Source organism: Pelobates fuscus, chromosome 3 (assembly GCF_036172605.1).
Source record: "Pelobates fuscus isolate aPelFus1 chromosome 3, aPelFus1.pri, whole genome shotgun sequence".
Classification (NCBI taxonomy): domain Eukaryota; kingdom Metazoa; phylum Chordata; class Amphibia; order Anura; family Pelobatidae; genus Pelobates; species Pelobates fuscus.
In genome coordinates, this window is record NC_086319.1 from 353,993,500 (window position 1) to 354,137,678 (window position 144,179).

The 144,179-nt window shown below is 41.6% G+C and overlaps 1 protein-coding gene across 1 annotated transcript; it reads left to right on the top strand.

Annotated features, from left to right (window-relative positions):
• Positions 1-9,182: 9,182 nt before the first annotated feature.
• On the top strand, positions 9,183-107,498 carry LOC134601264 (cytokine receptor common subunit beta-like). The gene is made up of 14 exons (XM_063445734.1): positions 9,183-9,273; positions 29,989-30,142; positions 30,527-30,656; positions 32,097-32,266; positions 45,343-45,500; positions 79,605-79,764; positions 80,268-80,403; positions 83,583-83,731; positions 88,737-88,888; positions 90,347-90,560; positions 90,731-90,821; positions 98,016-98,091; positions 100,593-100,678; positions 105,453-107,498. Exons 2-14 carry the CDS (start codon positions 30,076-30,078, stop codon positions 105,748-105,750), a joined length of 1,887 nt encoding a protein of 628 aa, XP_063301804.1. The 5' UTR covers positions 9,183-9,273; positions 29,989-30,075; the 3' UTR covers positions 105,751-107,498.
• The last annotated feature ends 36,681 nt before the right edge of the window (positions 107,499-144,179 follow it).

Genomic DNA, 144,179 nt, shown 5'->3' on the forward strand with positions numbered 1-144,179 from the left:
CCTGCTTTAAAATGGGAATGATCAAGTAAGAACATTTAAAAAAAAAAAAAAAAAAACTATAAAATGCATGAGTTACTATTGGGCTATACATACATATATATACTATAAGGCTATACAAATAATGCACAAACGCGTTTTAGATAGCTAGAAGAAGCATACCATATTGGCCAATTCATTACGATCTGCTTTGCTGCTTCTAAAGAGATGGTGGTAAAAATATCTTACCATCTATCAATGTTGAAGAAGAAGCTAGAACAATCATTTTGATATTAAGATTGCAAACGAGGAAGCACACTTCATAAAAATGTTAAGCACCAATTCATATTTCAGAGGCAGCCTTCAGTAATGAAATATTAATGGGACTTTTAACTGTTGGCTTAATGAAATGCCGTTTTCTCTTTTTTTTATGGCCGTAAGACTAAGGGAAGGAGAGTAATAGTTGGAGCTGTAAGACATGTGTTAATGTATGTATAAATAATTTTGTTTTATTCCTACTTGTATAATGTTATAGTTTTCAAAGCACTTAAAAAAATAGTACGTTAAAAGGGAGGGGTAAGGAAGGAAGTGTTTAAGAATTAAATATCTGCAATGCTTGTCAAAATAGCACTGTGCTCACTTATTAACATAAGATTTGTTTCCGAGTTAATTGTGGTAGCTTAAAATTGTATGTTCCCTCATAAAATATATTGCCATTTACTGAAATACTTGGGATATATTTTATGTGTGCTATTGATACAATTGATTCGATAGACCAAAACTTTTTTTTCTCCTTTCACATTCAAATCCTGCTTCATTTGTTGGCCTCAGACGTTATCTTCAGGGAAGTTCTGTACTTTCTCTGGCCATGGATATGTATCAAATGTGTAAGGGTTAAAAAAAGAATGAAAACAAAATTCTCAGTATATTACACGAAACTCAGAAAGGCCCTTACCAAACGGGGCAAAACCATTTGATGCTGTACAGGCGGTTTGGAATGCAAAGTCCAGACACAGTCCGGACAGTGGTGTTGTACCCTTTCGCAGGAAACAGTGGATTGCAGCGGTGGCTGAATATTTAGTAAATTATTGGCCAACTAACTCTCCTGTTTATGGTTTGGTACCCTGTTAGTCTAGTATTGGGGTAAAAAAAAATAATGGAATGTTAACATTTTTGAAGCCTTACTCTTTTTATGCTTTTCAGAATATTGGATTTCTGAACACATAAAATATCTAATTTGCATATGTGTATATATTTGTGTAATATGACTGTTGGAGCCACAAGGCTTTCACTTTGGAGTATGTGTGTGTAACATGGCTGTGTAACACAAAAGTGAATACAAACACACAAAATAAAGCCCTGGGGATACCAAAAACCCTCCAGCTATTAAAATGTGCATAGGGATTCAAAATAGAAGACAGGAAACTCTTTTTGGTTTTTGTTCTATGTATTTTGGCATATGAATACAAGTAGACATTGCTGCTGTCCAGGTTTAGTGGGAATTTAAGTGCAGGGCTTAACTTTCACACTTTGTGTGGGTTTTTACTTGCATTTGTGTTACACAGCTGCCGTCCACCCTGATTTTACCCTATTAAGGATTAAAATATGTGTAGTGTTTTTTGTTGTTTTTTTTTTTTACAAAATATACCCCTTTCAGTCTCATTAGAGATGTGTGCCTTTAGCTGAAAGCAGTAAGGAGAATTGTTAGTGTCGGACTTACCTAATAGGTTAGCCTTGACGTGGCAGGTGAGCTTATACGTAAATGTCCATTAGAGTGATACTGAAAAACTCTAGAATATTTAGTTGTGCATAGGGATTTGGGATAGAGCACAGGTAACTCTTTTTGTTTTTCTTTCTGCAAAAATATGTCAGTTGTATTAACAATGAGACATTTTGACATCTAAATGTCTAGTGATTTATTGCCTGTGCTGCTTAGGAAAATGTAATGAAATGTTGTATGGTATTAATTAAATGAATTGCTGTAACACTTGTTAGTCATAGATAAATAGTAATAATAAAACAATTTAAAAGTATTTAACCTGGAAAACTGCATTAATTTTTTTTATTAGTTTCCAAATTTGTTCTTGGGTCTAGATGTTATTAATCAAGTCATAATTAATTATTTGATAGACCATGGAAAAAAATTAAAGGCTGAACTGACATGTTTGAACATCAGATCTGCAGCTGGAGTCCTATCCAGTGTGGTATGTATTTTTTTATTGTATTTTATTGTTTTTTATGTATTTTTTTATTAATATATATATATATATATATAGTGCATTAAAAATGGGTGTCAGCTTTAACTTTTAAAGTCCCTTTAATTACAGATTATTATGCTGTCTCGACTGTGTATTAGCAATGATGAGCGTTAAAATGATTTAAGTAAATAGGAAGCTGTGAAGCATCATCCAGTCATTGTTGTGCAGGAGAAATACCATGGCCCTGTAATGCAGGTTATTTTCTATGATATTACGTAGTAGATTTAGACAAGCGATCATTACTGAAAATAATGGTATACAGTGTACAACCTAGGCGCAAATAAATGATATAAAATGATGCAGTCACACAACACCCCCTTATAGGGAAAAGATGTCAATAATGATAAATCTATTACCTGGAGTAGAGGTTTAGATGGACAATTGTACAGGTATAAGTACTCTGTAGTATGGTAACAGTAACAAGGACATAAAGAAAGAAAAAACTTATAGTGTAGAATTTATTACAACAATAAAAACAACCCAAAAAAAAAAAAACATGCTCACAATTTAAAATAGCACAAAAAGGAATACCTTTGTGCAAACGAGCCTTGCCCCTAGTGGGGCCACTTATCTCCTGAAAGGTGTACTCTTGGATATTCAGGAAGTCCTGTGGAGCCTTGGTGAGTAATAAAACCTTGAGTTCACCCATCTTGTCAGTCCAGAAATGGGAAATAAAGTTATTTGTGTTATTTTATGGAAAGCCGGTGCAAGGATTGATAGAACGGGGTTTGGAGAGTTTGGAAAATGCAGAAGGACAGGAAAATAATCCTAGCTGAACCATTATGGACTATAATAGGAAGAGCAAGACATGTCTAGTTCACATATTACGTATCACACATATCTTTCAGGGTTTTTCATTGATCGTGTGTTCATTTTTTGGCTTAAAATGTGTAATATTTTGGTTAATTCATGGTTTAGCAAAGTTCTCTTTTCGAGTTTAATTGTTATAAAGCTCTGCAAAAAATTCAAATTACACCACACATTACTGATGGCCATATTCAACCAAAACGAATGCCTATGGCATACTGTTAGAGGAATGGGCCATGACTGCACATAATATCCTCTAAGGACTGTGATTCAATAGGTTGGACTATTAGCTGACAGAATTTTTTTTTTTTTTTCAAAGTTTTATATAAGGTTTCTCAGGGGTTCCTGTTCAGCAAGCACTGCAAGAATTGAACTTTGATTCAGGTGGACCTGTCAGTTGTATAATTTGAGCTGTTTATTGTAAGAAGGTGAAGTGTTTGTGTTATGCTGGTTGATAAAGTAAAAAAAAAAAAAACCTACAGTCAAGCTTACCCAGTTTACTAGCTCAATGTATGCATACATTTATTAGCGCGGGAGGCTTTTTGGTTATGGGCATTATACATAGGGCCTTTGTGCAGTCAAGAAAATTATTGTGAATTGAAAACTGAATTTTAAAATTTCGGGCAAAGTTCATTATTTGGAAAAACTAAAAATTGCAACTCGGTAGAAACCCCCCCAACAACAGAAACTAAGTTGCTGTGTTTATTGGTCAGTTTGTCGTTCTTATCATTTTGTATCAATCTACTCTCTAGTGGTGATAAAGAAAAACAGTGTTACTGGGTTTCTGTGATTTTCTAAATTTAGACTTTTGCATGTATGTTATGGTAACCAGCTAATGCACATGTGGTCACTAGACTCTCGCAGAATTCAACTTTAGGGTATTTTTACTTTCCCGTCCTGTAATGTGTCTTTAACATATTAAGTCTTTCCAAGAAGAGAATAATTAAAATATTAGACAGGATGGGGATCTATTTTTATTTTGTGCAACCTTGTCTTAGGATTTGGTATTCAAATTTGTTTTTTATTTCACTTTTTATGTCTCACTTGCCTGTACAAAGTTGAATAAACTTTAAATGGACACTATCTACCGATAAATCAAGGGATTCCCTCCACCTTTCTCTTCATTAGGGGATTTTGTTTCCTATTTTTTTTTTATTACAACTTGAGACACAGGTTGTATAGTCACATGTTGTTCAATTTTAGCTTGCATTTTTTTTTTACAATTTAGTTTTCAATTCCCACAATTCTCTGGTTAGTAAATAAACCTTTGGTAATGTTATTACTGTGGTGCTCTGTGATACTCATACACACCACCCATTTCTATAGAAAACATTAAATAAATCATAAATTATTAACAATTCTCATGAAAATTGAACATTTAAGGAAAAAAATACCAATTTTTAAAAATAGGATTGTATTAATTAAATGCCAAAATGCATTGACTTAAAAGTCACCATCACTGGGAGCAGAAGGACACTTTACAAAGGTTCATAAGCTGTTCCTAAGTCACCCTGTGCCCATGTAGGTGCAGGGTGTTTATAATGTGTTTTTATATTGTTATTTGTTTTGCGTACTTTCCTTTCCTGCTCATACTTGTTACCAACTAAGTGGATTTGGCTATGGAGACTGTATAGCGCCCTCTGTTGGTAGCAAAAGCTATATGCACTACCTGAATAGCAGAGCTTGTCAATTTGCATATCAGGTAGATTTGAATATTGATAATTCTGCAGGAAGTAGAATCCGACCAAGTCCCTCTGTCCAGTCCGCCTCCTAGCTGCTTACAGGGACCCTGTAATTCTCAGTCGCCAAAGCGTGACTGGGGTCTCTCTGGAGCTCTTCTTCCAGGCAGGTATCATCCCCTCTGCCTAATCCTCTGCAGTGCTCCTTCCAGGCATCAACACTTTAGCCTTTGGGGACTAGTCCTTAAGCATGTAGTGACAAACAATTAAAATACAAATACATAGAACATTGGAGAACAAGCAATTATAATTACTACCTTAGCTATATAACGCAAGTAACTTTTTAAACACACACAAAAACAATAATATATACATTTGAGCAGTTCAGAGGTTTTGCTAAGATGTATTTAAACTAGGAGGGGGGCAAAAGGGTGATAAAACATCAATCCAATTGTCCCCCAAAACAAGGACAGAAGGTGCCTGTAGCAAGTGTGTTAAAAAATGATAAGCTTAGAGTCATGTCTACAAATGCTCGCAGTTTAGGGAATAAGATCCATGAACTTGTGGCAATAATGGCAACTGATAGTGTAGATTTAGTCGCTGTTACTGAGACATGGTATAATGAAAAAAATGACTGGGACATAGCAATACCAGGGTACTCTTTATATAGAAAAGACAGGGAAGGCAAGAAAGGGGGAGGGGTGGCCCTGTATGTGAAGGATAGCATAAAATCTAGCCTAATAAAGGTTAGTGAGACGAACATAGAGTCCATTTGGGTTACGTTAGAATGTGGTAATCACACAGTAGTTCGTGTAGGTGTGATTTATAGGCCCCCAGGACAAATTGAAGAGTTAGATAATCTACTAGTTGAAGAAATGGCTAAAATGACAATGAAGGGGGAAGTTATCACCATGGGTGACTTTAATCTTCCTGATGTGAATTGGAAAACAAAAATAGCTACTTGTGCCAGAAGCACACAAATTCTAAACTCCCTACTGGGATTGTCTCTAAAACAAGTCGTTGAGGAGCCAACTCGTAAAGAGGCCATACTAGATTTAGTGTTAACAAATGGAGATTTGGTATCAGATATTACTGTAGGTGAAAGTTTAGGATCCAGTGATCATCAGTCAGTGTGGTTTAATATAAGAACAGTGACTGAGTCACACCACACAAAAACAAAAGTTTTAGACTTTAGAAAAACAGACTTTTCTAAAAATTAGAATATGTGTAAAGGAGTCATTAGCAGACTGGAGCAACTTAAATGGAGTCCAAAATAAATGGGATTATTTAAAAGCTGCACTACTGAAGGCAACAGAAAATTGCATTAGGCTTGTCAGTAAAAGCAAAAAATTCAAGAAACCACTGTGGTACTCCGCAGATGTGGCCAAAATAGTAAAAAACAAAAAGTTAGCATTTAGTAATTATAAAAAAAACCAGAGTGAGGAAGACAGAATGACCTATAAGATTAGGCAGAAAGAGGCTAAGCAAGTTATAAGAGCTTCCAAATCACACACAGAAGAGAAAATAGCACAGTCAGTAAAAAAGGGGGACAAAACTTTTTTTAGATACATAAATGAGAAAAGAAAAGTAAAACAAGGATTAGTTAGATTAAAAACAAAAGGTATGTAGATGAGGATAAAGGTCTAGCTGACTGCCTCAATGAATATTTTTGTTCGGTATTTACAGCTGAAAATGAAGGAAAGGGACCTCTGTTAAAAAAAAGGATAAATGAGTCATTTATTACACGTGAGTTTACAGAGGAAGAGGTTCTATTTCAACTGTCAAAAGTAAAGACAAATAAGTCAATGGGACCTGATGGAATACACCCAAAGCTATTAAAAGAGCTTAGTGGTGTACTAGCAAAACCATTAACAGATTTATTTAACCAATCATTGTTAACAGGAGTAGTCCCAGAAGATTGGAAGTTAGCGAATGTTGTGCCCATTCACAAGAAAGGTTATAGGGAGGAGTCGGGCAACTATAGGCCAGTAAGCCTTACTTCAGTAGTGGGGAAAGTGATGGAAACCATGTTAAAGGATAGGATTGTTGAACATCTAAAAACACATGGATTTCAAGATCAGAGACAACATGGGTTTACTTCAGGGAGATCATGCCAAACTAATCTTATTGATTTTTTTGATTGGGTAACTAAAATTATAGATCAGGGTGGTGCAGTAGACATTGCTTACCTAGATTTCAGTAAGGCTTTTGACACTGTTGCACATAGAAGGCTTATCAATAAACTGCAATCTTTGAGTTTGGATTCCAATATTGTTGAATGGGTAAGGCAGTGGCTGAGTGACAGGCAACAGAGGGTTGTAGTCAATGGAGTATATTCGAAGCTTGGGCTTGTCACCAGTGGGGTACCTCAGGGATCTGTACTTGGACCCATTCTCTTTAATATTTTTATTAGTGATATTGCAGAAGGTCTTGATGGTAAGGTGTGTCTTTTTGCGGATGATACTAAGATATGTAACAGGGTTGATGTTCCAGGAGGGATAAGCCAAATGGCAAATGATTTAGGTAAACTAGAAAAATGGTCAGAGTTGTGGCAACTGACATTTAATGTGGATAAGTGCAAGATAATGCATCTTGGACGTAAAAACCCAAGGGCAGAGTACAGAATATTTGATAGAGTCCTAACCTCAACATCTGAGGAAAGGGATTTAGGGGTGATTATTTCTGAGGACTTAAAGGTAGGCAGACAATGTAATAGAGCAGCAGGAAATGCTAGCAGAATGCTTGGTTGTATAGGGAGAGGTATTAGCAGTAGAAAGAGGGAAGTGCTCATGCCATTGTACAGAACACTGGTGAGACCTCACTTGGAGTATTGTACACAGTACTGGAGACCATATCTTCAGAAGGATATTGATACCTTAGAGAGAGTTCAAAGAAGGGCTACTAAACTGGTTCATGGATTGCAGGATAAAACTTACCAGGAAAGGTTAAAGGATCTTAACATGTATAGCTTGGTGGAAAGACGAGACAGGGGGGATATGATAGAAACATTTAAATACATAAAGGGAATCAACACAGTAAAAGAGGAGACTATATTTAAAAGAAGAAAAACTACCACAACCAGAGGACATAGTCTAAAATTAGAAGGACAAAGGTTTAAAAATAATATCAGGAAGTATTACTTTACTGAGAGGGTAGTGGATGCATGGAATAGCCTTCCAGCTGAAGTGGTAGAGGTTAACACAGTAAAGGAGTTTAAGCATGCGTGGGATAGGCATAAGGCTATCCTAACTATAAAATAATGCCAGGGACTAATGAAAGTATTTAGAAAACTGGGCAGACTAGATGGGCCGAATGCTTCTTATCTGCCGTCACATTCTATGTTTCTATGTTTCTATTTAACTACTTATTGCATTGCCTGCATTTGCATACCAGCATAATGCAAATATACACTTCTTGTCAGTCAGCAGAGGGTGCTGCAGAGTTATTAAAGTAACAATGTATCGTTTGTACATTGATTGCTGCTGTCACATGCCTCTTTCATGGTCTCCTCGGACTAGGTCCATAGTTTGTGAGAAAGAAGACAGCTTTTAAGCTTCCTACATTAGGAAGTCTTGTATTTGGATAGCCACAGAAAGTATGGGCGAGGTTAGAAGGGAAGGACTTGCAAGGGCTGTAGATCAGATCTCTGCAGTTTTGTCAGCTGTTTTTATATAAACCCCAATTTTAAAAATGCATGTTTTCATTTGGTGTATATTGATGGCATAGTTATTGGGTTTTTTTTTTTTTTTTTTTTATTTGGACAGAGTCCCCTTAATGATCGCAGGATTTTCCCATTCAAGTGTTGAATAAAGCCACATTTGGGGTTAGATATTAAAAGGGGCAAAGTCTCCAATGCAATGTGCCTGCTGGTTTTAGTGGTTTCCATGGCAACTGCCAAATTTCTGATGCTTTTTATGCATAACCTCTTACAGGGTTATTCACTATATTTAATCCCAAAGTAGCAAAACTGGATGCATAGCTGAAAGAGAACTTTTCCAATTTGGCTATTTTGCACTTAAATTTTAAAGTCACTTTGAATTCTCGCTTTAGTGAATACGTCTGTTAGTGTTTATCTGTTCTGATAGCCTTGACCAATAACTCGGGGTTTATTTTTGAGTCTACATTAAGTTGCATAGAATGGAGAATCTAAATGCATTCAAAAAAAAGAAACGGTAGGTGGGATAGAAAATGCAATAATAACAATAAATAGAAGCCTGCTATATCTCCCCGGGTGATGCAACCATTTCTACTCTTTTGTGAACATCAGAATAGAATAATGCTCACACCCCGTGTGAAATGTTTTGTGCTTTTTACTATGACTCACTACACGTCTCTGGTATTATTCTTTGAATTGTGGTTCCTAGGAAACATTTCTAAATCGAGGGTAGATGTTTAGCAGGAAGCTGGGAGTTTGCTTCATACACTCACGCCAACTCTCGGATAAAAAGGAAGTTAACAGAGAGATACCCACAGAGTTTCTGTGTCTTTGAGTCACTTCTACGGAAATGAAAAGAGCAACTTCACGATGGAAATCTGACAAAAGTACAAAAGAGGTACAAAATTGCATTTTCTAACTAGTTTAATGTATGATTTTACATATTTTCACACTGTACATGAAGATTAACTTGGTTTATAAAAAAAAGCTGTATATGTAGCTAAATGTTGTGGGACATGGAGTAGATTATTGTAGTGTTGTGCAAAGAAAGTTAATGTTTTTTTGTTCTGTTTTGTTTTTCTTTGAATACTGTTTCACTGCTTATTGTTGCCTAATCTTGAGAAGTGTTGTATTCCCTTTTGCTTAGAAAGAGTGCATGGTTTAAAAATAGGATTAGTAAATAAGAGCAGTTTTCCTTAAATGGTTAACTAGCATATTTCCATAATAAGTAAAGTACATTTTGTTCTGCTTTTACATTCATGGAATTTGAGTAGAGATCGTGCCAAAATTCACCGATATATTATTTGGCAGGTGGAGTCCTTTGCTCTGGTTAGGGGAGTTTCTGTGTGAGCCCACCCGTTTTAATTGGCAGAGCTTTTTCTATACATAGCATGAACTCAAAAATGTTCTTCATGAATGCAAGGTTTAGCTTTTTTATTTTTTTATATACAGCTATAACTTTCATGCTGACTATGATTCTGTGTTCTTAGTTATAGATGTGGCCAAAAGCAGTTACTGTACAGATTTTCTAATGCAAACTCATGACAGTACCCTTTAACAAGGAAACTAATTACAATTCACTTATTCTGTATGTAGAAATACTTAGAATATTATGTGCACTACAAGGGAAATTGATTCAAATTGCAAATGTGTGACATAGATTTCCCTGGTAACTGTGGCATTAATAACTACCAAGTGTCATAAATCTAGTGATAAAGTCCTGAATTGCACCTCTGTTCTAGTTTTTTTTTTTGGGGGGGGGATGTTCCCAGAATCAAGAAAAACTCCATAAAGTGTGTACTTTTCAAAAGCATTTCTGCCCCTACATGGAAGGGCTGACAAGGGGTGGTTGGGTAGCACTTGATCCTGAATCACAAGCATACTGGTGTTATGGACTGCGGACACATGCCATTCTTGCACTGGGATGTCTTTTAGCATAGTATTACAGTAGTGAGGCAGTAGGAATTTGCAGGGCCTTTGCTAGTCCCGCACAGTGACTGGCTTACTGGATATCACTTGGTGTACTGCAGTAACTGTGGCTCATATTGTGACAACCTATCAGCTTGTTTGCTTGGAGACAAACACAACTATAATATAATGAAACCCCTTGAAAACATGACCTTCCCAGGTGCCTGAGAGTGATCCAGAGACCTGTGATTTCTATTAGGGCATGGGTGCCTTTATTTATAGAGGAAGGTGATAAAGTCAGAAAGGAGCAGACAGGAGAAGGAGTCAGGTGGTCCAATGGCCCGGGCTGGCAGCAAAGTGCACAGTCAAAAGTCAAGCAAAAGGTCAGAAGCCAGGAAATTCACAAATTGGAAGAAGGATGCCAGAGGTCAAAGATCGGAGACAAGAAGCATGGTCAGGACCAGAGCCAAGGGTTAAAAGCTGAGACGTTTACTGGAAATCCAGAACCAGGAAACCAGAAACAAGAATCAGAAACCAGGAACACGGTTGAGGAACCAGGATCACTGGTCAGGAACCAGAAACAAAAGTCAGGAACAAGGATCCAGAAGTAGGACCAGGAGACTGTGGCAAGAACCAGAGAAAACCAAGCACCAACCAAGTGCAGTGCTTGGCTATTTATAGGGAGAGCTGATCATGTGACCTGCCCCCACATATCGGCAGGCGCAGCATCCAGTGGCCATAAAGGAGGAAGTGAGACCTGATGCCATCATGATTGTGCTGAACCATCTCCCACCTGCTCCTCAAGCTCCTTCCTCAAGCTCCACCTGCTCCTCAAGCTCCTTCCTGGCCAGCTCCACATGCCACACAAGAGTCTACAAGATTGCCAACATCTTATCTGGGCAGCTCCCTCCCGGATCCTGGTGCTGACAGAGGATGCCAGATCTTGACCTCAGGGAGCCCCACTGAAGTGTCAGCACTCAAGACCTTCTCCCAAGACACTGCTGGGGCAGTGGAGCAGATAAGTAAAAGCAGGCACCATGACATACTGTGGTGGAATCTTAGTAAAAATAAATTTACTAGGACAAGATTGCCATGTGGCATATGTGTAAATGTTGGTGTATCAGTTAGTCAGTTATACGTAGCTAAGATACAATCAACACTGTATTGAGCAAGTGCAGGAATGCAGAAACTGAAAACACTTCCCCTCCTCCATTGTTCTGGGTGAGCCATGTGGTCTAACAGGTAAGGGAAGTTAGGCTTTGTTCAGCTGATTGTGTAAAGAATATATGTGGGTAGAGTTAACTATAGGAGGAGCTATATGTCTATATTATGCATGTACATAGTCAGTTCTGGGCTCAGATCTTGTTGTAGACATTAGTCCCTCTGAGACCCGGTCGGTGAATCGAATAAAGAATCTCTTCCTTCCTGAAGAAACCTGTGTCCACTTCTCTGTGCTTGGCTTCTGTCAGTTTCTCCGGTATCATTTGGTGTATTGGGCCGGGAAGCTCATCGTTCAACGGTAGCTGAGAAGCAGAGGCGTGAGACGGTCTATCTTTGCCCACGTTCTCTACGGCTGCACCCCTGAACTTCTGCGTGGACCTCCTTTCATCTCGGCGCCACTGGTCTGTTGTCCAGGAGATCATCGGCCTCTACGTAGTAAGTGCTGGGGTGCCCCCGTCGATGAGTGTGAACCCAGGTTCAGGAACGAGGAGGTAAGACGACTACTGTTTTAGACGGTGGACCTACTAGGGGTATTGGATACCGATTGTGCGGTAGGCCCCTAAGGGGTTATTTGTGTATGGAATCTGCCCCCTCCAGTGGAGGGAAGGAGCGAAGGCGCACCGCTCAATTAAACGCCCTTTAGTAAGCCCGTTTAATTTTGGTTTGGAGTCAGGCGTAGTTCTGGTGTAAATAGCCCTAGCCGGACACCGGTGTCTTGTCTAGACTAGCGTTCTAGGGTGTATATTACGTTCGCTAGGTCGGAGGGACCGGGAGACTAAGCGGCGTCTGTGTAAATTCGGTCCGCTAGATCTCAACCTATCTTGGCTAAGTGGGAAGGCGTGTAAATTTGGAACCCACTAGATTTTTGATAGAGTATATAGACTAAGAGGGTTCTGTGTAAATTCCGCCCTCTAGTTCGCTATATGTGGTGTTTGGGCAGCGTGGCTAACCAAAACGGATGCAAATTGTTTTAGGTAGTCCATCAAGGTACTGGCCAATAGATTAGTTGGGAATTGTAAATGTGTTAAAGATTGTTGTAGTAGAGTGTATATCTTGCCAGATAGCGTGAAGTCTGCCGTCTAGCGAGAGTGTGAATAGTGTGTAACTGTATTATAGCGCACGGTACCATAACCATGTATAATAACTACTGATATTGTAAATAACTACTAATAACTGTCGTCTATGCTGTATGTTTAACACCATAACCACTACTAATTGAACTGTGACTTTAAATTGTACTCTAACCAATGCTAACCGTACTATAACTACTGTTTGTAAAGACGATGTTACTGGGGTGTGTTATAGACGGGTAATTCAGATATAGGGAATTATAGCATGGGTGACTGTATAGTTTCACCAAAGGGCACAGTATTAGTTACTTAGTGACTGGTGTAACAGCTGTGTGTGTACGGGAATTCCCTGTATGTTTTGTTGTATGAGTTTGACCTAGTAACTGTGCCACATGGTGCTGTTGCCAGGGAAACGAGTGTGACTGTTGGAGGTGTGTTTGTTGTGTTTCTTTGAATTAGACGCTCCGTTGCTAAGTATGGATGCGCCAGAATTCAAAAATTAATAATCCCTTAGAATGTATGCTAAATAACTTTAAAAAGAGATATCATGTGTGTGATTTTGGGGTTAAATTGGCTCAGAATCACCTGACTTATGTAGTAGAGAATGGCCTCTGTGGTAATCTGTCTTGATTTAAATCTAGTGCAGCGTGTACATGTGTATCTATTACGTTTGAATTCTATGACCAGTTTCCATATTTTGACTGTTTAAAACAGTTTGTGTTACTAGATGGTTACCAAAAACTGGTTTGTCCATCCCCAATGGAATCTGACCCATCTGACCATCCCTCAACTAAATTCTTTAGCAAGAACTGGTGCAGCTGGTATGTCCACCTGTGCTCTCTGTGCCTACCTACCCCCCCCCCCCCCCCCAACTGGTTCTTGTACCCTGAGGCCATTTTTGGTGGAAGGGTATTGTAGTGTTTTTTTATTATTATTGTTCACTTTTATTATTAGCAGTCAAAATTGTGAGGAGAATTCTTAATAACAGTAACTCTTATCCACTGAATCAGATAATTCTCAGCAATTACACAATACCATAACCACTGATAATACCATAACCACTGATAATACCATAACCACTGACAATACCATAACCACGGAAAACACCATAACACTGATAATACCATAACCACTGAAAACACCATAACCACTGACAATACCATAATCACTGACAACACCATAACCACTGACAATACCATAATCACTGAAAACACCATAACCACTGACATAACACTATAATTACTGAGCCTTGTGTGCCTTTAGTAACAGTAAATTAGTTTTGAAATACAACTGGATGAAATGGTCAATGGTATAGGACGCTGGAATACACTTTTACCATTTTTGGTTACTGGTCAGGCTCCTCCTAGCCCTGTCCGAAACATTTTGTTAACCAAGTTACTGACCAGTAAAATTAATTTATCCATTTCCACCTACCTCACCACTCCCCGACCGGAACCTATGACTAAACAACCCTATCTAAGTTCCACCCTAACCTGACAAATGACCGGTGCCCTCCAACTTTGACATTTACAAATGCCACTGCAGCTTACCCCTGGTCCCCCACACATTGATATTAATGGTCAATTACAGTTGGCAGACCCTGTATTTGTTTATGTCCCGTTCACCATGACTGATCTGTTTAATTGGAAGACCCATAATTCCTTTATGAAAGCCGACGAGTTACCTAGTGCTTTCTATGAGAGATTGCTGGAGTCATATAGATTATATACTCCTTTTAATCCAGAGGCCCCTGAGAACTCTCGAATGAACAACTCAGCATTTGTCAGCCAGACCCAAGGTGATATCAAAAGAAAATTGCTAAAGTTAAAGGGATTTGTAGGAATGTCCATATCACAGTTAATGGAAATTGCAAGTCAGGTGTATATGAACAGGGAGATTGAAACAAAGCAGGAGGAAGAACGTAAAATGAGGATGAAGGCAGATATGCTAGCTGTAGCTATCATAAGTGTAGAGAGACAGGGAAGGGAGGTGAATAGAGGAGTTGAGAATAGGCTGAGTAAGGGAGGAAGTAGGAATCACTGTGCGTATTGTAGAGAGGAAGGATATTGGAAAAGTGACTGCCCACAGAGGGAATATAAAGCAAGTTATAGATAAGACAAGAGAGAAGGTTACGAGATGGTTACAGAGGTGGCTATAGAGAAAGTCTTGGAGGGAATGACAGTAGTAACAGAGGAGGTGTTCAGGGAAGTAGATACTATTCCCCTACCCAGAGATTAAGGGATAGAGAAGATAGAGATTTTGTCGGTCTGGCTGACACTGTCATGGAAGACTATTGATACCGACTGGGCTCCATCCCCCTTTAGCCGAGTGCAGCCTATGGTCAATGTATCAATAGAGGGAAAGAGGAGCTCTTTCATGATTGACACTGGTGCTGAGTACTCTGTGGTAACTAACCTAGTTGCTCCTCCTTCAGGAAGACTATAATTATGATAGGAGCTACTGGGAAAAGCGCTGCTAGACCAATTCTCAGGAGTCATACTTGTATTCTAGGAGGCCATTTTGTTAAGCACCAGTTCCTATATATGCTGGAGTGTCCAGTTCAGCTTCTAGGACGAGATCTATTATCAAAGCTTCAAGCCCAGATAACTTTTAAACCCAACGGATCAACGTCTCTGAAGTTTAATAGATCACCAGGCATAATATCAGTATCGGTGCAAAGGGAAGAAGAATGGCACTTCTACTCTATAATAACAAATACAGACCCTAAGAGTGATGAATCCTTATTTGACATTTCAAGAATATGGACAGAGAATAATCCTCCAGGACTTGCTCGCAATATTCCACCAATACACATTGAATTAAAGCTTGGGGCGTATCCTGTTAGCCTTAGTTAGTACCATATATTATAGAGGGCTAAGGAAAATATACAAACCTATGTGGATAAGTGTGTAAAGTATGACATCCTAAAATTCTGTACCTCCCCTTGGGACACTCCATTATTACCTGTTCAGAAGCCGGGATCAGATGAGTATCATCCTGTACAAGATCTAAACGCAATTAACAATGCAGTAGTCAATATACACCCAGTGGTACCCATCCCCTATAATCTGCTTGCTTTAATACAAGGTGGGGCAACCTACTATACCTTCCTAGACCTCAAAGATGCTTTCTTTTGTTTCTGGGGTACTGCTGAAAAATTATGTATGGGCATCCACCTTCCATACTTGGTAACTTAAGGGGGGATTTGAGTCAGTTGGGAGAAGGAATTACCCGGCAGCAGGTTGTAGAGTTGGGTAAAACTATGGAGGAGGTACAGAAATGGGTACAAGATAGATTACCTGTGAATATTTATCCACCTGTTCATTCTTACTATCCAGGGGATCAAGTGTGGATAAAAGAATGGAACACTGTTCCATTAGGTTCCAAGTGGAGAGGTCCCTATGTTGTTCTTTTATCTACCCCAACAGTTGTAAAGGTTGTAGAAGTGACTCAGTGGATTCATCACTCTAGGGTAAAAAAAACTGCGGCAGATCCCTGACAAGCTACCAGATCCAGAGAATCCCTGCAAAATCCGGTTAAAGCGCACGACTCAGTCGGAGTGATGAGGAGATATTGGGATTACAATTGTATTTAAAGAGATTAGTACGTGAGTGTTTTGACGGCCATAATAAAGCCTGACCACTCACCCACGTGTCATAGCCAGCGTGTCTCGAAGGGACATCTGTGAAGAAGAGCAGAACTCCATTCCTTACAACCTGGAAGCTGAGGTGCCATCGCACGGACGAAGACTGAGGATGAAGACGTCGAAATAAGTGTTTTTGATAATATGTTTTTTTGTGTCTTTTTATATTCAGGAAGGTAGAGGTACCGACACTCCTAGCTGTGAGGTTTGCATTAAGACTACTATAACAGGTAATCATATTTCCCAGACCCTAATTTGGCATTCACAATATGAGTGTAAGGGATATGTGTCTAGGTGTAGATACCTAGGTATAGAATATAGTGTATGCCATTTAGGAGTAGGAGAACCTAAGTGCTTCAATCCGGAGTATCAACCCCGTACAATTTGGTTGACCCTCAGGAATGGAGATCCACAGGGGACCCTAATAAATAAAACTGTATTAGAAACCGTACATTCTTCGGGTGTTCTGCTATTTGATGCATGTAAGGCGATATCAAGTGGTAGAAAGCCGTGGAATGTATGCGGGGATCTTAAGTGGGAGAGAACGTATGGGTCTAACGATAAGTATATTTGTCCCAGTAGTAAAAATAAGTACGTAAGTCCAAAATGCCCAGATAGGGATTATAATTATTGTCCATATTGGTCTTGTGTGGGGTGGGCAACTTGGGGACAGACAGCAGATAAGGATATGATTGTAACTAAGTTGCCTACCAAACCGTATTGTAAGTCTATGGAATGTAACCCAGTCCATATACTCATAAATAATCCTGAACAATTTTTAGATAGGTTCGGTAACTTATTTGGGTTCCAAATATATGGGACGGGTTTAGATCCTGGGACAATATTATTTATAGGGATAGAGACCGATACCATAGCATCCCAAACTCATCAGGTTTTCCATTCTTTTTATGAAGAGATGAGTGTGGAAAATAAGATCCCCCATAATGCGAAAAACGTATTTATAGATCTAGCCGAAAACATTGATGGTAGTCTTAATGTAACCAACTGCTATGTGTGTGGAGGTACTAACATGGGAGACCAATGGCCATGGGAAGCAAAGGAGGTAATGTATTCCAGTTCTGAGACAGTTGAACAGTTAATATCTTCTCAAGCCGATTATCAAATGAGTGTTAGAGGTAAATCTGAGTGGCGATTAAAGACCTCCATTATAGGTTATGTTTGCATAGCAAGAAAAGGAATAATGTTTAACACATCTGTAGGAGAACTAACTTGTCTAGGGCAAAAAGCTTATAATGATAGTACAAAAGATACAACTTGGTGGTCAGCTTCAAATGTCTCAGAACCACCTAATCCGTTTGCAATTTATACCAATTTAAAGGATGTGTGGTTTGACCTATCTGCTACATCTAGTTGGAAAGCCCCAGCAAATTTGTACTGGATCTGTGGTAAGAAAGCCTATTCGGAGTTACCACAGGACTGGGAAGGGGCATGTGTATTAGGTATGCTCAAACCATCCTTCTTCTTGTTGCCAATTGAAACAGGAGAGACCTTGAGAGTTAAAGTTTATGATGTGAATCATAAAAAGAAGCTAGCATCCTTGAATGTAGGTAGCTGGGAAGATAATGAGTGGCACTGGCTACCTTAGCGCGCTTCATTGCCAATAGGAGGGATGTAATATGTGAGGGAACTGGTTAACAGCCAAACTGTATGCCCATGAAGTGTTATTGTATTCTAATACAGGGATTCAAGCCTCATTCTACCATTAGGCAATTATGGATTCCTCTGTAAAGCACATAGCCTTCTTACCAGGTAAACCAGTTGGGCTGTTGATAAAGTCCTCCATTCACTTCCAGTGCAAATAGAAGGAGGTGTATGTGGAAAGTTCAATCTCAGCAACTGTTGTCTGCACATAGATGATGAAGGGCAGGCAGTGGCTGATCTCACAAGCCACATGGCTAAACTGACGCATGTATCGACTTAAGCCTGGAACGGGTACAATTATAGTAGTTGGTTTGGAAGTAGGTACGAGCAGCTTGGAGGGATCAAGACATTGGTAGGAGGAGTCATGTTAATGATGCTAAGCTGCTTACGAGGTCTGTTCTGATTCATGGCAACCTGAGGTGTAAGCAAACTATGGTTAAGTGATGCATCTGGAATTGTGAAATATCAGAAACATCAAAGGGGGGAATGTGGTGGAATCTTAGTAAAAATAAATTTACTAGGACAAGATTGCCATGTGGCATATGTGTAAATGTTGGTGTATCAGTTAGTCAGTTACACGTAGCTAAGATACAATCAACACTGTATTGAGCAAGTGCAGGAATGCAGAAACTGAAAACACTTCCCCTCCTCCATTGTTCTGGGTGAGCCATGTGGTCTAACAGGTAAGGGAAGTTAGGCTTTGTTCAGCTGATTGTGTAAAGAGTATATGTGGGTAGAGTTAACTATAGGAGGAGCTATATGTCTATATTATGCATTTACACAGTCAGTTCTGGGCTCAGATCTTGTTGTATTTTGGTGACATTAGTCCCTCTGAGCCCCGGTCGGTGAATCGAATAAAGAATCTCTTCCTTCCTGAAGAAACCTGTGTCCACTTCTCTGTGCTTGGCTTCCGTCAGTTTCTCCGGTATCAATACTGCTTGTCACAAGGTAATGCAAGTCATGCACAAATCACCGTGAAAGCTCCATCATGCAGAACAGGTCATTCTGATTAAGGTTACACCTATATATGGCAGCATACCTTACAACTTCAGCAGCCTCTATATGTCAAATGCACCACATGTGTGAGTAGGACATCTGTTTAAGATTTGCGAGTTTTGTGCACACTAAAAGTCAATTTTTTTCATACTTGCCCAATAGTGAGACCCGACACGCAGAGTGGACCCTGAAAAAAAGAATGTCTAACACATACTGGTCCACAGAGTGGCCGGACTTTATGTAATCAAATAATGAATAGTAAAGAACAAGTCAGATACAGGGAACCAGAAATCAAGCATAGCAAGAGACAATAGTTGAGTAAAGGATTACAAAAAAGAGAATATTCAATAATAACCGAGATCAAAATCAGGTAGACACTACTAAATATATAACATTCTATTAAAAAAGGTGAAGAAGCCCAGCAGGACATACAAACCAACCTTAACCAGCTATTTTTAGTGTGGCCACACCCCTAAAAAATGTGGGACCACCAAGGTGTGCTCTAGGAGCCAGAAAGTAAGGTACACTGACATCTCCCCCAGTAAGCGTCATTGACACCTCCCTGACATGTTTCTGCCCACTCCCATCCCAGCTGTGTTATTGCTAATGTTAGCAAGAATGCATTCACAGGGGCCTATTTACTAAAGTATTGTGGAAAATTGACCAGGAAATCACAATTTTTAGGCCAAAATATCTAAGCTTGAGGATTTATTTGTAATTTTCTACGTTAGTCTTAGCTTTTTAATTCCATTGTCAAATATTTACAATTCCTCATTTAGTTTATTAAAAAGGCAAAATAGTTTATTACAAATGGTATGTATTTTTTTATTTCTGTAATTTGTCAAAACATACTGTATGTAATAACCTAGAATGGTATAACTGTGTGCATGTTTTCTTCATAACTGTCTACTGCTTGCTGTACAGCCACAAGATATCATTTGTACAGATTTTCACAACGCAGTTAGAGATAATAATTTTAAACGCAAGTCATTTCTAGAGAAAACATGTGACCTCAAATAAAAGTCTGATTTATTTCTTAAGTCACATAGTTTCACAATCAAATGTCTCAACTTCTTTAAAAGTACTTAGTCATACAGATCATTTTATTTATCCATTGTACGTCATGCATAGATAGAACACACGTAGATCTCCTATATAGTAATAATCTGGTTCCAGTCCTGCTCCTTATCTGGGATCGTCATTGAGTTCTCCCAAAAGTGAGTACCATATATACTCGAGTATAAGCCGACCCGAATATAAGCTGAGGCCCCTAATTTTACCCCAAAAAACTGGGAAAACTTATTGACTCGAGTATAAGACTAGGGTGGGTAATGCAGCAGCTACTGGTAAATTTCTAAATAAAATTAGATCCTAAAAAAAATATATTAATTTAATTTTTATTTACAGTGTGTGTATATAATGAATGCAGTGTGTGTGTGTGAATGCAGTGTGTGTGTATGAATGCAGTGTGTGTGTATATAAATGCAGTGCGTGTATGAGTGCAGTGTGTGTATGAGTGCAGTGTGTGTGTGCATGAGTGCAGTGTGTATGAGTGCAGTGTGTGTATGAGTGCAGTGTGTGTATGAGTGCAGTGTGTGTATGAGTGCAGTGTGTATGTATGAGTGCAGTGTGTGTGTATGAGTGCAGTGTGTATATGAGTGCAGTGTGTGTGTGTGAATGCAGTGTGTATGTGTATGAGTGCAGTGTGTGTGTGTGTGAGTGCAGTGTGTGTATGAATGCAGTGTGTGTGTATGAGTGCAGTGTGTATATGAGTGCAGTGTGTGTGAATGCAGTGTGTGTGTGTGTAAATGCAGTGTGTGTATGAATTCAGTGTGTGTGTGTGTATGAGTGCAGTGTGTTTATGAGTACAGTGTTTATATGAGTGCAGTGTGTGTGTGAATGCAGTGTGTGTGTGTGTGAGTGCAGTGTGTTTATATGAGTGCAGTGTGTTTATATGAGTGCAGTGTGTGTGTGTGAATGCAGTGTGTGTGTGTGTATGAGTGCAGTGTGTGTGTGATGCAGAGCCTTGGTGGGGGGTGGGCATTTTTATTATTATTATTTAATTATAATAATTGTCATTTTTTTTGTTATATTAATTTTTTTCATTATTATTTTTTATTTTTTAATATTATTATTTTAATATTTTATTTTATTATTATTATTTATTTTTTTCGTCCCCTCTCCCTGCTTGATACATGGCAGGGAGGGGGGCTCTCCTTCGCTGGTGGTCCAGTGGCATTGGCAGTTCAGGGGGGGAGGGGGGCTGTCAGAGAGCACTTAACTCTCCTGCAGCTCCTGTCAGCTCCCTTCTCCTCCGTGCCGGTCCGTGCAGCTCCTCTGTCAGCTCATACTGTAAGTCTTGCGAGAGCCGCACTATGACCCCGCGGCTCTCGCGAGACTTACACTAGGAGCTGACAGAGCTGCTGAACGGACCGGCGCGGAGGAGAAGGGAGCTGACAGGAGCTGCAGGAGAGGTAAGCGCTCGCTGCCAGCCCCCTGTCTGTATTATGGCAATGTAAATTGCCATAATACAGACACTGACTCGAGTATAAGCCGAGTTGGGTTTTTTCAGCACCAAAAATGTGCTGAAAAACTCGACTTATACTCGAGTATATACGGTATTATGAGATATTGGATATCATGCCATGTGAAGTAAAGGCATACATGGGATTTTATATATGAACATGCATGGTGCTGAGTAAGAATGCTCAATTATTAAAACATGCAAAAGTTTACATAATCTAGCTTACTAGTAAAGTCTTTCGATACATTGTGAACTGTCAGCAATTCACTGTTGATGTATTATTTTGAGCCACAATAGCAGAATTTGATTTGTTTGATATTTCAATTCCGTGTTCAGTTTGGCAGTATGTTTACCTAATATGTTCACATTTTATTTTCAATTTCCAACTATGCATTGCCTTTAGTGAATTAACCTGACAGAGTTAAGTTTATTTGCACAGTCAAGCGGCATCCTGTGTGTAATACACAACAGGCATAAAGAAAAACAGTTTGTACAATAAAATGACTTCCTGCTAGCTTGCATGATAACTTTTCAGATTACGCTGAATAATAGCTTAACCCTTAAAGTACAGTTTTGTTCTTGATCATATTCCTATTAATCCCAGTACAAAATTGTCAAAAGAGGGGCAATAATTGGGGAGGTGGGGAGCTGGAGGCATGGTAAAGCAATGCATGTTCATGGAGGTTTACATGAATTTCTGAATAATATTTTACAGCTATCTATGCAACAAACTGAACCATTTAGAACAACAGCACTGCATTTTATTTAGAATACCTATTACCTATTTTCACAATACATGTAAACGCATTACTGTGATCTTTGTTGCTATGGTATATATCCCAAATGTCGCTATTTAGGAGGGACAGTCTCTATTTTTGTCCCAAATCCATCTGTCCACCTTTCTGTACTAATGCCCCTCTTTTGTAGAAGCTCAGTATTCTTAGTGTCTCAGAGCCAATCAATAATGTCAGCAATAATAATCACTGTAATGTGTCTGTTAACTAGAATAAATGTATTTAGAAATTAGTCTGTGTAAATAACATACATTGCTCTTGTTCTAAATCACATGTTAATTGCATAAATTACTGTCAGTAAGCCACATTTTCTCAGAACAGTCTCGCCCCAGGCATCTGTGCATAGTATGCCTGTGACCAGGACCGGACTGGGGATACAAAGCAGCCCTGGAAAAAAAATCTATGCCATATTAGTCGCATGTAATATGTAAGGCTATGTCTTGCCACCCCAGATGATTGAGTAATATATATATATTGATACACAGCCTCAGAGACAAACAAACAATCTCACTGATACACATAAGCTCATTGACATAAAAACACAAGCTCACTCACTAGCAGGCGCACACACACACGCACAAGCAAGCCCACTCACTGGCAGGCGCACATACACACAGCTTAATGTAGAGGTTCTGGTGTGCATAGCCTGTCCCTGCAAGCTGTTCAATGTAAACACTGACTTTTCAGAGAATAGGCAGTGTTTACCTTGCTTCCTAGTGACAGACACTCAGACGGTCACTACAGGTGCTTCCTGTTTCAGTGCGGATTGGCTGAGATCATCAAGCTTGATGATCTCAGCCATAGGGGCAGGGCCAGTCGAGCGGATGACCAGCACGATGTGGGAAAAAAAAAGGTGAGTAAAAACACTATTTTTAAAAACACACACAGACACACACACACACACCTTGACAGACACACACATACCATGACACAGACACACACACACACACACCATGAAACAGACACACACATACATGACCGACACACACACACATACCATGACAGACACAAACATACCGTGACAGACACACACACACACCTTGACACACACACCATGACAGACACACACACACACACCATGACACAGACAGACCTAGACACACACATACACTGTGGCACAGACAGACACACACAATGACACACACACCATGACACACAGACACACCATGACACACATACACACACACCATGACACAGACACACACACACACCATGACACAGACACACACACATACACTCACACTGACACACATAATTGCTACCTGTGTGCAGACAGCTGTCTGTGCTGGCAGCCGCAGGGGGAGCTGTGATGGCGGCCGCAGGGGGAGTTCTAAAGGCGGCCGCAGGGTGAGCTCAGATGGCGGCCGCAGGGGGAGCTGGCTGTGCTGTCTCTCCTCCTCAACGCGCAGCTTAATGAGACCGGGGCCAGAATATGACGTCATATTCCGGCCCCGGTCTCATTAAGTAGCGCGTGGAAACAGAGACAGCACAGCCAGCTTCCCCTGCGGCCGCCATCGGTGCTCCCCCTCCGGCCGCAATCACAGCTCCCCCTGTGGCCGCAATCACAGCTCCCCCTGCTGCCGCCATCAGAGCTCCCCCCGCTGCCACCATCACAGATCCCCCCGCGGCCACCATCACAGCTCCCCCCACAGCCACTATCACAGCTCCCCTGCAGCCGCCATCACAGCTCCCCCTGCCAGTTGTCTGCCCAGCCCCAGGTGCCGACGGCCCACCGGGAAATTTCCCAGTATCCCGGTGGGCCAGTCCGGCACTGCCGGTGACTGTGGCAACCAGAATCAAAGGCTGCTGAAAACGAATATTGCCAGCAGGAAGAGAGTATTCCGGGTGCCTGATTGACAGTCCAGGAAGGTGGACCTAAATACAGAAAACTTTTTTATTTTTTATTTTATTTTTTTCATCTCCAGAAAGAAACATTTTTAAAATGAAAGGCTGCATGGACAGGATATTTGCACCATAATCACTTCAATGTGGTGCCTAGACACTTCAAGCGCCTTATTACTTCATAGTGTCACAGACCGTGTTCTACTGAACTGCCTGCTAACTTTCTATGAGCATAAGATTTAGTGTTCTCTAGGTTTTGCTTCATCTTGTTTTTGCAGATATCCTCTTCCTTTACATAACATGACAGTAAATGATATGCCTTGGACTTCTAACACTTTTGTAATGGTGTTGCAACAGCCAGTAATGCTAAGGATAATTGTTACGCAATAGTCTTTACTACTAATGATGCTCATCCAATTACCTCAAGGCTTTCCCTTTGAAGAGATATGTTTCCTATTCCTTAATAAATGATTTTAACACAATTTACCATTAATATATGCTTTGGACTATCATCTGCACAAGCACTAGCTGGGAATCCATAGAGGGCAAACTGGACTGTTGGGTAATTCAAAATTGTCTGGTGTCTATATTCATATAAACAGAGGGTTTAAAGGGCCTGACTAAAAATATTTCATGTTCAGTCACAACATCTTGAGTGAAAGGTTATGCCCTAACTAGTGTTCACAGTTCCATAATCTTTAGAGTAACCTGAATGTAACTGGGTCACATAGCATTGGTATTGAATAACGAAATACTGTAATTCCATTTTGATCTTAAATGCAAACTTATAGAGTATCATTCACCTAATGCTCAAAAATGCTATTTTTATTTCATAAAGAAGAATTATCTCACGTGTGTATTTGAAAAACTGTATCTATAATGTATTTTTTGTTTTTTTAAATTAGCAAATTATATTGTTTCTGTACTTGCTTATCAATGGAATTTATGCAGCACTAAGTAAGCAGTACTAACATGGGTATTGAGGCGGACTGGAACTTCAGTATTTCACAAAGCTAGATATTAAATATGTTAATACGTTAGTTTTGCATAAAGATAGATTTTTAAAAACATAATTTTGACTGTGTTGGAATTTATTGAACTTCCAACACAATCAACATATTTCATTAATTATATAGGGCCATTTTAATGTGTCAATATGGGCACCAAGACCACGATATGGCAAAAGGTTGCAGTCACTACCCCTGGTTCTTTGCCAAAGCATTTTGAGTAACTTGACCAAAGTTGAGGTTCCTCAAGGTGAACTAATCAGTCAATGAATGGCTTTAAATATGAATGAAATTAAGAAAGTGGAACCTCCTCAAACTGATTGTTTCTGTTTTTTTTTTTGTTCTAAACATATTTTTATACATGACTTGAGTTGTAGTCCAGCAGGTAGGCTTCCACAAAAGCAAACTGACAGCATGACTGCTGACCCATTCTCCTTATACCTTCCCGTTGCCCTCCCAATAAAACACCACACACTTTTCTTGTGGATAAGGGCAATGGCCACAGCTTTATTAAATCAAATTCAAAACCAATAACCATAACCTGTCAGCTGTTGGGCGGTTAACCCAACAGACAGTTCTCCACCTCTTTTATCCAAGAGCCTCAACAGCCGGCACTTGCCATCAGCCCTTGTGCGGTCTGTCGTCTCCCCAACTCGACTCTGTGTCTTACTCCTTTACTCCCAGTTGCACTGTCCAGGGATCCCGCCAAGCTGTGACAAAACAAGAAACAACAGCCAGACACCAAAACAAACAAACCAACACATACATAACCAAGGGGAGGGTGGGTGGGAATTTTTTACCAGTTTCCTTCAGAGTCTCTGCTGACTGGTAAGTCTCCTCCCCACTCCTTTCCCCAAACCCCATAACTTTGCAACATTGTATACACTTTAGCCCAGCCCCCCTTGCATACATGGGCAGCAGTCATGATCCCCCTTCCCAAGGTATACAGGGGGAAACTTGACTGCTGACCCATTCTCCTTATACCTTCCCGTTGCCCGCCCAATAAAACACCACACACTTTTCTTGTGGATAAGGGCAATGGCCACAGCTTTATTAAATCAAATTCAAAACCAATAACCATAACCTGTCAGCTGTTGGGCGGTTAACCCAACAGACAGTTCTCCACCTCTTTTATCCAAGAGCCTCAACAGCCGGCACTTGCCATCAGCCCTTGTGCGGTCTGTCGTCTCCCCAACTCGACTCCGTGTCTTTCTCTTTTACTCCCAGTTGCACTGTCCAGGGATCCCGCCACCGCGATGCCCCTCCCTGCGCGCTACGCCGCGCCGGCATCGCGCCCCCCCGCAGACAGTGTGGCCTCCACTCCCGATTGTAAACCCACATTGAAGACGTCCAACCCAATGGGAGATAAATGAACCCCGTCCTTTCTCATAACATTTGCATTATTCCCTTCTAGCTCCACATGCCTAATAACCAACCCTCCCAGCCGTCGCCAAAATCTGACGCCACTTTTTGAAAAGACTCCAGTAGCACCGCACATTCCCTGGATCCACTTGGCCCCACAAACAGGAAGTCATCCAGGTAATGGGTCAGAGATGTCAGACCCGCCACCTGGGACACCACCCATTCTAGGAACGAAGCGAACATTTCAAAATACGAGCAGGAAATGGCGCAACCCATGGGCAAACACATGTCAAAGAAATACAAACCTTGGAAATGACACCCCAACAAATGGAAACAGTCCGGGTGCACCGGAAGGAGGCGAAACGCCGCTTCAATGTCCGACTTCGCCAATTGGGCCCCCGTTCCAGCGTCCCGCAGCAATTCTAGCGCCCGATCAAAAGAGGCATACCTGACCCTAGACACCTCCTTGTCAATCCCATCATTCACCGACCCGCCCGAGGGGTACGACAGGTGGTGAATGAGGCGAAAAGAGTCCGGCTCTTTTTTGGGAACCAAGCCCAGAGGGGAGATCCGCAAATTGGGAAACGGCAGGTCATCAAAGGGGCCCGGCATACGACCCAGCCGAACCTCCCTCTCGAGCTTGTCTCCCAAAATGGTTTCCTTCCCCACCACCGACCGCAAATTACCCGCAAAGGTCGGTACGGACGAAGGCACAAAGGGGATCCAAAACCCAAGCGAAAACCCGTCCAATAAAACTTGCGCTTCTCGACGTCTAGGATACCGGTCGAGCCACGGCCGCATCCTTTCCACGCTCACCGGCGTCCTCCGACCGAGGTACGTCGTCCTTACCCGCGCGGGGCCCCTGCTTCCCCTTCTTAAAACATCTCGAGGCCGGGTGAGCCCCGCCGCAGTGCGAGCACTCATGTCGAAATCTACAGGACCCATACCATCGGCAATCGCTCTCGTTAAAGAGCCAGCATATTCCTTTTTGCGGTCCCGCCGACGCTCCAGCGTGCGCGACGGCGGCTCCCTGAAAGGGGGCCAGGCGACAAGGGGTCATCAGCAGCAGCCATAGGCTGCCATCCTGCACCCCGAAATCCATCCCCGGACTCACCGCCATTTTCTGGCGAAACTGCGGGTCATAACGAAACCAGCACTGACCCCCATAACATTTATAGGCCCCCCAAATCAAATCTAGGTATCCGAATAACGACGGGGCCCGCTCTGGCCACCGCCGCGAGATAATACCCGCGTACACACAGAAGCCCTGGAGCCAATTCCCAAAGGTACGCGGCAACTGCTTACCTTTTTCACCTTCCCCCATCTCCTCTCGCCGCGGCCTGTCCACCGATTTACGGTCCGTAGAGACCAAGGAGAGGAGATCCACATACTCACCCCTTAGAATTTTGTCCTTGACGTCCACGGGAATGTGCATCCCCAGGGGTGACAACTCACACACCGGCAGGCACGGGCCCGCTACGCCCGCCACGCCTGCTTGATCGACCGCCACGGGTGAGGGTACTGAGGGAAAAGGGGGGCCCGCACCAGGCAGCCTATCCAGGACAAGAAAAAAGAAGAAAGAAAACCAAGGTACAAAATATTGTGAATCACCAAAGTGATAATGTATGAATGAATATAATACAAACTGCAGATGTGTAGAATTATACGGATTCAAAATAGTATCTGCAAAAGATATATAAACACTACATAGGGTAATATTGTAAGAGACCACTGAGAAGTATGGGTGGTAGAACTCACAAAATTAAGTTGAAATCAGGCGTATCTCCCTCTATATTGGGGAACTGGACAGTATAGAAGATCTCCAGCGATGAATCTCAATATGAGATGATGACAAATCTTCTAATGCACTCCAAATACAGAAAAGAAAATAGATAGTGCAGATGGTATAAAAAATTAACAATTTAATTGCATATATTGCACTTACAATGTGTCAGAGTAAAATCAGCTTGTCTAGACACTAAGGTGGTATTCATAAGCAGCAACTGAACCAATCAGGATGTAGGATCAGGAACAGTAGTAGCAGCACCAAACAATGTACAAATAAAATAAAGTTCGGTATAAAAAACGAATAAATAAAAAACAAATAAAATAAATAAATAAAAATAAATAAAATAAATAAATAAAATAAATAAATAAATAAAACAAAAAAGCCTATCCAGGACAGCCCTCAACAAACTAACCACTTCCCCCTGTCCCTGCCACCCTTGCCCGCTACCTTGAGCACCCTGTCCTACCCCTGACCCCCCTGCTAGCGCATCCCAAGCGCTAGCGCAATACTCACTGGGTGTTGGGGCAGGACCTGGCCCTGGGACTCCATGGAACTCCTCAGCATCCGATGCCGACTCTGTGCTCTCTTCTTCCGAAATTTCCGGGGACCCGCGGTAGCCTGCTGGGTCCTTCCGCGGTCCAGCTCTCTTTCTTCCGGTTCCCACTTCCGGCGCACTCTGCAGTCGCACAGCCTGTGACGTCCGCGCTCTTCCCCGCGGCAACGTCACGTGCCCGCTGTGCATGATGACATCCATAGGTGGCGCACGCACGCTACGTGCCATGCGTGCCGACGTCACTACCTGTGGAGCCGGAAGAGAAGCGCGCGGACTGCGTGATCTTCTGGTGATGCCGGCGCCATCTTCCTCACCGCCATCTTGGGCCCTCTCCACTCCGACCGGCCGGGATCTTCTCCGCCTACCTCCTTCCAGCGCTGGGGACGTTACCACCACAGCTCCGGCACCTCCGCTCTCCCGATTCCGCCGACTTCTCCGCTCACCGTGTCGCACCGGGCTCGGCGATAAGCGTGACGGAGGCCGCGACTGCCGGGCCCTCCGCCCGCCAGCTCCATCCACCAACACCGTCTCCTCGGGGCCAGTCCCAGGGACCGCCGTAACACCGGACACCAACGCCTCCAGAGCTCCCCGACCATGGGAGACCTGGTATTCCTGCAGCAGCCTCAGCAGGTCAGGTTCCGACATGTGTGCCATGCGTGCGGGTATGTGGAGGGGGGGCACAGGGTGACAGGCTGCAATTCAGGGAACTAACTAACTTTCTTTTTCTAACAGGCCTAATCCAGCCAGCACAGATTTTTTTACCAGTTTCCTTCAGAGTCTCTGCTGACTGGTAAGTCTCCTCCCCACTCCTTTCCCCAAACCCCATAACTTTGCAACATTGTATACACTTTAGCCCAGACCCCCTTGCATACATGGGCAGCAGTCATGATCCCCCTTCCCAAGGTGTACAGGTGTAAACTGAATATCTCTTAGATACCCATGCCTGGTCCTAATTTCTGCAGTCTCACGAAGATCTATGTGAACATGATTGTCTGAAAGTTTTGATCTGGTTAGAGTTGGTAAGAGGATTTGTAGGAAATACTGAAAGTTCAAAAGTAAATATCCTTTTTTTTATTTATTTTTTATAGTTTTGTATATCTTGTAGAATACATGAAAATAAATGTGTCAGTGTGACAGATCCGTTTATTTATCATCATGAATATCAATGGTGACGTAAAAATATAATCACAAAATGTCCCATCAAACATATTTAGCATCCTTTTTGTCTTATATTGTTTGCAGGTCTCTTAATCATGTGCATCAAAGCAGTCAAGTATATGATTGACACTCAAGATAATCTGCAGTAGAAGTACAAAACTGTTTGCCAAGATGAACGCCTGCTGCAGTACAACAACACTATGTTACATTGTATTCCATCTTCTGTATGCCGTTAAAGGTAATAATTAATAATAATTAATTTAATATGTATGGTCTTGCAGTGTGTATTGTTCTTTATATTCATTGGAATTGCTAATAAACAATAATTTTGGAAAGAGATGGTTGTCGAACACCAATCCACAAATTTTTGGCCATGTTGTCTAAATTGCAATGACCTGCACTTAGGCAAGTAATTGCATATTATAATTTTTTCAAAATATTAAAATCTCAAACAATATATCATATAGATATAGATCAAACAATAAATCTAAAAATAATTAAATATTTTTAAATATTAAAACATTTTAAATGTTTTTATCCAGAAATATTAAATAATTTGAAAAGCTTATCACTGAATCAAGGCCTTAGTGTCTTAATATTTTCTCTATTTTGATTTAAAAAGGAACAATTGTGATGAACAGCCTGGAATGCTACACAGACTTCAAATCAGAAGAAAGCTGCACTTGGACTGTAAGCAGGCGTTCCATGAAGTTTGTAAATATGAGTCTGTGTTACCGTGATGATGAGAAGAAGTAAGTCTATATGTGAGCAATGTATTGGTTGCTGCTTGCCTTTTATAAATTACATTTATCTTATGCTCTTTATATTGATGCCTTGAATATTGGGATGGGCATCAAGCCAACAGTGCATGTTACATTCTTACATTCTTTTTGCATTTTGGTCCAAGGTTTCAGGTTTGACAAATCCTGCTCATCACTTTATAAAAATAAAAACTTTGACTTCTGGGAACTCAATGTTTTTAGTAGAAATTTCGTACTTTGTTTTATCAATCTTTGGGGTGGCCCTGACGATTTTATTGAAATGCATTCCTTTTTACCAAGGACCAAGAAATCTCAATGGAATTTGCTAAACATGTCACCAACCGTGACCAATGCTCCCAGTCATAGCTTATTTCAGTTTTATCTGGATTAGTAGATGATAGATGAATCAGTCAGTAGCATAATAAAACTTTGCCTTAAAACATATGACCCATTTGAGTTTAATTAGGACATTTAATAGACATTATGGATTGATTTGATGGAATTGAGCAACACTGGAATTTTCTTTATAGAGAATGTTGATGAGCATACAAGGGAAATGAAAAATATTTGCCTAATAGCTGATCGGGAATAAGTTTAAATCTCAGATTTCTGTCTTCTCTATTTCGGGTTAAAAAATACAATTAATTTGTCATATCCATTCAACTCCATAAAAAGACAAAATAAACAAATGCATCTAGTAAGGAGTACATAGAGCTCAAGTATAATTTTTTCACACTTTGTAAAACTTAAAATATTAAGTCTGTAGCCAAAAGAGCATTATTACAAATTAACAGCATAAGTTTTGGCCTTGTAAGCTTGCTGTGCTTTTCTCCGTATTCAAATCTCTACTACTACTAAAAAATTACAAAAAATAAAAAATAGAATAATCCCTAAAAAAATGGAATAATCCCACCGTTTTAGCCACTTCATCTCTTTTCTACACTAGAAGTACTCTGAGTATGTACTTGATTAAGCCAATAAGAGATTAGTGTGACCTAAGTTGCTGGCATGTCTTCATACCACAACCAATCACTGTCTTATTATCTGCCTACTTTTCCCTTGGCACATGTTTCAAATACTATACAAATAATAAGAGGATGGTGATTGGCTGCGGAGCAGAGTGAAGTTGGCAGCTTACTTGTTATTGGCTGAACTCCCTGATCTTGCAGATTCCTGTGTTGCTCTATAGCACAATGGCATTTGAAATGATCCTAGTTTAAAATAGAATAGTGTACTATAACTATGTCGTTAAGATTTCTGTATCCTGCTGAAAATGTAATAACGTTTATTTGAAAATTTAGGAGCAGGAAATTTCTCTTCACCTGCATTTATGTAAAAAGCAATAGTGAATATCTAGATCAGTTATTCTTAAATTATATTATGTTTGTTTATATTGCGGTATAAAACTTTTTTTTATAATCTTAATTGTAGATGCAATATCTGTCAAGACCCAGAAGTGAAAGAAGACTCCTCCCCTTTTAGTATCACATTGACATGCAAACAAAACCTTTTTGCACAATTATTCACCTTTAACACAAAATTAATTCATTCATTTCTAAGTGATCAGAATCTGGACATTCAACTCAATTTGTCTGGCAAAGGTAAACTGTTTTAATACTTTTTAATTGATTTCATCCAAGTCTGTTTTCAATCTATGTTTTTTTTCTGCAAAATCATTAAAAGGCTGCACAGAAAAACAACTATTTGGATGGTTTAAGAAACCACCATTTAGTGTTTAACCCCTTAAGGACTGAGACAAATGTACATGTTGTGAACAAAGCAAAACGTAAACAAAACCTGGCATTTGCGCTATATGTCGGTCCAACCGTAATTCATCTCTTTCATATTAAATGCACCCCCCCTTATTATAGATCATTTTATTCAGGGGAAACAGGGCTTTCATTTAATATCAACTATTTAACTATGAAACATAATTTAATATGAAAAAAATGGGAGAAAATAAGAAATGTTGTTATTTTTTTAGTTCTACATGAAATTTTAACTGTCAATGTCATAATACTGTTTGCTTTTACTGCAATACAATACACATATTTGTATTCAGCAAAGTCTCACGTGTAAAACAGTACCCCCTATGTACAGGTTTTATGGTGTTTTGGGAAGTTACAGGGCCAAATATAGCACGTTAGATTTGAAATTAAATTTGCCAGATTGGTTATGTTGCCTTTGAGACTGTATAGTAGCCCAGGAATTAAATTTACACCCATAATGGCATACCATTTGCAATAGTAGACAACCCAAGGTATTCAAATGGGGTAGGTCCAGTCTTTTTTAGTAGCCATTTGGTCACAAACACTGGCCAAAGTTAGCGTTAGTATTTGTTTGTGTGTGAAAAATGCAAAAAATGTAAATTTTGGCAAGTGTTTGTGACTAAGTGGCTACTAAAAAGGCTGGACATACCCCACTTGCAATACCTTGGGTTGTCTACTATTGCAAATAGTATGCCATCAGAGGGGTAATTTTCATTCTTGGGCTACCATAGGGTCTCAAAGGCAACGTAACTAATCTGGCGAATTTTAATGTGAAACAAATGAAACACAAGCCTTATATTTGGCGCTGTAACTTTTGAAAACACCATAAAACCTGTACATGAGGGGTACTGTTGTACTCGGAAGACTTCGGTGAACACATATATTTGTGTTTCAAAACAGTAAACAGTATCACAGCAATAATATCGTCCGTGTAAGTGCTGTTTGTGCGTTAAAAATGCAAAAAACTTCACTTTTACTGGCGATATCATCATTGTAATACATTTTACTGTTTTGAAACACTAATATTTGTGTTCAGCGAAGTCTCCCGAGTAAAACAGTACCCCCCATGTACAGGTTTTATTGTGTCTTGGAAAGTTATAGGGTTAAATATAGTGCTAGCAAATAAAATTCCCTATACTTTTGGCATGGGTTGTCAGGCAGGTCCCGCTAATTGTAATTAATTAAGATACCTAATTGTGTAAAAATATTACGTAAATATATGTATATATACACGTGTGTGTGTTAGATACATAGATATAGATATAGATATAGATATATACACACAAAGTCAGGAGGGCTGCACTCACCTAAACATGCATTTATTACAGGGTGCTACTGGGACCAAAATACAAAACATACAAACCAGTGCACTCGCTTATTAACTAAACACCTCACCTAGGTAAAAAATAATAGGGGTTTGGTTACATTATATGATCATACATTGCATAAGCCTGCCAACTGCATCAAAGTACCCCATTCTTGGCAGGTCCTACTCTAGCAGCCTAATGTTTGCTCTTATGAGATTAATCCACTTACTTGCCTTGACTCTCTGCAAGTCAAGGCTAAATAGGACTCTCTGCAAGTCAAGGCTAAATAGGATCCTGGAATGAGACACCTGTGACAGGGAGGGGTGCAGTAATGCTTCCAGTAAGTGGATTAATCTCATAAGAGCAAGCATTAGGCTGCTAGAGTAAGACCTGCCAAGAATGGGGTACTTTGATGCAGTTGGCAGGCTTATGCAATGTAGGATCATATAATGTAACCAAACCCCCATTATTTTTTACCTAGGTGAGGTGTTTTTAAATTGTACATTTTAGGATTTGAAATCACTGTTTAGTAAATAAGCGAGTGCACTAGTTTGTATGTTATATATTATATATATATATATATATATATATATATAATTTTTTTTAAATATTTTTATTTATATATAGGTATATATAGTGGTATATACGTATATACGTATATATACGTATATATATTATTTTGTTCTATGTGTATTTTGATATAAATATATATATATATATATATATATATATATATATATCACAATACAGTTAGAACGAAATAACACACATCTATATATTTTTTAATTATTTATTTTTAATTATTTTTTTATTTCATTTTTTAACGTATTTACATATTTTTTATATTATATATAACAATAATTATATATATATATATATAATCAGTATCAGTCTACGTGTAATTTGATATTAATATATATATATATATATATATATATATATATATATATATATTAATAGTAAAATACACCTAGACAGTGTATGTGTGTGTGTGTATATGTGTATATATATACTTAGATCATATATATAATATGTATATATATATGATCTAAGTATATTATTATTTTTTTTTTACACTGATTAATTTAATTTTATCACTTACACTTTATCCCAAGGTGTGATGATACTGCCTAATATCGTCCATGGGTCTTCTTTATACATAACCTGCACCACTAAATGCTATGACTCCTCTTTGATAGCGAGATATACTGAGCTGATATCTGGTTACTATATGATATTCTATCCATCCAGTCTTCGGGCAATACTCTTCTTAGTAGTTACTCTATAGAGGGCAATGAATAGCCATATCTTGTGAGACCTCAAGGAAAAGACAACCAACCTCTTTCTTGGCAACTCCTTAGAACTCATACTCTGTTTATTGTATGTAGAGCCAGCTTACATAGATCACAGCATAGAGTAAAATAAACATTGCACAAACAATTTCACCAATGGGAATAGAGCACATGACACCGGAAAAGAAATATAAAGCAACAAAGTGATTCCGTACACTAGTTCTCACCCTCCACCTCCTCTGTGCCAATACATCCTGACAACAAACAGTTATCTTGATTGGACCCACTGTCCCTGCAGAGCAATCTCAGGTTACATAAACACAGCCCTTTGCTGTAGTAGATAGACTTGCTGACTCCCATAGCAGGACATTACTCACAGTCAGGGCCGGTGCAAGGATTTTTGGCTACACAGGCGAAGATTAATTTTGCCGCCCCCCCCCCCCCCAACACGAATAAGATGTATCTTTAGCGGTGTCTCATATCCAGCCTTTTGAAATCCCCATGTAGTGTATTGTACCCCCCTTTAGTGTGACTTACACCCCCTTGTATGTCTCTTACAACCCCCATGTGTATCTCCTTTCCCCCCCCCAGCCCCTTTGTGTGTCTTTCTTTCCCACAGCCCTTTTCTGTGGGTCTCTCCCCTCAGCCTGTTTTTTTGTGTGTCCCTCTTCCCCTCAGGCTCCTTTGTGTAACTTTTCCCTCCCAAGCCATATAGACATAGATATATAGCTACACACACATACAGGCACATAGTCACAGAAATATGCAGGCACACAATCAAACAAACACAGCCATACAGGCACACAGTCATACAATCAACACATACAGGTACACAGACATACAGTCATACAGACACACAGACACTGGCATATAGATAAATAAAGACACAGTTATACAAACATACAGAGACATGAAGATGCAGGCATATAGAGACATACAGAACAAGGCATACAGGCATGCAGATACATACTTACACAGGCATGCGGGGACATATATACACAGACAGTCACACAAAGATATACAGAACAAGGCATACAGAGACATATGGATACGGTCATACAGAGACATACAGACACAGGCATACAGGGACATTCAGAAACACACGGACACAGTCATATAGAGACATACAGACACAGACAGACATAGTCATACAGAGACATGTAGACAGGTATACAGAGCAGGGGCAGATCCAGAACCTAATCTTAGATGGGGGGGAGGGGGGGTAGTGAGTTTTAGTGGGGTTCTAATTAAGGAGGCTCTAATTAAGGAGTTAAGGGCTGTAGTAGGGGGACAGGGGCTGTAGTTGAGAGTTAGGGGCTGTAATTGGGGGCTTAGGAAATGTAGTGGGGAATTGGGGCTGTAGTAGGGGGTTAGGGACTGAAGTAGGTTGATGGCTGCAAGTGGGAACAGGGGCTGTAGTGTGGGGATATGGGCAGCAATTGGGGGAGAGGGGCTATAGTGGGGGTAAGGACTGTAGTAAGGGAATATGGGCTGTACTGTTGTTATGGGGTAAAAGGGAGTGGAAGGGATGTGAAGTAAGGGAGTTAGAGGCTGTAGAAGGGAGTATAGGGGCTGTGGTGGGAGCAAAGGGGCAATGTGGTTGGAAACGGGCAGTATGGTGGGAAACAGGGGCAGTAGAGGGGGACACAGGGGCAGTATGGTGTGGGCACAGGCTGTAACGAGGGACACTGAGGCAATAAAGTGGTGTCACAGGGACAGTATGGTAGGGGGTAAATGGGAAGTAGAGGGGGGGACAGGGGCTGTTGAGGCGGGTAGAGGAAGTAGAGGGGTGAGACAGGGGCAGTAGAGGAGTGTGAAAGGGGGGCAGAGGCAGGGGGCAGGGGCTGTAGAGGGAAATAGAGGAGGCACAGGGGATACAGAGGGGGGCACAAAAGCAATAGGGGGGGGCATGGGCAGTATAGTGGGGACAGGGGCTGTAGAGGGGGGCATGGGCTGTATAGGGGGAGCATGGGCTGTATAGGGGGAGCATGGGCTGTATGGTGGGGCAGAGGCTTTAGAGGGAAAGAGGGGCTGTAGACAGGGCAGGGGCTGTAGAGGGAAATAGAGGAGCTGTAGAGGGGCAGTATGGTGGGGCAGGGGTTATGGAGGTAAAGAGAGGTGCTGTAGAGTGGCACAGGGGCAGTAGAGGAGGACAGGGTCAGTATGGTGGGGGCAGGGGCTATAGAGGTGCTGTAGAGGGGCACATGGGGCAGTATGGTGGGGCAGGGGCTATAGAGGGACGTAGAGGGGACATGGGCAGTATGGTGGGGGCAGGGGGAGTATGGTGGGGGCATGGGGAGTATGGTGGGGCAGGGGCTGTATGGTGGGGGCAGGGGCTGTATGGTGGGGGCAGGGGCTGTATGGTGGGGGCAGGGGGAGTATGGTGGGGGCAGGGGGAGTATGGTGGGGGCAGGGGGAGTATGGTGGGGGCAGGGGCTGTATAGTGGGGGCAGGGGGAGTATGGTGGGGGCAGGGGGAGTATGGTGGGGGCAGGAGGAGTATGGTGGGGGCAGGGGCTGTATGGTGGGGGCAGGGGGAGTATGGTGGGAGCAGGGGGAGTATGGTGGGAACAGGGGGAGTATGGTGGGGGCAGGGGCTGTATAGTGGGGGCAGGGGGAGTATGGTGGGGGCAGGGGGAGTATGGTGGGGGCAGGGGCTGTATAGTGGGGGCAGGGGGAGTATGGTGGGGGCAGGGGCTGTATGGTGGGGCAGGGGCTGTATAGTGGGGGCAGGGGGAGTATGGTGGGGGCAGGGGGAGTATGGTGGGGGCAGGGGGAGTATGGTGGGGGCAGGGGCCGTATAGTGGGGGCAGGGGGAGTATGGTGGGGGCAGGGGCTGTATAGTGGGGGCAGGGGGAGTATGGTGGGGGCAGGGGCTGTATAGTGGGGGCAGGGGGAGTATGGTGGGGACAGGGGGAGTATGGTGGGGGCAGGGGGAGTATGGTGGGGGCAGGGGCCGTATAGTGGGGGCAGGGGGAGTATGGTGGGGGCAGGGGCTGTATAGTGGGGGCAGGGGGAGTATGGTGGGGGCAGGGGCTGGAAAAAAAACGTTTTGATTTAAAAAAAAAAATGCTACAAGTTTTTCCCCCACCCCCTTCCCCTCCCAGAGACTTACCTTGGGCCAGGAGGGAGAGACTTACCCCTGGTGGTCGGCTGGGACGGGCTGCAGATAGAGTCAGGACTGCTGGGGAGTCTGGGATCAGTAGAAGTCCCGCCCCCTTCTGACATCATCAGAGGAGGACGGCTGACTTCACTGCCAGGCTCCTGCTGTGTGCTGGCTGCAGGGAGAGAGGTGAGATGACAAATCCGAGTCTCCAGCCAGAGGCAGGGGATTCGGATTTTTGCGCCCCCCTCCTCTGGCGCCCTAAGGCGGCCGCCTGTGCCGCCTTATGGACGCGCCGGCCCTGCTCACAGTGTAACATTTAAAGGACCACTATAGTGCCAGGAAAAGGATCCTCCTCCTCTCCTCCCATTCAAATGAATGCGCATGTGCGGCAAGAGCTGCGCGCGCATTCAGCCGGTCTCATTGGAAAGCATTATCAATGCTTTCCTATGGACGCTTGCGTGCTCTCACTGTGATTTTCACAGTGAGAATCACGCAAACGCCTCTAGCGGCTGTCAATGAGACAGCCACTAGAGGATTTGAGGGCTGGATTAACCCATATATAAACATAGCAGTTTCTCTGAAACTGCTATGTTTATAAAAAAAATGGGTTAACCCTAGCTGGACCTGGCACCCAGACCACTTCATTAAGCTGAAGTGGTCTGGGTGCCTAGAGTGGTCCTTTAACTTGATTAGCCCACGAAATAAATTCAACAGCTGACTATACTTTATGCCTTCATAAAGAGCGCCTGTCCTCCCCCTCTGTTGACCCACAGCTGCATATGCAGACACACACTATTCTATGTATAATACAGAGATGCCTGTAATACAGAGATACCCATGTACATGGAAAACAGTCACAAAAATGGTACCGTGAGCTTGTGGTTTTCACCAAACAAATCAGGCCTCCATCACATGAGAGATTTCTAGGATATGCACAACATTCTCAGTGAAATCAAAGAGAGGATCATAATTCGATAATTCAAGGATTTCAGTCTTTCATTTGCAGGAAACAAAGGCAATTGATCATATATTTACTTATTTCTATGCTTTATATTTCTAATGCAGCAATAAAAATGGGGTTGTCAAGTCAAGACTGAAGTATCTCATTGAGGTACACCTTTTTCCCCTCCTGTCTTTGTCCCAGGAGATCAACTGGATTATATACACACACATTCGCACAAAATAAGTATAGGACTAAGATAAGATCAAAGCTTGATTGGGAATGAAAAATAATATTTTCCCTTAAAATGTACGGGCTATATTGTTTGACTTCCAAAGATGCTTTATAAATATTTCTTGCTTCCGTGAAAGAAACAGAAGTGTATTTTTAAAATATGGTTGTTATTTTAAATATTGTAACTCAAGTTATTTTCTGAGAGAGCTCGGATTGATGAGGTGTGAGGGAATAGGGTCAAACATGGAGGTTGAGAGGTTAGAAGAACGGAGAAGAGCAGAGTCCTCATGCATTATGACTAGAATAAAGCAATTTAATGAAGGAATGGGTATGAACAGCAGCTGCATAACAATGTTGTCATTATGTGAAGGTGTTTTGCTTAATTGCCTTAATGTTGACTTTTTAAAAGGTGAATCAGGTTCTGGGTTAAAAAGCTATTGTACAGGAGAGATCTCTGTGGGCAGAGGATGGCAGTAGGGAATGGATGTTTGGGATTGTAAACAAGCAATACTATAAGCAAATTTTGTATTTAGAGGTGTCGCTCAGATTATTATTTTTTCCATTGTTAATTTTTTTTTATTTCTTACACACACAGAAAAAACAACACAAGCCATAAACAACAACAAAACACAATAACATAAAATTAAATAAAATAAAAATAAAAATACATAAACAAAATAAATTCAATTTTACTTTTCTTTGCTATTACCTTGATTTAATGTATAATCCTTATATTCAACTTATACCAGTATGCAAAGTAAAATTAATTGACATTGACAATTAGTTCTTACTCACAAGCGGAATGCTCAGCATATTCGTCCTGTTTTAACAGTTTTAACACTATTTTACCTAAATCTTTCAGCTTTGCAGTCATACCCTATCAATTATTCATTAATATGCAATAATGTACATGCTTTAACCTCATATCTGTTTTAGGCTATTCCTCCTTTTGCTATAACCTCTATTTATACCTTACACCTAACCAATCTTGCCATGCTTTTTCATGGCCACCTTCTCTTCCTTCTATTTTATTTACTATTCTCTCATATTCATACGTCTTGTCTACTCTTTCCTGCACTTCCAAAATATATGGTGGGATTGTTTTTTTCCAATTTTGAGCAATGCTTATTTTTGCAGCGATTAATATATGAATAATAACTACATTATTTTTTATTCGACTCCACTCTTGGTATATATGTAAAAGATAGAACTCAGGGAAATTTGGTATCACTGTATCCATTCAAATTTGAATTACTAATTTAACATCGTTACAAAACTGTACAAGACGAGAGCATCCCCCAAAAATATGTAATAAAGTTCCCTTCTCCCTTTGACACCTCCAGCACCTGTCGGAGGCAGCTTCATACATTCGAGACACTTTTGCGGGAACTAAGTACCAACGCATTAATATTTTGCTATAAGCTTCCCAATATGTAAGGCTGTGAGATATTTGTTTAGTAATTTTTATAGTTTGATACCAATGGGATAGATCAAAGGTTTTTGATAGGTCTCGTTCCCATAATATCATATAAGGCAACTTTTCTTCCCCATTTACATATAAAAGGCTTTTGTAGCATATTGAAAGAGGTTTACTCTCCATATTAGGGTTCAAACAGAATTTACCCAACCAAGTCACTAAGGCCATATCTAATTTTAACAGCTTATTTTCTAACAAAAAAATCTTGATCCTTAAATACGAAAATACCTCTTTATTCGGAAGGGCAAACTCTGCCTGCAAACTAGGATATGATTTGAGCCCTGCCTCATTATATAACATATGCACTTTACTAATGCCATTAGTTTCCCAAGTATTCAAATTTAAATCTTGTATAAAGTACTTTATTACATATAATGGTGCTAAGACTAATAGCTTTACACCTTTTAGCAATTTAGGAGTCCATTTTGACCAATGATAGAGCATTCATTTTGTCGTAGAAAGCATGTTTTTGCCTATTGACCCATTCATTAAGGTCTCCCATAAAAGCTTTTCTATTAAATAGGGTTTAGCGCAAGCTTGTTCCAGTTTTAACCATACTGGTGAATTTAAACGGAAAAGTACTGCCAAAGCATAGGACAACATAGATGCCTGATAATATTTAATAATGTTAGGAATACCCAATCCGCCTTGTAGATATGGAAGCTCTGTAAGCCTAGCTGCCACCCTTGGCGGTTTTTTTTTTCCATATGTATGAGTTAAACATAAGTTGAAATTTTTTTAATAAATTTTTTGGCACAGCCATAGGAATAGTTCGAAAAAGATACAATATATGGGGTAAGGCCATCATTTTAATTGTATGTACACGCCCTAACCAAGATGTCCCCAAAGTCCCCCAATTTTCTAACTGATCTTTTAATTTATGTAATACAGGAATATGATTATGCTTAATTAAAAGAGAGCTCGTTTTAGTAAGTTTTATCCCCAGGTATGTTAGAAAATCTTTGCGCCAATCGAACGAGTAAGTACCTGCTAATTGATTTATCTCCGTTTTAGGTACACCCAACGGTAACGCCTGGGTTTTTTTAACATTATTTTTATAATAGGAGATCATACTAAATCTTTCCAACAGTTTAACTAAATACGGTAATGATTCTTTAGGTTTTGATACAAATAAAAGTGCATCATCAGCAAAAAGAGCTAATTTTTGTTCCCCAATCGGGGTATTTAACCCACATATACCAGCATGTTGTTTTATGTGTCTAATCAAGGGCTCTAAGGTTATTATAAAAATTATTGGGGAAAGTGGGCACCCCTGGCGTGTTCCATTTGAGATCTCAAATTTAGAGGATATAAAGCCAGTATTCATAACCTTCGCTGATGGTTTTGAGTATAATGCCATAATATTGTTCACAAAGGATTGTGGAAAATTGTATTTCTTGAGGACATGCTCCATATAACCCCAATTCAAACGATCAAACGCTTTTTCAGTGTCCAAAGCAAGCAAAATCCCCTGATAATTATTAATACTTGCCCATTCTATAAGATTAATATAATGTCTTGTATTGTCCTCTACTTGTCTACCTGAAACAAAACCAGCTTGCTCCTCTGAAATAAGCCCCAATAGGATCGGTTTTATTCGAGATGCCAATACTTTAGCATATATTTTTATATCTACATTTAAGAGTGAAATGGGCCTGAGGTTAGCGCATTCTGTTGGTGGTTTACCAGGCTTAGGAAGGGTTACTATAAATGCCTCTAACATTTCCGGCGGTATCGCATTTGGTGTTTTAAAGCTATTAAAAAGCTTCGTAAGAAATGGTGTCAAGATCGGTTCCATTTTGATATAATAATAGTTAGAAAAACCATCTGGCCCTGGTGCTTTATGTTTGGGAAGAGCTTTGCTTATTTCATCTTCTATAAATGGCTCCACCAACATCTGTTGTTGACTCACTGAAATTTTAGGAAGATCTATTTCCTCCAAAAATTTCTCTATTTCAGAGCCAGAAGGCTGTAATATATTTGAGTCTTCCGTTAAATTATACAGTTTCCTATAATAACCTGCTAATTCAGCTACAATATCTTTTGGGTTAAATAATTTACAATTATTCGTCGAGATCATATAGCATATTAGCTAACATTTTTCCTGCTTTATTGCCATGAATATAAAATTTCTATTTTAATGCTCTCATATATTTTTCTGTTTCTGCTAATGCCAATACATCGAGTTCCTTTCTTACTTTAGCTATTTGACTACCATACAATCTATTTGGTTTAATTTTATTTTCCTCTTCCAATTTGGATAGTACCTGAAGTAATCTTAAACGTTCAGCATCCATTTTCTTTTTACTACTAGCCCCTGATTTTATAAAAAAGCCCCTCATTACAGCCTTTTGTGCCAACCATAACGAGGAGGCTGCTATATCATCCTTGTCATTTTCCTGAAAATATTTAATGAGAGCCTCCTTAGCTTCTAAAAAAATTTTTTCATCGTCCAACACTGCCTCGTTCATTCTCCACGACCCCATTCCCCGTCCCGGGTATTTAGCTTGAAATGTAACTATAACCGGTGAATGGTCTGACCAAGTTCTAAGGCCGATGTGCACTTCTAATATATTATTCAAAGTAGGTTTATCTACTATGCACATATCTAACCTTGAGTATGTCATATGTGCAGAAGAATAAAACGTATAATCTTTACCCGATGGATACAGACATCGCCAGGTGTCATATAGGTCGTAATTATTGATCAATTTCCTTAATTTCTCACTATTACTAACGGCCAAGGGATGAGGGCTTTTTTCTTCTGTTCTAGAGATATCCAGTGTTGGATCTAGGGTTGTGTTATAATCGCCACATATTATCAAATGGCCCACACGCAACTCCAAATTTTTTTTTAATGCTGCCTTTATAAATTTTATCTGGAAAGTATTTGGGGCATATAAAGAAACCAATGTAATTTCAATCCCGTTCAAGGAGCCTACTAATATTAATAACCGTCCCGCCTCATCTGTATATTGTATATTCACTTGAAAACCCCAATCTGCATGAACTAAAATTGCTACTCCTTTAGTTTTATTGGCTGAATATGCATGCTCAAATTATTATTATTATTATTTTATTATTTATTTATGTAGCGCTGTACAATGGGTGGACTAACAGACAAGTAATTGTAACCAGACACATGGATGCACAGGAACAGAGAGGTTGAGGGCCCTGCTCAATGAGCTTACTTGCTAGTGGGGTATAGTGACACAAAGGGTATAAGTAGGGGTAGTGAAATAGGTTGTGTGACAGACCACCGTCACTATGTACCATGCCCACTGCTTATTTGTGTGGTTTCCCCTTGTATCCTGTGTTTCCCCATGTAATTTTATGTCTTTAGTGTATTGTGCAGGAGTGGGGCTTGGGGGGGGGGGGGGGGGGGGGTGCAGCAGCTCTGTAAAGTATAGAAGTGAAATGTATTGCTCTGTGCCTATCCCCCTCCCCCTTGCTTTTGTGAGTGTATGGTCTGCCTGTATCTCTCCCCCTTCCCCCTTTCCCCCTCCCTTTTCCTGGCACAACAGGACATGGACACAGGGACACTGCCAGCTCAGGTTGCAGGGGCTGCTGTGTCGGAGACCCCTGGTTGGAGTCTGTGCATGTAAAACCATGTGTGACTTAATTGTTGTAAGGGTTCTTGAATGGCTAAAGAAAGGCATTAGCGGAGGTAACTGGTCGGATTACCCGGGGATCTGCTACAGGTTGCTAGAAATAATAATAAAAAAATAAAAAAACCTCTAACAGTTTAAATGATATGCTTTCCTGAAGAAGTGTGTTTTCAAAGATTTTTTTTGAAGGAGTGGAGACTGGGAGAAAGTCTAACAGAGAAGGGAAGGGAGTTCCACAGAAAAGGTGCAGCTCTGGAGAAGTCTTGGAGGCGAGCATCAGATGTGGGAGTAGGGACACAGGATAGACGTAGGCCTTCGGCAGAGCGTAGGGGCCTCGACGGGACATACTCGTGTATTAGGGAGGATAGGTAGGTTGGAACAGCATTATGTAGGGACTTGTAAACAAGCACCAGAATCTTAAATTGAGCCCTATATCTAACTGGTAGCCAATGTAGGGACTGACAGAGGGGGGAGGCGTGGGAGGTGCGTGTGGACAGGAAAATGAGTTTGCTGCCGCATTCATTATAGATTGCAGCGATGCATTTTGGGAACACATTAGACCACAGAGAAGGGGATTGCTGTAGTCAAGGCTAGAAAGAACAACGGCATGGACCAGTACCTTAGCTAAGTCTGGTGTTAAATAGGGGTGGATGCGAGCTATGTTTTTGAGATAGAAGCAGCAGGATTTGGCGATCAACTGGACATGAGGGGTGAAGGAGAGGTCAGAGGGGATGGTGGCGCCGTTGACTTAGAGGGATGTACATGACTGTCATACAACCTTTTAGTGGAAGTTGTCTGAGTGCATATTTGGCCAGCATAATTTATATTTAAAATGTATTTTCACAACAGCATCATTAAATATTATAAATTATTATAATTGCATATTTTAGCTCTTTTTTTTTAAACAAATGTTAAATGTTTTTGTTTTTTTCCATTTTTAAACAGATGCTTTACAAGAGGAGCAACATAAACCTGAACTTTATTCTACTGATAAAACTCACTTTCTACACTTACCAGATATAAAATACCTATTCCAAACACATCAATCTGCAGAAAGCCTGCAGTGTGAAGTCCAGTACAGACGAGAGTTGGAGACATGGGAGGTAACAAGGAATGCTTGTTGTGTTGAAGACATAATAGCAGGGTTTGGAGATTGTGTTGGACAAAAGTCATGCAGGAAGTTGGGAGTGGTGGAACAGGACTAAGTTTATGAAAAAAAAAAAAAAGATGGGGTTTAGCAAAACATGCAAAGTGTAACGATGAACATGAGTCATTTTATTGAAACGATTATGATCTCAATATTTTGGCTCGACTACTAATCTTCTTTCTCCTCTACGCAGTCTGAGCAAATCTATTGGAGGTGGTAGGGGTATATATATGATATTCACTGCAAGCTTTGAGTTGCTTCTAGGGAGATAGTAGATTCTATACTGTGGTCTATGTGGCCTCTCTTACAATAGAAGGGTAAAGGACACAAAAGTGGAAGCGAGAGGGGGAGCAAGTCACAAGATACTTACAATTACGTATCTTAGGTATTCAGTTAAACCATATGTCCACACTGTGTTAAGCCCACCACAATTATTATTAATGTTATTATGTTATTATTTATATAGCGCCAACAAATTCCACAGCGCATTACAGTGGGTGGACGAACAAACATGTAGTTGTAACCAGAGAAGTTGGACATGAAGGAACAGAGGGGTTAAGGGCCCTGCTCGATGAGCTTACATGCTTGAGGGAGTGGGGTAAAGTGACACAAAAAGTTAAGGATAGTATTAGACTAATGACAGTTGCAAGAGAGGAATCAGTTGGGAGCTATTAACAGTTTAATTGATACGCTTTTATGAAGAAGTGGGTTTTTAATGATTTTTTTTTAAGGGGTGGAGACTGGGTGAGCATCTAACGGAGGAGGGAAGAGAATTCCACAGGAACGGTGCAGCCCTCGAGAAGTCTTGAAGGCGAGCATCAGAGGTGGGAGTACGGACAGAAGATAGACGTAAATCTTCAGCAGAGCGTAAGGGCCTAGACGGGACATACTTGTGTATTAGGGAGAATATATAGGTGGGAGAAGCATTATGTAGAGATTTGAAAGCAAGAACCAGAATTTTAAATTAAGCTCTATATCTTACAGGAAGCCAATGTAGGGACTGACAAAAGGGTGAGGCGTGGGCGGTGCGGGCAGACAGAAAGATGAGCCTCGCCGCAGCATGCATTATGGACTGTAACGGTGTAAGTTGATGCACGTAAGACCACTGAGAAGCCGGTTACAGTAGTTAAAGCGAGAAAGGACAGTGGAATGGGCAAGCACCTTAGTTGCATCTGGCGTTAAGTAGGGTCGGATGAACGAGATGGAAGCGGCAGGATTTGGCGATCGACTGAACATGAGGCGTGAAGGAGAGGTCGGAGTCAAAGAGAACACCTAGGCAGTGAGTCTGCGTGGTGGAGCTGATGGTAGCACCATTGACTTGGAGGGAGACAGACACAGGACTAGCAACACTTGAGAGAGGAAAGACCAGAATTTAAGTTTTGGTCAAGCTGAGTTTAAGGAAGTGGGCAGCCATCCAGTTAGTCAAGAGGGACTGGGAGATCAGGGGAGGACCAACAGATTTGTGTGTCATCCGCATAGAAATTATATTGGAAGTAGTGATGCACCGAACTGTTCGCTGGCGAATAGTTCCTGGCGAACATAGCGTGTTCGCGTTCGCCACGGCAGGCGAACACATGCGCGGTTCGATCCGTCATCATTGACTAAACTTTGACCCTGTGCCTCACAGTCAGCAGACACATTCCAGCCAATCAGCAGCAGACCCTCCCTTCCAGACCCTCCCAGCATCCATTTTAGATTCATTCTGAAGCTGCATTCTTAGATAGAGGAGGGAAAGTGGAGCTGCTGCTCATTTGATAGGGAAATGTATAGCTAGGCTAGTGTATTCAGTGTCCACTACAGTACTGAAGGACCAATCTGATCTCTGCTGTAAGGACAGCACCCCAAAGAGCCCTTTTTAGGGCTAGAACATCAGTCTGCTTTTTTTTTTGTGTAATCTAATTGCAGTTGCCTGCCTGCCTGCCAGCTTCTGTGTCAGGCTTACAGTGGATACTGTGCCCACTTGCCCAGTGCCACCACTCATATCTGGTGTCATAATAGCGTGCATTTAAAAACAAAAAACGTTTTTCACTGTTATAGATTGAATAGCAGTTAGTTGTCTGCAAGCGTCTGTGTGTCAGGCCAACAGCGTGTACTCTGCCAGTGTACACAGTGCCACTCATATCTGGTGGCACAATAGCGTGCATTTAAAAACCCACAAACTTTTTTTTCACTGTAATAGATTGAATAGCAGTTAGTTGTCTGCAAGCGTCTGTGTGTCAGGCTCACAGTGGATACTGTGCCCACTTGCCCAGTGCCACCACTCATATCTGGTGTCACGATAGCGTGCATTTAAAAACAAAAAACAGTTTCACTGTTATAGATTGAATAGCAGTTAGTTGTCTTCAAGCGGGTGTGTCAGGCCAACAGCGTGTACTCTGCCAACCTCTGCCAGTGCACATTGCCACTCATATCTGGTGTCACAATAGCGTGCATTTAAAACCAAAAAACTTTTTTCACTGTTATAGATTGAATAGCAGTTACTTGTCTTCAAGCAGGTGTCTCAGGCCTACAGCCTGTACTCTGCCAACCTCTGCCAGTGCACATTGCCACTAATATCTGGTGTCACAATAGCGTGCATTTAAAACCCAAAAACTTTTTTCACTGTTATAGATTGAATAGCAGTTAGTTGTCTTCAAGCGGGTGTGTCAGGCCTACAGCGTGTGCTTTGCCAACCTCTGCCAATGCACAGTGCCATTCATATCTCGTCTCACAGTAGCTTGCATGCATAGTACCACTAATCCCCCAAAAAATGACAGGCAGAGGCAGGCCACCCCGCAGGGGCCATTGTGGTCGTGGTGCTGTGATTCTCTTTTGCCCTAGAATAATGCCCAGTTTTCAGAGGCAGGGGGAGGTTGTTGCAAGGAGCTAGTGGCACAGTCAGACAGCATGCATCAGCACCCGGAATCAGCCTGACAGCACGCCAATCAACACATGCTGTGTCCACCACCAGAATGCCGTCATTGCAGAGCTCAGCAGTATGGCATTTTTTTTGTGTGTCTGCCTCTGACAACAGCGATGCCATTTGCAACCTGTGCCAAAAGAGTCGTGGGAAGTCCAACACCCACCTAGGTACAACTGCTTTGTGTAGGCACATGATCGCACATCACAAACTCCTATGGGATCAACACATGAGTACAAGCAGCACACAAACTCAAAGCCGCCATCCTCCTCCTGGTCCAGCATCTTCAGCCACGTCAACCACTGCTGTACTCCTTGCCCCCTCTCAACCATCCGCCACTCCGTCTCTTCTGATTTCCCGCTCATCTGCCCACAGTCAGGTGTCTGTCAAGGACATGTTTGAGCGTAAGAAGCCAATGTCAGAAAGTCACCCCCTTGCCCAGCGTCTGAAAGCTGGCTTGTCTGAACTATTAGCCCGCCAGCTTTTACCATACAAGCTGGTGGAGTCTGAGGCGTTCAAAAAATGTGTGGCTATTGGGATACGACAGTGGAAGGTACCCGGACAAAATTTCTTTGCACAAAAGGCAATCCCCAACCTGTACTCGATTGTGCAAATTGAAGTAATGGCATGCCTGGCACACAGTGTTGTGGCAAGGGTCCATCTGACCACTGATACCTGGTCTGCAAAGCATGGTCAGGGCAGGTATATCACATACACTGTGCATTGGGTAAACCTGCTGACGGCTGCCAAGCATGGAATGCATGGCTCTGCAGAGGAGTTGGTGACACCGCCACGACTTGCAGGCAGGCCTGCTGCCACCTCGTCTACTCCTCCTACTCCATCCTCTTCCATAACCTCCTCGGCTGAGTCCTCTTCTGCTGCTGCGTCTTGCTCCACATCACGACACCCCCCCTCAGCTCCCCAGGTACTATTCCACATCCCGGATATGGCAGTGTCACGCCGTCTTGGGTTTGACTTGCTTGAAAGCAGAGAGTCACACCGGGCAAGCACTCCTGTCCGCCCTTAACGCACAGGTGGAAAAGTGGCTGACTCCGCAGATACTGGATATCGGCAAAGTGGTTTGTGACAACGGAACAAATTTGTTGGTGGCATTGAAGTTGGGCAAGTTGACACATGTGCCGTGCATGGCACATGTGTGTAATCTGATCGTACAACGCTTTGTGCATAAGTACACAGTCTTACAGGGCGTCCTGAAGCAGGCCAGGAAGGTGTGTGGCCATTTCAGGCGTTCCTACACGGCCATGGCCCACTTTGCAGATATCCAACGGCGAAACAACATGCCAGTGAGGCGCTTGATTTGCGACAGCCCGACACGTTGGAATTCAAAATTCCTAATGTTCGACCGCCTGCTCTAACAAGAAAAAGCCGTTAATGAATATTTGTATGACCGGGGTGCTAGGACAGCCTCTGGGGAGCTGGGATTTTTTTTGCCACGTTACTGGACGCTCATGCACAATGCCTGTAGGCTCATGCGTCCTTTTGAGGAGGTGACAAACCAAGTCAGTCGCACCGAAGGCACCATCAGCGACATCATACCATTTGTTTTCTTCCTGGAGTGTGCCCTGCGAAGAGTGCTGTATCAGGCCGTAGATGAGCGTGAAGAGGAAGAGGAAGAGGAAGAGTTGTGGTCACCATCACCACCAGAAACAGCCTTATCAGCATCACTTGCTGGACCTGCAGCAACGCTGGAAGAGGATTGTGAGGAAGAGGAGTCAGAGGAGGAATGTGGCTTTGAGGAGGAGGAGGAAGACCAACCACAACAGGCATCCCAGGGTGCTCGTTGTCACCTATCTGGTACCCGTGGTGTTGTACGTGGCTGGGGGAAAGAACATACCTTCATTGAGATCACTGAGGAGGAGGAACGGGAAATGAGTAGCTCGGCATCCAACCTTGTGCAAATGGGGTCTTTCATGCTGTCGTGCCTGTTGCGGGATCCTCTTATAAAAAGACTGAAGGAGAACGACCTGTACTGGGTGTCCACGCTACTAGACCCCCGGTATAAGCAGAAAGTGGCTGAAATTTTACCAAATTACAACAAGTCGGAAAGGATGCAGCATTTGCAAAATAAATTAAAAAGTATGCTTTACCCAGCGTAAATGGGTGATGTCACAGCACAATGGGAATCTAACAGGGAAAGAGGTGAAAGTAATCCTCCTCCTCCCACGACCACGCTGGCAAGGACAGGACGCTTTAAAGATGTCTTGTGGATGGAGGACATGCAGAGCTTTTTAAGTCCTACGCATTGCCACAGCTCTTCGGGATCCACCCTCAGAGAACAACTCGACCAACAGGTAGCAGACTACCTCGCCTTAACTGCAGATATCGACACTCTGAGGAGCGATGAACCCCTTGACTACTGGGTGTGCAGGCTTGACCTGTGGCCTGAGCTATCCCAATTTGCGATAGAACTTCTGGCCTGCCCCGCTTCAAGTGACCTGTCAGATAGGACCTTCAGTGCAGCAGGAGGTATTGTCACTGAGAAGAGAAGTCGCCTAGGTCAAAAAAGTCTAGATTACCTCACCTTCATTAAGATGAATGAGGGATGGATCCCGAAGGGACTGACAGTGGGCGATACATTCGACTAAAAAAGGCCTGATGAGATGAGCTGCCTTGGGCTAAAAATGGTGACCCTATGTCTGTGTCTGTGTGTATCAGGGTCCCTGAGGACAGGTGTCAATCCATATCTGCCAAGTGACCCCATGTAGGAGGAAAAGTCCCTATTCTGCTCTGTGTCAGTGTGTATCAGGGTCTCTGAGGACAGGTGTAAATCCATATCTGCCAAGTGACCCTATGTAGGGGGAACAGTCCCTATTCTGCTCTGTGTCAGTGTGTATCAGGGTCTCTGAGGACAGGTGTCAATCCATATCTGCCAAGTGACCCTATGTAGGGGGAACAGTCCCTATTCTGCTCTGTGTCAGTGTGTATCAGGGATCCTTAGGATAGGTGTCGATCCATATCTGCCAAGTGACCCTATGTTTGGGGAACAGTCCCTATTCTGCTCTGTGTCAGTGTGTATCAGGGATCCTTAGGATAGGTGTCAATCCATATCTGCCAAGTGACCCTATGTAGGAGGAACAGTCCCTATTCTGCTCTGTGTCAGTGTGTATCAGGGTCCCTGAGGACAGGTGTCAATCCATATCTGCCAAGTGACCCTATGTTTGGGGAACAGTCCCTATTCTGCTCTGTGTCAGTGTTTATCAGGGTCTCTGAGGACAGGTGTCAATCCATATGTCAAGGTGTCAATATGTCATATGTCAGGTGTCAATCCATATCCATTGTGATTTAGCAATGTTAGGTGATTTATGCCCTTTATGGATTAAAACCAGACTCTGCATCAACTGTGTAATTTTCCATGGGAGTTTTGCCCCATCCGGCATGCCACAGTCCAGGTGTTAGTCCCCTTGAAACAACTTTTCCATCACTATTGTGGCCAGAAAGATTCCCTGTGGGTTTTAAAATTCGCCTGCCCATTGAAGTCAATGGCGGTTCGCCCGGTTCGCCGGTTCGCGAACGTTTGAGGAAGTTTGCTTTCGGCGTTCGCGAACCGAAAATTTTAATTTCGCGACATCACTAATTAGAAGCCAAAGGAGCTAATGAGTTTACTAAGGGAGGCTATATAGATGGAAAACAATAGGGGACCAAGGACTGAACCTTGGGGGACACCAAGAGAGAGGAGTTTGGGAGAAGGAGTAGAGCCAGAGAAAGAAATACTGAAAGAGCACTATAGGAGGTAGGAGGAGCACCAGAAGAGAGCAATATCTTGTAGAGCGATATTGCGGAGGATGAGAAGAAGCTGTTGATGATCAACAGTATCAAAAGCCGCAGAAAGGTCAAGGAGAATTAGAATAGAGTAGTGACCACGAGATTTTGCAGCAAGTAGATCATTGGATACTTTGGTCAGTTCCGTTTCTACAGAGTGCTTGGCGCGGAAACCAGACTGAAGTGGGTCTAGCAGAGAATTAGACTTGAGGAAGTCTTTCAATCTGGCATACAAAACTCTTTCAAGGATCTTGGATGCAAAAGGCAGTAGCGAGATAGGACGGTAGTTGGACGGGGAGTTAGGGTCAAGGTTGGGCTTCTTTAGAATTGAGATTAGAGTTGCATGTTTGAAGGGCGATGGAAAGGTAGAGGTAGAGAAGGAGAAGAAGACAGAGTACGGATGAGATGTGAGGGAATTGGACCTAGGGAGCAGGTGGTGGGGAGGGTGGGCGGACTGGAGCAGAGCAGAAACCTCTTTTGCTGTAGTGGGTGCGACTGTCACAGTACCCAAATATTATTTGTATAAGAAATACTAAGAGACACAAAAGGGGTAAAAGGAATAAGGGAGATTAAAAAAAATAAAAAAAAAAGCGTTAAGGGGGTTTAAGAAACAGAAGACGATAAAGGGTGTAGCTCTGATTGGATAGCTCTGCTAAATTCCCCTCAAAGCTGGAAGAAGCCCTGGCTAGTGAATATAGCTCTTTCTCGCAGTAATCAGACAACACATGTTTCTGGGAGTACAACAGTTTTTTTAATTGTCACAAGCACACCCCCAGCATTGGTCCCTATTCAACATTAAGTGATCCCGCTCAAGTGCCTCTGTGTCTAGGAGATAATTGAGTTTTCCCTAGTTTAAATTGATTATCTCCTGGATACAAAGAGCACAACACAAAATACCCCCCAAAAAACATAATAAAACCAACAGGAACTCCAATAGACGATATATCCGCAGATAGTTCTGAACCGAGCGCCCATGTTGGCAAAACAGCAATTGGATCCCTGGAAAATTGACAAATTGCCACCAGGGTAAAGTTTTTGACCAGCCGCTAGCAAAGTTAAAGCTGAACGGAGTTCCAAAACGAATATGACTTTGCCCGTTCAAATATCGGGAACTCCTGGCAATTAGGGAGCGATTGTTCCTCTTAGTCTCTTGTACTCACCTCCAATTAGCGTTCTCCTGGCTGGTTGGGAAGTGGGGGAAATGGAGGTGGAATTTGACTGGACCATGCAAATAGGCGCGGCCGAGTGGGAATTCCATAGAAGGATGCCTAAATCCCGCTACAGTCCTTGCGACTCTCTGGGCACATTGGATGGCCATGGGGAGAGGCACTCTTGGGGTTTTAACATGAGGGGTAGACGATGAGATTCAAGGATAGTGATCAAGTCTTTTGCGGAAAATATACGGGATAAAACAGGGTTTGCGACAAAGGAAGGTTAAGATACACACATGGGGTTATGAGACATGTGAAGGAATAAAAGGGGATTGCGAGAGACACACAAGGAAGGAAGAAATAAATATACTAGGGTGAAGCATAGTGCCGAGAGCAACACACAAACAAATTACAATTCCTGAGGGAGAGCAACGATACCATTTTGCCCAAATGCAAAGTAACTCCAGGTAATTCTCTGCAGAAACTCTCTAATGCCGGAATGGAGACCTACTAACCTTCTGTTATTCTATTTCCTCATCTCCGGTACAGTGGGCTTTCAAAACACTTATTGTGGTACATCCATTAACCCAGGGCAGGTGGCAGAGGAATTCCTGTTTTCCTAACTAGCAGTTACATAAACCGTAAACAAATTAAAACCTAACTAAGGTCGAAGAAGCGGTTATTTTTATTTTTTCCTGTGAATGTACAGAACAGTTTCTAAGGACTTGTAATGCCATTTTTATGGTCTTAAAAATAACTAGGGGGGGGCGGGGCCTGACTGTCATGGAGGAGAGAAGTGTTTCTCTCAAGCTCCTCCACAATCTTGGAATCTAAAGCATTTCACAGCCCCATACAGCACGACAGCAACAGCACGACAGCTGGGCAGCAACAAGCAATTTATCAGACTCCTGACCTGGCTGAGACATGTTGAAGAGGTCGGCAACTCATTGGGAGCCCTATTGCCACACCAACAGGGGCATGCGGCCTTGTGGGCAACGGGCGGGGGAGGCGGCCGATCCTCCGCTCCGGAGCGACACATCGACTACTCCCGTGAGGCAAGCACGCTGTTACCCCCCCCCCCCCTTGGACCATTGGGGGTGATCATGGTCCCACTCAGGCAAGCCACCCCGACCTGAGAGAGGAACAGGACACAACTGTACTCCTCAACAATCAGCCCAGCGACTCAACAATCATGGCGGAAGTCACGTGTCCCCTTCGTCCGCATGTTGTCCAGGCTGATATCCAGACCAGGCTGGACGCTATCTTTGCTGCCTTCTGGCGAACACTGGAATGCCGGGCAGCTCAACCAGTCCTTCAGCAATCCAGTCACCCCTTACCCAAGCAGCCGGCTCCACGCGCCAATAAGCCCAAAATGGCGGTTGGAGGGAAAAAGCGCAGGAAACCAAAGCAGAGGTTGGCAGCACTTCAACTAATACACCCACACAAGAGCCACCACTCGCACCGAATGCGGAGCACTTGCCCTCCTCAATCTCAGCACTACCAACCTGATCCAGAGGGACCGCAAATGCTCCAGGCCTGCCTGAACCGAGTGGAGAGAACGCAAGCTCTGACACACTTGGAGAGGAAGATTGGAGATAAGATTTCTGGTGTGTAACTGGACTCTCCACTCTGGCCTGCCTGTGGAATCTGATGACTACTTCTGAGGACCTACTCATGTACCTTGGACACTCTCTCAGTTGGGAATAAAAGATATAGGCTTTTATTATATGTCTTGCTAATATTATATTCTTTTAGGCTTGAGGCTTAGTGTCACTATCAATACCTAAAGCGGTCATAGTAGGTAACAAGATCCTAACTTACCTTCTGTCATAACCATGATGATAAATGCTTTTTCTTGTTCTCGCACTAAATAACCATTTTTAACAGGGCGACTGTCAACCCAGCGGCCTCCGTGCATGTGTTTATTTCATGTCTACTTGATTTCTCTGCTACCTACCCTAGCTTTAGTTTCTATTCAAGTACACCAATCCTACCTTCTTAATTATTAATTTAAAAAGTGTGCTGACCTTCCAGATGCCATGCTTATATACCATTACTTATGATGTGTTTGAGCTTGTATATGCTGTTGTGGCACTGCAGGCAACTATGTATTTTTCGGCACAGCAAAAATAAAGAATTAAGGCGAAGGCACGGAAACATGACTTGTTTAGCTGGGGCAGTTCTGAGCAAGCTAAAATAACTAACTTTTTTTTTTATATAAATTGACCTAGCAATAAATGAAAGCAATATATTTTAGTGGAAGGAGTGTATGGACAATGCTTTACTCACACATATACACATATCTCTTTACATGATGTAAAAATAAGAAAAAGCCTAGGGCTACCATCTAGTTATTGGGAGACCCCCACATGAAGCATGGTGTTGGATTCCCTTCTACAAATCTTTTTAACTCAATTCCTCAATTTCAGTTTGATATTTGTATTTGTATATACTTAGTATATCATTTGATGTGTGTGTGTATGTATGTATATGTGTTTATATATATATATATATATATATATATATATATATATATACATATATATATATATATATATATATATAGAGAGAGAGAGAGAGAGAGAGAGAGAGAGATTATTTTCCATCTTTCATTTTCTGATAGATCATTGCTTCAATATATTTAAACATTTATTTTTTTGGTCCAAACTGACGATAAGACATTATTAAGACCCCTTGAATTTACTGCCAACTATGGACTTCAAAGAGTCTCGTCAAAGCAGCTGAGGATCAGGATGCTTTGCTAATAAGACTCTTTGATGTCTAATTGGGAAATATATAATGATGCTGCCTGAGGCAAGTGTCACAACATGGAGGGCAACTTCAGATAATTTTTTTTTACAAGTTCACCTGAATTATTTGAAAGTGAAATAAAGTGGCTATCTACTGTGTATTATATATATATATTTTAATCTCTGTGCATTGGGATTTAGCAGCCATTTTTATGTAGTGTATATAGATAATACATGTAATATATGCATTCAGAAAGATGAAAAGGATACTTATCTCTAATTGTCTTTCTTTTACAGTTTCTTTTCTCAGGGATCTGAGTCATTCAATCCAGGAATTGTCACTCCGTACAGTAGACTCAAGTGTTTAAAATTACACGGTCTTGTTTTCTGAATGAGATTTATGTAATGCAAAACTGATGAATTTGAGAGATATCCGTTTGTGACAATAGGACCAAAGATAGAGGCATTGCTGGTCTGAGGACACAATTCATGTCTCCATTGACACTTGAGATAATTAAAGTGAAATGTAAACATACTATGGATGTTTGTCAAGATCACAAGCATCCCTATGCAAAGCTAGGCTGCAATAGTTAAGCAACAACTAGATAAATTAGACTATCTTAATCCAGGTAATATATTTTACTATAATATGCACCAGACAAAATATGAAGTATAGGTGCTCACTATATCTTAAAAGATGGGTGAAGGTAGCAGATAATACCACAAGATTTTCCCAACCTTGTGAAAGTTAGAATACAACAAAAAAGGAGATAATCTGCGCCTGTGGTTACAAACAGATATGAGTATATACATACATGGATACCACACAATCTTGTTGATAGATGAATCTCTGAGAAACAAAAACAAAGATAACACATCATCTAAGTGTAGTAATTATACAAAAACATATAAGGTAGTATATTGGAATGAAAGCACACTCACACTTTCAAGAGCTATATAGAGCTCTGCTGTTAAGGGTGTGGATGGTATAATCCCTGTCTGCTATACACTGCCGGGTGCCACGTGTGGCAACCCGGAAGTGATCGCTTCCAGTGTTCATTTTGGCCTCGGGCATACAGGGTACGTCAGCGGTCGTTAACGACTGTTTTTTGACTGACGTACCCTGTACATCCGTGGTCACTAAGGGGGGTAAAGCAGCAATGTCACATTTTTTATAAATACAAGATGCAGTGAAAGTAGAATAAGAAACAAAGGTAAAACTCTACCGTGACAAACTCCCCTTCCCATGTGAGTTTGCCATGAGCTCCTGGAGGAGCCTGCTTGCCAGCCTCCTGCACACAGACTATTGGCCCTGCAGGGAAACCTGCAAAAGACTGTCTAAATGGCTTGGTACATGTAATTTTTCTATACCGTTCAAGAACCGAACAACCGCACAAACCATGGACCACCCGGGAGCTTGTTAACCCCTATTAATGCCTTGGAATGGTTCTCGCCTTACTGTTCTAATTGTTCTTCTGGTGGCGGCCACCTTGTTTGCAGGAACGCAGGCAGCGGAGATTGGTCGTCGAGTTCATGGAACTAAAATCGGACACTGAAACTCCCGGACATCGCTGGACTTCCATCATCGGCCTGCGTTCGGTTCTGTAGATCCTAGAAGAACACTGTTCGGTGGAATTGTTTGTCTGGATGAGGGGAACTAGCTCCATGGTTCAAATAGAGACTATGTTCGGTATTTTATTCATTTTTATGTTACTGAAGTTGACTGACCGCTAGCACTGATTTCATGGAACTATTTTGGGCTTAAGCCAAATGTGCGGTCGGTCAAAAATAGGACTTTCATGGAAAAACCAAACCTCTGAACCGATCGGGTGATTTTGGGATATGTTGGTCACCCAAGTTGGAGCTATCAGGAGATGTGACTTTTTTGCAGTTTTCGTGTATTTTAGGGTGTTTTATCAATTGTTATATTTTCTGTCCATGAGAGATGATTAACTTATAAGGGTTTGCTCAGGTAATTATCTCTCGGGCACAGTGGATCCTGTTGTTTTGTGTGGGAAACCCTTTGTAGGGGCTATTGTATAAAAGCAGGCCATTTGGCCAGATTAGAGCATTCCAGCTTGTACTCGCAGAACTATGTGCCGTCTAGTTACTGGGAGGGGAAAGGGCTAATCACTTTTCCAGCTTGTTTCAGCGTGGATAATTCAGCGGGGAAAGTCCTTGTAAGGACCCCAGCTCCCAGGACTGTGTGTTGTCCAGTCCCTAGTAGTGATGTCGCGAACACAACATTTTCGGTTCGCGAAAGGCGGACACGAACTTCTGCAAACGTTCGCGAACCGGCGAACGGGCGAACCGCCATAGACTTCAAGGGGCAGGCGAATTTTAAAACTCGCAGGGACTCTTTCTGGCCACAATAGTGATGGAAAATTTGTTTCAAGGGGACTAACACCTGGACTGTGGCATGCCGGAGGGGGATCCATGGCAAAACTCCCATGGAAAATTACACAGTTGATGCAGAGTCTGGTTTTAATCCATAAAGGGCATAAATCACCTAACATTCCTAAATCACAATGGATATGGATTGACACCTGACATATGACATATTGACACCTTGACATATGGATTGACACCTGTCCTCAGAGACCCTGATAAACACTGACACAGAGCAGAATAGGGACTGTTCCCCAAACATAGGGTCACTTGGCAGATATGGATTGACACCTATCCTAAAGATCCCTGATACACACTGACACAGAGCAGAATAGGGACTGTTCCCCCTACATAGGGTCACTTGGCAGATATGGATTGACACCTGTCCTCAGGGACCCTGATACACACTGACACAGAGCAGAATAGGGACTGTTCCCCCTACATAGGGTCACTTGGTGTCAGGGTACCTGAGGCCTCTACCTCTAAGGGAGGTAGAGACTTGGTGGTGTATCCGTCCAGGCGAGCTGTTTCCTCCGTTCCTCGCGGTTCATCCAGTCACTTAAACACCGGCCGCGAGGAATCCACGTCCTTTTCTAGCAGGACGCTCAATACGTGACGTCATGACGCTAGCACGAGCAATCTGTCACTCAAGTGTCCGATATCCAATCGGTACTTGTCAGAGGCGTGATTTCCATCCAGAGCCAGGGTATTTAAGCTTACTCCTTACTTCAGCTCATTGCCCTGTCGTGGTTCTAGCTTGTCTAGTCACTCAGTGCTCTGGTATTCTAGTTTGCTCTATTGGTTTTGACTCGGCTCGTTGTACTACCCTGTTTCTCTGTTATCCCTTGACCCGGCTTGTCTCTCGCTTATCTGTCTTCTCGTTCCCTCGACCTCGGCTTGCCTCTGACTATTCTTTACTCTCGGTACGTTAGTCCGGCCATTCTAAGGCCCGGTATACGTACCTTTCCACTCTTTGTACTCTGCGTGTTGGATCCCTGTCCCGATCCTGACATTACGACAGGGCCAATGGATCCTGCAGGTACAAACAGTCAGCTTGGTTCTTCGGATCCCAGGTTTGACGCCATGGAACATAGGATGGATCAGATGGCTTTGGCACTACAGGCACTTTTGTCTCGTGCTAGTAATCCACCTGAGGAGACACGTACTCCTTCTATCTCTCCTGCAGTCTCAGGTCTAGAGGTAGCCACTGTAGGTGCTTCTTCCCGTATTACCCCACCAGTACGTTATGGCGGGTCACCGGAGAAGTGTCGTGGTTTTCTAAACCAGATTAGCATCCATTTCGAATTACAACCCCGCTCTTATCCTACAGATAGAGCAAAAGTTGGATTTATTATTACTCTGCTCATTGAAAAAGCTTTGAGATGGGCCAATCCTTTATGGGAGAATGATAATCCACTCGTCTATAATTATAATGCCTTTGTAGCTGCGTTTAGAAGAACTTTTGACCCTCCTGGCAGAAAGGTCAATGCAGCTAGATTAATGTTGCGCCTTAAACAGGACAATCGAACACTTGTGGATTATGCACTAGAGTTCAGATCCTTGGCGGCAGAAGTTAAGTGGAACGAACAGGCTTATATAGATGTGTTTCTGAATGGGTTATCAGATGTAATTCTTGACGAGGTCGCTACTAGAGAACTCCCTGAAAATTTGGAGGATTTAATTTCTTTTATATCTCGTATTGATGAACGCTTAAGAGAGAGGCAGAACACTCGAGATAGGACCCGTAGACCCTCCTTTAAACTAGCGCCTACCTTTCAAATCTCTGAGTTCGAAGACTTACGTATTCCTGAACCTATGCAGATAGGCAGTACTCATCTCACTGAAAGGGAGAGACAGTACAGGAGAAGGGAGGGTTTATGTATGTATTGTGGAGTCAGGGGTCATTTACGCCTAAATTGTCCCAATCGTTCGGGAAACGCTCGCACCTAAGTTCCTCTAGAGGACAGGTCTTGGGTGTTTCCACTTTGTCCTCTATTCACAACTACAAGGAGCTCAGGCTTGTGTTACCCGTTTCTTTAAAGTGGGAGAAGGGAGTAGTTAAGACTATGGCACTAATCGATTCTGGAGCTGCTGAGAGCTTTATAGATCAGGGTTTTGCTGCCAAGCATGCTATTCCATCCCAGTTAAAAGAGACACCTCTGGCTGTTGAGGCCATCGATGGTAGACCGTTACTTGAGCCTGTTATTTTTCATGAAACCATACCGATTAACTTGACTGTTGGCATCCTGCATAAAGAGGATATATCCTTGATGCTCATTTCTTCTCCGTCTATTCCCATAGTTCTGGGGTACTCCTGGCTGAGGAGACACAACCCTATTATTAATTGGGAATCAGGGGAGATAGTTTCGTGGGGAGAGAATTGTCAAGAAAAATGCTTGCGGAAGGTCTTACCTCTTGGATTAACTAATACATCGAATACCTCTGACAATCCTACAGAGACACAAATTCCGTCCCAGTATCTAGATTTAAAGGCAGTATTTGACAAAAAGAAAGCCGATACCTTACCCCCACACAGGTCCTTTGATTGCAAAATTAACCTACTTCCTGGTACCATGCCTCCCAGAGGTCATGTATACCCATTATCTATAAAGGAGAACTCAGTCCTAGAGGAATATATTCACGAAAATTTAGACAAGGGATTCATCAGGAGGTCCTCCTCTCCTGCCGGGGCTGGATTTTTTTTTGTTAAAAAGAAAGATGGTTCTTTGAGACCTTGTATTGATTATCGAGGCTTGAATAAGATAACCATTAAAAATGCCTACCCGATTCCCTTGATCACCGAACTCTTCGATCGTTTGAAGGGCTCTACAATTTTCACCAAGTTGGACCTCAGAGGGGCATATAACTTGGTGAGAATCCAGCAGGGACATGAGTGGATGACGGCATTCAATACTCGATATGGCCACTATGAATATACTGTCATGCCTTTTGGGTTATGCAATGCGCCAGCAGTATTCCAAGATCTGATTAATGAGGTTCTTAGGGAATTTCAGCAAGAGTGCGTCATTGTATACCTAGATGATATACTCATTCATTCTAGTGACATTGAGATTCATCACAAACAAGTCAGGAGGGTTTTGCACAAGCTTCTCCAGCATGGCTTGTACTGCAAGTTGGAGAAATGTAGCTTTGATCAAACCCAGGTAACCTTTCTCGGCTATGTGATCTCTGGGGAGGGATTTAAGATGGATCCGGATAAGCTCCAATCCATTCTAGAGTGGCCTTTACCCACAGGTCTTAAAGCCATACAGAGATTTATTGGTTTTTCCAATTATTATAGGCGCTTTATTAAGGGCTATTCTTCCATTATTGCACCCATCACTAACATGACCAAACAGGGGGCTGACACTAAGAATTGGACTACTGAAGCTCTTCTTGCGTTCAAGACTCTCAAGGAGCTTTTCGCTTCCGCTCCAATTTTAGTTCACCCTGACACTTCTCTGCCATTTTTGCTCGAGGTAGACGCATCAGAGACTGGTTTAGGTGCTGTCCTATCTCAAAGGTTGGGTGTTGATAAACCATTACATCCATGTGGATTTTTCTCTAAAAAATTGACCGGTACTGAAAGCAGGTATGACATTGGTGACAGAGAATTACTAGCGGTTATCAAGGCTTTGAAAGAATGGAGACATTTATTGGAAGGTACATTACATCCTGTTACCATCCTGACAGACCACAAAAACTTGTCCTATATCGGAGAGGCCAAGCGTCTGTCCTCCAGGCAGGCTCGTTGGTCGTTGTTTCTTACCCATTTCAATTACGTTCTGACTTACAGACCTGGGTCTAAGAATTCTAAAGCCGATGCGCTATCTCGCCAATATGAACCCTCTGCTTCAGTTGAACCACTTTTGTCTTCCATTGTACCCAAATGCAATATTATTGCTAATACCAGTCTCAAAATTCATTCCCCGCTACTTGACCAGATCTTGAAATCACAACATCTAGCTCCCGGAAACACTCCTGAGGGAAGAAACTTTGTTCCCCCTGAACTTCAACTGGAGCTCTTACAATGTTTTCATGTGAGTAAAATAGCTGGTCATCCTGGTATTCGCAAAACGTACTCTCTGATATCCAAGGATTTCTGGTGGCCTTCACTTCGTAAGGATATTGAGGAGTTCGTTGCAGCTTGTGAGACTTGTGCCAAGACTAAACTATCTCATGCATCCCCATGTGGTCTGTTACACCCCTTGGACATTCCTGAGAAACCTTGGTCCTGTTTGTCCATTGACTTTATCGTTGATTTGCCTGCTTCCAAAAGACAGACTGTTATCCTCACGGTGGTGGATAGATTTACCAAGATGGCCCATTTCGTGCCACTACCCAAACTTCCGACTTCTCCTGAATTGGCGGAGATTTTTGCGAGAGAAGTTTTTCGTCTACATGGGATTCCTTCAGAGATTGTTTCTGATAGAGGTTCTCAATTTGTCTCACGTTTCTGGAGATCCTTTTGTTCTCAAATGGGCATCAAATTGAACTTTTCCTCTGCCTATCACCCTCAGTCTAACGGAGCTGCCGAACGTACTAATCAAAAGATCGAACAGTATCTGCGTTGCTTTGTTTCCGAACACCAGGACGATTGGGTCGGTCTGATTCCTTGGGCGGAGTTCGCACACAATAACCTTGTTTGCGATTCAACTCGCTCTAGCCCTTTCTTCATGAACTATGGCTTTCATCCTTCGATTTTTCCTTCGGTTTCCTCTTCTCAGGGGATACCGTCGGTTGATGATCATGTCGCCAACCTGAAGAAATTATGGGACCAGACTCGACAAATTCTATTACATAGTTCCTCGCTGTTCAAGAAACACGCTGACAAACATAGAAGAGCGGCTCCTGTTTTTGTTCCTGGGGATAGGGTATGGTTGAGTACTAAGAATATTCGCCTAAAAGTTCCGTCCATGAAATTTGCTCCTCGTTACATAGGCCCTTACAGGGTTCTCACTCGTATCAATCCGGTTGCGTATCGCCTTGCTCTGCCACCTGCCTTACGCATTCCTAACTCTTTTCATGTCTCCTTGTTGAAACCCCTCATTTGCAACAAATTCTCCTCTAAAGTCTCCTCGCCTCGTCCTGTTCAGGTGGAGGGTCGGGAGGAGTACGAGGTCAACTCCATCATTGACTCCAGAATTTCAAGGGGAAAGTTGCAATATCTGGTCAACTGGAAGGGTTATGGTCCTGAGGAGAGGAGTTGGGTACCTCAGGAGGACGTCCATGCTTCTCGCCTTCGCAGAGCATTTCACCTTCGCTTCCCATCTCGCCCCGGTTCATTCCGCCCGGTGGGCGTATCTGAGAGGGGGGGTACTGTCAGGGTACCTGAGGCCTCTACCTCTAAGGGAGGTAGAGACTTGGTGGTGTATCCGTCCAGGCGAGCTGTTTCCTCCGTTCCTCGCGGTTCATCCAGTCACTTAAACACCGGCCGCGAGGAATCCACGTCCTTTTCTAGCAGGACGCTCAATACGTGACGTCATGACGCTAGCACGAGCAATCTGTCACTCAAGTGTCCGATATCCAATCGGTACTTGTCAGAGGCGTGATTTCCATCCAGAGCCAGGGTATTTAAGCTTACTCCTTACTTCAGCTCATTGCCCTGTCGTGGTTCTAGCTTGTCTAGTCACTCAGTGCTCTGGTATTCTAGTTTGCTCTATTGGTTTTGACTCGGCTCGTTGTACTACCCTGTTTCTCTGTTATCCCTTGACCCGGCTTGTCTCTCGCTTATCTGTCTTCTCGTTCCCTCGACCTCGGCTTGCCTCTGACTATTCTTTACTCTCGGTACGTTAGTCCGGCCATTCTAAGGCCCGGTATACGTACCTTTCCACTCTTTGTACTCTGCGTGTTGGATCCCTGTCCCGATCCTGACACTTGGCAGATATGGATTGACACCTGTCCTCAGAGACCCTGATACACACTGACACAGAGCAGAATAGGGAATATTCACTAAATGCCAAACATTGTTATACAGGGGAATATTCAGTAAATAAGGATAAGGTGGGGGACCTACTGTCCTCCCCCCGGCCCCCACCGGCCCCCACCCCTGCACCATTTTTAGCCCAAGGCAGCTCATCTCATCAGGCCTTTTTTAGTCGAATGTATCGCCCACTGTCAGTCCCTTCGGGATCCATCCCTCATTCATCTTAATAAAGGTGAGGTAATCTAGACTTTTTTGACCTAGGCGACTTCTCTTCTAAGTGACAATACCTCCTGTTGCACTGAAGGTCCTTTCTGACAGGACACTTGAAGCGGGGCAGGCCAGAAGTTCTATCGCAAATTGGGATAGCTCAGGCCACAGGTCAAGCCTGCACACCCAGTAGTCAAGGGGTTCATCGCTCCTCAGAGTGTCGATATCTGCAGTTAAGGCGAGGTAATCTGCTACCTGTCGGTCGAGTCGTTCTCTGAGGGTGGATCCCGAAGGGCTGTGGTGATGCGTAGGACTTAAAAAGGTCCGCATGTCCTCCATCAACAACACGTCTTTAAAGCGTCCTGTCCTTGCCGGCGTGGTCGTGGGAGGAGGAGGATGACTTTCACCTCTTCCCCTGTTAGATTCCCGTTGTGCTGTGAAATCACCCTTATACGCTGTGTAAAGCATACTTTTTGATTTATTTTGCAAATGCTGCATCCTTTCCGACTTGTTGTAATTTGGTAACATTTCAGCCACTTTCTGCTTATGCCGGGGGTCTAGTAGCGTGGACACCCAGTACAGGTCGTTCTCCTTCAGCCTTTTTATACGAGGGTCCCTCAACAGGCACGACAGCATGAAAGACCCCATTTGCACAAGGTTGGATGCCGAGCTACTCATTTCCTGTTCCTCCTCCTCAGTGATCACAATGAAGGTATGTTCTTCCCCCCAGCCACGTACAACACCACGGGTACCAGATAGGTGACAACGAGCACCCTGGGATGCCTGTTGTGTTTGGTCTTCCTCCTCCTCCTCAAAGCCACATTCCTCCTCTGACTCCTCTTCCTCACAATCCTCTTCCAGCGTTGCCGCACGTCCAGCAAGCGATGCAGATAAGGCTGTTTCTGGTGGTGATGGTGACCACAACTCTTCCTCTTCCTCTTCACACTCATCTACGGCCTGATCCAGCACTCTTCACAGGGCACGCTCCAGGAAGAAAACAAATGGTATGATGTCGCTGATGGTGCCTTCGGTGCGACTGACTATGTTTTTCACCTCCACAAAAGGACGCATGAGCCTACAGGCATTGCGCATGAACGTCCAGTAACGTGGTAAATAAATTCCCAGCTCCCCAGAGGCTGTCCTAGCACCCCGGTCATACAAATATTCATTAACGGCCTTTTCTTGTTGGAGCAGGTGGTCGAACATTAGGAGTGTTGAATTCCAACGTGTCGGCTGTCGCAAATCAAGCGCCTCACTGGCATGTTTTTTCGCCGCTGGATATCTGCAAAGTGCGCCATGGCCATGTAGGAACGCCTGAAATGGCCACACACCTTCCTGGCCTGCTTCAGGACGTCCTGTAAGCCTGTGTACTTATGCACAAAGCATTGTACGGTCAGATTACACACATGTGCCATGCACGGCACATGTGTCAACTTGCCCAACTTCAATGCCGCCAACAAATTTGTTCCGTTGTCACAAACCACTTTGCTGATATCCAGTTGCTGTGGAGTCAGCCACTTTTCCACCTGTGCGTTAAGGGCGGACAGGAGTGCTTGTCCGGTGTGACTCTCTGCTTTCAAGCAAGTCAAACCCAAGACGGTGTGACACCGCCGAATCCGGGATGTGGAATAGTACCTGGGGAGCTGGGGGGGGTGCCGTTGATGTGGAGCAAGACGCAGCAGCAGAAGAGGACTTAGCCAAGGAGGTTATGGAAGAGGATGGAGTAGGAGGAGTAGAGGAGGTGGCAGCAGGCCTGCCTGCAAGTCGTGGCAGTGTCACCAACTCCTCTGCAGAGCCACGCATTCCATGCTTGGCAGCCGTCAGCAGGTTTACCCAATGCGCAGTGTAGGTGATATACCTGCCCTGACCATGCTTTGCAGACCAGGTATCAGTGGTCAGATGGACCCTTGCCCCAACACTGTGTGCCAGACATGCCATTACTTCCTTTTGCACAATCGAGTACAGGTTGGGGATTGCGTTTTGTGCAAAGAAATTTCGGCCGGGTACCTTCCACTGCGGTATCCCAATAGCCACAAATTTGTTGAATGCCTCAGACTCCACCAGCTTGTATGGTAAAAGCTGGCGGGCTAATAGTTCAGACAAGCCAGCTGTCAGACGCTGGGTAAGGGGGTGACTTTCTCACATTGGCTTTTTACGCTCAGACATGTCCTTGACAGACACCTGACTGTGGGCAGATGAGCGGGAACTGCTCAAGGCGAGAGACGGAGTGGCGGATGGTTGAGAGGGGGCAAGGAGGACAGCAGTGGTTGACGTGGCTGAATATGCTGGACCAGGAGGAGGATGGCGGCTTTGAGTTTGTGTGCTGCTTGTACTCATGTGTTGATCCCATAGGCATTTGTGATGTGCGATCATGTGCCTACGCAAAGCAGTTGTACCGAGGTGGGTGTTGGACTTCCCACGACTCCGTATCTTTTGGCACAGGTTGCAAATGGCATCGCTGTTGTCAGAGGCAGACGCACACAAAAAATGCCACACTGCTGAGCTCTTCAATGACGGCATTCTGGTGGTGGACACATCATGCGTTGATTGGCGTGCTGTCGGGCTGACCCCGGGTGCCGATGCATTCGTTCTGACTGTGCCACTAGCTCCTTGTGACGACCTCCCCCTGCTTCCAACTTGTCTCCTCCTCCACTCTGTCTCCCCATCTGAACTTTCGCCCTGTTCTTCTTCTTGCCGAGCGGGCACCTACGTGACATCCATGGACGCATCATCATCATCAACCGCTTTACTTGTATCTGACAACTCAGCAAAGGAAGCAGCAGTGGGTACAACATCATCATCATCACACTGTACGTCCATGTGTGTAATGCTGCCTGACTGAGACATATCCCTGTTATCTACATCCTCTGAAAATAGTGGTTGCGTATCACTCATTTCTTCAAACGGATGTGTAAATACCTCCTCTGACAGATAAAATGAAGCGGCTGTGGTGCTAGTGTTGGTGGTGGCGGCAGGCAGGTGAGTGGTATCTTGAGAGGTGCCCGAAGCTAAGCTGGAGGAGGATGGTGCTTCAAGGTTCCGAGCGGAAGCTGTAGAAGATTGGATGTCCTGTGTTAGCCAGTCAACTATGTCCTCAGAACTTTTCAAGTTCAGGGTACGTGGCCTCTGAAAATTGGGCATTATTCTAGGGCAAAAGGGAATCACAGCACCATGACCACGACGGCCCCTGCGGGGTGGCCTGCCTCTGCCTGTCATTTTTTTTTGGATTAGTGGTACTATGCGTGCAAGCTACTGTGAGACCAGATATGAGTGGCAAAGTGGACTGGCAGAAGTTGGCAGAGTACACGCTGAAGGCCTGACCCCTGCTTGAAGGACACTGACTGCTATTAGCTTACAGTGAAAAACTGTTTTTCTTTTTAAAGGCACGCTATTGTGACACCAGATATTAGTGGCAAAGTACACTGGCAGAGGTTGGCAGAGTACACGCTGAAGGCCTGACACCCGCTTGAAGGACACTGTCTGCTATTAGCTTACAGTGAAAACCTTTTTTCGTTTTTAAATGCAAGCTATTGTGACACCAGATATGAGTGGTGGCACTGGGCAAGTAGGCCTGACACCTGCTTGAAGGACACTGACTGCTATTAGCTTACAGTGAAAAACTTTTTTTCTTTTTAAAGCCACGCTATTGTGACACCAGATATGAGTGGCAAAGTGGACTGGCAGAGGTTGGCAGAGTACATGCTGAAGGCCTGACACTCGCTTGAAGGACACTGACTGCTATTAGCTTACAGTGAAAAACGTTTTTTCTTTTTAAAGGCACGCTATTGTGACACCAGATATGAGTGGCAAAGTGGACTGGCAGAGGTTGGCAGAGTACACGCTTAAGGCCTGACACCCAGACGCTTGCAGACAACTTACTGCTATTCAATCTATTACAGTGAAAAAAAAAATTGTTTTTAAATGCAAGCTATTGTGACACCAGATATGAGTGGTGGCACTGGGCAAGTGGGCACAGTATCCACTGTGAGCCTGACACAGAAGCTGGCAGGCAGGCAGGCAACTGCAATTACATTACACAAAAAAAAAGCAGACTGATGTTCTAGCCCTAAAAAGGGCTTTTTGGGGTGCTGTCCTTACAGCAGAGATCAGATGAGTCCTTCAGGACTGTAGTGGACACTGAATACCCTAGCCTAGCTATCCATTTCCTTATCAAATGAGCAGCAGCTACACTTTCCCTCCTCTATCTAAGAATGCAGCTTCAGAATGAATCTAAAATGGATGCTGTACAGGAGGTGGGAGTGTCTGGAAGGGAGGGTCTGCTGCTAATTTGCTGGAATGTGTCTGCTGACCGTGAGGCACAGGGTCAAAGTTTACTCAATGATGACGAATAGGGGGCCGATCGAACCGCGCATGTGTTCGCCCGCCGTGGTGAACGCGAACACGCTATGTTCGCCTGGAACTATTCGCCAGCGAACAGTTCGGTACATCACTAGTCCCTAGTAGTGGATAGAGCAAGTGCCTTAGCCAGCTCCAGGATGGAGAGGTTCCAGTGACTGGGGGCAGAAGCGCTGCAGTTTGTCTACTGTTACAGCTAGGAAGCGGTCCTTGGCAGAGGTACCCAGCTGGGGTACAGGGAGCTCTGTTACAGCTACTAAGTAGTATAAAATGCAATGCATTTATAAGCAAAATGTAGCAATCACACACATGATATAATATTATCATCACACACATACATACATACATACATACATACATACCGTATATACTCGAGTATAAGCCGAGTTTTTCAGCCCATTTTTTGGGCTGAAAAACCCCAACTCGGCTTATACTCGAGTCAGAGTCTGTATTATGGCAATTTGCATGCCATAATACAGACTGGGGGGAGAGGGGGGCTGGCAGAGCTGTACTTACCTTTCCTGCAGCTCCTGTCAGCTCTCTCCTCCTCTGCGCCGTCCGTTCAGCACCTCGGTCAGCTCCCAGTGTAAATCTCGCGAGAGCCGCGGCTCTCGCGAGACTTACACTGTGAGCTGACAGAGTGAGCTGCACAGACCGCGCGGAGGAGGAGAGAGCTGACAGGAGCTGCAGGAAAGGTAAGTACAGCTCTGCCAGCCCCCCTCTCCCCCCCACTGAACTGCCACTGGACCACCAGGGAAGGAGAGCCCCCCTCCCTGCCATATATCAAGCAGGGAGGGGGGACGAAAAAAAAAATATATAAAAAAAAAATTAATAATAATAAAAAAAAAGGGGTATAAGGACCACTATGGGAGGGGGGGGGGTATAAGGACCACTATGGGAGGGAGGGGGGTATAAGGACCGCTATGGGAGGGAGGGGGGGGATAAGGACCACTATGGGAGGGAGGGGGGGGGGGGATTAGGACCACTATGGGAGGGAGGGGGGGGGGATTAGGACCACTATTGGAGGGAGGGGGGTATAAGGACCACTATGGGAGGGAGGGGGGGTATAAGGACCACTATGGGAGGGGGTGGGATAAGGACCACTATGGGAGGGAGGGGGTGGGTATATGGACCACTATGGGAGGGATGGGGGGGGATAAGGAACACTATGGGAGGGAGAAGGGGGATAAGGACCACTATGAGAGGGAGGGGGTGGGATAAGGACCACTATGAGAGGGAGGGGGTGGGATAAGGACCACTATGGGAGGGGAGGGGGAAGTAAGGACCACTAGGGGAGGGGAGGGTAAGGACCACTAGGGGAGGGGTGAGTCAGGACCACTGGGGGGGGGGAGTGAAGGAACACGGGGGTGGGGAGGTAAGGACCACTGAGGGAGGAGGAGGGGAAGTCAGGACATATGGGGGGGGGAGGGGGCGGCAAAAAATGTTTTGCCTACGGCGGCAAATATCCTTGCACCGGCCCTGCACACACTGCATTCACACACTGCATTCATGCACACACACACTGCATTCATGCACACACACACTGCATTCATGCACACACACACTGCATTCATGCACACACACGCTGCACTCATACACACACACATACGCACACACTGCATTCATTATACACACACTGTAAATAAATATTCAATTAATATATATTTTTTTAGGATCTAATTTTATTTAGAAATTTACCAGTAGCTGCTGCATTTCCCACCCTAGTCTTATACTCGAGTCAATAAGTTTTCCCAGTTTTTTGGGATAAAATTAGGGGCCTCGGCTTATATTCGGGTCGGCTTATACTCGAGTATATACGGTACATATATATATAAAAATGGAAAATAATCTTGCACTCCATATAGTGGAAATACTTGCCCGGTGCTTGTCAAGCCAAAATGTAGAAAGGTAGAAAATGATAGCACTCCCAGGACTCCAATTTAAGATTTAACCTTTTATCATTAGTAAAATAAAAAAATCGACGTTTCAGTCTGCCATTTGCAGACTTTCATCAGGACTAACACATACAAGACTGGTACACACATATATACAGAAATAAAAACAAGCAATTAACTTACCCACCACCGGAATACACTCCCACTCCCTGTCTGTCCGGTCCGAAAAACGCGCGGGTTCCGCCGTCGGTCACGTGTGCGTGCGTGACGTCATCACGTGGCGTCGGCGTCATTACCGCGTCACGTGATCGGCCGGAATACAGCTTCATTGGGAGACTGTTGCTATGCGACCAAAGTGTCCATAGCAACTAAAATAAACATAAACACTGCTCGAGGGGCATTTGCATAATATGTATATCGGTTATAGCCCCAACAATCTGCCCAATCTAATTCATTATCAAAATATGTGATACACATCTAGCCCTTGATAAAATATGTACATAAAGTACTAAATGTAAAGGCAGAACAGGCTTATCAATAGATTTAACGACCAAGCAAAGCAGCCATGTGAATCAAACCAGAGAGGAACTGGAAGCCAAGAAAAATAAAGAAAAATACATAATAATAATGATAACTTGCATGAGCTCAAGAGAAATATGTCACATGCACTACATCTAAACATTGCAGGGTAGTTAATGACACTGGCTGTCATACATCAAACACCTATGTATCCATATCCAACTATATTGCAACCCATAAATCAAAGAAAGAGCCACTGCAAAGCTAGGGATATCCACCAAGTGGAAATTAAAACAAATAAAGAATTGTATAGTGGGAGAATGTCTCTCCCCAAATATATACAACACAATAATCTGTACAGAAGTACCAGGGGAACGAGCAGTACCCTAGTTAGCAGGGAAGCTAGGGTGTATGCCTATCCCCCAGGGTGGGCATCACTTCCCCCATTCTGCCTCCGCAGGGTACATAGATGTACAAATAAGTAAAGAAAAATAGGTACCATACAAATATACCCAACAACGTAACTGACTAGTAATCTCAGTCCTAAAGCAGTGTATTTGAACTATACCGAGCTCTTGAATAAACAGGGCACGGCCCTAGTAGGCAATAACACTAAGGTATCATAATGACCTCAGATAGTACACAACGGTGTAAAGGGCCTTACAGGAGACCTCTATATCACAACACGCTGAGCCATAGAGATGGTACCTAGACCCATTGGATGGGTACCAAACTCCCACCACAGCTAGTGTTAGAGTGGGCATATCATAGAAAAGCAGACAGTGAATACTTCTCATTCAAGCCATTGGGGTGGACAGTTTGTAATGTCCTGATCCAGTATAGCTCCCTCTGTAAGAGCATCTTTTTGCGGTCGCCTCCCCTTCTGGGCATGGGAACATGATCGATGGCCATCAATTTCATAGATGGGAGAGTATGTCCTAATTCGAGGAAGTGTTTGGCAACCGGTAGCTCGGATTTATTATCCCTGTATGCCGTCCTAATGCTTGACCTATGATTCCGTACTCTTTCTCTCAAGGGTAGATCGGTCTTTCCGATGTAAGTAAGCCCGCACGGACATACTAGTTTGTAGACCACAAAGTCACTCGTGCACGTTAGACGATGTTGTATTCGATAGCTAGTGCCTGTGTGTGGATGGGTGAACGTTTTACCTGGGATCATGTGTCCACAGGTTACGCAACCAAGGCAGCGATAGCAACCCAGGTTCTGTGCCGTTTTATCCTTCAGGTAACAGTGTGTAGGGTCCGTCTTTACTAGTAGATCCTTCAGGTTTTTATTTCTTTTATAACAGATCATTGGTGGTTGTTGGAAAATGGCCGGTAGCGTGACATCATTTCTTAGTATTCTCCAGTTGTCATGGATAATGTCCCTGAATTTCAATGATGACGTAGTATATGTAGTGGGGAACACCAGTCTTTTGGGCTGAGTCGTGGAAGATGAAGTGTCAATGGTTGTAAGGCATCTATTGAGGGCTTTCTGTAGCACATAGCTACTGTATCCCCGCTCACGGAATTTGTACCACATACTCTTAAGTTGTTCTTGAGCATTGTTGAAATTAGAATTATTTCGCAGCACTCGGAGAAATTGAGAATAAGGTAATGAGTTTTTTAATGCTGTCGGATGGAAACTATTTGCTTGTAATAGCAGGTTACGATCCGTGGGTTTGGAGTACAATGTGTAGGCCAGACTGGAGTCTACACGTGTTACTCTGACATCCAAAAAGTCCACTGAAGATGCATCCACCACCGCTGTGAGTTCTATATTAGACGTACAAGTGTTGATCTGTGCAATCATCTGTTCCACCTCCACTGCGTCCCCCTTAACTAGCATGAAAATGTCGTCGATATAACGGACATATAATAGGATACGGTCTTTGTAGGGTTCCAAAATGTAGTTGGTCTCAAAGTTGAACATGTAACCATTAGCATACATGGGTGCCATAGCAGCACCCATGGATGTTCCTGCAATTTGTCTGTACCATTCAGATTCAAATCTGAAATAGTTTTGAGATAGGACAATGTCCAGTATTTCCAACGTGAATTCTATTGAAGGACCAGTGTAGTATGTGGACGTGGCTAGAATAGATCTCATTGCCTCAATCCCTTCTTGGTGCGGTATAACTGTATATAGGCTTTTCACATCACAAGTCACTAGGACTATAGGTTCAGAGGGTAGATGCATGTCGGACAATCGCTTAATGAAGCTTGGAGTGTCTTTAATGCATGTTGGGAGATGTTCTATAGTTTCCTTAAATAGATGGTCCAACCATTTTGCCAATGGTTCCAATACGCCCCCTATTGCAGATACAATGGGGCGTCCAGGTGGTGTCTCTCTGTTCTTGTGCACTTTGGGCAGTGTATGACGTGACGCACGCACACGTGACCGACGGCGGAACCCGCGCGTTTTTCGGACCGGACAGACAGGGAGTGGGAGTGTATTCCGGTGGTGGGTAAGTTAATTGCTTGTTTTTATTTCTGTATATATGTGTGTACCAGTCTTGTATGTGTTAGTCCTGATGAAAGTCTGCAAATGGCAGACTGAAACGTCGATTTTTTTATTTTACTAATGATTAAAAGTTAAATCTTAAATTGGAGTCCTGGGAGTGCTATCATTTTCTACCTTTCTACATTTTGGCTTGACAAGCACCGGGCAAGTATTTCCACTATATGGAGTGCAAGATTATTTTCCATTTTTGTATCTATAGCTCAGTGGCTTGAGCTGACTTTCTATGCACCCTGGAATATATATTTTTTCTATAAGAATTTTGTGATACTATTCAGTTCCTGGTTTATACCACTATTTACTGGAATATACGGCATATGCTTTTTCTTTTTCATCTATGGAAGATTTTTTTTCACCTGCTGGGGGTTTGTCTGACCAAGCAGAAACATGGCAATACAGTGAAGATGATGCGGAGAGGATTCGCTGGGCGGAATCTACTACAGAATTGCCCAACACTACGTCCTTGAGGGACATTTATTTTGAATTGTTACGCCTGAGAAAACGAGAAACCGATTTAGACTTGCATGGCCTGTTTTTATCAGAATATCATAGGAAGCTACAAATCCCTAGAGGGTTTCGTGTGAGGAATATCCCTACTATTGGAAGGTTGAAACCACATGTATGCAGGAGATGGATTTCTGTTCTGAATAAATGCTCTTTAGACTTAATGCTCATCATTATTGAAGATGTGAAAGAGGATCTTATACAGATCAGAAGAAAAATATCCGAATTGGAAACCAAACAAGCAGTACTGTTATCAGCAGTGGAATCTGCACCGACTCTATTAAAACTAAATGAAAACATCAAAAATTACAAAACAGATCTGGTAAGATTTAAAAGAGAAAAACAAGACAAAGTAACCACGGATTATAAGGAGCAGCGAGTGTACAGGTGGCTGAGTGGGAAGAACGATCAACCATACTTTATAAAGAAACGGAGACCTATTAGAAAGCCTAGACAATATACTATTGATAAAACCTCTGGTGAATCTACGTCCGAATCAGAATACCCTCGTGAACAAAGATCTACACGACAACAGGGTAGTGCGACTGGCACATCACAACCTTTTTTAGGGACATCGTCATCAGAGGACACGGGTATACGGACACGGTATCAGAGCAGACACGGTGTGTCAGGCATAGACACATCACAAGACGTGGTCAGCAAGGGTGCACCTTTTGGGGGAAGAGGCAGACCCCCCCGCCAGCAGAGATAGCCCCTATCTTTAATTTATCATCAAGAATTTTATCAACCGATGAAGTGAGCCTATTAAGCAAGGGACTATCCTTTGTCCCCACCTCTAAACCAAGTCCATTAAACTGGGAGGTGGAATTGTACAAATTCGGCCGCTCATTAAGGCTTAAGGATTTCTTTAAGTCGAAATCCACTGACTGCCCTACCCGGTCTGGTCAATTTAGGAAGAAGAGCACATTTGATCCCATGCCCAATCAGGCTTCCATTAAGACGTTTCTGCGTTCAGTGCACAAAGAGTCATCTGACTATCTGAAGGAAAGTTCCCCACACCACTCCAATTGTACACAAAAGGATCGAGCAATAATTAAGTCACTGGCTACTGACAAGACCATCGTCATTAGGCCAGCTGACAAGGGTGGCGGTATTGTCATTCAAAATTATTCTAATTACCGCTCTGAAATTTTGGGACAACTCTCTGATCAATCGACTTATCTCAGATTGCCAAATGACCCTACGGAACAAGTGATCCATCTGATTGAAACTTGCTTACTACGAGGCTTGCACTCCAATCACATCTCTATGGAACTATTTGCATACCTGCAGTCAACAGCACCCAGAACCCCAGTGTTATATACACTGCCCAAAGTGCACAAGAACAGAGAGACACCACCTGGACGCCCCATTGTATCTGCAATAGGGGGCGTATTGGAACCATTGGCAAAATGGTTGGACCATCTATTTAAGGAAACTATAGAACATCTCCCAACATGCATTAAAGACACTCCAAGCTTCATTAAGCGATTGTCCGACATGCATCTACCCTCTGAACCTATAGTCCTAGTGACTTGTGATGTGAAAAGCCTATATACAGTTATACCGCACCAAGAAGGGATTGAGGCAATGAGATCTATTCTAGCCACGTCCACATACTACACTGGTCCTTCAATAGAATTCACGTTGGAAATACTGGACATTGTCCTATCTCAAAACTATTTCAGATTTGAATCTGAATGGTACAGACAAATTGCAGGAACATCCATGGGTGCTGCTATGGCACCCATGTATGCTAATGGTTACATGTTCAACTTTGAGACCAACTACATTTTGGAACCCTACAAAGACCGTATCCTATTATATGTCCGTTATATCGACGACATTTTCATGCTAGTTAAGGGGGACGCAGTGGAGGTGGAACAGATGATTGCACAGATCAACACTTGTACGTCTAATATAGAACTCACAGCGGTGGTGGATGCATCTTCAGTGGACTTTTTGGATGTCAGAGTAACACGTGTAGACTCCAGTCTGGCCTACACATTGTACTCCAAACCCACGGATCGTAACCTGCTATTACAAGCAAATAGTTTCCATCCGACAGCATTAAAAAACTCATTACCTTATTCTCAATTTCTCCGAGTGCTGCGAAATAATTCTAATTTCAACAATGCTCAAGAACAACTTAAGAGTATGTGGTACAAATTCCGTGAGCGGGGATACAGTAGCTATGTGCTACAGAAAGCCCTCAATAGATGCCTTACAACCATTGACACTTCATCTTCCACGACTCAGCCCAAAAGACTGGTGTTCCCCACTACATATACTACGTCATCATTGAAATTCAGGGACATTATCCATGACAACTGGAGAATACTAAGAAATGATGTCACGCTACCGGCCATTTTCCAACAACCACCAATGATCTGTTATAAAAGAAATAAAAACCTGAAGGATCTACTAGTAAAGACGGACCCTACACACTGTTACCTGAAGGATAAAACGGCACAGAACCTGGGTTGCTATCGCTGCCTTGGTTGCGTAACCTGTGGACACATGATCCCAGGTAAAACGTTCACCCATCCACACACAGGCACTAGCTATCGAATACAACATCGTCTAACGTGCACGAGTGACTTTGTGGTCTACAAACTAGTATGTCCGTGCGGGCTTACTTACATCGGAAAGACCGATCTACCCTTGAGAGAAAGAGTACGGAATCATAGGTCAAGCATTAGGACGGCATACAGGGATAATAAATCCGAGCTACCGGTTGCCAAACACTTCCTCGAATTAGGACATACTCTCCCATCTATGAAATTGATGGCCATCGATCATGTTCCCATGCCCAGAAGGGGAGGCGACCGCAAAAAGATGCTCTTACAGAGGGAGCTATACTGGATCAGGACATTACAAACTGTCCACCCCAATGGCTTGAATGAGAAGTATTCACTGTCTGCTTTTCTATGATATGCCCACTCTAACACTAGCTGTGGTGGGAGTTTGGTACCCATCCAATGGGTCTAGGTACCATCTCTATGGCTCAGCGTGTTGTGATATAGAGGTCTCCTGTAAGGCCCTTTACACCGTTGTGTACTATCTGAGGTCATTATGATACCTTAGTGTTATTGCCTACTAGGGCCGTGCCCTGTTTATTCAAGAGCTCGGTATAGTTCAAATACACTGCTTTAGGACTGAGATTACTAGTCAGTTACGTTGTTGGGTATATTTGTATGGTACCTATTTTTCTTTACTTATTTGTACATCTATGTACCCTGCGGAGGCAGAATGGGGGAAGTGATGCCCACCCTGGGGGATAGGCATACACCCTAGCTTCCCTGCTAACTAGGGTACTGCTCGTTCCCCTGGTACTTCTGTACAGATTATTGTGTTGTATATATTTGGGGAGAGACATCCTCCCACTATACAATTCTTTATTTGTTTTAATTTCCACTTGGTGGATATCCCTAGCTTTGCAGTGGCTCTTTCTTGTATTTATGGGTTGCAGTATAGTTGGATATGGATACATAGGTGTTTGATGTATGACAGCCAGTGTCATTAACTACCCTGCAATGTTTAGATGTAGTGCATGTGACATATTTCTCTTGAGCTCATGCAAGTTATCATTATTATTATGTATTTTTCTTTATTTTTCTTGGCTTCCAGTTCCTCTCTGGTTTGATTCACATGGCTGCTTTGCTTGGTCGTTAAATCTATTGATAAGCCTGTTCTGCCTTTACATTTAGTACTTTATGTACATATTTTATCAAGGGCTAGATGTGTATCACATATTTTGATAATGAATTAGATTGGGCAGATTGTTGGGGCTATAACCGATATACATATTATGCAAATGCCCCTCGAGCAGTGTTTATGTTTATTTTAGTTGCTATGGACACTTTGGTCGCATAGCAACAGTCTCCCAATGAAGCTGTATTCCGGCCGATCACGTGACGCGGTAATGACGCCGACGCCACGTGATGACGTCACGCACGCACACGTGACCGACGGCGGAACCCGCGCGTTTTTCGGACCGGACAGACAGGGAGTGGGAGTGTATTCCGGTGGTGGGTAAGTTAATTGCTTGTTTTTATTTCTGTATATATGTGTGTACCAGTCTTGTATGTGTTAGTCCTGATGAAAGTCTGCAAATGGCAGACTGAAACGTCGATTTTTTTATTTTACTAATGATTAAAAGTTAAATCTTAAATTGGAGTCCTGGGAGTGCTATCATTTTCTACCTTTCTACATATATATATATATATATATATATATATATATCCATAAAAGGAATAGCTAGCATAAATATACTTGTATGCAAAAGCAATACGAACACGCACCAAATGTTTTGGGGATTTCTTTGGGGAGAGGGGCAATTTGCAACCTCAAAAAATTATATACTAGTATCTGCATACGTTTCTACTACATTTTTGGTATCAAACATTTCTAGGTATAGATAACTGACATTTTTAATATATATTAGTATACATAATAATGCTATACAATAACAGACAAATGCACAGTAGAAAGTTCGCCCAAAGCAATTATGGCTTTTTGGATCCTAGAGTTCCAATAATTTGAAGAGAAATTGAATTGACCTGGATCTATTTTTCCTTAAACTGACCTCATATATCCCTATAATTCCTTAACATTCTTAATGCTGACTGAAATAAATGAAACCCTTATTCTTAAGTATTGCAAATATAGTTAGGTCCACTACCTACAATGAGTAAATTGTTGAAAAATTAATCAATGATCCCCACATACTCCTGCAAAAGAACCAGGAATGGCTTATTTCCTTTTCCATCTACTTCAATATTGAAAGCATGGTACAAAAAATGCTTTCAATATTGAAAGCATGGGATAAAACTGCTTGTGTACATATGGCCCCTACATCTCCACACCCAATATTGGAATGAGTAGAGGAGAAGTATACAAAGGAAAGTTGTATGTGTCAAATTACCAGGTCTGTCCAGCCACCATGTCATTATTGCTTATTAACCAAACTTCTGGTTACATTACTCTCACATTAATATGAAATGTCATAATGAGCAGCTTAGACAGGTCAATTCGTTCCTAATATTACCTGTTTCAACAGAGTGCTAATGGATTATTCATAATAAAATACATATGTATGTGGCGTGTTTTATGAGAATTTCTTATAGCTCACATTCAACAGCATATTGTTTTTGTGTCTGTAGAACTCATTAATAGGAGAATGCAAAGATTCTTGGGCATCCATCAGTAAAGATCATGTTTCAGGAGACCGATACTTTGCAAGAATGAGATTGAAAACGGGTATCAGTCAAGAAAGCTGGGGTAACTGGAGCTCTGAAATTCTACTTGAATCCAAGAAACCAGGTAAATAAACAAGCAACAAGTGCATCACATGTCAACCTAGCTGACAACAAAAAAAATTGTGGTGAGAGCATAAAATTAGGTATTTTTTAAAGAATATTTTGGACACTTTACCTGTTTGTCATGTAACGGTCATAAGTTAAAAGCTCATCCTTGGATAGAGCTCTAGCATTGATTTTTGAGTGAGAGGACCTTATTAATGGCTGTCTTATATAGTTCATTAAGTTAAAATGATCAAAGCATTGTAAAGTCAAAAGTGTTAACAACCATTTCTGTTTGTTCAGGTCACTAGACAAACTTTGCAACAGATCTTTTATTGGACCTGCCCTACAGAGAAGAGATCTAACACAAAGTTTCCAACATAAATGAAGAACATTTTGAATGTCTTTGTTACTGTACTTCTATTTGTTGCGTAAAGCATATTCCAGTTTGTGTTCCGTGAGATACAAGATGGGTTAATGTTTTGTACTCTATCTCATTTACTTATTATTTAATGCATTTTCTAGGTGATGAAGCTAAGCCACAAAACCTGCACTGTTTTCTTCATCCTACAAACACCTTAATATGCTCTTGGGCAGTGAGGGTAGAAGTCTTGGACTCTGTCACTTTTAAAATGGTTTATCAGGATGATGAATCTTCAATGTAAGTATAAGCCGAAAACATTGTAGGGGTGGTGGACACATATCCACATAATCTAACTAATTTTCTTATGCAGTACTGTTGTGTTGCTTTGTTTTTCCAATCATGCCTTTTAGTTTTTTATCTCTTCTTCTTAAAAAGATTGCACACAAAATATACACACAAAAATAAAATGGGTCTACATAACTAATTGGTGAAATTGGATTTATTTGCCAAATTCTGAATTGTAATTAACTGAAAAAACACTTTGCAAAATTGGGGAAAGAAAGCTTGCCTTGAAAAATATATCTAACACTTTTAAAGTCACACCATTGTTATTTTAGCTTACTTTTGCAATTTGGTGTTCAAAAGAGTACAATTAAAAGAATTAAACCAATTGAGTAAATTATGTAAATACAATAAACAATAGGGACAGCAGTGATTATCACAATTCCTCTTGTGTTTATATATGTGAACTGTTTGACTTTCTTTCCAACACAACGGGAAAAATGTGTCAAAATGTCATGATCGGAAAAGTGGTTCAAAGTTTTTTAAATACGGAGCAATCACAAATGGAATTTACACACAGATTCATTTTTGTTTCCATGTGATTCCCCAACTTACAAAACCTTTATATTACTTTTCAAATCACAACATAGAGACCCCTTTCCCAATAAATAATATATATACATACAAAAATAACCAAGTCAAACCTTCATTCAACATACTGTATTATAAGGTGTTATATTAAATCACCACTTAATACAAAGTTATTTTGGTTTATCAAAGTGTTACAATATAAAATATGCATGCATTGTTGCCGTAGATCTGCTAGACTGGATCATGAAGATATTCAACAAGTCAAGGTTTGTCATTGGTTACATTAGTGTTCACTCATCTCCGAAACTCGTATTAAAGCAGTTATTTCAACTTCTCTAGATCTAACAGTTCATGGCTAACACTACACTGCTTAGCTCATGGTAGTGTCTGTAAATCACTCTTCCAGAGGGTTTGTTAAATAAACCAATACAATACCCTGTGCAGGTTATACAGCAACCTGATGACTGTGAAACTAAAGCAAATTAGATTTTTGTACAAATCACAAAGGACTTGTACACTTTTGATATTTTAGCCATTTTATATATTGCTGCTGCATGGGAATACTCCATGAAGATATAGGACTTATAGAAAAGAAAAGAAAAGGAAAACTGGAGCCAATGTAAAACCTCCTCGATGGGGGTTAACCCCTGTGGATTTAAATAACAAAATAAAACAGAGAATGGACGACGCAACACTTAGTATACAGTAAAAATGGAATACTATGATGGTGAAATTGTCATTAGTGATAAGACATAACTTTTAATGAATCGTGATAAAAGTTCCAACTGGGACTCAAAGAATAAAGAAATACACCTTTAAACATATACGTAATTAAGTAAGGTTATAATAGCCCACTAACGAAAGTTGTTTTATGACACCTTGGTAAAATATTTTTTTATGACACACGAATGTGTGAAAATGATTGCGTCATAATGTTAAACAACTTATCAATGGCGGTGCTAGAATTCTATAGCAATAAAACACACTTACGCTAGCATAGCGATATGTAGAGTATACTAGATTAATCACTGTTCGACAAATATTAACAGAGTGATTGGGGAGCCGTTTGGAGAAATGGAAGCTTTGCAAGCAAGCAAATTAGCGATCTGCCTAAAGGTTATGATAGAGCGTCACGCTATAATAACTTTACTTGCATTGAAAATTAGAGTGCATAGAAATCAAAGATTGGTCATATAGTGTAGATCTAAATCAGACGATGCTGAGTTAGGTAGTACTTAAAGGACCACTATAGTGCCAGGAAAACATACTCGTTTTCCTGGCACTATAGTGCCCTGAGGGTGCCCCCACCCTCAGGGACCCCCTCTAGCCGGGCTCTGGGGGAGAGTAAAGGGTTAAAACTTACCTTTATTCCAGCGCCTGGCGGGGAGCTCTCCTCCTCCTCTCCACCTCCGATCCTCCCTTTCGGCTGAATGCGCATTCAGCCGGTATCATAGGAAAGCATTTACAATGCTCTCACTGTGATTTTGATTTTCACAGTGAGAATCACGCAAGCGCCTCTAGCGGCTGTCAGTGAGACAGCCACTAGAGGATTTGGAGGCTGGATTAACCCTATTATATTAACCCTATTTTATGTTTATAAAAAAAAAGGGTTAATCCTACAGGGACCTGGCACCCAGACCACTTCATTAAGCTGAAGTGGTCTGGGTGCCTAGAGTGGTCCTTTAATCTTGGTGCGTTTTTTAAATTCAGTGCAACAGTAACTTTAGCTTAAAGGCTACCCTCATGAATGTTTTTAAATGTTGCGATAATTGTAATACAAAATGCTATTATATAGTAGCAGAATGCCGTGATTGGTCTGGCAGAAATGTCACGGACTAAATGATGGTTGAGATGAAAGATATCATTAGCTGCAGAGCTACAATCAGGAATGTGAGAATATGCAAATTCTAATTCACAATGTTTTCAATAATAGCAGGGCACCGTGATCCATCTCGAGCTACGTTGGCAATTAAAGTGCAGAGATGTACAAACTGAATGGGTGCAGTGTGACAAACCAATTTAGATGGAGGAATACATGAATAGGGAAAGTATTGTAATAAAATTCAGGCATGTCAAGGTTTGTCATTGGTTACATTATTGTTCACTCATCTCCGAAACTCGTATTAAAGCAGTTATTTCAACTTCTCTAGATACAACAGTTGATGGCTAACACTACACTGCTTAGCTCATGGTAGTGTGTGTAAATCACTCCTCCCGAGGGTTTGTTTAGTAAAACAATACAATTCACTGTGCAGGTTATACAGCAACCTTAAGCAAGTTAGATTTTTGTATAAGTCACCCGAAGGACTTGTACACTTTAGATATTTTAGACATTCTATATATTGCTGCTGTATGGGAATACTCCATGAAGATACACTTTTCAAGCATTGAGATTCTTAAAGCAAAGGACAACATACAAGATGCGTTCTCAGACTATCTAGACCGTTATACTCCACAAAAAGAGAACTCTTAAAAGGGAACTCTACTTTCACTTTGTATAGGTATGCATTCCAGACTGTAAAACTTCCAATCATATATTCTCCTACAATTCAACTACTGGGCAATAAATATATATATATGTTTTTTCTTTTTTTTTTCTTCAGACAAGAAGTATGTCATCCTAAATGTGTGGAGATGCCACACAGCTTGCCATATCTATCATGCAGTTGCAACATTACATCTGCAAGTCCATTGTCTGTGGTTAGTGTTCAACCAAAGCAAGAATTTAAGTCTTTTAACGCCTGTGCAAGAAGTAAGTCACTTTCTATCCTTTCAACGTAAACCGTACTCTGCAGATGTATGTGTGATGCCTGGTCTGCTCGGAAGTTGTTGCTTATATGAACAGCATATTTTATTACAATGATTATTTTTTTGTCTTTCATTTATTATATATATATGAAGAAGTTAAAGGGTTCCTCCAATCCTTTTTTTTTTTTTTTTTTAAATATAATACATTTATTATAATGCCCTATTGGGCTTGTCCACACTCCTTTTTTTCCAATAAAACCCCTGTAAATAAAGAATAAGCTTACCTTGAGTAGAACACCGATTGAGGTTCTTCCATTTCCTGTCTGACATCGTTCCACTTCAGTTCTTCCCTCTCCCTGGTCGATTTAAATGCCTCTCCTAGAGAAGCATTTTATTGGACCGTTCTCACCGGCCAAGGGAGGGTGTGAGTTGTCTTAGAGGCTTCCACTTGCAGACACGTTCCCAGTGCTGCCTGCAAGGGTAGAAGTTCATTACATCTGTCCCCAGCTCACAGTGAGCACTGACGACATGTAATTTTTGGACATATTTTACATTAGACAACTCAAGTAACATGCTCTGAGGGTTTAACTAGCTCCCAACACAGAAGTGCATATTTCTCTGTATGTGCAGCATTTAAAACCAATTCCTACCACCATGATCTCTTCTACAAGCAAATGTGGGCATGGAGGTTGAAGTAACCCTTTAAGCTAGGTATTACTGTGCAGGGTGGATCATATATCTTTGTGAAATATGTAAAGGTAATACACCTAACACTATGTAGCTTTCCTTTTTCTCCTTCAATTCTTGCTTTACATTATAGTGCATTTATTCCATTATTGTTAGATTTTTTTTCAATTTCACAGATTAATTGAGATACACTTTTATGAAATATTGATACTTATTCTCTCTCTAATCTGAATTTTCCTACATCTGATGGATTGTAGGATAAAACTTACAAGGAACGGTTAAAAGAACTTAACATGTATAGCTTGGAGGAAAGACGAGACAGGGGGGGATATGATAGAAACATTTAAATACATAAAGGGAATCAACACAGTAAAGGAGGAGACTATATTTTAAAGAAGAAAAGCTACCACAACAAGAGGACATAGTCTTAAATTAGAGGGGAAAAGGTTTAAAAATAATATCAGGAAGTATTACTTTACTGAGAGGGTAGTGGATGCATGGAATAGCCTTCCAACTGAAGTGGTAGAGGTTAACACAGTAAAGGAGTTTAAGCATGCGTGGGCTAGACATAAGGTTATACTAGCTATAAGATAAGGTCAGGGACTAATGAGAGTATTTAGAAAATTGGGCAGTTCTTATCTGCCGTCACATTCTATGTTTTTATGTTTGATGTCTATCCAAACATTTTGTTTTGAGTAATTGACTCCAGAAACATCTAAATGGCATCGTCGGCCATTTTCGACGGCAAAACATATTGTTATATATTTGCAAACAAAACCAAAATCTGTAACAGTCACAGACAAGCATTGTAAACACAGATGGCATATTGGGAAGCTATGAAAAGAACTACTTGGTGAAGAAGTATATAACTTACTGAATAGTTTATATATTAGAATTTTAAAAATAAATTATACGAAGAAAATAAAATAGTCCGATTTTTCTGGAATAGATCGACAAGTGTGCTTCTCTAATTATTGCTTGGACAAATTATTGTTTAGTCCTGCGAGGTTAGATTTCTTCAGTTTTTTTTTTAAATTCAATTTTATCATCAGGCTGTTTTGCACCAGCAATTAATTAACAGGGTAAACAATAACTTCTGAAGTAGATACACTCTTGATCAATGAACACTATAGTGTTAGGAACACAAACATGTATTCAAAATACTCTTGTTTTACCCTACATATTTAGGCATCCCTCCCCCTTCTGTGACGCGGTTTCAAAGGCGATGATCTCAGGCAATACGATGCTTGCTCATAGGAAAGCATTAGGATGCTTGTGCACATGCTTGTCAATTTTCTGCACTGCACCAATCAAATGCTTTCTAGGTACCTCTAGTGGCTTTCTTCCTATAATTGAAGCAGTTCCTACAACATTTGAAAACATTTACACTACCACTACTCCTGGGTGGCAGCAATAACTATAATACACATCAGCCCCAATACATACAATAAAAAACAAAGAAAAAAGTTCTTGCACACTATCACAAATCCGTATCCATATTCTAGTACACTTCAATGGCCATTAAAGTATAAGGTCACCTGCCACTTAAAGGCAAAACCTTTTTAGGTGAGTCATACACTAACAATTCACCTAGCTGTTTTAAGCCAAAAGACAACATCTCTAATGAGACAGAGGGCTATTTTTCTAAACCCATAAACACCTATTAATTCTTAATAAAGTATGCATGGTGTAGATGATCCCACCCAGGTGTTTCTGTGTCTGGGAGAGGGTTGCAACATCTACCTTTAATTTAATTATCTCGCAGACACAGAGAAGCCTAGCATAAATTATACCCCAAAACAATATTTTATCATTGCATAACACCCAAATATTGTATATCTGTAGATAGTCTGTGCTGGAGAACCCAATCAGAGAAATAAGCACTCTGATCGATAGAGAACTGTAAGAACACCAGTTGGTCAAAGTTTGGACCGACCATGATGTAAGTGCCGGCAGAAAACACTTCCAGGCTGGCTGTGGCTAAACGCCGACTGTGTGCTTAGCTCTTAGGTAGCAATTGTAGTGGGGGCCCTCTATATCTCCCCTTTAAATAATGTTCTCCTAGGTGTTAGTAAAGTCTGGTAAAACAGCTGGCAAACTTGACCGGGCAGATTGACTGTATGAAGCCGATGTGGCGAAACCAGCCTTGCCACTAGGCATTGGAGAAGACTGATTGCCAGCCTCCTGCCATGTGACTATGGCCCCTGGGATGTATTGCTCTTTAAGAAACTTATTTGGGCTTATTGGGTTTTGAAACACTTTTTCTGCCCCTTTGAATACATGGGAAGGTGTGCCCCTCCCCCGTTTCCTGTCTATTGTTCTCTAGCAGGGCATTGTCCCAGGGACATGGATATAGTGAGCGCTCAGAACCAAGCTATCTGGGGTAGGTTGAATGTGTGGGTTCTGTTCAATATAATGGTAAATATGTATTTTTAGGTATTTTACTGTTTTTGTAAATCGAGATATGTCCTGTACTGGAGATAAGTAAGTTACCACACCTAACTTTGAAACCACTGGAGGGAATTGTATGATTTTTGAGTATGTTTGTGTATGGAGTATGCTGATTCTGAAAATGTATTATGTGAATGGCATGTATATTTTGAAAGTTATTAATATTGTGTAAAAACTGTATATTTTCTGCCTGTGTTAATTAAGTTAGTCTATTGTGTTGAGATAATTGTATCACAGGCAGAGGGGAGGATTTCTGCTGGTATGAATGGGAGTGTCTAGCTGTGTTGTAATGTATTGATTGGTTGTTCTTCAAAACCCTGTGGGCAGTACTATGTTTGTAAAATGGGCATAAAAGCAGAGTGTTGGATTAAAGCTTGAGTTCTACTTCACCCTCAATTTGGAGTGCCGTCTCTTATTGGGGGAATCTGCTACAAGGGATTGCTATGCTTGTCATACTCCCTTGTTAAATCACTACTAAGCTCTTGTAAGAGCTTGTTCCTGCCTTGCTCTCTGGAGGAGTCTACGGTGGTTATGGTGCCTGCTGCAGTGCTTGGAGTCCTAAGGAAGTGCTAGGAGAATCCTTCAACGGAGGTACCCAGTCGGGGTGCCCGTCGATCCATTACAGCCTGAGTTCCAGGGATTTAAGGCTAGGTTCCGCTGGAACTGAGGCGATCACGCTTATTTGGCTTTCAAGAACTGCTACCCTTAAGGGTGGAAGAGCACTCAGCTGCAGTACATGGAAGATAGGCAGAGGAGAGTCAAGGGAGTGATAGTATTTTGGATGAGGCGGTATAAAGGAGTCCTGCACCGGTAATCCAAGAATTAAGCAGGCTCCACCATACATGTGGTGGACGGCAACACAGTAACATGGTAAATACAAAATTATGCTCTGCCCTCAAACTCCCACTACTCCTATATGGCAGGAATGACTATAGTACACAACAGCCCCAATACATACAATAAAATCAAAGAAAAAGTTACTTGCCTTGGCGTGGCAGGTGAGTTTACACTTTAATGGCCACTCGAGTATACTAAGAACCCTCCAGTTATTTAAATGTACATAGGGGTTTGGGCTAGTGCACAAGTAACTTTTTTTGTTTGATTGGTCATTGAAGTATACTAAAAAACCTCCAGTTATTTAAATGTGCGTAGGGATTTGGGATAGCCTGCAAGAAACATTTTTTCTTTGTTTTTTATTTTAGTTTTTAGGATTAAAATGACAGGACCACTGCACCCAAATCACTGGATGTAGTCTTGGTGCCTCTACTGTCTCTTTTAAGATGGACATGGTTTTAGAGATCACAGTGACAAAGTTTTAAAAAACTTTCTATAGTGTGTTGTCTGCTGAGACAGTGGGGACCCGATGCAAACTGAGGATCTTTTGGGATAAAGCTATCACTTTGTCTCAAGTAGTCGAAAGAGATTTCGTAAAAAAAAATTCCAGGGGCATGCAGAGAGGCAATGCCTGCCTGGAAGAAGGAGCAGTCTAGTGGAGTCTTGTGAATAATGGCGGCAGAAGTCTTGGGTGATCTCTGGTATCAGAGGAGAAGGAACACATAATTTAGTAGGAAGGGTCTAGCCCATTACAATAGGGGTTCACAAAATATTAAACAAAATAAAATGTTGTAAAGTATTCCACTCAAATGGACATTCTTGTTTTGTTTCACATATGTTTTCATTTGTAGAAGCAGCATTATCCCCTTTGTGATGCCCATCATTCATTCTTTATTTCTTTAGCACTATTTTTTTTTCTTTTTTGAAGATAACAATTTATACATGTTTTAAAAAAAAATTCATATTGAGCGTTAAAGGGTTTTTTTTTTTCTGTGGCCAATTAATCATTTTGGAGCTCAAATATTTTTTTTCCATAGTTTTATTGCCACCTACAAATATGTCTGTTGAGGAAGTAAACAATGGAAAAGCTTACAATTTCAGATGGAACAAGAAAATACAGGGAGATGACAATCGTTTTAAACTTCACTTTCAACTATGCTACTGGTCAGACCATCAACAATTAGACAAGGTTGGTAATTAGCCCTACAATCCTGGTGAATGGTGATTTTGCATGTGTCCTGTGTTTATTAGTGTTTGGAAGTACAAAGCCAACATTGATAATATATTTTTCATCTCACTGCTAAAATATAAACCGTATCCTAGTTAATTTGTATGGCTCTTGACATGGGCAGAGGCAGGATTTTAATCATATTAAATTGTGTTTTGCAAAATGGCACCGACAGTTATGTTTGAACTTTGCTATCAGTGTTTATTTTCTGTCCACTTCATTTCCACAATTTGGAACTTACCAGTTTTGTCCAAGAGACTTTAGACAGCAGGACTCTAAATGGTGGGAATGTTATATAGTCAACTACATTGCCGTGTAGCTACGATTTTATCTGTATAAATTCCCTGCACAGTAGTAGTAAAATCATATATGTTTTCTACAGCCATGTAACTGTAAGAACTAATGTTTTCATCAGTTTCATCCTCGTTGTTGTTTTAGTCCCTTGCTGTCATTGTTGAAAGGAACAACAGGATTTGCAACTAGAGGTCTGCAGATTTTGAAAGTTGTTTTTATATTTAAAAAATGTTTACCAAAAAAGCGCACTAAACTGATGGCAAAGATCTGCAAATAAAAAAAACACAGAGAATAGTGTAGACTATCTGGACCATAAAATATATAGATAGCGGGTGTGGGGGGAAAAACTCACATTTACCAGAGCCCTATCACCTCTGGCTCTGGGTTTGCAATGCTCCACTTGAGAGGGAAGACTCCCACACTGTATAAAATCCAAGTGGTGTGCTCACTGGAAGCTGGTGGTTCTGTGCAATATAGGACAGAGAGAGGCAGGGCCTCTAATTGAATAGTATCTCATACAATTTATTGTAAAAGATTAAAAACTCTGACTTAACAAGTGGTGGGTTATGCTGGCATAGCTACCCACATAAGAGCATGAATACAGCAAACAGAAAAGTTTGTAAAAGGTCACTTCTAGGTTCCGTCCGTCCCGTCTGTTTTACAAACTTTTTACAGACGGAACCCGGAAGTGACTTTTTACAAACTTTTCTGTTGCTAAGTAAGAGTTTTTTAATCTTTGTTTTACAATAAATCCTTTTTAAGATGAAAGTGGTCTGGATGACTTCAGTGTCCGTTTAAAATTATTCTAAACACAGCTATTTTAGCAGGTATATAGTGGAATATGTCAGAGTTTTAAAAAGAAATACATTATAAATTAAAACAAATGGCAATAATGTGGTCTTGATCACATTCGTACACATGCTTTTTCTTTTTTCTTTTAATAAAGCATTCTAGAAGTCATTATCAAATTAAAACCAAGCTTATCTTTATTTATTGTTATAAAATAAATTCCAAATCAATTTAAATATTGGCTGTTTCTGTGTGGACATTTTAATAATATTAATCAGAATTTATTCATAATAATAATAATAACAAAAGTAACTCTCTAATCATGTATTCCATTAGAATGGAGAATCAAACTGCAGCACTAACTCAAAGTATATAGAGCCCAATTATCCTTCTGCATTGGTGCTTAGTCTTGGTACAGATCTCGAACCCCGAAGAACATACTATGCCAAGATTCGGATGAGGGTAATGCAAAGCCAAGAAAAAGAGAATGAGTGTTATGTGGGGCCGTGGGGTGAGTGGAGCAGTGTCCAGACGTGGAAAACCAAATCAGGTATATCTTTGTGGAATGGATTACTGCGTGCAATCACAGCTAAAGCAAAATTCTAGATCATGCTAAATTAATGATGCCATGTGCAGTCAATACTCAAGAATTTTTAGAATGTATTCTATTTTATTTCTGTATTAATGCATTGTTATTTATTGTTTGGTTTATCTTGCTAGTTATTCCGACATGGTTGATCCTGGCTATTATCATTCCATGTTGCGTCGTATTAATAATCTGCGGTGCATTTGGAATTAGGCATTTGGCACGGTGAGTCTGATTTGTAGTTAATATCTGCCATATGATAAATGCAGTATGCTATTTTTTTTTTTTTTTTTTTTTACTCTATAAAACTATTTTGTAAAATTTGGAAAAATGTATTTAATTGCAATAGTGCTAAGTATTACGAAGGTGAAGATTTAATTAAGAAGATGCAGCCTATTTTCTGAAGGCTCACTTTTGGCCTTAAAAAATTAAACTAACTTTGATTTCCCAACAATTGTCACTTTAGTAAATATCCCTGGTAGAAACTGATGTGTGGATGCAAGTCTGTCACTCTTTAAACTTTCATAGGTAATTTTAAAATGGCTAAATTTGAAAGCAGATTTCACTTGGAGAATTTTTTTTTATTTGACCATTTTAGTCTCAAATTTAAAATTCACTTTCCACCTGCCACTGGGGAGAGCTGCATTCTGCACACTTTCTGTCACATTTCCTAATGGTATTTACCCAGTCCAGGGCACACGTGATGCACTGGAAGTTGTACCACTGCAATCATAGTGCCTCTGGCTGCTGCATGCTGGTTGACATTCTCGGATCCTCGAATAGCTTCTGGGGAACTTTCAGCGATCTCTCCAGAATTCCACCTGGGGCTTCTTCAGCTGCTCTGGACCTGGGGAGGGAAGCCGACTGCCTTCTCACCCTAGAGCCCAATCTGTCACTGGGAGAGATGTTTCCTGCACCATCTCCTGGAACTCAATCAGCTGCTGGAAAGGGAGGTGGACTTCCCCCTCTCTCTGGAGTTCACCCTGCCTCTGGGGACTCTAGGAAAAGGTGTCTCCTTCACCATCTCTAAAGCTCATCCTGCTGTTTGGAAAAGGTGCTGCCTGCATCCCCTCTTGGAAACTTGCTCTGTTGTTGACTACCTTTGCTCCCTGGATCTCTTCCTGCCACTGAGGTGTTAACCATCTACTCTCCCTGTGACTTGCTCTGCCACTGGGGAAAGATGTGGCCACAATTTGATCCCTGAAGTTAATTTTGCTGCTGGGAAGAGAGACCAAAAATCTTCTCTCCCTGACTCTGGATTTGAAGGAGCTCCACTTCCTTCAGCTTTAATGTCTGCTCGAACTGCTTTGAATGGCAACCAGTATAGTCTGTTTTTCTTGGATTGGGACACAGCAGTCATGTCTTCCAACTGCCACAGATCTGCCAAACGAAGCTCCTGTCACTGCCACTCTTCTCTTTTGATGATTGTCACCACTTGCTGGATAACCGCCTCTGAGGGGTTGGGCCCGTAGATTGCCTCCTCCAGAACTCACCTTCCTCCAGTGGCAGCTCACAGTAGTGATAGCCACCTTCAACGGGTTGGGACCATAGGGGGCGAGTCTCTCCAAAACTCACACTCTTCTAGTGGGGTCCCTGTGGTTTGCCAAGTTTGCCCACCGCTTGCTGGGTTACTGCCTCTGACAGGTTGGGCCCATACAGGTTTGGCCTCTCCATCACTCTTTACTGAAATACCTGCTCCTTTCCATTGGCCATACCAACATTGTAACTCTAGTCCTATAAACATAGAAGCATCCCACCACTTGTCACCAATTGTTATGGAGTACCTCCTTTAGGTCAGCTTCCTATCGGCTACCAGGGGACTCTGGAGCACTTCAGACACATATGCCAAAGCTGGACTGGTGCCTCTGGGGACCTTTTTTACTGGACAAGACTACAGTGTTTATAGTTATTTTCCTTTTATTCCATTCTCTCCTTTAAAGGTGAAAAGGTGATTATAGTCTTTTTTTTTTTCTACACACATTAGTCAAGACTTAATTGAGGGGTTAGAATGCAAAGCCTTTATTGCACATACAACTATTTATATTTGCAAAAATGTGCATTTCCCCTCCAGTCCTCCAAACACTGCAATGGCCAGTACAGTAATCCCCTCCCCGGTGTTACTGTCTGGGGTCTTAATTGGATTAGACGCAGTTAACAAGATAGACTCCCTGCTATGTTCTCCCAGACATAGAGGCAGGATGTGTAAAAGTCCTCCTTTCCCTGGACATCACACCATACATGTTATGTTCCTGAAAGCTTGTTACCCCAGCAATCCATTGCCCAAATAGCACCTTAATTGGAGAATCTGTGCCTAGCGACAGCATGTCAAAATTTCACTGGGTCGCAGCTACTCTCTAATCTGGTGAGGAGTTCCATGCATGCAGCTGGTTAGACCTGGTTTCACAAAAGGGATTTCTGGAGCTATGGGTAGAGAAGCTCTCTAAAATACTGGATTTCACTAGAAGCCTCATGACCTCCCCAACATTCCCTAAAAATAATAGTGCCTTGATTGGTTGTCAGAGGACTGAGCAACAACCAGTCAAAGGTTCACCGGATCATGGCACAATTCCAATCCAGTCAAAAGTTAAACAGCATTTCAAGGTGTCTCCCAGTCAGCCACTCTGTTAGCAGAATGGATCTCATCGATCCCCCATAGGTCCCCATCTCCAACTTGGAGGTAGAATAAGCACCCAAGGCTCCCAAACCCCCTCCCCATAGTGACAATAGTCACTTTTTTTTATTCTTTAGAGCTTTTGGAACAGAGCCCACAGTCTGTAGGCAGAAGGCTGGCCTCCACGCCCCTCTACAAGACGGAACTAGGGCTTCAATCACAGTATTTATACTCGTGTAATGAAGCATATTATTCCTTTCCTTGAGACATTGAATTGATATTCTTTTGCCTCTATGATACTACTAGAACACTAGTGAGAACTAGAGGTGATTGCTCAAGTAGCTCTTTGGAGTGGATCCAAAATATTACACTTTGCCCATTGAAATCCTGTTTGTAAAGCTGCTTGTAGATTATTGTAATTTGACTTTGAAAATGTGTACTAATGGATATTTGATGTAGATAAGGAACTTAAACTGTATTGCTGAACTGGTCGATAAATTATTGTATCACTTGCACAGTGACATTTGATTTTTCAAAAGCTTTACGCTGGTCAGCATCATTACACAAAGAAAGTAGAGTTTGCCCAGCACATTATATTTTACCCCCACCACCCCCCCCCCCTTCCCCCATTGAAAGAGAAGAACTGTGCTATTTATACGTAAATTGTTTTCATGCAATATTGCTGCTTTTGATATATTTGATAGACTAGAACTCATTATCAGCAAATTCATGAAGCAAAGTGAAGCTTTATGACAATCAATTAAATAGAACAATTGCAGGCCAGGAAATAGAATTTCTTAGTCATTGGGTTTTCCATTACAGTGTGAATGGTTAGGAATTCAAAGTAAATTTTGAGTGGCTTTTTTTTTACGTTTGGTCAAAACAGTTGGACAAAAAACATAGCAGACTTTCTTTTTTCAAATGTGACTATGATGTCCTAACATTTGTAATTCACAGAGTTACATACAGGGCCGGATTAAGAGCACATTGGGCCTGGTGCTGACAATTATGATAGGCCTTATTACAGAATCTTATCGACCAAAAACACTAAAACAGTCATACCTCCCAAGCGTCATGTATCTAATGGAGATGGTGTTGGAGGGAAACTCATAGGATGCAGCCATAAGAAAACACATACTCTATGCTAATCTCTCTCTAATTTATGCTTTCATCTTTCAAGTAAATCCATAACCTCTAACAGCAGTGTCCAGTGAAGCAGGAAGTCAATGGGTGGGGTAAAAGGGTTGGGCCCCTGGTGCGAATCACGTGACCAGACCTGCCAAAAGGGGAGAACATGCCCAAAAAGGGGGCATGTCTGTCCAAAGAATTGGAAGGCCAGCCTGGCATGAATGCATGTCAGGCTGCCCGCCAATCTTGCAGGCTGTCCAACTAAGGGCATACTAAGCAGGCAGCACACTGAGTTTGACATAAATGAATCTAATGATGCTCTCACTCCATGCTTTCTAAGGACTGTCCCCTAGCACTCGCTGGTCCACTTGTCTCCTTACCTTCTTATTAGCAGGCAGAAGTTCCTGGTATATAGTCTGAGACAGAGAAGAGGTGTATGTAGTGAGTGTAGAAGAAAGGGGATATGCCACAGTGTTAGAAAGACCAACGTCTGCATTACCTAAACTAATTTTATTGTCAGCCAGTCCACACAAGTTTTGTTCACATACATCCCTCTTAAGATTCCAAACTTAAAGGGACACTATAGTCACCAGAACAACTACAGCTTATTGTATTTGTTCTGGTAAGTAGAATCATTCCATTCAGGCCTTTTGCAGTAAACATTGTCTTTTCAGAGAAAATAACTCAACTGACCACTCCTTAGATGGCTGTTAGAGGTGCTTCTTGGGGCAGTAATGCCTAGTGTGCAGCACTGCCATTCAGTGTCTCCACCCTCTGCATGCAGACAATGAACTTTCCTCATAGAGATGCATTGATTCAATTTATCTTCATGAGGAGATGCTGATTGGCCAGGGCTATGTTGGACTTGTGCTGGCTCTGCCCCTGATCTGCCTAGTTGACAGTCTCAGCCAATCCTATGGGGAAGTATTGTAATTTGCTCAGACCACCACTTCTGATGATGTCAGCAGACAGTCAGTTCAGAGGCAGAACCAGCAGCTGCAGACTTGAATACAAGTTATATTTTACTATACTTAGGGAGGCAAGAAGGGGCCAGGTGGTTTTAACATAATAGGGTCAGAAATACATGATTGTGTTCCTGACCCTATAGTGCTCCTTTAAGCAAGAGTATGTGAAGAGTAGTTAGGGTTGCCACCTTTCTTGGAATAAAATACCAGCCTTAATCATTTGTGTAATCACAAGGAGTGACATCAGAGAAAATTCTGTAAAATCACCAACAAACTACTCACAGTTTGATTCTGCTGTATAGATGGATTGCTCCCAGTGTCTCAGTCACGCAAGTCACCCAGTGTCTCAGTGTCCCTATGTATCACAGTGTCAGTGTCTCCATTTCTCCCAGTGTCCCAATGCCTCAGTGTGTCCCCATGTCACTAGGATACTGGGGACACAGTGAGACCCGGGGACACTGAGAGACATGGGGACACTGAGAGACCCGGGGACACAGAGACATGGGGACACTGAGAGACCCGGGGACACGGAGACATGGGGACACGGAGGCATGGGGACAATGAGACATTTAGGGAAACTGAGAGAAATGGGGACACTAGGGACACAGACACTGGGAGACATGGGGACACTGAAACATTTCGGACACTAGGGACACAGAGACATGGGAACACAGACACTGGGACACTAGGGGACACTGGCTGGGAAACAGACACTTGGGGACACTGGGAGACATAGGGACAGTTGTGGACATAGACATGAGGACACTGGGACACATGGGGACACTAGGCACACTGAGAGACATGGGACACAGACACTGGGAGACATGGGGACACTGAAACATTTGGGGACACTAAGACACTAGGGACACAGACATGGGGACACTGTGAGACTAGGGGACACTGGCTGGGAGACATGGGGACACTGGGACATATAGCGACACTGAGACACATGGGGACACTAGGCACACTGAGAGACATGGGACTCAGACACACTAGCGAGACTGGATGGGGGACACTGGGAGAAATGGGGACATAGTGTCTCCGTGTCCCAATGTCTCAGTGTTTCCCAATGTCTCACAGCGTCCCCATGTGTCTCAGCATCCCCATGTTTTCCAGTGTCCCCAAGTGTCTCAGTGTTTCCAGGTCTCCCAGTGTCTGAGTCCCCATGTGTCCTAGTGTCCCCATGTGTCCCCTAGTGTCTGTGTCCCCTAGTGTCTGTGTCTCCTAGTGTCTCAGTGTCCCCTAGTGTCTCAGTGTCCCCTAGTGTCTCAGTGTCCCCATGTGTCCCTGCTGCCTTTCCCCCATCCCTCACTTACCTGAGCTGTAGAGCTGCTGTCTGGACTCTGTGCTGTGTTGCTGCTCCCCCATGGATCAGTAAGTAGTAGAGAGAGGCAGGAAAATGCTGTAACTTCCTATCCCTGCCTCTCTCCACACACAGTGACCCCTACTGGCTGGTGCTGGTATTGCAGAGTAATCTAATTATTTTGAGAAAAATACCTGCATTTGTATTGCTGGTATTACTGCAATACCGGCACGGCACGGCAGCCTCAAATATTGGCTGTGCCAGTAAAATATCAGTCAGGTGGCAAACCTAAGAGTAATGTGTAAAAAAAAAAAAAAAAAAAAAAAAAAAATAATTTTTTTTTTTTTTTTAAATGGGCCTATTCCATGGGCCTGGGCCTGGAGCTGCAGCTCCATCAGCCCCTATGTTAATCCGGCCCTGGTTACATAGTAACTAAATCTAGGTTGAAAATGTCGAGTCCAAGTTCAACTTTTAAAACACATATTTTTATGCTGTTTATCCAATAAGATGGAAAACAATCCAACTTGAAGTGATGGCACATTATGCCACAACAAGGGGAAAAAAATCCTTTTTAATTCCATAATGGCATTCACATTTCCCCTTGATCTACAGACTGCCCACATACATGTGTACATGTGTGAAGTATAACACATACATGTGTGAAGTATAATCATTAATACTATGTTAAAAAATAAATAAACAAACAAACAAATCCAGGCCTTTTTTTTTTTTTTTTTTAAACGTATACAGAATCAGACTAGATTCCTCTTTGGGTAGAGAATTTAACATATTTATTGTTCTTATTGTAAAGAACCTTCCTTCTGCAGTAATCGGAAATGCCTTTCTTCCAGTCTCAATAGGTGAGACCTCTTAGCTGTTGTATATTCCTGCTAATGAACAGGTTAGCTGTCCATTGTATTATAATATACAGTGGATAATCAGCCTGTTGTACTACGATAGGCTTGAGTATAGCAAATTGTGCAATTGTATATTTATGATAAAGGAACTGCTCTCTAATCTTCTGAAACAAGTGGATGTTGTATTAAAAGACAACTGTCATCAAATTTTAACTTCAGTTTTTTTTTTGTTTTATTTTTTAAAGTTCAGTATATTTAATGAAAATTCATTATTGCTTATAAACATATATTTTATTAGAACATTTTTTTTTTTCCCATCTGGCTGAGAAGTCATGTTGGACCAGATTCTACTTATATCTGACCATGGCTGGCTCAACCAAACCTACATGCTGCTGTAGTAGCAAGTGAATCCCACAAGAATGCATCTTCTCTCATTGTACTATTAAGAATACTCGGCTTTACATAAGGCATGTTCTTTATATATGTGAGTGCAAGTGTTATTTCTTTAGAAGTGCATCCTACATTATTATAGCTCACAACCCAATTCTAATATAGGTTCAAGAAGAAGTGGGAAGATCAGATTCCAAATCCAAACAAGAGCTTTATCATAGTGAATTTCCATCAGAAAATGGTAAGTATGTTCCCATTTAAATACTTCAATACATGTATCCATATGTTCATCATGTACCACTGCTACATACCATATATGCTTTGATATTTTCCCATTCATTTGTATTTTGCAATAGGTGTCTCTAATAATATTTTTTCATGTCCGAAAATCTTTTAAATACAGTTTACTCCATATCGGTAAAAGCTATCCAAATGAAAGGAAATCTCTGGACCAATGTGTAAAGGAGAGCTACTGTACATTAATTCATTGTAACCATTCAACAATCAAATATACTTTTAGCTGCATCTTCAGTACAGTGTTTTGCAATGTATTACCCTATGGCCATCTTTTTACAAGCAATGGTTTCATGCTTTTAGGCCCTGTTCCTATAAATTAATTCCATCAACCATTCTCACCATGTGTGGTAAATCTATCTGTAATATTTCTTTCTAATTTAACAATGGGGTACAGATATATTAAATGGACACTGTAGGCACCCAAACCACTTCAGCTTATTGAAGTGGTCTGGGTGCCATGTCCCATGTACCGTAACCCTACAGTGGTAATTATTGCAGTGTCTGAGAAACTGCAATATTTACCTGCTAGGTTTAACGCCACCTCTAGTGGCTATCTACCAGACAAAGGGATTCCGGGTGCTTAGACGACTTTTGGTCATCTAAATGACGCTGGACGTCCTCATGCTATGCACTGGAATCCCCATAGGAAAGCATTGATTAATGTCCATTGCCACGCATGCGCATTAGGTCTCCCCCACCAGCTGACGTCAGACCGACGTCAGAGGGACATCGGCGCTGGATTCAGGTAAGTGACTGAATGGGGGGAGGGGAGGTGGGTGTGCGGGAGGGGGGCACTGTACGAACCTGTAGTGCCAGGAAAATGGCTTTGTTAGAATCCCTTTAATTAGCCCTTTAATTATCATAATAAAGTGAAATGCTATTTTGCTTGTGGTGAGAAACTCTAATACATGTATCTGTTTCCTGAAATTTGGAAGAAGAAATACCAGCACAGCTGCCGTGTATATTTGTGCTTTCTTGCTATTCCTCTGTGGACAACATTTGTTAATGTTTAGAATAAAACATTTTATAACAGAGGACAGTACTTAGTACCAATAAATGTAGCAGAAATGAAAGTCCATAATGTGTTACGTTGTGTTACTTTTTCTATCCTGGCTAAGATCTGACCTTGATGTGATTACTTTAGAGATGACCTTTACAGGGAACATGCAGTAAAACAAAAACCTATTCCTGGTCTCTAAATATTTGATAAAATAAACTACACATGCAAAATTTGAACTTAAGATATTATGTATCACTAGGTTCCATGACATGACATGAAAACGTGCTGCTGTTAATTACGGATACATTTTTATTTTATATTAAATGTCTAAGTCCTAGTTAGTATGATAGCTAAATCACGCAGAACTGTGCTGAGTCTCTGGTAACTTAGACTTAAGCTTTCCAAATGATCCAATACAGCTTCAAATTAATATTGTTAGATAATGATTTAATAGATTTTGATAAACTTTAAAAATTATTTATTAATATGAAAAATATTTCAATTTAGTGCTATTTTGATTTATTTTCTAACTTTGATATCATTTTTTATATATAATATATTTTTTTACATTTTGAAAAAAACATTTTAAAATGTTTAAAAAAAAAAATATGAAATCCTTTTAATAGCGTATCCAACAATATTGAATCAAGACTTCAGTTAACATTTTTTTTTTTTTTTAATTAAAAAAATCTACCTAATGATTTATCTACAAATATACCCATGGACTTTAATGGGGACTTCTGTAGATAAATAATTGTAAAGTTGTGTTTTTTGTTTTTTTAATAGATCATATAGAAAGCATATTAAATCGAGGCCTTAGGCCACAGTTTAATATTTTTGGAAATGCTTTTCAAATTATATTTCATATATATATATATATATATTTACATATATGATGTATTTTTGATATTTAAGTATTTTGCTAAGAATATTCTTGAACAATTATCCAAAAATATAATTGAAAAGCTTCCCTAAAATTTTTAATTGAGCCTTACTCCCAAATGATTGCTAATGGCGTTAATACTGTCAGGCAGACTTGGCTAAAATGTGGAAAAAAAATGTCACACTCCATTGTAAAAAGGGTACAAATACAAGCCTACAACACTCTCTTGTGGACAATATATGTTGACTGCAAATGGTTTGCACAGAATGAAATAATCAATAAAAGGTTCACGTTGTCATCAAATCAGATATTGTTTCTGAGCTGTTGAGTTCACTAACTGTGTTTAGGCGAGGGTTTAACTCACAAACTCAGGGATTAATCACAAGAAATTAATTTCAACCGATTATTCTTTTAAACTAGATGAGCCACTTGCATGAATATAAATTATGTTTGTGGTTCGATATTTAAAGGGAAACCAACATAATTTATTATACCCATGCTTTAATTAGTGGAAACACTGTGCAGAATAAATCCATTTCAAAGTTGTTCTGCTTATTTTCAGGAGAGATCAGCTTACATATTCCCTAAACACCACCTTTATGAAGAAATGTTTAATAGCTGCAATGCTATTCACGATTCTTCACCAATGTAAGTATTATATTGCATGTTGTTAGAAATGTCTCCCAGGCTTCTTATCCTATATTGTTTCTCCATCATCTCTTACATCCATCCTTCTATAGATTTGTGCTCCTGATTAATTTCCCCTTTACATTCTTCTTTTCTCTTTTCACTTCCAGATATTTCTGTTCTTACAGTTTGTAAATAATTTACACATTACAAGTATTTTCAAAGTAAGTAGGCAGGGCCGCCATCAGGAAGTGACCACCAGACTGCACTGGTAATCCTCTGCGTGCCCGGGCTCCCCAGCCCTCCAATGTGTGTGTGTGTGTATATATATATACACACACACACACACTCATACATTGGAGGGCTGGGGGACCCGGGCACGCAGAGGATTACCAGTACAGTGTGTGTGTGTATATATATATATATATATATATATATTCTCTGCAGGCTTCCCGGAAGAGCTCAGAATACCCTGAACTCCCCCTCCTGTATTCTCGCGGGCCGGGGCTGTAAAGTGTTGCAGCGGGTTGCTATGACAATGCGTAATGGCACACAAAGCATGCCAGGCTCGCGACAGAAGTAAATCCTGGAGGGCGAAGATGGAGACTGCTGGGCCCCTCTTTGCTGGCCCAAACCAGCTAAGCCACTAGACCACCGGACCACCAGGGAATCCAGTGTCCCCCTCCCTGGCTAAGGAATACATAAAAAAAAAAAAATTATAAACATTCAACAGCAAAAAAATACCACCCAGCAGCATTTGTCCAACATAAAGACACATCCACTACACACACATACACATCATCCACGACATACACAGCATCCACTACACAAACTGCATCCACTACACACATCATCCACCACATAAATATATACACAACATCCACCACACAAACACACACATATCATCCACCACACAAACACGCACTTATCATCAAACAATTATATGATGTTGGCACACTACACAGGGACTGGTGCAGGTATTGCGGTCACCCTCTTGTATTTAACCCCTAAATGTATAATCAAATAATAAAAAAATACCACACTCAAGTTAATGCAAAAAATGTGTACTTAGATTTTGTTCACAGGAACATCGAAACATCTTTATGCACTACTATGGAAGGGGGTAAAGGGGCCTAATATATATATTACCTCCAAACCTCCAAATATATATAGACAGAGTAGAGAGATGACCAGCACTCACGGTTTTCCAATGGTTAAAAGTTGTAGACTTTAATGTAAATACAGGTTAAAAAAGGACCAACGTTTCAGTCCACATTTGGGACTTTTATCAGGATCAGGTAATGTATAATGAGGACAACAATACATATATAGAGGAACAATCATGGAAAATTGACTTACCCCAGGTGTAGCCTCTGTAGTATATGATGCCGCTAGCGTTCAAGAAGCAGCGTGTGCATGAGTGTACGTGTTCCGCCTACTCACTAAGTGATGGCGTGACTTGTGTTGCCATAGTGACGGGAATAACTCCTGATCTCTATGGAAACATAAACAAGACCCCGAAGGTGTTTAAGCAAAAAAAAGAGGTATAATCACCCTGGACTTAATGTCCAACTAGCAAATCATGATGTCTGCCTTATTCTTTAAAGTGATAGACCTCGACTATACTCGACTATAGTGAATTTTAAGATAAAGTGCAGCTTTTTATAAAGTGCCTAATATTAGGAGTGTCATGGGCGTAAAGTGCATGAATCGTGTACAATGCAAAATATATTGCCATGACTAAAGGTATTGGTAAAGTGCCAAGAGTGTGTCTAGGTCATATTTTTACTAACTTAACAGCTGGGGCAATTCAATCAAATAAAAATACAAAAATCTATAAAAAAAAATGCAACAAAATTGATAATAAGAAAACATAGTTTAAAAAAATTGCTAATGAGGACTTATATAAATGAGTGGTATGAGATTATCTCATTAAGTTCTTTTGGGGCTATAGTATCCAACTGGAATATCCAGAATGTCTCTCGGTTCAACGGGAGTTTACCTCTAGCGCCACCTCGTTTTGGGAGTGGAACATGATCAATGGCAACAAATTTTAGGGCTGAGAGTGGATGTTGAAAAGTCAGGAAGTGCTTAGCCACAGGTTGATCTGAATTGCTTTCACGGTAAGCTACCCGTATGTTCGATCTGTGGCCCCTGATTCTCTCACAAAGGGGCGTCTCGGTTTTACCGATGTAGGAAAGTCCACATATGGGCAGGTAAGCTTGTAGATGACAAAGGGGGTCTTGCATGTAATGGTGTTACGGATCTGGAAGATCTTATACATATACATGTATGTCTAAATAGTATCTATATCCAGTCCACTGGTTAGAGTACACATGTAATCCATGTAGAAGATGATGGCAAAAAAAAAAAAAGAAGAAAAAACTGTATACAGAAATTTTTTTAATATAGAAAACAAATAGAAAAATAGAAACCAAGAATCAGTCAAAAGTTTATATAGCTGAACAGGTTGGATCTCACCCCTCTGTATGATAAATCAGTCCTGATCTAATGAGTGAGTTCATAGAATATGGCTCTTCAAGATATTAGTTGGTAAATAGGTGATTGTTGTAATCCAGCAGCTGTACTGGGCACAGGCAAAGATGCAAGTACAGGTTACCATCGGGCTGTAGGCTGTGGGCTGCGCACTCAGGACCATGCTGTCCCTGCGAAGGCCCTGTTATAGCAACCAAATGAATGGGTTTAAATACACATGTGACCCATTCAAGTGACGCTCCCCATGTTGGCAATCCGACGTGACATCTGGGATGCGGCATGTGATCACGTGTCACGTGTGTGACGTCACGGCGTCCCGCGTGAATGCAAGTACAAAGGAAAAAAAACTGTATTTACAATTGACAATTATACACCTAGGGTATCAATTGAAATTCACTAGTGAACACCATATGCACTCAACTAATTGCACATTGAAGTACTACTCAATAAAAGTGAAAGGATTCTCAAATAGAGGCTGTATGTGTTTTTATAGCAAAACAATTTCAGATGGGAGTTATAAAGACAACGTATTTATAAATAAAGGATATCCAGAATATTGTGACACCATGTTATGAATGTAATAAATAATTGGACATTGAAATGCTACTAAATAAAAGGGATGCTCAATTAGAGACTGTGTATATTTTTAGCAAACAAATTCCAATGGAGGTTGTTAAGACAAGAAAAGTACATGTAAATAAAGGATTTTAACTAGACTATAACAGTTATATACAGAAAATTGTAATCAAATGACATACTGATCACACCCACTGCAACATCCATCAAGGGGAATCACTAAGCATAGCTGATTAGTATCATCACACAGCATCCACCGCACAAACGCACGCACTGCATTCACTATACACACGCTACATCCACTACACAAACACTCTGCATTTACTGTACACACACTACATCCACTACACAAACACGCACTCTGCATTCACTACACACACACTACATCCAGAGGCATAACTAGGAAACACAAGGCCCCGGTGCAAAACTTGCTGTGGGCCCCCCGCCCCCATTCATCTACCCCCCACCACCACCCTATATATCTACCCTCCTCCTTCCATATGTTTCCCCCCACACATGCAGACAAACAGATACACATGCAGACACACACATATACAGAGACACACATACAGACATACATACATACATACACACATACAGACACACATAAAGACACACAGACAGACATACATACAAACACACATAGACACACAGACATACACACAAACATACAGACACACATACAGAGAAACATTCATACAGACACACAAACACATACATACAAACACACACATATACAGACACATACACAAAATGTTTTAGTCACCCTCCTGTTTCCTACCTTTTAGGTGCAGAAGGGTGACTTTTCCTGGGGTCCAGTGGCTCAGTCTGATGGGAGTCAAAGTTCACATTCTGACTCCCTCCTCTCCTTCGTCCCATGCGGCTCCTGATATAAGCTGGTAGGAGTGACCGGGCAGTCACTACGTCCCAGCTCTGATGTCCTCTCATGGGGCCGGTCACACTGTTGAAGCGCTGCAGCGCTGACCGGGCCCCCAGGAAATTCATTGCCATTGGGTTGCCCTAACAGCATGGGCTACCCGATGGGCCCCTTCAATGCGGCCCCCATCCACTATACAAACACACACTATTCATTCACTGTACACACACTATCCACTATACACACATTCTATCCACTACACAAACACACTCTGCATGTAATACACACACACACACATACAATCTGCATCCACTATAAACACCACATCCACTTTACTCACACAGCTTGAATACACTACACACATTCTACAGCCACTATACACACTAAATTCAGACACACTTCATCCTTGTGGGTGCATTCAGGATGGGCCCTGTGGGTCATGTGGCTGGGCTCGGGGGTGTGCTGCATCCGACCTTGGACTGCATCAGGAGCCCAAAAATTTCTGGTGGCAGCCCTGTAAGTAGGTGCATATGTAGAGCACCATGTACACATAATGAAAGAGTATAATAATGTAATTTAGTGTATAGGTTGAAAACAACTATGCATAATGTTTATTCCACTGAAAAAATGAGCAAATGTGAATGCAATAAGGACAGTCAAGAAAAATAGTAAACATATATATTCAAATGTGTAAGGCAATGATCCTGTGATTGTTCAACTGACACATTTAAGCATGTCTGGGTTCCTGCAATTCATGATGATTTGTGTTTAGAAACTGTCTTATTATATAACCAAGTGCAATTGTTATGTTTTAACTTGTTTTTGGCACTTCTCCCCACTTATCAGAGTTTTAAACAATGCTGCTGACTGCAAGCAAGATGATGAGAAACCTGACACCACTCACGGTCAATGTCATGAAAATAAAATATATTGTCTTACACCTGAAATACTTGAAAACACTAAAGATGAGATAAACCTTGTTGTAGAAGGATCGGGATACCAAGCATTTTCAGACCTAGTAAATGATGCTAATGATACAGACCAGAGAAATGCCAACATTGCATTATATTCTTTTGATGGCCCATACCTACTTTGCCCATCTAATCCTGAAGACAGTTCTTCATCGGCACAACATATACATTAAATCTGTGGATAGAACAATCACTGTCTTTTTGATTATCGTTGACTTAATATCTGCAATTTAAACTGTGTTAATGACAAGGGTAAACCTTCATCAAATTGACTCTCCAGCAAAGCTCCTGTGTATCAACTGGGTACCGATGGTAGGTCAGCTTCTTCTTTGTTACCAGGAAATCTGTAGCATTTCAGACCCAGTTGCCAGAGCTTGACAGGGGTCTCTGAGGACCTCTTTCATCAGACAAAGCTTCAGATTTCTCCTTCTAGGCAGGTATCATCCCATCTGCCTTTGCCTCTTTTCCTCTCCCAGGCAGAAATCAACACCTCTACTTGCGCTGCCTCCAACTACTGCCTTTACACTTTGTCACTCAGGACTAGCCCCCATTTGCATTACATTACATGTATGGTGACACACTCAATCCAATATATATGACCAAATCATATGGGGAATCATACAGGCACTGATAATAATACTATACAATATTTACAAAGTGGTGGGGAAGACAAAGATTAACAACAAATAGGGGTCCAGCTTGCAAAATCCATAATATGCAAATCTACCTGAATATGCAAATAAACTAACCTTGCCATTTATTTAGTGCACATCATTTTTGCAACCAATAGGTAGTGCTGCAAAGGCTTGCAAGATCTATCACAACTAATAGGAGGGGAAAGCACACAAAACATTAAGCAAATGATGTTACAATAATACACATCCTGCACCTTTTAATAGGCACAAGGTGACTTGAACATAAGAGTCATCCAGGGACCTACAAGAAGTGTCAGTCTTATGCTCCCAATTCCTGGGTCGAGAACATAAGACCCACAGATGGTGGCTGACATCATAGACTCAAAGTGTCCAAGTTAACGTTACCCATGGTTTTCTTTGCAGTTTTTGGAATTTCTATAAAATGTAAGCATAGCTTTATTTACACACAATTGTGAAGCTTGGCCCAGTGTTTATGTGCCTATTCTGCAATCCATTGTAGGCTATCATATGTATATGGCAATATACTCTGGGGAAAGTGCATATGCAACTGCACTAATAGTTGCTAAGCATTAAAAGAAATTCATGGAAGTAACATCTGAGTAGCACAATGCATAGATTATAATAATAATGGACCTGCAATGTTCTCATTTTATTTTCCTCTGACATAGTAGAGTTTTTATGAAACTGGACTTCTGTACGAACTGATCCAAAGCTCATATATTTTTGGTGAAAAACCTCATCTGGACATGCAATGCATTCTGGGTCAGATATACGAGTACAGGGCAAAAATTGTCCTGTGTCTTACAGGGTTATGCAGAGACATTTTGAGGGAATGTCGGGATGAAGTTTAACTATATATTTATTTATTTATTTTGACCAAGGAGATATAGAATCTGCATTTGTAAAGTAACTAATCACTGAGAACCCTCAGCTGAGAGAGTTAATGAACCACCTTATTTTAAAGGTTTAAAATAGTTTATACCAAAGTCCCTTGCCCACACATCACATGTTTTGTACCTAGTGACACTTTTTAGGTGGTATTATTTTTTTATGTTTTGTTATTTTGTTCTCAATTGTTTAATAGTAGACTCTTTGTAATCTATTTTTTACCCATCTTCAGTTGCTGTGTTATTGGATAATTTCTGTTCATTAATCTTAAATTATCTGGTAGGTGGATATTTTTACCAAATATGTTTTACAAAGTTGTTGTAAATTTCCCTAATGAAAGCAATAAAGTGTTGACTCCCTATAGTTTTTAATGAAAGACATATGTTTTGAGAACAATAGTATTTATAATATTGAATTTATCAACACAATACATCCTGTCTATTCTAACAACTGGCTCTGGTCACACATCCACCTACATGAACGCATTCTGCTTGTGCATCTTGCGTACCCTGTGTGCTTTCTAAATCTGACCCACAAAAAACCTTATATTGACAGATTGCAATGCATTCTTGGTCAGGTACATGTGTACAGGGCCAGACTTGCCCTGTGTCTTACAGGGTTATTCACTTCAGTGAGAATTTAACTGAATTTCAAACTTAAAGGGACACTATAGTCACCAAAACAACTTTAGCTAGCTGATGCTGTTTGGGTGTATAGATCATACCTCTGTAGTTTTACTGCTCAATTAAGTGCCATTTAGGAGTTAAATCACTTTTGTTTCTTTTTATGCAGCCCTAGCCACACCTCCCCTGGCTGTGATTGACCTAAATGAAAACAAAATAGTTTAATTTTCAATCCGATGTAACTAACTTTAAAAGTTTTTATCTCCAGATTTGTAAATTGAACTTTAATTACATACACAAGGCTCCTGTTGGGTCTAACAAGCTATTAACAGAGCAGGCGATGAGAAATTCTAAGTTAAACAGAATTTAAAATAAAGGAAGTGTAAACATTAGCTGACTCTTTACAGGAAGTGTTTAGGAAGGCTGTTCAAGTCACATGCAGGGAGGGGTGTCTATGGTTGTATAAACAAAGTAATTTAACTCCTAAATGGCCAAAAATTGAGCAGTGAGACTGCAGGGGCATGATCTATACAGCAAAACAGCATCATTAAGCTAAAGTTGCTCTGGTGACTATAGTGTCCCTTTAAGGCCAGACTAAACTAACTGAAAACATAGCTGACTGAGAATTTTTCTAATCCAGCTATTCTGACCTTAAATTAGAAATTTTCTTTTGAATTCTAACTTTAATAAATAACCCCAATAAATTCCTTGTTTATAAATCTTATTATTTACATGCATACTTGCCAACTTTGGCAGGTATGTGATTAGGAGAAGAGGCAGGGCATGGCTGGTGTGGTTGTGAGCCAATGATATAACTAGCATCACTAATAATATAAAATACAATAAGGTGACTTGACAGAACTATATATATTTATCTGCGGGAATTAACTATAGATGAAGACAGTGCATAAAATGAAAGTTAGTCATCAATTATAGATGAAAAGTGTGCATGAAATTATGTCATAGTTTGCATCAAAGAGTTTTTTTTTAAATTATTTAACAATATATTTATTTGTTTCATGTTGAACATGTATCTAGCAGTCTCCCGTGGCTGCATGTTCACATTATTCTGCTTAGAACAAAAATCAATCAAAATATAATGTATAAATCTAATATACAAATGTTATTGTGAGGTTTATTCATTGTTTCTAAATAACAATAAAACTATAAATATAAAAAAAAAAAAAAAATAAGAATAAATATGGAATATAATAAGAAAGGGAAAAAAAACTATTATTTTGTTTATGTAGGCGATAAAGATATGTGCAAGTATTGCTTCTATCTACCTACTGTCATGTCGAAGAATTAAGGAGAAATTGGTTGTAGCCTCAGAGCCTCGCAATAAATCCCAATGTGATGTTATCTGGTGTTTCTCGGTACGGCAGAAAAAAAGATCACAGAATTTACTGCCAATTTGTTTCAATCGCTAAATACAAAAGAGAGCTTCTCACTAATTGATGTTCTATACGGCAGCATATACCCTCAAGCTCAGCTTTGTTATAAGGAGTATTCACTTTAAAATGTCGACCGCAAAATGGCTTTATTATAATGTTGCCATCATTACAGGGACACTATAATATTGCTACTTTAAAAAGAATAAAGCATTGTTATAACATGTTTTATAGTGCTTGTAGTGCCTGCACATTACTGTACCTGGTGTTGTAATCACTGGGGTACTGCAGTGGGTTTGAGTGTGGTGAGGATTAGAGGAACTTGGTCGTAGTGTAAACTTTAGGGTTCAGGTGTGATGATTAAGGGGGTATGCTTTCAATTACAACCCCCATTAAGCTCTCTCAGGCATTGTATGTGCATAAGAGAATATCCATTTGTAGTGAACCTTTTTTTTAATTTATTTTTTTGCTGAGTTAGAAATACTTTGTTTCATCAAAGATACACTACCCTGTAATGCATTACTTAATGATCGTGCTCGGTAAAAGACCGGAAATTATAAATAAAGTAATTAATACATACAAACAAACAAACAAACAAAATGACAGCAGCATACACTAAATATGTGAAAGCTTTTAAACCATTACTAACAATTACCTATTACACGATTTAACTTTAGCTATGAAAACTACCCCAATATCTGTGGATTCTAACCTATAGTCACCTACATTACTTTAGCTAAATAAAGCAGTTTTAGTGTATAGATCATTCCCCTGCAATTTCACTGCTCAATTCACTGTCATTTAGGAGTTAAATCACTTTGTTTCTGTTTATGCAGCCCTAGCCACACCTCCCCTGGCTATGATTGACAGAGCCTGCATGAAAAAAAAAACTGGTTTCACTTTCAAACAGATGTAATTTACCTTAAATAATTGTATTGCAATCTCTAAATTGAACTTTAATCACATACAGGAGGCTCTTGCAGGGTCTAGCAAGCTATTAACATAGCAGGGGATAAGAAAATCTTAATTAAACAGAACTTGCAATAAAGAAAGCCTAAATAGGGCTCTCTTTACAGGAAGTGTTTATGGAAGGCTGTGCAAGTCACATGCGGGGAGGTGTGACTAGGGTTCATAAACAAAGGGATTTAACTCCTAAATGGCAGAGGATTGAGCAGTGAGGTTGCAGGGGCATGTTCTATACACCAAAACTGCTTCATTAAGCTAAAGTTGTTCAGGTGACTATAGTGTCCCTTTAACATGACACATGCAAATGCTACTTGATTCATTATTTACTTGCATTGCGGCTTCAAGCTATTCTCCTACAATTTTTACTATTCTGGACACTTGTTATGGAGCACTGGTTTGAGTACGGGTAACTTGAGCCAAAGAGTGTAGTCAGTGCTAAAAACGTATAGTAACCTGAAAGTATTAGCTAAAACACATTACTGAAAAACTGCTGAAGAACCCAAGTTTACTAAAAAAAATTAAAAAAATTAAAAGATTAGCTCAAAAATGTGTAGACTATCAAACAGACTGTACCAAAACTCCCCCCCCCCCCCCCTAAAACAGTGTTTTAATATAAACACATGTGAAAGAGACAGAGAAAACAAAATCTACTTGAGATCCCATGCCAAGGCCAAGTTCTCACATTCTCTGCATCAGGAGCCCAAACATTTCTGGTGGCAGCCCTGTAAGTATGTGCATATGTAGAGCACCATATAAACTATTGAAAGAGTATAATAATGCAATTCAGTTTATAGGTAGAAAACAACTATGCAAATGTTTATTCCACTGGAAAAAAGGAGCAAATGTGAATGCAATAAGGACAGTCAAGAAAAATAGTAAACATATATATTCAAATACGTAAGGCAATGATCCAGTGATTGTTCAACTGAGACATTTAAGCATGTCTGGGTTCCTGTCATTCATGATTTAGCCCTATCCTCCATTGGTGATATCATTCCCTCTCATTGAAGAGAGGGCAGGACAGAATGGGGGCCAAGCCTCCATTGAACATTACCACTACCATGCTACGTAGAGAATGAGTGGGAGACATGGCGTCTTCATGGCCACTAAATAACTACCTTTATTTTTGTTTTGTTTTTCAAAGATAGGTTTGAGAGAAAGTTGGTGATGGGGCAGTGTCTGCCATTACCCCAAACCAATTTATCATTCCTGATCACTGTGAACAATACATTAATTACTGTATAATACAATAATAATGCTAACTTTTTCCATTTATTTTTATGGGGTTTAGAAGGATTTCCTACATTTAGCTCTAAGCTTCCCTCTGATCATATGAATGATAGGGACACTTGGAAAATATATACAGTGACCAAGAAGTAAATCATTTTTTAAAGGGTGCAGTTAAGTGAATGTGGGCTTTCAGTTGTATCTGAGCCTCCCATTATAATTTTAATTGCTGTGAGGGGGAGGATTGGCTCCAAAGCATAGATGCAGGACCAGATAAGAAGCCCATAGGGCCTGGTGATGACAATTATTATGGACATAATTACAAAATCTTATCGACAGAAAACACTAAAACAGTCATACCTCCCAAGCGCCATGCATCTGGTGGAGGTGGTACTGGAGGGAAACTCACAGGATGCAACTATAAGAAAACACATTGTAGTGGAATGGAAAACCCAAATATACTTTTATTCCCTTTATTCGGTGGTCCGTTTTACCCCCATTAGTTTATATAACCCCCTTGTTCGCATCTTTTATTCACCGACCACCCTGTCTGTTAACCACAAATTGGTTATTAATTCAAGTGTTTTTCCTGTGTGGCCACCATTCATATAACCAAATGCACGTGTTCACACAATTGGTGGCCATTTTGTCTGCCGAATACGGGCAACGGTACATGATCGTCCACAGCGTGAAACTGTTTTTGGATACGCAAACACCCGGGAAACTGGTACCGCTGCCCATCCAACTTCCCGAACAGTTAGGGTATGAATGCACCCTCTGTTAGGTAATTTATTAGAATGTTCCCACCAATTAATCAGAACGTTCGCACACGAGCGTGAAACCGCAAGGGAAGTAATTAATATGTGCTCCCCTGGGTGGCCGCCATTTCGTATAGGAGAACGCCAACCAGGGGGAGCGTTCGTACCCAAAAAGGAGATGCTTCCCTAGCAGGTTTTAGCACAGGAACCTCGCGAACGGAGACTGGTTGGGGAACGTGCTGCTGTGAGGGCTTCTGAGGTTGGTGGGGACACTATTGGGACACTAGCTAGTTTGGTGGGCTTTTCTGTGTCTGGAAGACAAAGGGATGACCTCTTTTCCCGTGCTTTGGCTCCCAGGCACAGAGACTCCTGGGATGAAGAAGTTTTGTGTGTGAGACCCCTCGCCTGGGGAAGCGCTTTCCATACCTGGGGGACAAAGGGACATTGGCCTCTTTTCCCACCTTTTGGCTCCCAGGTGTGGAGGGTCCTGGGATATGACCCCTGTTTGTTTAGGATGAAGACCCCTTGCATGGGGCTATGCATAAAAGCTGTGTGCACCAATAAAGGATTGTCAGAGTTGTACCCTTCATCTAGTCTCGACTGATGTTTGGGGAAGGGATTGCTGAACCTCTGAATTTACTTGTATGCTGCACTTTGATTCTTGGGAATGTATGAATCAGTGGCGAAATGCGAGCTATAAACACTGAATACCTAGCAGTTTGGGAGGAACCAAATGAAAGGGGTAATGAAATACCAGTGTTCGTTACATACGTCCAGAACTGTGTGTAGTCCAGTTGCTGGGGAGGAGGAGAAAGGTCCCTGCTAGGACTAGGGCTCCGCTACACACACACCATATGCTAATATCTTGATTTCATCTATCAAGTAAATCCATACTGCCTAACAGCAGCATCTGGTGAAGCATGATGTCGGTGGGTGAGGTAAAAGGGTGGGCCACTGATGCAAAAGACATAACCAGAATGGGGGGTGTCTGCCTGAAAAATTGGAAGGCCAGCCTGGCGTGAATGCATGTCAGGCTGCCTGCCAATCATGCAGGCTGACCAACTAAGGACATACTATACAGACTGCACTGTGAGCTTGGCATGATTACGAGTAATTATGCGCTCACTCCATGCTTTCTAAGGACTGCTCCGTAGCACTCACTTGTCCACTCCTCTCCTTACCTTCTTACTAGCAGGTTCAAGCTCCTGATATATAGTCTGGGACAGAGAATGGGTGTAGTGAGTGAAGTAGAAAGGAAATATGCCACTGTGTTTGTTAGAGAGACCGAAGCAGCAAGAGTTTTTGCATAGTATGCAAAGTCAATTTAACCTTACCTAATTTCATTGTGACCCAGTCCATACAAATTTTGTTCCCCTCTAAAGTTTTCAGGCTTAAGCAAGAGTATATATATATATATATATATATATATATATATATATATATATATTACACATCAATGGGCCTTTTCCATGGGCATGGGCCTGGAGCTGGAGCTCCATCAGCCCCTATGTTAATCCGGCCCTATATACATGCACAACGTTTCTAATGCTATGTGTGTCTTTCAGCCTCTACTGATAAATACTTGTTCACTGAGATTGATTATATTTTGGGAAATATTTTAAATGGCTAACCACTTACATGCATTAAAATACACTGCCCAAAATACAAAAGAATGATAATAGCAATAAAATGTATGACAAATCACAATCCATGCATGCATGCACTTTTTTCTAAACTCCACAAACATATTAAAATTGTATTAATTAAGTTTAGCTCACCATTATAAAATACTAATACATATCGAATAACATTTGTTTTTATGCCCTAATCAAAATAAAAGTTTGAAAATTCAAAATTGTCACTTTTTTGCTTTGCTTCTTTCTTTATTTAATCCATACAATGAAAAAAAGAAAATAAAAACATGTGACAGGCGCACAGTCGGATTTGCCGGCATATGCGCTAACCTTATCCAACCCCCATAAAGACACAGACACAAGTTATTCTGTTGGAGATATTAGTCCACAGCTTTATTGAATTATAAATACATAAATTAAGGAATAACAAATGGGGTCATTGCCAACAGAACTTATTAAAATTAACATTCCCCACGTACATAACATCCCCCTAGCAATGACCCCCCAATAATAACAATAGATAACAATCCAAATAACATGTTAATACAGAAACTGGCCGCCCAATATGGCCACGTTTCCACCAGGTTAAATTGTAGGGTTGTACCAAGACACCGCTACCCACCATATCAACTGTAGGGGTGTACCAAGACACCGCTACCCACCATATCAATTGTAGGGGTGTACCAAGACACCGCTCCCCACCAGTTCCAGTCTAGGGTGTACCAAGACACCGCCACACCCCCAGATTCGGAGCCACCAACGGTCTCGAACCTACCAACCACGTGCAACACTGCCCAATCCACACTAAAACCACAGGATGCCCACTTTCTCCTCCATCTGCCCTCCGGTTTAACCAGGCCATTCCTCGCCGCTGTGAAAAAACGGGTAATCATCTAACCTAACCAAATACAGGGAGGGTGGGAGGGACAACTGATAGGTAAGCTTAATTTCTTTTACAATGGCCACTTCATAAAATGGCTGGTATAAATACACCCCTTATGGCTCCGCCCCACCCAGCATGCTAGCTGACACAAACTTCCGGTGGCTGCTATGCCTACCTCCTGGCTCTGTCAAGGCCTATTCCTCTTAGCTGCGCTGATCCATGGGCTACATTAATGACGTAATGCTAAATATTTAAAATTCGATTGCACTCTTTTTGTCAACATAATTTAAAATTTAATGACAATATGCTTGTCTTTAAAAACATACTTTATCTTTTGTACAGTATGTAAACTTATGAAATATTTTTATTTAGTAGCATAGAATAACAATGAATGTAGCACCTTTGTTTAGTTTTTTTAGCTATAACATCAATATGATAAACCAAAAATACTTGAGATCATTATACCTCATTACTGCTGTCCTGATTTTGTAAAACCCTGAACTAATCATAAATCCATTACAAAATGTTTTGATTAGCAGAGGATGTGTGGACGTTGTTTTGATGATCACAGAGTACCAGGTCTGGGAGCCTAGAATCTTCCCTGCTAGCCCACCAATTTAAAGCTTGGTCACAGGAAGAGTCAAAACTCACTTCCCTGCTCATTCTCTGTACATTCTGAATTATGAATCAAAAAGACAATCGAGATAAGAGAACGATATGGTCAAGGACATTGTTCCTTGCTACATGACCATAGATCCTAAACCAACCAATTCCAACTACCACTGCAGAAGGGGGTAATTCAGTGATGACTGGTGATATTTTTAGAGGGGGCTGAGAATTTTCTAGTTTATATATGCAATTATATAATAAAAAATAAAAATCCACAACCTTATACATTTTCAGAAACATTTTAAAAATCCCACTGAAAAAATAATTAGTTCACACCTTCCAGTCTGATGGCCAGAGGGTTCAAGCATAAAGATTTTAATTTAACATCTAACAGATGGTAATACCGTTAGCTTTAATTTAAATGCAAACCCATTTAAAGTTATATAGCACAGTAAAACAGGAAATAAAATCCTATCTAAATTACTCATTTCTGGACACCTTGATCTTCTTGAGGAACTGGCTTGACTAATGACTTCCTTACATCTTACATCATGACTATAGAAATTAGAATAACATATGAGAAGGTCTACCAATTTAGCCATCAAGAAGCTCATCATACAAATCTGGAGGCAAAGCTGTCTTTCTACTGAAAGGCAAGCTAATATTTTAGATACATAAGTGAGAAATGTGTATTGCAATCAGGCGGTTCTGGAGACAGAACCCTGAGATGACACTATGTTCTTCTAATACACGTGTTATGAATCGTTTAGATTATGATATTTTTAATTGGGGTTTTGGCAACACTGGGGTACACATGCTACTTTCAGCTGCAGAAAGCAGCAAAGGAACTGGGGAGAGAGAATGGTCCTTTTTTTTGTCTCCTCCATTCCAATTCTGCAATATCTTTAATGGGAAGAGACTGAATTGATTTGTGGCAGGACAAAAATAGCAGCTGTTGTGCAGGAGTATAAATCTCTCTAGGTCAGAACATGTATGTCATAAAGGTAGCCTGAGATTAACATTCAGTAAAATGAAAATACAAGGTGAATTTAAAGTGAATTTTAAGCTTAAGTTGAAAATAGCTGAACTGGAAAATTGCCCAAGTCAGCTATGCTTTTAGTTTGGATACTCTGGCCTTAAATTTGAAATTCACTTTGAATTCTCCCTTTAGTAAATAACATTAAATCGGTGCTTCATACTGCATGTTTATGAGGATAGATAGTGTCAGGATTACAGTTGATCCAGCACGCAGAATTGTGTGACACCTATGACTAAGGGTAACATCTAACCGGACCTTAAAATGGCCGGATTTAACGTACCTAAGAAAAGTCAATATACTAGTCGAGGTCAGGGACACAGAAGGGAACACAGCGATAAGGGAAAGCCTATAATCGAGGATACCAGAAGTCAGGGAAGTCAAAACCAGAAACACACGATCAGGAACACACTCTCGGATAACCATCTAGGGGAAACCACGACAGGGCAATAAGAAGAAATAAAAATGTGTTTAAATAAGCCTTCTACAGATCCGATTGGCCGCAACCAGCCTTTGACTCCAGAACGTGCGTGTGTGTCTTTTGCGTGACGTCACATGCACGTTGACGTCGTCATCACCATGGGCAGATGGAGGGCTATAAAATGGCGTGGATCCGCAGCGGCCGGCATCCACCAACATGTTGCAGGAGTCAGGTATACTGGCGCATAGCTGCTGAGCGGCACTTCCGTTATTGTCAGGAAAGCACTTACTACCGCAGATACCACAAGGTGAGGATGAATGTGTTACAGATAGATAGATAGATAGATAGATAGATAGCTGATTAGATAGACTGAAATATAAAGCAGCATTGTTGAATTTCTTAATGTGGCTGGTGCATATAATTAGATTTTATGTCTACCAGGCAAATATTGAGAAAAAAGAAAACATTTTCCCAGCTGAAAAGAACGCTGATTTTTTGGACGATTTACACAGTATTTAATTTTCATGCTGCACCTGAACAAATTATGCCCATGGACCTGTCAGGATTAATTGTTCAAGTAGCTACATTGTAACTCTATCTTCAATAGCTCATTGGCATGGTGCTTGATTTTTTTTTTAAATCTCCAGGTAACTAATGGTCCAGAATGTTGTCAAAATCCTGTTTTTCTGCAGATTACTTATAGGCAGAAAGTGGAGAGCTGGCATTTCAGAGCTAGACAATCCTAGTAAAACTGAGTGATGGGAAATTCAGCTCTCAAATACCAGGCGAGGTCTGGTGAATACCAATGAGGAAAGTTTGACTCAGTGATGATAAAAGACGAGGATGTAGAACTGTGTTATAAAAGCCTGAGATTAAATTCACGAAAAATAGAGACAAAAATATTTTTGTAGATTTTCACTGCATTAGAAACAGTAAAGCTTCATCTGAGATATTTATTACTTTGAAATTCTGTTTGTCGTAATTAAAGGAACACTGCAGACTCCTGGAGAATATTTGTTCGTATACAGCTCATAGCAAAAATACTAACTTGGGTTTATACCTATGCTCAACTTTACGCTCTCCTCACTTCATCTCCCACATCTAATAAATAAACACATTTCGGTTCTGTTGAATCATTTTTTTCTAAAAACTTTTCTAGACACCAGAAATGTAGTTGGTTTGGCACAGCCAAATTCCGATTCGAGAACCAAATCAGAAAAGCAAACCAAAAATGGCAGGAAAATGGACCAATCAGTACGCCGTAATAGAGGGAAAAACAGAAAGAAGTGGGGGATCTCTAAATCACAGATGACAATAACCTATTAAAAATATTTTTTTAACAAATATGATCTGCATGAGTAATAGCATAACACACATGTGGGATAGTTTAAAGTCATCATACATAACTGCTGATGATATACCATTGCCGTGATATTAAGATTCAGAAAATTAAAATAAATCTGATATTAAATTATTCGGGAAAGGTTGAGTAGGATATGTTAGATTCAATTCACATCAGTATAGATGATTTTAAGAGGATCTAAGTCTTGGGTAACCTAAGTCTTATTTACTGCCACAACACCTTTAGGACATCTGCTATTTAGACAATAAACATATTTTTAGGGACCTTATTTGCTGTGACAGAAGTTCCCATTCCATGGCTTTTTGGACCTAGTCCCAGGACTTCCTGAAAGAAGTGTATGAAAGCAGCAATCACAATGTACAGACTATTCATTGTTACTGGATAACTCAGCTGACTGTCTCATCCTCTGCTGACTGTCTAAAAGTGTGTTGCATAACACGTGTTTGCAAATGAGGGCAACAAAATAAGCAGTTAAATGTTAACAATATTGCTTTTTATTATGTTTGAAAATGTTATTGGTATTATATAGTGCATGTATTAATTTTAATTGCTTGTTTACTAATGTTCTGGATATTTGTATTTTATTGTAGTGTTACAGCAATCTAAATGTAATGATCATATGGGCTAGTCCCAAATAAAAAAAAAAATAAAAAAAATTGGTATGTGAATTCCATTTGGAACTGGATGTCCTATGTGGATTTTTAGGGACCCCAGTGACAGAGTCTTTGGACTTGTTACCTGGCTGCACGATCCCTATAGTCCTGGGATAAGTCAGGAGAGCTACGCCTGAGAGCTGCAAGAGCCTTTGTTAAGGCAATAGCAATCACTGTAAGCAGAGGAATGGGCAAAGGGGACGATACTTGCCTGGAAGAAAGGCTGCAGTGGAATAAGCAGAGGGGACTATATCTGACTGAAAGAAGGGCTGCAGCAGACTAGGCAGAGGGGATGATACCTGCCTGGAAGAAGGGCTGCAGCAGATTAGGCAGCGGGGGTGATACCTGCTTGGAAGGAGAGCTGCAGCCTGGTCGGGCGTAAAAGCTCCAGAAGGACCTCAGCCAAGCTTCGGCGACTGGGGCTGAAGCGTTACAGGGTCACCGCAAAAGGCTAGGAAGCTGATTGGGCGGAGGTACACGGTCTGAGTACAGGAGCTTCGTCACATTTGCTTTTACAACACCAGTAAGACATCTGTTTTAATGTAAAGTTTTCAGGTCATGTGATCTATGGTGAAAATACCTATAAGAATGCTCTGCCTCTCCTTCATGTTGCTACAACTATTCGGTTACATCCATTTCACATTCATTTGATTACATCTATGTTACATCCTGGCGACTGCCTGCTATTCCATCCATTAATATTGAAGAAGCAACTACTTATTGTCAACGAGATATACATATTTAAACCCTAGACAAAGGTATGTCGGCTCCTTGAGAGAATTTTATACAAATAAGATGCCAACTCCGACAATGACTTGGTAATGTTTGACCAATTTTTATTTTGCTCAGGATTGACAAAGGTTGGCAAAGATTGAAACATTACTAAATTAAGAGAAAAATAAACTAAAGTAATGGACATGGAACTGAATTTATATTATCCCCCTGTCTTATTTTTAATCTGGTGCAACTCAAGTAATTAATTAGGAGTACCAATTCTTAACCTTCTACTCTTGCACGTATACACTAAATTCACATTAGTCTGTGTAGTGCGTATTTGTCATTAACAGGGATAAGTGCGTAGCAGCGGTTATTAAATTTTTACTGTCAGGGTAATATAGTGCAATATAATTAGCATTGAAATAAATTCTGCAAAACACCTTAATTAGATGCTTCCCTGTGCTTAAATTGGTCTCCGTTGCACTGACGAAAGAAATGTTGTATAGTAAGCATGTTATTGTGGGCATTTTCTTGGCGCATAATAAAACACACCCAGTAATATAACACCGATTCTTGGGTTCTGGCTTAGAGATTGTGAAACAAAGCTCTAAGGCACCTAGTTTACATTTTCTAATGTTCCATCTACCTTTGGATCAATATAAATACTGCGTAAACTTTATGATCACATCAGATTGAAATATATTGATTCTACATGTGATATTTTCAATTTCAAAATGTTTTTCAGTTTTAAGTGTCATGGCTGCATTTTTTTTTTATAAAACTGAGAAATTCATAGAGCGAGTATTACTTTCCTTATTTGTAGCTGCTATTTTATTTTATTTTGAAACTTTATGAAATCTGTAATGTAATTGTAATAACAAGAACAAAATGATCTGCCTTCGCTTCTACCCCATAAGAAGAACACAGTAACACTGCATGTGAAGTTCAAGTCTTTATTATGGGAACATAATACTGTTATCCATTATTTATAGAGTCTGAATACATTCTACTTCTCTGTACAGTACTAGAAGCATATTAAGTATAAAATATGAAACATTGTCAGTCCAATACATAAGATGGAATGCAGTAGCATACCTGTTAACAAGATACAAAAATGTCAAAAGATGAGAGGAAAATGATCCAATGTGCATATGTAATGTGGTTTCTGCAGTGTTGGGACCAAGGTCTAATTGAGACCAAGGTCTAATTTTCCAACTAAAGAATAACTTACAATTACTATTACTATAGTGCCAGGAAAACAAACTTGTTTTCCTGGCACTATAGGGTCTTTGGGTCCCCCCCACCCTCAGAGTCCCACTCTCGCCGGGCTGAAGGGGGAGGAAGGGGTTAAACTCTTACCTTTCGCCGGGCTCCCCCTTGGCGCTGGGGAACTCTCCTCCCTCGTCTGACGTCAGCTTTGAATGCGCATGCGCGGCAAGAGCCGCGCGCACATTCAATCAGTCCATAGGAAAGCATTCCTCAATGCTTTACTACGGACGTCAGCGTCTTCTCACTGTGATTTTCACAGTGAGAAGCACCTCTAGCGGCTGTCAATGAGACAGCCACTAAAGGCTGGATTAACCCTAATGTAAACATAGCAATTTCTCTGAAACTGCTATGTTTACAGCAGGCAGGGTTAACCCTAGAAGGACCGGGCACCCAGACCACTTCATTAAGTGGAAGTGGTCTGGGTGCCTATAGTGGGCCTTTAATGGATAAAAACATACAACATTTTTAGATATCTACATATTTAGATTTTGAAAGGCAAATAACTGCAAACATAACTAAAAAAATATATATTATTAATTGACGTTACTAAACTTTTTTTGGATTGCAAAGTATTGAAAATGGTCTCTACAAATAGTTGAATTTGATAAACTATAAAAATTGGCTTCAAAATTGAAATTCACGTACTTCACTTTACTTGCTTACTTCAGTTTCACTTGAAGCAGGTAGTCCCTTTCACTGCTGTGGGGTTTCTTCTAAAAAATTAAAACTGTTCTTTTCTAGACTCTAACCATTAATTTCCACTGAGCATTTACTGAACTATTAAAACCAGAGGTAGTAACATTTCAACGCAATGATTTGTTTGTCATCTATGGCTTAGTTTAAACTTTACTGGGGTCCAGTAACAGGATCTCACCCTTTCAAGCAACTATGCTTAAATTAAGTACAGAGTGAGTACCAAGAACAAAATTCTATAGGTAGTCAGTCCTGGATAATGGAAGCCAGTCTCATGTTAATACTGTATCTCTTTTATAATATTTCTGCTATAGCAATGCTTAAATACTATTTTATTTGCTTAAATAACAAAAGATACCAAGAATAAACATTAGGTGAAAGTTTTATGGTTGTGAACAGTTATTAAATAGATAACAATAAATAATAACCAACCCAATGAGTTGGACTTCATGTTAGTAAACCTAGACGTGTTATCCGTGTTATTATTGTAGCACCTGCAAGTAGGACCAGACTTGTCTACTAGGAAACCAAGAGTTTCCCTATGTGCTGCTCTAACCTGGGGCCAGCTACTGCTTCCAATGCAATTTTTGTTCTGGTTGCATGTGGCTGTGGAATGGAAGGGCAGAGGTTCAAGAACCATCCAACCTGTCTCTTACAATGTGTCTCATATCATGCTGAAAGTTGCCTGACATCATCCCTTGGCGGCCGAGATTGGCAAATATGAGGAGTGGATTATTAACAGCCAGATTGCCAAACTCATTTTACACAACTGTTAGTATGGCATTTTCTTTTTTGTAAATCTGTTTTTATTAAGTAGTTTACATCAAATACGTAAATAGAAAGAGGGTACAGTGTGAGACGCGAAGGTCTCTGTTACAGTGTCAACTTTGCATTGTATGTGTTATCACATATTTATAGGAGAACGGGTGAGTTAACAAACAAAGTCGCAGCCCTTAAACTTGCGTCTTATAATTTTACCCTACTCAGTAGGGAGCAACTTTATGTGCCGTTATTTGTATATGCCTAGTTTGATGTAGCATCCCATGCTAAAGCTTCAGAGCTTGCATCGCGTGGAACCCCTTGCCACAGCCCCCTGCGGTGCACCTTCTGGTAGATTTGCGGTCATTTTTTTTTCCAGGTAGCCTGGTGGAGGTGCACCTAATGTTATCATCTGATAGATGTGTAGTCAGTGCCAAGTGAAGCCTAGATAGTTGAGCTAGGTATGTGTCTCTGTTAACCTTCCTTTCTCCTGTAGTTTGTGTTATCTTATACTACTTTTATCTTTGGAGATTGGTGGCCATATTAAGTGGGCCACTTTTGGTCCTAATTCCAGGCTGACTGAGTAGTGAGTTGCCACTTAGAGTATGGGCCAATCCCCTGTATCATCCTCCCCCCCGCTCCCTAGAATTAAGGCATTTTATTTTATTCAAATTCCAGGTAGTTATTTTATACTACACAAGTTGGGACACTTTATGATTGTAATTGCACTATCAAAAAGAAGACAGTGATAGACAGTGATAGAATCATCTGGCCCATCCATAGTATTGGCTATTTGAAACATAGCATTAAATGCGTTTTACATTTATATTTTAACCAGAGTTTGATGAGACCATGTATCAATAGAAAATTATTTAAGATATTAAACTCTACTACGTTTTACTAGAAAAGCATAACATATTAATTCTAGATAAACTGAACAAAATCCAGCTCAGTAAGTCTTCTTCTTTTTTTTTGTCCTCAGTCTTGTTCCTTTCTAGTCCAATACGTTTCTCATCTGCCCTCTGGCTTCACACTAATTGGCCATAAATATATCACATGATTTCACTAAGGGCAAACTCGTCCTTCCTGTGGCTTAACTATTCTTTCTCTCAGTAGAGGAAATAAATGTGGAAAACAAAATATGTGATAATACAGTATTTATCTCTCTGTGTATAATTCAATATCTGGGTATTCCATTGTGTGTGTATATATATTATATTATATTATATACACACTCATTGGAAGACCCAAAGTCACAAATATATATATAAAAACTGAGCACTACTCTAGTTTATAAAGCTGGCCATAGTTCTGGTTACCACTGGCCTTTTTGCAATCCATTTTCCACATTGTTAAGATAAAATAAATTACATTTACAACATCTGTTCCGCAGGCCCACAAAACTGGTGAATTAATCAGATTTCAGAGTTCTGAAATTTATAAATAACCTCAATACTGACAGCCAGACTTAAACCTTGACTCGCAACAGCTGCAATGTGTATGTGGCACCCAAATCTGTCCAATTCAGCACCTCCTTTAAAATCTTCCTTCATTATGTAAATCCCAGGGCCCTATCCTCCTTCTGCTTCTCGATCCTCTTACCCTGACAGGGTGAAAATCTCTGCACTTTCCACTGTCTGTCTATTAATTTTTTCACTTTCTCTATAACTACCGCAGTGCTTCACATATGGGAAGGGAATATATTAAATCCCAATGAGAAATATTATAGGCTTGAATTGTAAGATCAAAGACACAACCAAATATGCAGCTTTGAAGCATATGTTTGCCGCAGTGCTAATGCAAGCAGTTTGACTGAAGAGATAGTAATCTAAACAATAATACACAATGGTGTACTAAAAGTATTGTGGTAAACAAGATTTTTACATTTAAATAGGTTATGAAACAAGAATACACTCGCATAGATTTTGCCATACCAACCTTACAGGAGTGTCTATTTTAGGAGATAATAACTCACCGTGGGGCAAAAACTGAAGTTAATTATTATTATAAAAAAAAAAAAATGTACATATAAAAGCAATAGTCACATTAATTTGTGCCCCCCATGGTTATAGAACATCTATGCTAAAATAGATTAGTTATTACTGCATTATATCCAATGCATGTATTATTTAAATGTATATTCTATCTTTGGTGTCAAAATCACCTTGCCACCATACTGTTTCTTCCACTACAGATTACCATAACAAAACATAATAATATGGGGTATATAGGAGTGTATTATAGTGTTTTATCACAGTAAAATTCATAGCAATGTAAGTTTTGTACAGGTGTGTCAAAGAACATCCATAGCAATAAAGTCTGCTTTAATGTGTGGTGTATATGAGTGTATTTCAGAGCTGTACATCAATACATGAGGGTAATAACTCATGAAATGATGTACCCTAACTACCCTACCCACCTAATGGAGGGAATTAAAAAGTGTTTGATGCTGTAGGCTTGTTCCTTGTTCAATGATTTCATCTTTGTAAAAGCAAAGGGACTTTCTCTCCATCCGATACTAGTTAGACAATGAGACAAAGCTCACGTACTCTGACTGAATTCCTCTGCCAGGTCTGCTTCCTCGCTGCCACAGGGGACTCTGGAGCACTTCAGACCCTGTCGCCAAAGCTTTGCTGGGGTTTCTCAGAAACTCTTCCACCTGACCAGGCTACAGCTATCTTCTTCCAGGTGGGTATCATCCACTCTGCCTTTGTTTCCACTGTTCCTCTCCCAGGCAGATATCAACACTTCTGCTACTGCCTTTACAAAGGCATGTGTGGCTCTCAGGCCTAGCTCTTTCTGGACAATTTGCAGGATCCAAGGACCAAGTAGCAAGCCCCGAATAAACCAAATAGAACTAACATACACTTCTTTATTTTATTTTCTCAGAACCAGCCCATATGCATATTACATTAAACTAACTGTGAAAACCTCCATCTATTTTTTTTATTTTTTTTTTATTTTTATTTCAGACATTACCAGCCAAGAGATTTTCTAATACATCATTGTATAGGGCTTTGGTAAAAAGTCATCATCAATATATTATTTCTCTTCTTATCTCATTTGACTCCTTTCCGTAACCCCTATCTCTCCTCCCATCTCTCTCTCCCCCATCCTCCCCCTCCCCCCACTTTCTTTCCTCTCTTACTCTCCACCGCTCCTCCCCGAGTTCCCATCTGTTTTGTATTAGGGTTCGACTTTTTAATCCTATGAGAGTCGGTTTCCTTATCCATCGAAAATTCAATATCTCAGGGTAAAAAAAAAAAGAAAGGGGAGAAAAATCTCTTTCTACATTCATTCATCTATCACTCATACTTAAACCTGGTACAGTGGTGACTTTCATCTTCGTCATCCCTAACTTATGGAGGTAAACGTTATATAAATAACTATTTCTATGGCGAATTTTTTTTTTTTCCTCATATTCCAACAATTCTAACCAAGTAGACCAGAAGTTATTCTCTTTACTGTTACTTCGACTTTTATTTACTCCTATTTCCATTCTTATCTGAAATTTTACTTGTTGTATAAGCTTTGCTTTAGAGAATTCTTCTGTCTTTTTCCAGTTTCTAGCTATAATTATTTTTGACGCTATCAAACAATGAGTTGTCAGTATCTGTTTTCTTTTAATTAAGGCAGGCCATCTAAAATGTAGCAACATCATATCTGGGCTGGTCTCTATTCTGATATTATCCAATTTGAATAACAAAGTGCTCACCCAGCTCCACAAGGGGGCTACTTTTTTACATTTCCACCATATGTGAAGATAATCTCCTCTTGTTTCACCACATCTCCAACATAGGGGGTCATTATCTTTTGAAATTCTAAACAATCTTGTAGGTACCAAGTACCATTTATTTATCACCTTATAATGAGTTTCTAATAAGTGTATACTATGCACATATTTGTTCACCTTAGCTAACGCCCCATACCATATATCTAAATCTATATTCATATATAAAAGTTTCTCCCAACTTTTTATTGCTGTTGGATAATGTTCAGTCACGTTAGTCTCTAGTAATCTAATACTTTTTGAGAATAGTTTCCTTGTTTCATCGTTATAAAATATTGCTTTGATTGCAATGTACATATTCCCTTGATTCATAAATTTGTATTTTTTTAGATAGCTATTTACTCTTATATATGAAAATACTTCTTGTGACGAAAGAGACGCTTCATTTTTTAGTATTTTAAATGGTTTCACCTTGTCATCTTTATAGGTATTTTCTACTATGTTAATGTTTCCTTCTTTCCATTTTTTTAGAGAAATATTGGGTATTTCTCTTTCTAGATGCTCAATATTTTGGAAACCAAAAATTTTATTTTTTATATCTAATTTCTTTTTTAACTTTTCCCACATAGGAAGTAGGTGTCTCAACACACAGGAAGTAGAGTAGTCACATATTTTGTCATTCCATATTATATTAGCTATCTTCTTAGTTTGACACATTTCGGACTCTAACCAGAACCAGCCCTCCTTAAATATGGATTCTTTCTGCAGTAGTGTTATATGATGAATTATCCCAGCCTCATAATATTTTTCTATATTTGGGTAACTTAGCCCACCTTTGCTTGTATGATTACATAGAGTATCTATTTTTAATCTGGGTTTTTTGCCTCTCCATACAAAGTTAGAAAAAGTTGATTTTATCATTTTTATCCATGGGGGGGGGGGGGGGGGATTGTTAGCGGCAACATTCTGAACATATATATCCATTTGGGGAGGACATAGGACCTTAAGGTGTTAATTCTGCCACACCATGATATTTCTAATTGTCGCCAATCCTTTAGATCTTTATTGGTACGTGAAAACCTCCATCTAATACAAGTAACAAAATCATATGGGGAAATAAATAATAACACCTTAACAATAACTAACCAGAAATATCTCCTCTGCCTGAATAATTCATAATATGCAAATCTACCTGAATATGCAAATTAACAAGCATATAACCTTATAAACATATAACCTTTTAATTAATATAAGTAAGGATATATTTGTACTGAGGTTATTGCAGAATCTCTACAGCAGAGTTAGGCTATCTGTGCCATTTCAACTGGTGTTAGGGAAACTTTAAAGATTATAGGTTTTTCCACTGTGTTTCATAAATTTTATAAATAACAATAATGTTGAAATAGAAAGGTGACAGAATAAACTGCTGCAAAGCCTGTAACCTAATGCATTAAAATAGACCAACAGATTTATTGGTAAGAAGAATAAGCTCATATAACTCAACACTTAATCAATTCATAAGAAACACTCATTGAATACTAAAAGAGTTTGTCAAGGTCAATTATAGAGATCAACCCCTGTACTGAAATGATAGTCTGAAGCTTCATAAATATATTAATTGGTGGAGATCTATCATACAACAACTGTAGTTCTAATGTCCAGTTGAGATTACCCATGGAATGACACAACAACAAATAACAGATGGACTTTCTACTTCAAACAGGTGGAAAATAGTAAAGCAACTACAAAACAACAAAGCGAGTAAGATAAATAAGAATCTGCTGAACTTTTCATAAAAACCAGGGCCGGTGCAAGGATTTTTGCCGCCCTAGGCAAAAGTAAAGTTTGCCGCCCCCCATCCCCCCCCCGATATGACATCACAATGCCCCATGTTAACTAACGCAAGTGCTGCAGTGCCACCGTGTTTACATTAAAAGGCCTGCAGGGACAGGCTATACACACCAGAACCACTACATTAAGCTGCAGTGGTTCTGGGGACTAAAGTGTCCCTTTAATGTGAGGTAAATTAGAGATTAGTGCCACGAATAATATACTAGATTGCCTACTTACAATCAGATGAGGATGGTGATGGGCTCTACCTGCAGTCTGGCTCCACTGGTCTGGTGTAGAACAGGCTCTCTGGAGGCTGTTTGTGTTCTGGGAGAACAGGAAGAAGGCTCCATTTTTTAAGGCCCTTTGCACAGCTCAAGGTCTGGGCCCCAGGGTCCACCTTCATGTTCCACCAATTAGTTTGTTCACAGGAGTAGGGGATGTCCTGATATGTGTGTAAGGAATGCATTGTGTGAATCTGTGTTTGTATGTGTAAGGGCTGCAATGAGTGTTTCTGTGTATGTACGGGATGCAGTGTGTGCGTCTGTAAGGGGTGCATTGAGTGTGTGTAAGGAATGCATTGTGTGTTTCTGTGTGTGTAAGGGATGCATTGTGTGTAAGGGTTGAATTGCTTGTGTGTGTGTGTCTGTGTGTGTAATGCATTGTGTGTTTTTCTGTGTGCAAGGGGTGCATTGTGTGTGTGTGATGGATGTCAATCTCTCCCCCCTCCCTTGTCACTCTCTTCTCCCCCTCTCCCTCCCTCGTCACTCTCTTCTCAACCCCCCTTGTCCCTCTCTTCTCCCCCCATGTCCCTCTCTTCTCCCCCCTCTTGTCCCTCTCTTCTCCCCCCTCCTCCCTTGTCACTCTCTTCTCCCCTGCGTGTCCCTCTCTTCTCCCCCTCCCTTGTCACTCTCGTCTCCCCCGTTGTCACTCTCGTCTCCCCCGTTGTCACTCTCTTCTCCCCTCCCCACTCTCATTCCCCCTCCTAATCCTGTCAATTCCCCTCCCTGTCAATTTATCCCCCCCTTTCAATTTATTCCCCCCACCCTGCCTGTCCATTTATTCCCCCCCCCCTGCCTGTCCATTTCCCCCCCTCCCTGTCCATTTATCCCCCCCCTCCCTGTCCATTTATTCCCTCCCCCTCCCTGTCCATTTATTCCCTCCCCCTCCCTGTCCATTTATTTCCCCCCTCCCTGTCCATTTATTTCCCCCCTCCCTGTCCATTTATTCCCCCCCTTGTCCATTTATCCCCCCCCCCGTCCATTTATTCCCCCTTCCCTGTCTGTCCATCCATTTATTCCCCCCACCCTGCCTGTCCATTTATTCCCCCCTCCCTGTCTTCCCCCCCCCTCCCTGTCCATTTATCCCCCCCCTCCCTGTCCATTTATTTCCCCCCCTCCCTGTCCATTTATCCCCCCCCCTCCCTGTCCATTTATTTCTCCCCCCTCCCTGTCCATTTATTTCTCCCCCCCCCTCCCTCTTCATTGATTTCTCCTCCTCCCCTCCCTGTCCATTTATTTCTCCCCCTCCCTGTCCATTTATTTCTCCCCCTTCCCTGTCCATTTATTCCCCCCCCCCTCTTCATTGATTTCTCCTCCTCCCCTCCCTCTCCGTTTATTTCTCCTCCCCCCCTCTCCATTTATTTCTCCCCCCCTCCCTCTTCATTGATTTCTCCTCCTTCCCTCCCTCTTCATTGATTTCTCCTCCTCCCCTCCCTCTCCGTTTCCAAAGAGTGTTCCTTAGTTGACCTCCAAAAAGCACCTTCCCTGATGCATTTTCCAGACTCCCAAATGAGATTTGAATGGAAGCGCAACAATTCTACCTTTCATGGCTAGGAATATCTTGGCAACCCGGTAAACATTATTCAGTGTGTAGCTCCTGACCTTGGTAACTAGAATGCACCAAACGTTCACTAGGAGGGTGGCACTAGAAGAGCTATCCACCAACACTAAGGATTTGAGGGGATTCCACCTGAGTTATTAGGGAAAGTAGACAGGCACCCACAAGGGAGATTGACATTGACGCAACATGACATTGACATGACGTGTATATAAATATTTAATGTTTTCCATATAAAGTTGTATCCCTTGTTAACTACAGTGATTACAGGACTCTTGGGTGAGAGGACAGATGACTTAATTAGTCAGACTTAAACCTCAAACCTGGCCCTGACTCCCATTTCAGATAAGGAAGACATAAGAATTGCCAGATGAATTCAGGAATGCCATTGCTATTAATTAATATATGGAAGATGAGAAAAGCAAAATCTAGAAACTTCCATGGTATCTGTTACAGGAACAAGCGGGACGTCAAAGGCTGAGGATCAAGGTCAGGCTAATTATGGCATTCATCTATGATCTGTAGCAAAATAGCCAAAACGAGCTGCACTCACAGCCAGTACCACCTGACTGAAATAGCTACAGTAGTGCTACCCGACAGTAGCATTGTAGTTATCCACAGCTGCCAGAGTAGAAAATGAATTGTCAGAAATCCCTTGTGAGCCTACACACAAGGTATGCATGAGAATGACACATACAGAATAGAATGCATTTCTACAAAAGGAAGCATTTTGCTTCAGAGTTGACGTGAGTTAAAACATTGTTGCTGTCAGTGACATACAGGGAGTGCAGAATTATTAGGCAAGTTGTATTTTTGAGGATTAATTTTATTATTGAACAACAACCATGTTCTCAATGAACCCAAACAACTCAATATCAAAGCTGAATATTTTTGGAAGTAGTTTTTAGTTTGTTTTTAGTTTTAGCTATTTTAGGGGGATATCTGTGTGTGCAGGTGACTATTACTGTGCATAATTATTAGGCAACTTAACAAAAACAAATATATACCCATTTCAATTATTTATTTTTACCAGTGAAACCAATATAACATCTCAACATTCACAAATATACATTTCTGACATTAAAAAAAAAAAAAAAAAAATCAGTGACCAATATAGCCACCTTTCTTTGCAAGGACACTCAAAAGCCTGCCATCCATGGATTCTGTCAGTGTTTTGATCTGTTCACCATCAACATTGCGTGCAGAAGCAACCACAGCCTCCCAGACACTGTTCAGAGAGGTGTACTGTTTTCCCTCCTTGTAAATCTCACATTTGATGATGGACCACAGGTTCTCAATGGGGTTCAGATCTGGTGAACAAGGAGGCCATGTCATTAGATTTTCTTCTTTTATACCCTTTCTTGCCAGCCACGCTGTGGAGTACTTGGACGCGTGTGATGGAGCATTGTCCTGCATGAAAATCATGTTTTTCTTGAAGGATGCAGACTTCTTCCTGTACCACTGCTTGAAGAAGGTGTCTTCCAGAAACTGGGAGTTGAGCTTGACTCAATCCTCAACCCGAAAAGGCCCCACAAGCTCATCTTTGATGATACCAGCCCAAACCAGTACTCCACCTCCACCTTGCTGGCGTCTGAGTCGGACTGGAGCTCTCTGCCCTTTACCAATCCATCCATCTGGCCCATCAAGACTCACTCTCATTTCATCAGTCCATAAAACCTTAGAAAAATCAGTCTTGAGATATTTCTTGGCCCAGTCTTGACGTTTCAGCTTGTGTGTCTTGTTCAGTGGTGGTCGTCTTTCAGCCTTTCTTACCTTGGCCATGTCTCTGAGTATTGCACACCTTGTGCTTTCGGGCACTCCAGTGATGTTGCAGCTCTGAAATATGGCCAAACTGGTGGCAAGTGGCATCTTGGCAGCTGCACGCTTGACTTTTCTCAGTTCATGGGCAGTTATTTTGCGCCTTGGTTTCTCCACACGCTTCTTGCGACCCTGTTGACTATTTTGAATGAAACGCTTGATTGTTCGATGATCACGCTTCAGAAGCTTTGCAATTTTAAGTGTGCTGCATCCCTCTGCAAGATATCTCACTATTTTTGACTTTTCTGAGCCTGTCAAGTCCTTCTTTTGACCTATTTTGCCAAAGGAAAGGAAGTTGCCTAATAATTATGCACACCTGATATAGGGTGTTGATGTCATTAGACCACACCCCTTCTCATTACAGAGATGCACATCACCTAATATGCTTAATTGGTAGTAGGCTTTCGAGCCTATACAGCTTGGAGTAAGACAACATGCATAAAGAGGATGATGTGGTCAAAATACTCATTTGCCTAATAATTCTGCACTCCCTGTAAGAGTGAGCACAACCTGCCAAAGGTCCAATAGACTTGGGAGAACAGTGCCTTCTAGCAACGCGTGAATTGAAGTTCCCCAAATTTCTAACAGGTAACATAAGAATACACTTGAATTGCACACACTACAGTGAATATATACACTGCTCAAAAAAATAAAGGGAACACTTAAACAATACAATGTAACTCCAAGTCAATCAAACTTCTGTGAAATCAAACTGACAACTTAGGAAGCAACACTGAGTGACAATCAATTTCACATGCTGTTGTGCAAATGGGATAGATAACAGGTGGAAATTATAGGCAATTAGCAAGACACCCCCAATAAAGGAGTGGTCCTGCAGCAGTGGCGTCGCTAGGGGGGGGACCAGAGGGGGCCATGACCCCCCCTACATCAGGCTGTGCTCCCCTTGGGCCCCCCAAATGCCAGCAACTTGCTGGCCATGTGCTTCAATTATATTCCCTCGGGCTGTAACAGTCTGTTACAGCCCGAGGGAATGCAGGAGAGAGCAGCTAGAACGCTGTAGTGTGCTGTCTGTGGCCCGAGGGAGCACTGACAGGCTCTCCGGCACAGGCCCCGCCCCAAAGCGAAGCCCCACCTCCCGCACATAAGCCCCGCCCCCGCCGTTAAGCAGCAACCCCAGCAACAGGTAGGTTTTATGTGTGTGCGCTAGTGAGGAAGCTTGTGTGTATGTGTTAGGACTCAGCAGTCTGTGTGTGTGTGTGTGTGTGTGTGTAAGGACTCAGCAGTCTGTGTGTATGTGTGTGTATGGACTCAGTACTCTGTGTGTGTGTGTATGGACTCAGCAGTCTGTGTGTGTGTGTTTGTATGGACTCAGCAGTCTGTGTGTGTGTGTTTGTATGGACTCAGCAGTCTGTGTGTGTGTGTGTGTGTGTGTGTGTGTGTGTCTGTGTGTATGGACTCAGCAGTCTGTGTGTGTGTGTGTGTGTATGGACTCAGCAGTCTGTGTGTGTGTGTGTGTGTGTATGGACTCAGCAGTATGTGTGTGTGTGTGTGTGTGTGTCTGCTAGTGAGGAAGCTTGTGTGTGTATGGACTCAGCAGTCTGTGTGTGTGTATGGACTCAGCAGTCTGTGTGTGTGTATGGACTCAGCAGTCTGTGTGTGTGTGTATGAACTCAGCAGTCTGTGTGTGTGTGTATGGACTCAGCAGCAGGGCCGGCATCAGGGCATGACAACCATAACCATGAATAACCACATTCATTATGCGCACATATATATATATATATATATAAAGGCTTGGCCTGTAGTTGTGGGAGGGGCTTGGTTTCCCTATAAAAGGGCTACCAATCCACTCTCACATTACCGTCAATGGTCTGGCGAGTCAGAAACGTTACTTCCGGTTCTGACCGCCATCTTGGATTTTCGTCTTACCTGTTCCTCGCGGTCTCCTGGTCTCCTGGTCTCCTGGTCTCCTGGTCTCCTCTTTCGGTGCTCTCCTGCGTTGTCCGGGCTCCCCAGGGTCTCTTTTCCCGCCACCGCTGTCCGCACAGTTTTCCGGTACTCGCTGCCGCCGAAAAACCGTAAGTGGGGCCCGCCGTAAAGCAAACTGCTTCTTACTCACAGCTTACACGGCGGAGCCCTTTCGCATTTCGGCACTTCTTTGTAAATCACTCCGCCGCTCAGTAAAATAATCCATGTCCTTTTAAACTGCAAAACGATATCGCTGCATTCGGCTACACACTTAAAATTTTCTGCTTTCAACTAAACGGTTTAAATATGTACTGTATCACTATTTTAAAATTCACACGTTAATTAGGAATTTTAACACGATCCGGCACCCACTTCTTAGGTGGAATTTCGCCCCCTACCGGTCAATAACGATACTACACACAAATTATTATTATTTTTTTTTTTTTTCTCCCTCTCTTTCTCTTATTATGTATACATAAATTATGCTACACCTGAATTATGATTTCTGACGTCTTTCCACAGGTTCTTTATCAGAAGTTATATTAAGAATTGGGCACCGGAGTCGGTACCATTTATACCTTATTTATAGGTTGGTAATATTGTCACTGGTTATGTTTTATGTAATGGCCATATAACATATAATATTAGGTTAAAAAATATTATTTACTCTCCTAGGCTTAGTCAGCGGAACGGTAGCTTTTACAAGCAAGAAGCCAGTTTCTCTCGGTTATATCTCCTCCGCAAGTTATCGGGTAGGTTCTGGTTCTAAGGTCCACGATCTGGCCTAACCACAACCCCAGTTTCAGATATTTATATATCATCTTATACCCACAGGTTAACCCACCGACAATATCACAGTTTCTCTGCAATTGAGAGGTCAAGCCTGACTCACTCTTCAGGTACTACGCCAGATCCCACTATTTCCTAAAATATTATTTGAGGGGTACTGGTCCTAGATTAGGTGGCCCAATTAGATAAATATTTTCTGGTCTTAATCCTTAGGCTAGTGGTCCCGCGAGGCCAACATCCCTAACCTCACACTCGGAGGTAATACGTCCCTCAGGCCAAATCATAGCTAGCCGCCTCGCATTAATGCAAAGAGAGGGCCTCACCTGTCACTCCCAATCTTTCTTATGCTTTAAATGACACCGAGAGGCCAACACCCCGCCACAACGTTCGGTGGCCTCAAACGTCCCCTCGGGCCCACGCATAGATAGTGCCTCTCAAGCCGCTTGGCAACTAGCAGGGCCTCATCTGTCACGTTTCAAAAAAGCTTAATTGTTTCACCGCTTGGTATTTTGTTAGCCCACCAGTACCCAACCACAAAACAATTCATACGACTGACTATATATATTTACAATTTCAGTTATGTCACTAACGCCAGCTATTCCTGAAGAACTGTCACCACCTAGCACACCCGCTAGGCCTACCACCCCTGGTCCAAGTACAGACGTGAATAGCCCGGCATCCCTTAGATCGTGGACCATACCACGTCTTACAGCTGAACTAAGAAGACGCTGCATCCCTTTCCCAGCTACAGCTAGAAAGGCGGAGTTGTATAGGCTTCTGAACACTACCACTGACAACTCCGAGGCAGGGGAAGGCCCTAGCGGGTCTCAAGTACCAGCATTTCATACAATGATGACGTCCCTTATGACATCCATGGGGAAAATCACTGACAGGCTGGACATATTGGAGGCCGGTAGTGCTACTCACTCCACTACAAATACAACGGTCGCCACTCAGCCTCTTGCTGATACCTTACCCGGTAATACCCCACCAGCCACGGGGGACATAGAATCTATAGATCCCTCACACATGGTCCCAGCTCACCTTAAAAAGGACATTCTGGAAGGCAAGGACGTTAACCTAGCTTCATTGCTTATTGCCTCCCAGGATGTCCTTGAGAACAGGACCTTTGCTTGTGGGGACATTTCTGTAGTCCTTAAAGCTAGGGACCCTCGCCTGAATAAAAAATTGAATATACCAGAATTTGTGTTAGGTTTTGGCATCTATAGGGACGTATATTGCACTGTATACCCAGGGAAAAGAGCCGAGCTGGATGCGTACATGCACAAGTTGGTGGATTTGGGGCACAAATACGGTGGTACAGCGTTCTACGATTACCACCGTTCCTTCTCTGCAAAGGTGGCCGCAGCTCTGGCTCAGTTCAATTTAAGCATTAAGTGGAATAAATTGGACACGGAGCTATTCTGTAGGCACTTTGCAGGCCTCAAGCCCCCAACTTGTGCAGTATGCTCATCAGCAACCCACAGCACTAATTTCTGCCCTAATACAGCTGAGGCAGAACAAAACCAAGCAACTACTATCCCCTCAAGGTCAAATAAAGGTTTAAAAGACAAACTAGGAAGAGATATTGTCTTCTTAGGGAAATCCCAAGTATGCAACAATTTTAATGCTGGCAATTGTGGGTTTAGTTCATGTAGACTAATGCATGTCTGTTCACATTGTTTTAGGGCTCATTCCAAGACAATGTGCCCAAATAAAGCTTTTCCTAAACCCTATCTCACATGCGTGAACCTCAGCTTATTCACTGATTTACTACATCTACACCCATCACGACATTTTAGTGACTACCTCATAACAGGTCTATCGGAGGGTTTTCACACAGGGTTGATACACTTACCTACAGGCACACTGGAATGTGACAACTTACTTTCCACACGAGATGACCCACAGCTGGTACATAAACTTATCACAACTGAGGTGGACCAAGGGTTTTTGCTGGGTCCTTTCCACTCACCACCTTTTACTTCTTGGAGAACCAATCCCATTGGGATTGTCACGGGGAAAAACTCACTTAAACCCAGGCTAATCATTGATTTATCCGCACCACATTCCTCTACAGTCCCCAGCTTAAATTCCCTCATACCATCGGAAGAGTTTTCACTGCATTACGCCACTATCGACCATGCCATTGGGGCTATCATTAAAGCAGGCACAGGGGCATGGTTGAGTAAAACGGATGTAGTGAACGCCTTCAAATTACTTCCTATGCACCCTACACTTTGGCACCTTCACGGCATTAAATGGGAAGGGTTATACTATTTTTTCACTCGCCTCACTTTTGGCTCTAAAAGCAGCCCGCATATTTTCGACACATTTGCAGAGGCCTTATGTTGGTTGTTACTCAATATATGCAAATGTCCCTCAGTGATTCACTATTTAGACGATTTCCTCACAATTGAGAACAACACACTTCCACCCACAAGTTTAAGACACATGTTGGCATTATTTGAGTCACTTTCTATCCCAGTCTCCCCACATAAGACCCTGGGGCCTGACACTCAGATGCAATTTCTGGGGATACAACTAGATACAGTACACATGCAGGCTAGCCTCCCTCATGAGAAAATTGAGCGTATCCTGGCAAGCATTGACCATTACCTACAGCAAGGTCGTTGCACAAAAAAAAGATTTACAATCATTGCTGGGATCGCTTAATTTTGCAATGAGAATCATTCCCCAAGGGAGATCATTTATTTCACATTTGCTGTCACTATTTCCACAATTTACCTCAGACACATCTTACATTTCATTGGACAACCACGCAACATCAGATTTGCACATGTGGAGAATTTTCCTCACTTCTTGGAACGGGCGTGCCATGTTTATACCACCTCACTCAGACACTTCACCTACACTATGGACAGACGCTGCAGCAAACACAGGTTTCGCAGCCATATGGGGAGACCAATGGCTTGGGGGTCCGTGGCCAACTGAGGTGACAGCTCTCACAAAATTCACAGAGACCTCTGCTTTATTTGAGTTGTACCCCATCGTGGCAGCAGCCGTTACCTGGGGCCACCAGTGGTCCGGTCACACGGTTTGGTGCTATTCTGACAACATGGCTACTTGCCATATTGTCAATAAAGGCCGGTCATCATCACTGGTAATTATGAGGCTCTTGAGACGACTCACATGGGTAGCAGCCACTTGTCAATTCTTTCTAACATGTATTCACGTTCCAGGGTGCACAAACATCAGTGCTGATCACTTGTCTCGATTTCGTTTTCAGGAATTCTTCTCGACACTGCCCACCGCTTCCAGACTGGCAACACCAGCCCCACTTTTCACAGACATGATAATGGATTAAAAGCCTTGTTAAATCATGCACGTCACATTTCTCACCTTGCACTTTCTGTAAATACAAGAAACACTTACGACAGAGCATTTCACATATTCAGGAAATTTATCACGGATTTTCACATTCACGACATGTTTACGATAGAAGCAATTTTGGGTTTCACTTCTTTTTGCCACATCAACCTAAAACTATCATTCAACACTATTAAATTATACCTCACGGGAATTCAACACCACATGCTTATTCAACAACCCAAAGCCACTAGTTTCTTGTCATCATATCAAATCAAGACAGTTCTTAGAGGCATTAAAAAATTAGACACACATGTCCCAGCAAAACGACTACCTATAGATAACCATATATTTCATGCCCTAATCAACTTGTTAGATTCCTCCCCGTTTGAGCCCAGGACAAACACGGTCATAAAGACAGCCATATATCTAGCTTTTTATGGATTCCTCCGTCCCAACGAATTCACAACCAGGACTATTACGACCACTGATTACTTAAGAACCATGGACTTAGAGAAACATAACGACCATTACCTACTCATACTCAAACACTCAAAAACCAGCACCATGGGTCATACCGTCACGATCCCTTTGTACCCTACTCATAACAAATGGTGCCCGGTACAAAATTTTGACAATTATCTGCAATCACTCCACAAACAACCATTACAACCTTTGCTAGAACTGCACGGTAACGTTCTAACTACAGCGAGGTTTATGCTCTATGTAAGATTGCTGTTGACTAGACTCGGCTTGAACCCTAGTCAATTTTCAGGTCATTCTTTCCGAATCGGGGCAGCATCCACAGCCTCTGCTAACCACATACCTCCACACATCATCAAAACAATGGGACGCTGGAAATCTTCCGCTTATACTCTTTATATACCCAATCCTGTTAAAGAATTAAGACTAGCTTTTTGTGACTTATCTAAATAAAGTTTGGTCAACGTATTATGTCTTATGGTATTTATTTTTGCCCACTTTTTACAGGCCTACTGCTCTGTCGGTTTCGGCACACCACAACCGACTAATTCCAACTAATTGGTATTTATGTTATTATATGTTATTATATGTTATGATCTCATATACGGCTATATGGCCACGACCACAAATATAAAGGCTTGGCCTGTAGTTGTGGGAGGGGCTTGGTTTCCCTATAAAAGGGCTACCAATCCACTCTCACATTACCGTCAATGGTCTGGCGAGTCACCCCACCCGCCACTCCCTCTATTACAAACACCCTCTAAGGTGGGCCCACTTTTTACAGGCCTACTGCTCTGTCGGTTTCGGCACACCACAACCGACTAATTCCAACTAATTGGTATTTATGTTATTATATGTTATTATATGTTATGATCTCATATACGGCTATATGGCCACGACCACAAATATATATATATAGATATCGATTTTCGCTATATATATGTGCACAGAGGGCACCCTGCTACCTGCACATTGCAGAGGGGGGCCCGGCAGCACACTCTGTCCTCCTTTCCAGCTGCTCTCTGTCTAACTTTCCTGCGCCCTGCGGTCGCCAGAGTGTTGCCATGGGTTACTATGGCAACGCTCCGCACAGCACGCAGGCCTGTCTCGCGAGAGTTAGTCAGAGAGGAGCTGGAAAGTTAGACAGTGTGTGCTGCTGGGCCCCCTCTTCAATGTACCGCGGCTGGCTCCCTCCACCATGCCACTGGACCAACAGGGAATGCGATCTCCCCCTCCCTGGCACGGTAAGAACCAGGGAGGGGGGAATAAAATTGAAATATACACAAAAAAATAAAATACAAAAATAGTCCCCTCCCCCCTATTTTACACACACACTGAATCCTCACAAGCACACTCTGCACTACACACACACACTACATTCACTAAACACACTCTGCACTACACACACACACACACTACATTCACTAAAAATACTTTGCTCTACACACACACACTACATTCACTATACACATTTTGCTCTACACACACACACATTACATTCACTATACACATTTTGCACTACACACACACACTACATTCACTAAACACACTCTGCACTACACATACTCACACTACATTCACTATACAATCTCTGCACTCACTACAAACACTACATTCACTAAACACACTCTGCACTACACACACACTACATTCATTAAACACACTGTGCACTACACACACACTACATTCACTAAACACACTTTGCATTACACACACACACTACATTCACTATACACACGTTTCACTCACTACACACTACATTTACTAAACACGCTCGGCACTACACACACACACACACACTACATTCACTATACACACGTTGCACTCACAACAAACACACTACATTTACTAAACACAGTTTGCACTCACTACAAACACACTACATTCACTACAAACACACTACATGCTATATACACACTACATTCACTATACACACTACATCCACTACAAAAACACACACTCTGCATTCACTATACACACCTACATTCACTACACACACACTCTGCATCTAATGCATGCATACAAACATTACACAAAACGTACAATCTGCATCCACTATACACACTGCATCCATGACACACATACTGCATCCACTATACACACTGCATCCATGACACACATACCGCATCCACTACACACATTCTACATCCACTATACACACTGCATCCATGGCACATATTCTACATCCACTATACACACACACACATTTCATCCTTGTGGGCGGACTCGGGGCTGGCCCCGGGGGCTCAGATCTTGAGCTGTGTCAGGGGCCCTAAAATTTCTGATGGCAGCCCTGCTCAGCAGTCTGTGTGTGTGTAAGGACTCAGCAGTCTGTGTGTGTGTGTGTGTGTGTGTGTCTGTGTGTGTATGGACTCAGCAGTCTGTGTGTGTGTGTGTGTGTGTGTGTGTATGGACTCAGCAGTCTGTGTGTGTGTGTGTGTGTTTATGGACTCAGCAGTCTCTGCGTGTGTATGGACTCAGCAGTCTGTGTGTCTGTGGGTGTATGGACTCAGCAGTCTGTGTGTGTGTATGGACTCAGCAGTCTGTGGGTGTATGGACTCAGCAGTCTGTGTATGTGTGTGTGTGTGTGTGTGTGGACTCAGCAGTCTGTGTGTGTATGAACTCAGCAGTCTGTATGTGTGTAAGGACTCAGCAATCTGTGTGTGTGTGTTTATGGACTCAGCAGTCTGTGTGTATGTGGGTGTATTGACTCAGCAGTCTGTGCGTGTGTATGGACTCAGCAGTCTGTGGGTGTATGGACTCAGCAGGCTGTGTGTGTGTGTGTGTGTGTGTGTGTGTGTGTGTGTATGGAATCAGCAGTCTGTGTGTGTGTGTATATGGACTCAGCAGTCTGTGTGTGTGTGTGTGTATGAACTCAGCAGTCTGTATGTGGGTAAGGACTCAGCAGTCGGTGTGTCTGTGGGTGTATGGACTCAGTAGTATGTGCGTGTGTATGGACTCAGCAGTCTGTGGGTGTATGGACTCAGCAGTCTGTGTATGTGTGTGTGTGTGTGTGTGTATGGACTCAGCAGTATGTGTGTATGTGTGTGTGTGTGTGTGTGTATGGACTCAGCAGTGTGTATGTGTGTGTGGACTCAGCAGTCTATGTGTGTGTATGGACTCAGCAGTCTATGTGTGTGTGTATGGACTCAGCAGTGTATGTGTTTGTGTCTGTGTGTGTGTATGGAATCAGCAGTATGTTTTTGTGTGTCTGTGTGTGTATGGACTCAGCAGAGTGTATGTGTGTATGGACTCAGCAGTCTGTGTGTGTGTGTGTATGGATGCAGCAGTCTGCGTGTGTGTGTCTGTGTGTGTGTATGAACTCAGCAGTTTGTGTGTGTATATGGACTCAGCAGTCTGTGTCTGTGTGTGTGTGTTTGGACTCAGCAGTCTGTATGTCTGTGTGTGTATGTATGGATTCAGCAGTCGGCGTGTGTGTATAGACTCAGCAGTCTGTGTGTGTGTATGGACTCAGCAGTCTGTGTGTGTGTCTCTCTGTGTGTGTGTGTATGTGTGTGTGTATAGATTCAGCAGTCTGTGTGTGTGTGTGTGTGTGTGTATGGACTCAGCAGTCTGTATGTGTGTGTGTATGGACTCAGCAGTGTACGTGTATAAATCAGCCTGTGTGCATTCAGCAACGCATGTGTGCATTCAGGAGTCTGTGTGCATTCAGAAATCTGTGTGTGTGTGTGTATGTATTCAGTGTACTGTGTGTATGTACTCAGCAGTCTATCAATAATTAAAATTTTTATTCCTGTGAGTTGTTGTGTAGGAAGGGCCCCAGTGCACTGCTTTGCCCGGGGGCCCTTGACGCTGTTAAGATGGTGCTGCTTGTGTGTGTCAGTGTGCTTCTATTTAGTGAGTATGTGTGTGTCAGTGAGCTTGTCTTTAGTGAGCTTGTGTGTGTCCCTGAACTTCTTTGTAGTGAGCCTTGTGTTTTTACAAGTGAGTTTGTCTGTAGTAAGCTTGTGTGTGAATCAGAGAGTTTTGTCTGTCAGTAAGCCTATTTACGCATGTCAGTGAGCTTGTGTGCTTACTGTACAATATATACATATTGACTTGTAGAAATGGCATAAGTTTTTTTCCAGGGCTGCTTTGGATTCTCAGTTTGGCTCTGCCAGCGAGTGCGCTTTACCGCTGAATCATCTGTGTGAACTGCCGCACACTTTAGCCCTGTTACACGCGTCTGGGAGCTGCTGTTGACAGGTACTAGTAGTCTAGAGTAGTGATGTACCGAACTGTCCGCCGGCGAACAGTTCCCGGCGAACTTAGTGTGTTCGCGTTCGCCGCGGCAGGCGGACACATGCGCAGTTCGATCCGCCCCCTATTCGTCATCATTGGGCAAACTTTGACCCTGTGCCTCTCGGTCAGCAGACACATTCCAGCCAATCAGCAGCACTCCCTCCCTTCCACACCCTCCAACCTCCCTCCCAGCATCCATTTTCGATTCATTCGGAAGATGCATGCTTAGTGAGAGGAGGGAACGTTTAGCTGCTGCTGATTAGATAGGGAAATTGATAGCTAGGCTAGGGTATTCAGTGTCCACTACAATCCTGAAGGACTCATCTGATCTCTGCTGTAAGGACAGCACCCCAAAAAGCCCTTTTTAGGGCTATAACATCAGGCTGCTTTTTTTTTTTTTCCTGTGTAATGTAATTGCAGGTGCCTGCCTGCCAGCTTCTGTGTGAGGTTCACATTGGATACTGTGCCTATTTGCCCAGTGCCACCACTCATATCTGTTTTAAGAATAGGTTAAGCTTTACATTTAAAATAAATATTTTTTTTTCACTGTAATAGAAGAGCAGTTGCCTGCCTGCCAGCTTCTGTGTGAGGTTGGATGCCTTGCCCATTTGCACAGTCAGTGCCACCACTCATATCTGTTTTAACAATAGCTTAAGCTTTAGATTTTAAAGAAATCATTTTTTTTCACTGTAATAGAAGATCAGTTAGTTGTCTGCAAGCGTCTGGGTGTCAGGCCTACTTCAGCGTGTGCTCTGCAGACCTGTGCCAGCGTGCTTTGACAGTTGCCAATCATATCTGGTGTCTCTTTAGCGTGCTTTTACAAAGAAAAAAGGTTTCCAGTGTAAGCTAATAGCAGACAGTCAGTGTCCTTCAAGCGGCTCTGTCAGGCCTTCCTTCAGAGTGTGCCCTGCACAACCCTGCCAGCGTGCTTTGACAGTTGCCACTCATATCTTGTTTCTCTATAGCGTGCTTTTACAACCAAAATTTTGTTTCCACTGTAATAGAAGAGCAGTTGCCTGCCTGCCAGCTTCTGTGTGAGGTTCACATTGGATACTGTGCCCACTAGCCCAGTGCCACCACTCATATCTGTTTTAACAATTGGTTAAGCTTTAGATTTAAAATACATATTTTTTTTTCACTGTAATAGAAGAGCATTTGCCTGCCTGCCAGCTTCTGTGTCAGGTTGGATGCCTTGCCCATTTGCACAGTCAGTGCCACCACTCATATCTGTTTTAACAATAGCTTAAGCTTTAGATTTTAAAGAAATCATTTTTTTCACTGTAATAGAAGATCAGTTAGTTGTCTGCAAGCGTCTGGGTGTCAGGCCTACTTCAGCGTGTGCTCTGCAGACCTGTGCCAGCGTGCTTTGACAGTTGCCAATCATATCTGGTGTCTCTTTAGCGTGCTTTTACAAAGAAAAAAGGTTTCCAGTGTAAGCTAATAGCAGACAGTCAGTGTCCTTCAAGCGGCTCTGTCAGGCCTTCCTTCAGCGTGTGCCCTGCACAACCCTGCCAGCGTGCTTTGACAGTTGCCACTCATATCTTGTGTCTCTATAGCGTGCTTTTACAACCAAAATTTTGTTTCCACTGTAATAGAAGAGCAGTTGCCTGCCTGCCAGCTTCTGTGTGAGGTTCACATTGGATACTGTGCCCACTAGCCCAGTGCCACCACTCATATCTGTTTTAACAATTGGTTAAGCTTTAGATTTAAAATAAATATTTTTTTTTCACTGTAATAGAAGATCAGTTAGTTGTCTGCAAGCGTCTGGGTGTCAGGCCTACTTCAGCGTGTGCTCTGCAGACCTGTGCCAGCGTGCTTTGACAGTTGCCAATCATATCTGGTGTCTCTATAGCGTGCTTTTACAACCAAAATGTTGTTTCCACTGTAATAGAAGAGCAATTGCCTGCCTGCCAACTTCTGTGTGAGGTTCACATTGGATACTGTGCCTACTTGCCCAGTGCCACCACTCATATCTGTTTTAACAATTGGTTAAGCTTTACATTTAAAAGAAATCATTTTTTTTCACTGTAATAGAAGAGCAGTTAGTTGTCTGCAAGCGTCTGGGTGTC

What these genes read in the sequence shown, in the direction of transcription:
- LOC134601264 (XM_063445734.1), top strand. Translation starts at nt 30,076, where the DNA reads ATGAACGCCTGCTGCAGTACAACAACACTATGTTACATTGTATTCCAT. An exon ending in TCTTCTGTATGCCGTTAAAG is followed by an intron (nt 30,143 to 30,526) that starts GTAATAATTAAT and finishes TGATTTAAAAAG; the next exon opens with GAACAATTGTGATGAACAGC. An exon ending in TTTTAACGCCTGTGCAAGAA is followed by an intron (nt 83,732 to 88,736) that starts GTAAGTCACTTT and finishes TTTTTTCCATAG; the next exon opens with TTTTATTGCCACCTACAAAT.